Here is a 141,238-nt window from a genome sequence, read left to right on the forward strand (position 1 = left end):
ATTAGTATAGTGCTCACTTTGGTTAGATGTCAGGGATAGTTTCCAGCCTTGAGACTTTGCAGAAACATTGATCATGATTGTTTTCTGCGACTCACATATGGCCTAATTACTACATGGCCCCTTCAGCATCACGCTGTAAGGCACATGTTCCTCTGTAATCATAATGTAAGCTATTGATCTTGGGCAAGGGAGGTTTCAGGCAGCATAGCAGAGCTGGAAGAAATTATCAATAGTAATATAATTGCTGTGTGTATTCACTACCAGCAGATAGAGCTCAGCTCACTGAAATCATATTAGCATTAGCTAAACTACTCCTCTCACTCTGCTGCTACTGTATAATGCCATTTGTGAGCAGATTTAAGATCTGTAACTTAGGTGACATTACCAAAGGTTCACTAGAGTTCAGCCAGCCAATCTCATCTCCCCCTCCCCCATGATTACACCCTCCAATAACAGGGAGCAATCATGCAAGTCGATTATCCCCATGTTCTCTAATCTGTGAAAAGTAGCTTCTCCAAGAAAATTGCGTTTCACCAAAATAACCATTATATGCTAAGTTCAGTGCCTAAAGTGCATTGCTATGCACAAGAGACTCAGCCTTAACTTACCAGAGCAGGGTCTCCCCCATGTCTTGGCAGACCAGTCCTTAACAGGATCCATCAGATGCCATCACTCCAATGCCTGTCCCCACAACAAACACCCCCTTGCCTTGCTGCTTATTTAGGGAACCAGCTGTTGAGTGGCACAGAGTTGTTTACCTTATTAATTCATTGATTTTTACCCCCCACCCTGTAACCATGGTTTTGTCAGGCTAGCTGGTGTGTTTGGAGCTGAGATAGCTTCTTCCTGTTGTACCACAAATCTGAATTTGAGGAAGTTGGGAAAAAAACAAAAAACAAAAAAACACATTAGATCCAACTATCACATTCTGCTCCCACTACAGAAATCACCTGCCCTCTTTCACTGCTATGTACACCGAATTCAGGATGACCAACACCACAACTATTTTACTGACTTGAGCCCACCTATTCCTGGGGAGGGATGAGGGGAAGAGAGGAGAAACAGCCAATGGTTTAGTTTTTGTAGAAGGAGCTTTTTTGCAGATGTAGTCTGGGGTGTCTCCAGTTCAGATGATCCTTGCCAGTTCTCATTATCAAAGACAAAAGCAAGTGGCTAAAGGTTCCTCTGCCCTTGTCTAGCAAAGTGCAGTGATGACCATCAGCCAGATACCCTTACTAAAATAACCAAAGGAGAGGTTGATGCTGGAGCAGTGGGGCATTTATTGGAATTACATTGGTCTTCTGTTATCACTAGTAAGACACCACAGCTGTTCATCTTCATACAACACTTGCATTAGCAAAGCAGAGACTTGTATCACCTAGGTACATGAAGTTTACTAACCAAGAATACAGTATAATTGTAATATGCCCCCCTCACCCCCCAGAGGTGGTTCTGCTTTACAAAAAGGAGCCTGGCGTAATAATTGTAACATGCCTCTAATGCCTAACTGAGCCGATTGTTGCTTTAGCCAGACGATAGTTCCAATGACTCAGGCTGACTCACACAAGGAGTCACATTCTACTCAGCATCCATGTCCACTTTTAATTTTACAGTAATTAGAAATATCCAGGTTCAATACATCCATAAAATGAGCAAATTTTAAACATGTACAGGTATAGGAGGCCAAAATGAAATCATAAAAAACCCACACTTTTCAGTCTCTTCCTATACAAATCTACCAGGAAGATAGTTTCCACTGAAATATACAAAGAATTGTTTAAAAAAAAAAGTATTCCAACAGTACTCATTATCAGGTAGTTTTAAGAATCAGATGATTAGATTTAAAAAGACAAGTCTGATCTCAGACTTTATTTTAAAACAACAAAACAGTTTAATTTGAAAGCCCAAGTCACTGCTGTTCTGCACATTCCCTAGCAAGATGTTGCCATGTAAAAGGCACGTTTGTGCTAGAGTGGTGTTTGGGATCCTGGCAGACGCCATGCTGCTGCCAACTGTGGGCAACGGAGGGTGCCCTTTTTGAACAAGGAAAACAGGCAGCAAAACCTCTCTCAACCGTTAGTCTCTCAATCTCCCCACTGAAGATACTGCAGGCCTTTCCTCTTTTGTCTCTTCCAGCGCAGCGTTTATTCTCCTCAGTGAAAACCAGACAGCAATTGATGTTAGTTTAATTGTAACAGGTAGATGAGCCATTCTGATCACAAGATATTAGCTAACAAATGGAGGTTACCATGATAATCAAGGGCTTGTGGTCTATACAAATTGCTCTGGCAGTCTAGCCAAGCCCTGACTGTGTGGCAAAGCTCCTGCACAGGGTTCCACAGTGTGGATGAGCGATATTTTTACTGAAGCACCAAACCCAGCCCATGTCTGCTCTCCAGCCCTTCATAAAAATAAAATGCTGCCTTACTAAAGAGCAGAAACCCTAACTGTAGGACACAGCCATGGGATAAGTTACAGCTTAGAGCATTTTAAGAGACGTATTTACATATTTACAATATAACTTAATTTTTAGAGGGTATTTTAAATGGGATGTGTTCTTTGTATGGCCTCGCTGCTAATAAAACAATCTGGAATTGATTGATAAGTCCCCGTGAGGACAGCTGAAAGCCTTGGTGTGGGAAGGAGCCTGCGAATACACTGCTCACCCAGTTGTTGGGTTAGATGAGGTACAGAGGAATGGAGTCTTCCCCTGTCGGTGCCTGTGATCCATGGTCCTTGCTGGCACAGGGCTAGACTCCATTGGCACTGGCCTTGCTGCTCTGAGATGCCTCCATTTTGGTCTGGGTTAAGAGAAAATTATAGACTTAAAACTCCCAATAGCCGTCCGAATGTGTCCATTAACACTGAATAACGACTAAGGTTTTCAAAACAGTTTAGGGTATTGAGATACATCTTCCATTAAATGAACCAATATCTATTAGTAATTATTGATGTGGGAAAGAGTGGTTTTGGCAAACAGCTTGTGTTTACCTATTAAAATACCGTGTGTTAGAAACAAGACCAGCAGAGTTCACCAGTTAGGCTAAAGAACATTATTTTTCCTTTAATAAAAAAAACTCATACCAAAATTAACAAACATGGGTGCCTGAAGTTAGGTTCCTAATCCCATATTCAGACAGCTTGATAGAAGTCAAGGGTGCATGAATTTCCCGTTGTAGAAAGAATGGGTAAGGAAGAGGGCAAGCTGTCAGCAGTTCTTCAGATCTTTTAAAAGGCTCGGTCTAGAATTTCCTTAGTTAAACAAACCCACAAAACCTGGCCTAGGTCAGCCTCAGAGCTCACCTCTCCTGGAGGAGGCTTGACAGATACGCCAGGGACTGGTAACTTCTCCGATGGCTGTGATATAAATTCTTCTCCCTTCAAGAGAAAAATATAAAAGGTGTTTTAACAATCACGGAATCATATTAGAACATGGAAGAGGTCTACTTGGGCCCCAGACAGGCCACTTCCCTGCCAGAACATAGTAGTTCCCTGTGATGCACTTTTAATGTTAAATGCTGGGGATTCCATTTCTTCCCTTGGGAGACTATTCCACAGCCAATATCTATTAGGAAATCTTTCTAGTTTTTAAACTTAAGCTTTCCCTTTCTGAACTTCAACTACTGCTGCTATTTGACCCCCTTGTATCACACTAAGTCCCTCATCCCATCTTTGGTGATCAAACCTTCCTGAACTGGCTTGCCTGGCTGAATGCAGAGTTTCACATGCTAATCTGCCCCAACTCCTCCAATTCTTGTGGCTAACACCATCAGGAGAATGTCACCTTGGGAGGAGCTTGTAACATGATTCAGAATTTAATCACCCTCTTACAGGTGAAATGTGAGCACAAGCAGCAGCAGCATGTGACTGTCTAGTTTACGGAAAATGAGTTTGAATAACTAAGGATCTCAGAGTGCTCTCCTGCTGGAAGTTGGTGGTGATTTTGTTTTGAACAGTCAGCAGTGTTTCCAGCACTAGTGCAAGAAGTGATGCCACTGCAGCTTCCTCTGCCTTTTCAACATCCTCTCCTTCCTTGGCAAAGGAAGCACTGCTGTTGCAACAGTGTGACAAACAGAAAAACGTGCCTATCCCAAGAGTTTCTATTTCAGCGCACTATTCAGAGTTACTAGCTAAGGATGCCAGACTAAAAGGCCACCTACTTCCATACTTTGCTAAGGTATGTTCACACTCATACTTCCCAAACCTGCAGCATTTCATATAAATCTGATATGTATTTGTAGAGAGTCATTTTCTAACCTTTCTTCCTTGCACAATGGGTGCAGAATCCACTAAGATTTCTTTAGGTGCAAGAACTGATGATTCTGCAGCAGCGTCACTAACGTGAACCTAAGGAAAAAAATAAACTCCTCAAAATTGCTGTTCATATTTTATGCAGACTATGAGGAGACTCCAGGCCAGTAAGTACCTGGGCAAGAGTTTAGTTATTTAGCACCATGTGTCTTGAATTGTTCAGGTTCAATCTCAAACAAAGTCTGCTTTTGAAGAACAGTTAGAATATTAATAAGAAAAATGCAAGCAAAAAAATAACTCACCTACGCATTTGACATATCTGTCTGGGCAGAAATCTGTCCAATTTGCATAATGGATATATACTTCATACAATTATTTATACTGCAGGAACACTTAAAGTGTGTCAGGAACTGTACAAATATAGGAAGACTAAGTCCTTGGAGTTGCATGCAAAAGGTGATTTCAGTGATGCTAAGTAACCCTCAACTCCATCTGAAGTCAACTGAAGCAGTGAGTGCTCAGCACCTTTGCAAATCAGGCCCCCAAGTCAGTTACTTAGACGCTTCAAATACACCATGCAGATATTTTCATCTCAAAGATCAAAACTCAAGTTTGCCAGCTTGCAAGTTATATTAAACTCAAAACCAGGTCTATGAATGGAACATGCCATTGGAGGAAGTACTGGACTACTAAAAATGGCTAAACTGCTGCTGTGCTGAGACCACTGAGACAGAGCCAGCTGACCAATATTGTCTCATTGTTTCCTTGTACCCCGCCCATCAGCCTGTCTGTATTCATCTGTTGTCTCATCTTGTACCTTACCTTGTAATCTCTGTGTGGCAGGATTTTTTTTTGTTGTTCTGGGTTTATAGAACACCTAGCACAATGGGGTCTGGGTCCATGACTGGGGCTCGTAAGTACTATGGTAACACAAATAGTATTAATTCATGCATTTTCTAAAGCGACTGTGCAATTACTGCTGTTTCTAATATCTAAGCTGCTCTCCCAAGTCTTTCATTTGGGATGGGAGCCCCAAAAAACATTAGTTTTACCACAATCAGAGTTTGTTCATCTGTTAGCTTACAGCATGGTGACTAGTTTACTAAGACAGCCATAAAAATTCAGACACATTGTCTCTGCAAAAGGCAGCTGGGAAATATCCCATTTGGCTTGAGGACACAAAGGTAGCATCAGCTAGTCATTATGGTGAACCTGCTGTTTTAGACGGGTGTCTAGTAGACTGTATGGCAGGACACGTGCTATGTGCAACTGAGGCTTGGTGAGTAACTAAATCCTTCATTTGTGATCCTTATGAAAGATCTTGTTTTGTTACATGGGACCATGTCCTCAGACTAACTGCTGTTCAGCCCACTCACCTCATTCTGCGACATCTGAATAGGTATCGGCTTCACGTATATCAAATACAAGGCACGAGAAAGCAGCAGCAGGGAAGGAGGAACATTCTCCTTTAGATGTAGATCTAGCCACTGTAGAACATGGGGGGAGAGGAGGGAAAGAGGATTATTTAGAATCTGTTCAAAAATCAACAGTTTAAACACCAGTTCACGGAGGAGAATTCTCTAGCACTGTAGAGCACCTTTCATCCTGAAGGACTCCAGACATGTGACAGATTTGAACCTCTATTAGCTTAGTCGCCTCCCTCTAGAGGTGAAAGACAACAGCTATTTACCAGCTCACAGGAGCAATAAACAGTTTCCAAGGGCAGTGAAGACTACTGCATCCAGCTGAAGCTGGAGAGAAAGTCTAGAAAGGTAGACTAGTTACTTACATAGAAGTTGACTGCAAGACTGGTGTTAACATCCCTACTTTTGAAAGATTGCCATAGGAAGATTAAGTGTTCAAGCTTCTACTTTACATTTGATCCAAAATACAGCACCTGCAGCAATGGTAGCCCTGACCCCATGCAGAATAAGGCCCCAATACAGAGTCCCAGGGATGGGAGGAGGAGAGTGCCACATGGAAATAACTGCCACCAATAATGGCAATTTTTCTAAGTGATCTGCTCTAGGAATTATTTTGGGGACAGTCTCTGGCTTGTGTTTTGTAGGTCAGATCAGATCACAAACGGTCCCTTCTCACTTTGGAATCTGTGAATCCCTATACAGACAAATTACAATGTCTCATCTGCCCCACTCCAGCACTGCCCTCTTTTAAATGCCAGGCCTTTGCTGCTCTAGTTTAAGTAATCCCCTGGTTCCTGTGTCCTGTTCCTGACAGGTACGACTTGGCACTCATCAGCCACCATCTTCTTCAACAGGGGCTTAGCATAAGTGGTATGTTTTGTGTTTTACAGTTCAGTTATGCAAATGAGGATCAACAACAAAACAGTGGCATGAATCTTCAGGGCAAGGCCAGCCATATGTCAAAGCTAGTTTATTTGAAGACTGAACATCTGACATGGTCCCTTTAAGTAAAATATAAGCTCTGGGTGCAATATTCCAAGATTTTAGTAGCAGGCAAGGCCCTACTTGCCTGATTGAGTTGTTCTTTCAGCTGTTCCTCTGTGAGACCCAGCGATCTCATTCCTCTGGCCCTGCACACACTCTGCAGTTCGGACACGCTTAGCCCATTAACACCTTCCTTAGCAATCATCTGAAAGGAAAAGGAACATTCACATCCAGGACTCCAGAAGCCCAAACCCTAGTTTATTTCCCAAGTCTGGTACCGAAGAGATGCCTGCTTGTATTGGAGGGGAGTAGAGAATAAACAAAGGAATACCTACTGATACCGAGAGGTAAGATGACAACACTGGGATTCAGCAGACATCCCGTTTCTGACTGCCTAGCTGCATGCTGAACAAAGTTAAAGGCGAGGGATAACCTTGGGCCTGATCATCCGAACACTTACACACGATTTACTGCACTCTTGTGGGTGGCCCTACTGAACTGTAATGCAACCACTCACAGGGTAAAGTAACTCACTTGCACAAGGATTTTCAGGATTGGGCCTTTATTTGTAAAAATGTACCTATCGTCACCGACGCTTAAGTCAGAAGTAGGCAGGAGCCACTTACAAATTATGCTGTGACAGAACTAATAAAAAGCCTCTAGATCTTTCATTCCAGTCTCATGGTAGTGCCAGATTTCCTCATTTATCATGCTCCCAAGCTCGGACAGCGACAGGAATGAGTTTGGCATCAGTGCACTCTGAATTCAGATTGCTAGTTATGCAATAGAAATGGCCCAAAGTTTCTATAGAACCAAGTATGATAAAACTGTAGTATAAGAGACGGGGCTCCACAATCATTCATTGCTACAGGCTACTGAGATCCTAAGAGGCCACCTTCTTAATTCTTAACAGCAAGAGAGTCTCATTTGAGATGTGCTCCTTGGTAGAGCTGATAGAAGATACTGGAGGGCTGAACTGCCAACACTCCACTTCCTTGGAGTCTCATGGAGTAATCCTCCTCTTACAAATAGTAAGATCACCCCTCTCCCCGTTAATGTAGGCAGCAGCATACCTATAACATCAGATAGGCAAACTGAAGATCAGAGAGAGGAAGTGACTTGCAGTATCAGAACTAGAACCCAGGTCTCCAGTACTAACCATCAGATCACATTGCATCTGTTTTATTTGTTTTAGTCTCTTACTTCATCATCTGCTTTTATAGATCTGAGCTGCATCAAAAGTTGGAAGCGGAGTAGGTTATTGGTGCCAATGGGCTGTAGTTCAAGCAGTTTGCAGAGGGCTACCAGCTGCGGCCGTTCTAAGTGTTCAAGGGTCAGCTCATCCTCAAAGAGCTTGGAGAAGCGCACAATCTCCTGGGTGCTGGGCTGGTGGCCAGCATGACGAACCTGTGCAACAAAGCCAAGGCATCAGATAGAAATGTGGCTCAAAAGCCAGTGGCAGAGCTGGAAACAGAAACCAGGCATCCGGAATCCAGTCCTCACTAACACTCCCCCCAAATCATTTCCCTTTAGCGCTTTTTGCTGGTGGCCACTAAACTGCTATTGTTCAAACCTAGGGTCTGAAAACAGAAGACTATTTCTAATATGCTCTCAGAATGGCCACTTGAAGAACTTCACTATATAAAGAAAAGGAGGACTTGTGGCACCTTAGAGACCAACAAATTTATTTGAGCATAAGCTTTCGTGAGCTACAGCTCACTTCATCAGATGCATTCAGCGTATCTTCTGATGAAGTGAGCTGTAGCTCACGAAAGCTTATGCTCAAATAAATGTTAGTCTCTAAGGTGCCACAAGTCCTCCTTTTCTTTTTGCGAATACAGACTAACACGGCTGCTACTCTGAAACCTGTCACTATGTAAAGAGTTTTTCTGCTGGTTAAAATTAGAATTAAGAGAAAACAGTAACTTATCTGGACACAGATGCCCCAGATAGCTGGGGTCACAAGGCTTCCCCAAGGCACTGGCCACAAAAGGGCAATCGGTTTACCAATATCCCTCAGCATTTATACATGCCTGGTAGCAAGGCTCTGCGAGCTTTCAAGTTTCAACAGTAAACACAACAGCTGCAGCTTTCTTACAGATAGATGGACAGGAACAACTTTCTTCCTCCATTTAGCATTTGTTTGTTTTTAAAACAAATAGACCATTGCCACCCACTGAAACTTGCAATCAAGGAATTACAGCTTCTCTAATCCCGGGCTTGTTAGATAACTAACTGCAGTGGCAAACTTCACAGAATGGTTTAACAGCAATATTGTCATTGTTTCTGTACAGGTTACAAAACATTTCAAACATGCAGGAAGGCGGGTGAGAATATAATCTGTATATCTAGTTTGCAAACTTGCTTTGCAGATTGGCTACAGATTTGTGTGTCATGCAAATCCAAAACTTCCTTATCTCGCAGGACAAGACCCTTCAAAGCTGTATCTACCCACCTTGCTGCCCTGTTACACAGGACTGCAGACACCTTTTCTAGCTCCTCCAGCTTATTTTACTACTTGCGGTACCTGTTGCACATAGGAAGAGAACTGCTTGGTGGCCTCTCCCGTATCTGCTTTGTTCCTTCTGGCCATCTCTGTAATAGTCTCCTGCAGGAATTTTGCCAGCTCTAATGTGGCGCTTAGTTTCTTTTTCTGTTTTTCTTCCTTAAGTTAGGAAACAAAAAATAGTTAGAGGCTCATCTTGAACTCCAGGAGAGAGAAGGTTGAGTTAGTTTCCGTCCTTTTGTTACTGAAGGCCTTTGGTCAATTACCCTTGTGCCTCTCAAAACCTAACTTACTTTTCATCATTGCTGCTGACTACTCTTGGCACTTTGGCTTGGACAACTAAAGTACATGCATCAGTTTCAATCCCGCTTACTAGACAGATGCTGTAAATACAAGTTTTTTTTTACTGACTATTCTTCATAGAAATAGAAGTTTTGTTATTGTGCGTGAAAACAAGAGTAAGCCTAGATTTTGAGCTTGGATGATCTGATAATGAACCTCTAATAAGCTCAGTTATAACAGATTGTGTCATTGTTAATGTTTTTGCATCCAAACAGTGCTTTAAATCCACATGGTTTGAGGTTAGAAGAGTGTATCTACTAGGCCATTAAAGTATTTTTAGTATTGGCTTGATCATAATTATAGAAAGTACACTGCACTGGACCACACGGACAGGGGACAATTTGCACATAAATCAGTAGTGCTGAAATTTCAACAAAACCTGATAACGTGAACAACATTCTGCCAGTCACTCTGCCTCACTGATTGCTAGGGAAATTATTTTGATAAAGAGAAACCAAACACGGATCAGCGAAGAGAAAAAACAAACCAAAAAGGTGATTAAAAAAAGAGGGATGCAAATCTATACACAAGTCTGCCTTGTTCTGGTTGGAGCCAGTAAGTATAAAGAGTGAAAAAAGTTACTCTGCATGCCATGCACTGACTGAACAATAGGAGAGCAATCGTCAGACTCTGTAGCTCTACATATGTGAATCCACTTTGAGTAAGAGTGTTTGACCCAGTTGCACAGAGAGGCAAGGCTGAACTGATTTACAGTTGTGGGTGCTGATCAGTTGCCCATGTGGTAAAGATGTTTTGATTAGTTAGTATCAGACACTACAGCAAGAAATAATAGCTGAAATCTGGGTCACTTAGCTGCAAAACAAGTGAGCTAGTAGTGGGCAGAGAATACCCCAGTAGTATGATATTGACGAAGGCCAGGAAGTTGATAGGGCTAATGTGCCACACAGAACAAGCCTTTATGGTTTCAAGTGGTTTTGGTTGAAGGGCAAATTCTGCCCTTATAAGTATGGGAAATCCCCATGAAAATCAATGAAAACTGTCCACACATGTGACACTAGCATTTTGGCCCAAGTTAATCTCCTCCTCTCTTGAGGATCTATCAACATTTTGGTTGAGTGAAAACCTCACAGTCTCAGCATGTCTTATCTGCTGACTCTGCCTTTGAGTGATAAAGGGCACCTGATTAAAATGATCCTATGCAGACCCTTCATTTTCTGTTAATCTCTAAGGTGCCACAAGTACTCCTTTTCTTTTTTGCGAATACAGAACACGGCTGCTACTCTGTAACCAAACATAGTTAAGGGTTCTATTTCAGGGCCGATCATATAGTCTGAAACATTACTCTGAACTGGAAGGGGAAAAAAACAAAAACAAAACAACCTCTAAACTATTAAGGATGGAAGAAAGAGAAATTGGGAGAGGAGACAGGAGAGAGAAAGTCAACCCACTCTGGGCACAATGCTTGTTAAACCCTACAGTTCTCTTGTACTACTCCTGTCTTCAATCAGTTATCAAGTAACCTTGCTGCAGACCCCTTCCATCTATCCACTTCTCTGACCCTAATCACTATAATATCTGAGTGTCTCAAAATCATTCATGGATTTTATCCTTACAGTAATATCCCCTTAAAAACAAAAAAAAACCCCAGACATAGGGTAGATTAAGAGACTTGGTCAAGGTCATAGAAGAAGCCTGAGCAAGGAATTGAATCCTGGTCTCCTGAGTGCTCTATCCACTGACTAGACCGATCTTCCTACACTTGCTTAACCTCACTATTCCACGATGAATACTGAAGAACAATCAATCATGGCATGATGTTCAGTCAGCTTCTAGCAGTATGGCTCAGGCTAGTTGATATCTCAATATACTTCTAGAGTTGCCATCCACAATCCTAGTTAATGGAGTCTGAATTATTGAAGCAGTCTGCTTTCTCAAGAGCCCAGTACACACACCTTTTTTGATTCCGTCTCAAAAGTTGAGGGCAACATTTCAGGAAAGAGTTTCAGAAATACAGGTAACAGGAACTCCATGAAGGGCACAATGATGAACACCAAGAAGGGAACCAGCCGGAAGAGATCAGCACACGTCCTCAGTAGCTGCAGAAAGGCATAACAGGAGTTCTTTTTCATTTGACAGACACAAAAGAAAACCTATTAATGAAGGCTTTCTACAGCTGATCTTGGTGCAAGTATTACCGTTCATTCAGATAACGAAGGTGCCTATCAGCATGGTATCTAAACTTAGGACTTATCACGTGGCCTCTGTCTCAAAGGAATTAATAGTGCTTTTAAGACTGCATCTGTGTACTTTGAACAACTACTCTGGCAACTTCTAAAGAAGCAAAGCAATCATCCTCCTTGCCCAATGCCTTGCAGAAATTGATGGGCCACAGAGATTAAAGACGCTGCTCATTTCAGAGGAGTTCTCCCCAGGATAGGGATGAGGGTCCTTGGCAGAACCCAGGGGGCCAGTGTTGCCACTGCTTGTGCTGTACTAGTTATGGAAAATGCACAGAGGATTTCAGTCTCCTGGGCTGTTGAGCTTTTACCCTTTTAGAGGCATTAAATTCACATGAAAGGTTTAGACCGATGTCCACATTTGACCTCAATTCAAATAAAGTTTGGAAACGGAACAGACCAGTTTCTTTGGTTACCTTGAGATTCTCAACACATCAGCTTAGCCAATTAGTGCCAACATGTCTGTGCAAGGTAGTTCATACTCACCCTTCGCCTCTCTCTTCTAGAGAGAGCCTGACCATGTAGCAGCCTCCATACCATCCTGGCAGCGACCTTCGTGTCAATCCAAAGCAAGTGGAATCCATTGTAATAATGTTTCAGTTCATCCACAATTCTTTGACGTAAAGAATTTTTCTCCACACCAGTCTCTGTGCTTTGGTCTGACAGAGTTTTAGCATGCTCAGTGTCCTGGTTTATTGTACTTTGGGGCAGCTGAGATTTATCTTGGAGCTCTTGATGCCAGTAAGCAGAGGTGTGCAGTGTTCGCACTGCTTTAGTTCGTAGGTGAGGTAGTCCAGGGGCCAGCTGTGTGCAGTACAGTAACTGCTGGTTTTCAGAGTCTTTCATGTAAATTCGGTTTAAATGAGAATCCACTAGTTGGACAAATGCAACCGATGAGGAATATGGAGAACAGCTGGAGTGCACAAGAAGATGAGGGCCTCTGAAACTGAAGAGAGGCTAGTTACTTTAATCATGTAATTCTCTGCTGTAGTTAATTACCAAAGTTAACCATGTCATTTGTATTTTTGTTCTTAGCTTCAAATTCATCACATAGAATCTTCTTAAAGACTTGCCCAGTTTGTGGGAGCAGATTTTAGCTGGAGGAATGAAACACTTAATTTTTGCATTATTCTAGCTGATGAGCTGTCCTCTCAAAGGAGCAACTCAGTATTTCAGCCCATTTCTTATAAGCCACCATCCTATAATGGTTATGACAGAAGAATTTTACCCAATCACAGCCCAAAGGAAAAAACCAAACCAAACCCGTCTCCCCATCACACCACCACAGCCAGGCTGCAAAGGTCCTCATACTCTTATTTATCTGTAGCTCCAATGGGGTGCCCCTGGTATCACAAAGAGGCACAGCATATTAAAAACACCAGGGAAGGAGGTTTTACATTACGATTTTTAATCTTATCTTGTATAAGAGGAATAAGACTTCTCGCATTAGTATGTACTATGACAACTATCAGAGCCTTACTAATCAAATCCCTCCATTTCATTCTGACATTTAACCAACCACAAAATCAATTCAGGACTTGGAATATAAAGAGACTGAACTCTCTCTCAAACTAAAATTAAACATTTGGTTTCGCCTCATTTACAACAGCAAGCCTGTTTTGAATGAAAAGTTAATTGCTGCATACACTTCTTACCATGCCCCTAAAATAAAGCATCAGTCACCTGAAAAAATTAACCATCACTATTGCAACAGTTTTATCAGGCCCTTATCAGACAAAGCTTTATGGGGATGTTTTACACACAAGTGGCTACCATTTTAAATATACTTGAGAGAACTAAAGATGCAAAAGTACTAGAACAAACCAAGAATCTTAAACAGTAAAATAAAGTTTAAAAATAAGCCTTCATTTTCTTACCTTGACCTGGCTATTGCAAGGACTATGTTACAGCTGTAGAAGGCCATGTTGCCCTGGAATTATCTGTTGTATGCTCTGATGCAAAAGAGCAGATGAATAATAATATTTACAGGGGAAGAGTTAGTTTAACTGTAGATTCACTCAATTAGAGCAGCGCTAAGGCCGATGACAATTGCCTTCTATTCACGGCCGATATACCCAGACCCTCCCACTACTCCAGAGATGTGCAAAAAGTAACGGTGCTCTCTGTACATCTTCAGCTGGCCGTGGACAAGACCAAGCAGAGCAGACTTTCCCACTGAATTAAACAGGCAGCTTCCATGCCATGCGCTCACCACAGCAAGGGGCTGTAATCTGACAGCCCCCAACTAACACGCCCGCTGCGGGACAGCTCACTCCCCGCTTTCCCGGCGCGGGAGCGAGCCGGTTCCCCTGGCAGCGGCCGCAGCGGAGCAGGCAACCCGCACAGCAAACCGCGCAGCCCTTCAGCTCTCCCCGACGTACCTTTCCCGGCAGCATCCCAAAGCACCAGTTCGAGTCCCACCTTCTACACCAAGAAGTGACCTGCCTACGCGGCCTCATGGACAGAACTAGGGCAAAGGACCCAGGAGTCCGGCTTCTGCTTCCCAGCCCTCTGCTCGCTTCCCCCCCCCCGCCCGGCTGGGAGCTGAACCCAGGAGTCCGGCCCCTCCTGTTTTGGTCACCCCGCCCCCATGGCCTGGCCCCTGCCTGCGCGCCCCCAGTTCCGGGGGGTGCCCCTGAGGGGGGGAGGAGGCCCCGCCCCGTGACGGGCTCGGAGCTGACCGCAGGGAGCGAGGGCCGGGGCTACCAGGCCCACTCACCTGCTTCTCGGGGCTCCGCTCCGCCCCCACCTCCAGCTCCAGCGGCCTTACTCCGCCCAGGCCCTTCCCATCGCCCCCCGCGGCCGGAAGCAGAGGGCCGCTCTGCTCCCTCGCTCGATGGCAGCAGGACTCCGCCCCTTCGGACGCGATGGCCGGACTCAGTAGGAGGGCGCCGGTCGTGAGCCAGCCAATGGGAGCGGACAGCTCGGAGTGGGGGCGGGGCCTGACCGGATGTGCCCTCCCCTTCCGCCCAACTGCCCCCCGCCTCCTCTCCATTGCCCCTGCCTGGGCCGGCTGCTGCGCCTGTGGGGCTCCGGGCTCTGCCTTCTCCACGGGGAAGAGGGGGCTGGGTGATGGCAGGATGACGCCACGGCTTGTTGCCGTGGAGACAGGTGTGACGTCACTCACCGGGCTCCGACGGAGGCTGGGCTGTGGTTACGCTTCTGACCGCGTGCTCGGACGGGCGCCGCAGCCCCACTGGCCTGCCCGGAGTTCATTCCCAGGGCTGGGCTGGAGCCCGCGGGGTCGCCCCCTTGGGGGCCGGGAGGGGCTTCCCCCGGGTCAGCCTGGGGCCCGCGTCGCATGGTGGTTTAAACTAGAGTAAATGGCGGAGTCTGTAACTTGACGTCTTTAAATCAAGATTCAGTGTCTCGGCCAGAAGTTAGGGGTCCAATACAGGAGTGGGTGGGTGAGGTTCTGTGGCCTCCAATGTGCAGAGGTCAGACTAGCTGATCACCATGGTCCCTTCTGGCCTCAAAATCCATGAGTCTGTGCCTGTCTTGAACCCTGCCGGACCTACTCACTGCTGCCCTTCTCCTTGTTGTCAGCCCTACAGGGCCCTCTGCTATACCAGTCTGTCCCCCCCCCCCCACACTCACACACACTCTGTTCCACTCCCTGACCCTCCGCATGTCCCTATGCCACAAAATGAGCACAAGAGTCCCCGCCTTTCTTATGATCTAGAAACACAACCTGCCTCTCCCCAATGAAAGATGAATGAGTCAGAATGATCTTCCTTCTCTTTCTCCCCATAAAGAAACCCACCCCCAAATCCTACACATTTGCAAAAGCCCTCAAGAAATGTGCCTAGGCACAATCTCCCACCTCTCAATATTAGTATGTGCAAGTTCCCATTTATACGTGCTCATGAAAACTCTACAGGCTACATATAATAGTCATGGTTAGAATAGGCTGGGAAGTTTCCATCAAAACAAAATTTCTATGAAAAACAGGAAAAAAAAGTTGAACTTTTGTTTTCTGCTCAACTTTATTATTTATTACTGTTATTATTTTTGACCATTATGTCTCCAAGGTGCCTTACAAACATCAACTCATTCATTCAGGAGCTTCCTCTGAAAAAGTATCTTCCCTCTGCTGAACAAGCATCAAAACAGAGGAACTCCTGTGTGTGCATCTCTTTACCTATTGCTAGTTTGACTTACTTAACATAGTGCCAAGTGTGTGAGAGAAGAGCTTTACAGACATGTATGAAGACAAGGTCCTGGGAGGAAGTGATTTTTCTGTTCCATGCTGGCTGTTGCTGGATCCTACAAAGTCTTGGCTTAAAGTTTTCAAAATCATTGCTTTAAAGGTGAGAAAAAGCATGTCAAGCAAATTAATGCTGACATTTAAAATGTTTAATTTAGCTAAATGTTAAATTCAGTACATAATGTTTTTCATTTCTATGACTTGATCAATGTGCAGGATTTTCAGAGGTGAATAGGTAATGGGGACCAACAATTTATTTTTTAGTGTTTAACAAAACACCAAAAGCATCATTCAGTTTTATTTAATTTTATATAGCAGCGTGTTCCCTATATTTGAAGGATCTATGTTGAAATTATTGCACATGATGTCTACATATAGCACATTATAAATTATATGAAGGAAGGTGTGAGAAGAAAAATATATATTAAAATAGACATTCTTTTAGATTTTACCCCCCAAAATAGGTTTGTGTGGTGTCAGGAATCAAAGGGAATCTCAAGACAAATTTTAAGGGCTCCCCAAATTCTATAAATCAAGAAGGCAGTTGGAAAGAATCTCCTCGTTAGCAGATGACAGAACTAAAGAGGTTACTCTGAATCTATGCTGTATTTATAAGGATGACGACGTAAATATTAGAACGTAATCTGAAATGCAAACTGCTATTAATCCACGAGGCAGATTTACCAGCTAAAAGAGAAGAAGTACTTGTGGCACCTTACAGACTAAGACATTTATTTGAGCATAAGCTTTCGTGAGCAGCTCACTTCATCGGATGCATTCGGTGGAAAATACAGTGGGCCACCGAATGCATCCGATGAAGTGAGCTGTAGCTCACAAAAGCTTATGCTCAAATAAATGTGTTAGTCTCTAAGGTGCCACAAGTCCTCCTTTTCTTTTTGCGAATACAGAATAACACGTCTGCTTCTCTGAAAATTTACCAGCTAGTGTCCAAACAAATGGTTTAAAAACTAGCCATTGGAAGAAAGTACCTTAGTTTAGCCACTAGAGGTCTCTTTATGTCTGTGTTTATTCTCTCAACTGGTAAAGATATGCCTGCGAAGGCCAGTTCTCCAGACATCTTAGATTAAAAAATATCGATCCATGTTTTACGCTTCTCCCCACAAAAATTCTTGAAGTATTATGTTGGTATAGGCCTTTTAATACTAAAGCTTTACATTAAAACCTTCTCTAGTAGAAAAAAATCTTGATGGAATAAAGAAGGACGTGACTAAGCATTCTTCCTGTCTCACACAGAGGAAGGTGTTTTTGCTGGGAGAGATTCTCTGCTGAATTAATGTACAATAGTTATTGTACAAAGTACAACAACAATATGAAACTGAGACTGATTGAGCAGCCAAACATAAATAATCCTGCACTCTAAAGTGATCAAGTAGACATCCCTTGTTCGCTACACCATCCGAATAGAGGATTTTAATCTGCTGTACTAGCTCTGAAGCTTCAGAGAAGTGAAAACACCCATCATGCCTTTCATTATGCAAGGTTTTCAATATGGAGTTGTGGGTGTATATGTACATGAATTCCTTCCTGATTTCACTACCCCATCTAGGGACAAAAGTCTGTCCTCAGTCGTGCATATGTAGCTGAAATCAGTGGAAACTGAGTTTAAAAATCTGAGAGCCTGAACCAAAGCCCATTTAAATCAATGTGAATTTTCCGTTTACTTAATGGGACTTCAGATCAGACCCTGAGAGCAGAAATTTGCTCTGCTCTGTGTGCTAAAATGCAGATATTGTTAGTTACAATTTTCAGGTCATTTAAAAAATCTAAATACAGCCTTTGATTGCAGGAGCACTTCTGTCCCAACAAACCCAGCAATACGGCTTTGCTTGCTTGGTCTCCCAGCAGTTGAGCTGTAATTTTTAGATCCTTGCAGTTCTTCATGGGATTGACTGGAAAGGAAAGCCCCTTTCAGTCCAGTATATGAGCCACCACAAGAATAGAAAAGAATCAGCAATGCTAAGTAAGACTCTTACAGTTGAGTTGATTGTGCCCATTTAAGGACTGACTAGCCCACAAATGTTCTGAGTGTCCAGCCAGTTGTTCAGAGTCCCCATAGCACTGAAACATTCACAGCCCGGGCTGTGTCACTCCTTCCTGTAAGAACTAAAAGGTAACAAGAATCCCAGGTGGGACAGGGACTGTGACTTGCTATAAATTTGTACAGTGACGAACACAGTGGTGTACCAAGCTTGATGCCTCTGGCAATACTGTACAAATATTATATAATCCTTACAATCCATTGTACTTCTATGAAGAATAAAGATGTGATGCTGTAGCACCTTCATTAAGGGAGTTCAAGTATGTTACAATATTAAGTCTGACAGTTTCCCTGTAAGTTAGGCCTATATTATCTGCATTTTATAGAGAGGCAAAGTGACTTGCCCAAGAACCACTAGAAAGTCACTGGCAGAGAGAGTTACAGAAACTGGGAATCCTACTGCTAGTCACCTGTCCTAACCACTAGACAATACTGTCTCACAACACAAACTGCTCAATAAACAATCTTGCCTAGGGAGAAAAACAGGTAAATTCCTGTAAGTGTTCTTACTGGGTCTGGATTTCGAGCCAAGCCAGTCCCTTGCTCTGTAAGCATTTTCCTGAGCAACAAATGGTGTTAAAGGCCTTTTCTGGATTAATGCAAGCATGTTAACAAAAATAAAAGATGAATGGGAAAAGAAAACACAGTATAGGAGATACACAGAAGAAAACAAGATTTCCTGTAAGTGTGCTGGTTAGTTGCCTAAAAAGCACTTAGTACTAAAAAAAAAAAAAAAGTAAATTCTCATCCTTTTCACTGACTAATTCAGCTGAGTCCATCAACCTAGTGCTGCAGAATTTACAGAAGGGAAGGGGAGGAAGGAAGTCTTTTCTAGGTCAACTCCATTTTTGATGGCTGATTGTATTAGGTAGGAGGAGAATCATTTGTAAACGTGCCTTATTACAGTGTATTTTTTTTCCGAAAGCCTAGACTTGAGAAATGTCTTATTTTTGTGGGCTGGAGCCTGCAGCCTTTGGGCAATAGGAAATGCAGTCAATTTTGAGACCATTACTCAGCCTTTGTTCAGTGACTCGTAAAACCCACATTGCTTCAGTTTCCTCTTTCATGTTAGATCATGTGTCTCTTTTTCCAGTTCATTCATCTTGCTTCACTGTCTGATTTTTCTGGTAACAGGCACTGCATTACCTTTCCATCTTGTTTCTTTCTCATTCTCTCAGATGGTTTTCTTGCTTTCCACCCCCCTCCTCCCTTTTTTTTTTGCCTGTGAGGTGAAACTTAAATTTGTTAGGTGCAGGATAGAGATTTATTATGAGTAGATCAGTTTTGTATTTTCTTTAAACTGGAATCACTTTGGATTTGTGGAGGAGGGGAATTAATTGCAAATATTTTAATGCATATATTTTCAGCCAAAATGAGACTAGAAACTACTGAGGACGACAGCATTCTCACGCTCTATTCATTTAACCCAGATGCCAAACCTCAGCAGCTAAAGCTAGATTCCGAGGGATAGACCCTGTAATCACTCCAGCAGAATTTTCTTTTTCCCAGGCCTTATGCAGTACATCAGTAATTAAATGCATCCAACGCATCCCAGCCAATGCTACGCTAGTTGCATAACAAACATGCAAATGAATTGCACAGCTTGGCCAATCTGAGCACCTAACAGTTGACCCTCCCCTCCCCCCACTCCAACAGAGTTGCATGTTCAAGCTTGGTAAAAAATGCATCAGTACCTGTCAATGTTTGCATGTATGTGTGCCTTATGCATTGCATTTAAACCTTTTGTATTAAAAATGGCATTCTATTCAGTACCTAGCAGTGAGTGCTATCCTAAATATATAACCAGCATACATTTCCACTGCTTAGTCAATACAAGACAGAGCTGGACCATTAGTACCCACCATCTCCTCTGCCCATTGTAGCTTGTGTAGTTTCAGGCCTGATACATTGTTTTTAAATCTTTTTGTATTAAAATACACCCAACACATCTGATTGGACATCCATCTAATTAGCTCTTTATACCGCACTCAAAACAATAGTATCAGAGCACCTCATGTCCCCAGACCTATGAATTAAATGTGAATTCCTTCAATTTGCAAAACATTTAATTCCAGTTGGAATAAATTTGTTAGGACATATCAGTGTTTGCATGTCATGAGACCATGTGCATTTAATTTAAATCCATTTTTATATATGAGGCATTTCTATAATGCCCATTACTGTAGCATGGAAATACTTCTGTAGAATCATGCTTTGATGCACAGATTAACCATGCATCCACCAGCTCCATGGCCTTGCAGCGTTTGCATGCTCCAAGATCCTGTGAATTCCACTTAAATCTCTGTATCTAACATGTATGGCATTAGAACCTTATTAATAGCTCTTCAGTGAAAACCAAAGACATCCAATATAACTCAAGATTTGTATGTTCCCAAGACACAGAAAGATTTAAATGCAATGCCTAGTGATGCATCTGATGAAGTGAGCTGTAGCTCATGAAAGCTTGTGCTCAGATAGATTTGTTAGTCTCTAAGGTGCCACAAGTACTCCTTTTCTTTTTGCGAATACAGACTAACACGGCTGCTACTCTGAAAAATGCCTAGTTAGGCATTTTTAAGCACCCATCACTAGAGTATGCAAACATCGTAGTACTAAGAATGCTGATTAAACATGTCCAGCATCCTCTGTGCATGTTTCCCGGCCTTAGGCAGTGTCTCTAAAGCCTAGTGCATTAAAATTGCATCCAGGCTCCTCTGAGATCGTGTTGGGTCCTAGGCTTTGTGCAGAGTATCTCCATCCCTGCCTCCGGCGTGCCTGGCCTTCCAACCCCTTTGCAGGAAACGTGCCCCAGCAGCGGCTCCCTCGAGGCCCGCGGCCGTTCAGGACTACAGTCCCCAGCATGCCTCGCGCCTGGCGCAGAGCCGGCAGCCAATGGGGGCGCGTCTCTTTTGGCGGTGGCTGCCGCGGCCTGTGGAGCCGAGCTTTGTGTGCGTGGGGAGGAGGGGGAGGGAGCGGGAGAGCGAGCGGGGTCGGCCCGAGACCGGGACACAGAGAGACCCAGCGCCCCCCTCCCCCGGCGCCGCCCCCCCCCCCGCGCCTCTCTCTGGTCTCCCCGCGGCGCTGCGGCTCCCCCACCGCCCGGGGCACGGGCGGCTCTCGGGGCGGCGCCCGTGGAACTGGGACCCGGTGGCGCGGAAATCGAGGCCGGGGATCCAGCGCGGCCTGCTGCGGGGTCCTGTTTTCCCCCCCCCCCCCGCTCCGAGCCCGGCCCGGCCCCCACCCGGCTCCTGCTCTTTGTGTCTCTGCTGGGCTCGGTCGGACACGGCGGGGGGAGTTAGAATGGAACAGACTGACGGTGAGAGGGGGGGCGAGGCGAGTATGGGGGCCTGGGGGTGGGGGCGAGGGCAGGATGGGGGCGAGGGGGTGGGGTTTAGGGGACACGGGGTGGGGGGGCGAGGGTCTAGGGGATCGGTGGCACAGAGGGCTGGAAGGTAAGGTGGACGGGGGGGTCTTTCTCCAGGGTGACTGCTGGGTGGGGGGACGTGTGTGAGAAGCGCCGGGGTTGGGGCTATTGCACGGGGTGTCGGGTGGTTCTCGAGCATGGGAAATGGGGGTGATGAATGAGTCTTTGGAGACATATGCTGATTTGTGGTGGGGAAGGGGCTGGTGTTGGGAAATGGTGAGAGGGAACCTATTGTTTCTCTCTAGACTATGTATGAATTCCCTGCACTAGGACTGGAACCCGGTTATTGCAGTGAGAGAGTCTCTTCTTGTTGGAGAGGGAGCCTGGCTTTATTTTGGGAAGTAGGGGCAATAAAGAGAGACCTGGGGATAATTTGATGTTTTGGTGGCGGTAGAGAGAGAGGGATTTAAAGGGGCAGAGGCAGCCATGTTTGCTGCTCGTCTCTGCAGTGTAAATAAATTCCCCTTCCAAAACCTGCTTTCGATCCCCTTCTGGTGGCTGAGCCCCCCCATTCCTGGCTTTATATTCTCTTATCTTCTCTTCTTATCTCCCTGAAATCTACCCTCGCCAGCAAAGTGAGGAAAGCGACATTTTCCTTCCCTCCTCCTCCTCTCGGTTGCAAACAGGACATGCTGGGGGACTGCGGTGCAGAAATTAACCCTTTTCAACTCAAATCTGCAGAGAAATTACACTGTCTGACATTTCCTCTAATGTCCTAGAGAAATTAAAAACAGAAATATGTGGAAAGTTGCATTTATCTTATAAACCGCGGATGTAACCAGAATATCTTTTGCAATTTCTTGAAGTAAACAAGGAAATTGCATTGGCCATTTTATTTGATCTAGGGCTGTGGGTAGAAGGCATCGTGGAATGCTTTTGAAGGTATTTGATACTGTATCCATTGACTACATTTTAAATCTAGAAAATAGGGAGTATTTTTTGCTGAAAATATGAAAAATTTAGATTACAAGGGTGTGTTCTTAGACAAATAACTAGGCCTCCCCTTTTTTATTCACTTAAAATGTAGATGCTTGCTTTTATGTATAGCGGACAACTCATTAGGTTATCCAAATTTGAGCCCAGCAATCAAATGTGTGTGAAGAAGGCATGTTTTGTGTTTGTAATCAAATCAAAGCACCAAATATGAGAAAAGAGACTTTAGGTCACTGCTGTAATTAGGGGCTCTATCACAGTAATCTCTTTTAAGTAATCTTATTTTTATCCTTTTAAAAAAACAGTAGGTTGAACCACATACTTGCCAATTTGGTTTAGACAGCAAGAAATATTTACAAGGAGTTTCCAGGTACTGCACATTAGTAAATAGTTAGCCATTTTATGTAGAATTTATGTATATCTTTTAAAGTAACACATTACAGCGTACCTCTTCTCTCATTCTGTAACTGGCTGTGGATTCAGTGTAACATCAATCTCTTTACTGGTGTTTTTATCAACACATTTGACTGGCGCACAGGTTTAGGATCTTAAATTATGTTGATTAGAATTGTATTATTGTTAGATTTTAAGGGTGAATAATTCCAGTGGACTAAAATTCTCACACCTTCCATGTTGGACCAAACAATGACATAGTAAGTGATATCACTTCCCAGTTATTGTTTACATCTTCAAGTTGCTCATAGTACAGATGTGCAGTAAATGTTTCAACAATTAAATGTGGGTGTCCTTTGGACCACTTCAAAAGGTGATATTGGCTCCAAAGGAGAACAGACACCAAATAAAAATATGGACTGAGAAGAAGGGTTGTGCATCTAAATGACAAGGTGCTTTTCCTTAATATAGTATGGAATAATTTTGCACTCCTTTGTATGTGGAGTTACTTTTGAGCTCTGCTTCAGCGTGTGTTTTTAAGGTTCAAAGCAGTACTTTGTATAGTTTCGATGAAGTGAGCTGTAGCTCACAAAAGCTTATGCTCAAATAAATTTGTTAGTGCCACAAGTACTCCTTTTTTTTTTTTTTTTGTATAGTTTGTATGCATTAATGTTATCCAAGCATTGCCAACTCTTGCAGACTTATTGTGAGTCGTATGGTATTTGGTGTTTTGTTAAAGCCCTAGCTCCTGGATTCATGTGATTATGTAAAAATCCCACTTTAAAAAAAAATCAAAGCCAAGAATTTTGCTCATGTGGTTTCAGATAAAATATGACTGAATGGAACTCTCAAGTCTCCAGAACTAGAGAGCAAATAAAGAGCACTTCAGATTTTTTTTTAACTAATCTCTTGATATTTAAATAACTATCTTGATTTGTGGTGCCTCCTTCATAAGTTTTGAATGCTTGGGATTTTCAATACTGTTATCTTAGAGATTACTTTCTGTAACAGTGGGAAACCTCTTCCTCCTCGACAAAACAAAAAACAAACCTCAGCAGCCCTTGGAAAGAGACAGTAATCAAACTCACTAGGTATGTTAAAAGGATGAAAAAGAATCAAGTCACTAAGGCCCCATGCTACATCAGCTTCTTGCTATCACAGACCCTTGCATTTGTGCATAGTCCCACTGCAGTCTGTGGGAATCCTCACAGGGATAGAGGTCTGCTAGTGTATTGCAGTGCAGGGTTGAAGACCGTTCTATCATTTCATGTATCAAGTGCACCTTTGTTCTGTTTTGATTACTTTGTTTACAATGACTAATTTTGCTATGAGTCAAAATGACTTGTTTTATATTCTTTTAAAAGATGTTTTATTATGGACACTGGCTTTATTCTTCCTTTCAAAATGTTAAAATTGCATTGAAAATGTGTTGAAGTTAAATGAATGATTTTTTTTAGATAAAATTCGGGACATATGTATGGTATTGACACTCCTGTGAAAACTATCAGTGTTTTTCTGTAATGAAAATTGTAGACTATAGAGGTATGGCAGGAACCAGTTGAAAAAATTGTCTGACGGAATTTAGTACTGTCTTATGGAGTTGAGGCTATCTGCAGTTAAGATACAAACACCATAATTAATTTTTATTACTGGATTCAGTATTCCTATTTAAAACACTCAGTTTTATGTTGTCCTGTTCTGGACATCCCAGCAAACTTTGTATAAACATTTATCATTTAAAAAAATATTACACTGGCAAGTTACTGTTAAATTGTTTTACGTTCATACTGGTATGGCACACCTAAGTGTGTCTTCACACCTATAAAAAGTGCCTGCAGTATAAATACAAAATCTGCACTGCAGTTTCTTTGAGGTTCAAGGATTATTGCATTAATTTCCTATTCACAATACCAAAGGAGTTGTACATTTTCAAACAATAGCAACAGAGACTGTTGTTTGGATGCTTTAAGGTTTCTCTGTGTTGCAACAAATTGGCAAAATAGCCTGCCACAGCAGTGCAATCTTTGTTTATACAACATGTACAACAACAAACAAGAATTGAAATTGGCAGCTTCATGGGTTAAACTTTTTGATATGACCAGGACTGAATGAATAAAGTGACATCATATGTAAGGAAAAACCAGATTGCTCCATGCTTTAGAAACAAATATGCACAAAAGATAAAAGTAAGTAATGAAGTCTTTGTGCATAACTTTGACAGCTTTTTCAGGGTTTAGAAAATAAACAGAACCTTGAGTCTCTGTGGGTTAGTGCTGCAGCTCCTGCTTGTGTTAATGGGACCTGCCTAGCTAATGTGCCACCATTACTTTGTTGCTATATCCCAGAACTTTGGTTTTCCAGGCAATTGCTAGTCCAGGTCAAAGGAAAGCCCAGGTCAGCCTTGCGTTCACTGAACTGATGTTTAACCATAATTAATGTAAAAAAAATTGATTCCAGTTTGTTGCTCTCTTTACCTTAACTGATGAGCCAATAGTAAAGTATCAGTTCTTAAAGTAGTTTCTTTACATCTCTGTAGAATGCCCTACATCCAACAATGTGTGAACCTCCACAAACTGTATAACATACAATTTTAGATATTCCTACAGTACGTTGCAACAGTGGACAGAAAAAATTAAGTCAATCAAATGTATTATGGAAATTAATTTTAAACTTTTTGCTGCTAACACTTTCCACAAAAGTGATGGTATTCTCAACTCAAGCACTGCATGGTGATAAAGTGTCAGGTGCAAATTAATGGGCTTCTGCTTCATTCTCAGTCAGGAGCTCCTCTGGCTGGCCATTATTGCCATGGAACTGCACTGAACCTGTGAGTCTCAGTCATTCTTGTTAACATTCTGAATTTGTATTTGGACAAACATTACGTGTAACAGTTTTTTTGTGAATGTTGTGTTGGCTTCTGCAGTTTGCCTGTGGATAGGTAAACCCAATTTACTCATAATACCTGTAGCTGTGGAATGCTGGTTTTAGCATATGTTGATTAGCCCTTTCTGCTCAGATTTTGGGGACTTTACTTTGTACTCCTGTGATATGGTAAGTATGTGATGGTGAGGGAAAGAGGAAGAGCACTGTTGACATTGGAAGATCTCATCTAGAAAATGAGATCTTGTCTTCCCTAATGCTGCTGGACCTTTTCTGGCTGCATGATAACTGCAGTCTTCCCAGGTCATACTTGGAGAGCTGTGAATGCTTGTTTGTATTTGTATATTTTTTTTAATAAATATTCTGTTGGCATATTTCTCTATTTCATGCACCAGTCTAGAGAAGCCAATCAAGTTGAATGCAGATTCCTGACTTGGTTGTGGTTTCACTATATTCTATTTTTGTTTAGCTTAGTATTGTCAGAAATCCAGATAGCATTTATAACAATCTGATTTACAATTATACACACTCGGATTAAAATGTTGTAAACACATTTTGTTGTTATTGTCACTGTAATGTACTAAAAGTGACATTTAAAAAATCTGATTTACCTTTTAATTAGTTGTTAACCTTATATTTACCTTGTGTATTTCACTTTCTAAACAATTTCATTTTTGGCTGTCTTATCTCAGCAGGATACTGGAGTTATATGGATTGCAGAGGAGTGTTGTTTCTTTTTTCCCCCCCTTAAAGCAAGTTTCAATGGAAAATGTGAACATTTAAAGCTACACGTTGGCTTACATTGTTACTTTTTAGCCCTTTGACCACTAGGTCACCTCTTCTAATTCAGCCTGTATCAGTAGTGTTCAAAAGTGAAAGCTTGAATATAACAATAAAAGCCTCTACACTTCAGGGAAACGGTATTTTACGGTCATCTATCAAAGATATCATTAATGATTTTTTTAGTATAGTGGAAGTAAGAAGAGAATGTAACTTTGTGGTGGTGCTTAGATGCAGGAATTTGCATCTTCATATATTTCTGTAATAAATAATGCTGTTCTTTCTCAAGATATTTCAAAGCATGTTAGAATGTAATAAGGTACCCTTACTATCCTGATCAATTCCCAGGTGAATGTTCTTTTGAGACTAGCTAATATCCACGGTTTTAGTGAAGCTACATGGGATATTAGTAAAATATAGCCCAAGACTGACATTCTCAAAGAAGCCAACAAGGCTCTCCTTTTTGCAAAAGTCTTTCAGTAATTATCAAAGACAGGAAATTGGATTAGCAACATCCACTACTGAATCTAGTGACATCTCTGTGGAGATCTTAGAGATAAAATAATTATGTAGCTCATTATCTTGCATGTCATAGATACTAAGGTCAGAAGGGACTATTCCGATCATCTAGTCCGACCTCCTGCACAGCGCAGGCCACAGAATCTTACTCACCCACTCCTATGAAAAACCTCACCCATGTCTGAGCTATTGAAGTCCTTAAATCATGGTTCAAAGACTTCAAGGAGCAGAGAAGCCTCCCTCAAGTCAACCATGCCCCATGCTACAGAGGAAGGCGAAAAACCTCCAGGGCCTCTCCAATCTGCCCTGGAGGAAAATTCCTTCCCGACCCCAAATATGGCAGTCAGCTAAACCCTGAGCATATGGGCAAGATTCACCAGCCAGATACCCAGGAAAGAATTTTTTATAGTAACTCAGATCCCATCCATCTAATATCCCATCTCAGGGGATTTGGCCTATTTACCCTGAATATTTAAAGATCAATTACTTACCAAAATCCCATTATCCCATCATACCATCTCCTCCATAAACTTATCGAGTAGAATCTTAAAACCAGATAGATTTCTTGCCCCCACTGCTTCCCTTGGATGTCACTAGGATCTGAGCACCAAACAGGTATGTCGTAGTCCGAGACTTGTGATGTGGGTCCTAAAAATACCTTAGATAAATGTAATAGTGATTCAGTGAGAAAAGCTTTCTTCCCAGAAGATTCCGAAGCACTTTATAAACTTATCTATGTATGAATCGCTTTACCTATCGCTGAAATTGCAGCCACAGCAATATTATATAAGAGTTTAGGGCACGAAGTTAAGCATATTTGCCATTACATTAGGATAATGTTTCTCATGAGATCTACTACTAGCCTAATCCATTTTAGATTATACTGTTTTCCTGGTACATAGTTTTCATTTTCCAAAGGGGGAATACTTATTTAATTTGTTTAAATACTGTTCCTATTTGGACATTATTGTAGTTTAAGCATTTTGTCTCTAGTTTGTGTCACTGACAAGTTCTGTTTACATGATCTTTGTTCAAACTATTTTTTTTAATAGCGCTAAAAAGTCTTTCCTGTTAAGAAGCCTTAAATAATTTAGCTACATTCTTCTTGATCCTTTGGCTGAGATCCAGTGTAGTATCAGTTTGTTTATTACATCCTCTATCTGGATATTGAATTCTGTACTTGCAGGAGGTGGACTCTGAGTTAATACAACAGCAGTAGTTGGAGATGCAAGAGACCTATCTTGCCTAAAAGAAATACTTTTAAGCTTCACTCAGACTGCTGAACATCCTCACTTCCAGCTCTTTTTGAGATTGTTCTTTTACTTGGGTGAGTTATGTCCAACCTCCTTTTTAGCCCTTCAGTGCCACTTCTGTGGCAGCCAGAGGGCTGCTGTGGAGAAATACAGTTATCTTTGCATCGGGGTGGAAGATAATCTCTCAAGAGTAATCCTATTTTAGGGTTAAGATTTGTATTACTATATTCATTTTGAAAGCACCCACTAAAGTTTTGCAGAGGAGAGGGGATAGGAAAGTGTGTGGGTATTAACTATAGTGATGATGAATTCAAAGACTCTGGAGGAGGGAGCTACTGATGTGTAAGCTCTGTGGGAGGAGAACAGTTTTTGGGCATAGAAGACAGTTGTGTGTAGTCTTTCTGTTAAGCAAAAGTCCCTGCTGCTGCACTCTGTACTGGAAGGTAATACACCAGATGAACAAGTTGTCCCAAATAGGCAGAGTGCATGATAAAATCAAGGTCTGTTTCATGTAAATGTACCCACAAAAAGGGATTATTTGAAAGCTTTTGAAAAATTTAAGATTTCTACCAGTAACTTTTAAATTAGTAAATGTAATTGTAGGTTAATGTATCCAAACAAAAAAACCCAACACTCCACATCCTGTTATGCTGTCTTTAAAAAACACTTTTTCTTGGAAATTTAATCATTGTGAAATCTGCTCTGTTGGCTGCTCTGGGGACTGAATCCTGTTTAACCATGGTGCTGATACAGTAAACCAAGTAGCAATGCAAGGTTCCCCCTTCCAAACTGTATAAGCTTTGATCTTGAGGGGCCACATGTGAGGGTTCAATATCCGTTGTCCATGCTGTTCTTGGATTCTGCTAAGAGTGGTAACAGGAATCTAATTAATGCCAACTACTCACTAAATGATTTCATTTAAATCACTGAACAGCCATCAGTTTGTAATTTTCAAAAGATGCTAATACTTGTATAGGCTGGATTAGAATTGGTGACCTCATGGTCAAAAAGAATCTGTTATGCAATCTAAATGTACCATTGGCCTAATGAAATGACTTTTTAATCAGTTGGACACAATCTGATTGGCATAATCTTCCCATAGATTAAATATTAGTTGTTTTTTCTGCTTTGTAGTAGAAAGATTATACTACTAACAAAATTCTGTATGCAGAATGCAGATGCATTTAAATCCCAATTTCTAAACATCAAATGTCCTTGTAAGAGAGAGATGAGAAATTGCCTGCCTCATGTTTTTTATTCATACAAATATGTTGCAGTCTGTAGTGTAAACCTCTCTCCAGTGTTTTACATCCCTATTTCTGCTCTGATTTCCTAGCGTTGAAAGTTAGTATAATGCTTTTTAAGGGAGAAAAGACCTTTTATTCAAGTTAAAGTAGTTCTTAGTGACTCCTGAACTGAGCGAGTTGGCTGGTTGTGAATTATAGATAGTTGATTAATGATATGTCTTATACACGTGTCAAGCTGATGCTGTAGCTTAATTTTGCTGAGATCCTTAGGTAGGATTTAAATGTGGCCAAAATGTAAGTGAGGCTCAAAATTCCTTTTGGATGCTCCAGAACAGGTATTTTCTTGGATCACTGTCTAGAGAATAGTATGGGTCGCCAATACTATGGGTAGCCAATCATGTAATATACAAGACATTGTGTCATCAAAAAGAGATTTCAGTCTCTCTTCCTGACCAAACTCTTAATCCAAAAATTCTTGGTCTTTATTACTCTTAGAGGTAATTGAAGAAATGTCTTTTAAAAGCCCTTTGCTTCACTAGAGGAAAATTAAGGGATGAACAGAAGCAAGGTTATCTTCTAAATATAACTCACCTTTAATGTGGTCATTGCTGATTTAAAGAGTAGAGATACTAGTCTTTGAGGGCTATAAATCAAAATCTGGTAGTAATAGCTGGATATGTTTTCATTGTTTTGATAGCAGTGGTATACATTTTGGTTCTTCCCTTGCAGTGTGAGTCAGTTGCTTGTTACAGAAATTGTTCAGGATGGTGAAAAAAATGAGCAGTTGGCCTCCTTGATTGACTGTAAAACATAAGATTTGTTAGCTGTTGGTACGGAGTCAACATTACATGGCTAAACTTTTTTTCTCTGGCATAGAAACTTAAAAGAATATTTTTGCACCTTTATGCCTTCAAGCTAAGGATCTTAAAACACTTTATAAACATCAGTGAATTACTGCAAGTCTCGCAGCACCCAGTTTACAGGTGGAGAAACTAGGGAACAGAGGTTAAATGATTTGCCCAATGTCAGTGAAGCCTTTAAAGAGCAGTTGGTGCTGCATAGAAAAATGTGGTAAGCATTTTTGTAAATTTCCATTGTGGTAATGCCTAAGGACCCCAATTAGGGTTGAAGATACCATTGTTCTAGGCACTCATAGAATATCAGGTTGGAAGGGACCTCAGGAGGTCATCTAGTCCAACCCCCTGCTCAAAGCAGGACCAATCCCCAATTTTTGCCCCAGATCCCTAAATGGCCCCCTCAATGATTGAAGTCTCAATCCTGGGTTTAGCAGGCCAATGCTCAAACCGCTGAGCTATCCCTTCCCCCACTGTACAAACAAAGAAATTATTTAGAAATTAGTTTGGGTGAGAGAGCTGATGAACTTCAAACAAATATTCTGTGTTAAAAGTTAATCAGCTTTTTCCTCACCCAAAGTTACACAGCTCTTGGAATATAATTTTCCACAGAAACCACTTGTGGTGTTACAGAAGGGGAATCTAGGGACCCAGATACCTATCAGCTGGCGTATTTACATCTCTAGGACAAAATCTATAGGGTGATGCTCCATCTCTGGAGGATGATAGAGTCATGGTTGCTAAAGGTTTGTTACTGAATTTAATTACATCATCAGTGACTCTTAAACTAGTTTCAGAGGTCCACACAAGGAGGCTGCACAATATAGAAAGAGGTTTAGTTAAATCCGTTCAATTTCTTTTGTGGCCTACGTCTTAAATGACACTACCATGGTTAGCAATCTCTGCCTAGGATTAAATGAGCATGGCCTGCCAGCCTGACTCTTTAGCAGTAAAAATCAAAAAGAAAACTAAGCATATTTTAATGTGGCTATCCTCAGATTTTTTCATAGTGTACATAACATTTGAATACAGTGTTATATGGATCATCTTTCCTTCCTGATCAATCATGTAATATCTATGTGATACTTTTCCATGTAAGCAATTGCTGAAGTAAATATTAGGAAAGTATTTAATGTATTATTCGTTGACTTTTAATGTTAGTTAGCTCTTGGAAATAAGGAACCAGCACCTGCTTTACTTGCCTGCCGCCGCTAGACCACACTAAGGCTATGACTACACTACGCAGCTTTTAGCAACACAGCCATGCCTCTATAGCCGTGCTGCTAAAAGCCGTGCAGTGTAGCTGCTGTTTGTCGCCAGGAGAGAACTCTCCTGCCGACAAAAACCTCCCCTACCCCCATGAGCGGCAGCGGCCTTCCTGCCGACAAAGCGCCGTTCACACCGGCGCTTTTCGTCTGTAAAACTTTTGGTGTGTCTTTGTGTGTGTTTTAACGTCCCTGAGGGACAAAAGTTTTGCCGACGAAGTGCCAGTGTAGACCTACCCTAAGAGGAGGTTGGTGAATCAGTGTCAGTTAAGGAAAAATGTTAATGAGTATGTTTTTAGCAGGTAGTTAATCTTTCTAGAACCCTAACTGGAATCTACCCCAGAAGGAATTTTTGTGAAAGTGGGTGTGAATATAGGCATGAGTGTGGTTTTAGATGTGTTAGGAACACAGGAATTACTGCAGATCCCAGCTAACCTGGGAAAACAGAAATTTCTTAGTGGATGGTTAAAGACCTGCCCATAAGGGAAGTTTCTTCCTAATCCTCATCAGTTAGTGATTGGCTCAAGCTTTGAACAAAAAGGGTGTATCGTCTCTTAACTGTTGTAACTGCAACCCTTGTCAACTAAGATTATGCATGTGTACAAATTTAACTGGATAAACTAGCAACTCTCTCCACTCACCACTAGAACATCTTCACAAACCCCAGTATAGGAATATTTGATGGAACTTTCCATAAGAATGTGAACCGAATTTGCATAGTGAACAGTTTCATAGATTCATAGACTATTCATAGACCTGTATAACACAGGCCATAGAAGTTCTCCCAGTAATTCCAGCATCAAACCTATAATTTCTGGTTGAGCTAGAGCAGCATCTCCAAACTGTGGGTTGTGACCCCCCCAGGGGTTGCAAAAGGGAGGGGGAACTCCATCTCTGTCCTCCTCCTCTCCCCTCCCCCCCGAAGCTGGGACTGACATCCCTGGGTGGCCAGAGCATCCCCAGCCCCCTCTCCCTCCCATCCTCCTTCCCCTGGCTGCCTGAAGAGGTGCATCTGAGCTGCGGGGAGGGTGAGTGAGCGCTGGTGCAGCTTCTCTTTGCTTCCCCACAGAAACCATTTTCTGCAAGGAAATAAAGCGATTCTGCGGGGGGGGGGGGGCGTTTTTCTGCTGTGCCACAGTTGCACACGGTTTCCCCAGGAGTATCATTCTGCAACACAATGAGGTGGTGGCGGCTGGCAGAAACGGGACTTGGAGTCGCCATGCTGACCCCATGAGCAGGAGGTGGGGGAGCTGACCTGATCCTGAGGGGGTTGATTTGTCTTGAGACCCGAGCCAAACAAGACACTTGTAGACATCAGGCTTTGGGTTTGGTTTCATGGCTCTATCTCAGGCCCCTGGGTGTCTTATGAACAGAGATGAGCCCAATGTGGGTTGCAGCATGAAAAAGTTTGGGAACCACTAAGCTACAGCATCTCTTTTAGAAAGACTGCCAAATTTAATGTAGGAATATATCTTCCTTTTGCTAATGTTGTCCTGGGAAATATTCAGTGTTCAGTCTTGTGTCTGATGTGCAGTTTACTTGTCTCAAGGAAGACCTAGTATAACTGTTGTAGGGTCTTAATGATCAGAGAATAATGAATCTTGCTGCATAACATTCTGGCATTAGGTTGCTCTTCTAAGTTGCGTAATTAAAGTGGTAACTTTACACATGACTGATATCACCATGAAGTAAAACTAAGCATGGGAAAAGTCAGTATAATCTGTGGACGTGGAGTTGACTAGTACATTTTTGCTATGTAAATGGAAAAGTTGCTTTTTCTCGTAGTTGCTTTGTCGTTACATCTCTCTACTAGTTCCTGAGGAGGAAAGGGTTTTTTTTAAGTCTGTTATGGAAAATATTGAATAAGATATCTGGATATGTTGCTTTGGGAGGATGAGACTGAAACTTGGGCAAGAAAATGGGCAGATCCTTATTGTGAAATGTATGTCATGGGATCTTTAACGTAATTACGGACCAGAAAAAAATCTTGTATGAAAAGGCATTTGGGATCTCCATCCTCACAACACAAACATGCACATGCTGTGGTACTTAGTTTATTTACCTTCAAATTACTAAAATGACCTTACTGGGTAGTAAACCAGTATTTCAAACATGAGGTTTAACCCATTAAGGCATTCTCTCCAACTAAGCATTAAAATGGTTTAAATTTAAATTTCTTTTCTTAAATAGGGAAGAAGGCTAATTTGTGAGCATATAATATTTCATTCAGCTTTTTTCCCCTCTGTGTTTGAAGTGGCTCTAAAACTGTCTCACGTCTCATGAGGTATGAGGTCTCATGAGGTAAAGATAGTGTTATTACTACCATGTGATGGACCTGGGCAGGTCGATGTAGGTACTCCAAAGGAAGCCAAGGTTTGGCTTGTTCTTTCTGAACTTGGCTGAGATGGTTGCTGCATTTCCTTCCTGTATCTTCAGGGGGGGAACTTCTCCTCTCTGGTTTGTGGCTCCAAAGACTTGGAGGGCAGGAGGCATCTGGGAGAGGAATGTGGCCTACTTTGAGTGGCGCCAAGGTGAACATTTTAATGGCAAGATAACTTATTTTCTGTCTTGGTTTATCCTCCTCAGCCCTGAAATCAATTCTTACCATGTGTTGTTTAAAGTCTAATGGCATGGAAAAATACTCCTTCCATTGGGTAGCGCTCTTTGGTTTTCTCACCAGCTGAAGTGGAATAATTAGCATCTATTTGCTATAATTGTGCTACTGTGTATTTTAAAAAAGCCAACAGCCAGGGCCTGGTAACTTCCAGTGCATGTATCAGTGCTCATCTATTTTCCCAGGCTTTTCTGGGGAGAGGGAAAGTTTGAATAAGATTTTTAAGGAGAAGGAAGAGAAGAAACGTACATTGGTGGATTTGGAAGGTCTTTCTATGACCCTTCTCGCCTGTTGAATTTATAATGGTTGTATGGTACCTGGATCCCTGGATAGGCACTTCTGCAAAGGTGAATAAGCGTCACAGTTTCAGCCTTCTAATGATTTGTTAGCTTTTTCTGGTCTGATATTTAGAACCATTATTCTAACACTGAATTCATTTGGGCACACAGTTTGACCTGTTTAAAACTCCTGCAGCTGACAATTTCTTCTGTTTCAAATATCTTGAGAAACGCATGTAACTCTTGGAAAAAATTAGTCATTCTGCTCTGCTGGCTGAAGAGAAGCAGTTAAGTTAAAAAGCCTGTGCACAGAAATGTGTGGACAGTGTCATTGAAACTGGTATACAAAGGACTGTTCTTATTTTAGTTTCACTACAAATGTGTGGTGAGAGAATTTCCATTTTCAAACTTCTAGGTGAATATTACAAATAATGGGACTAAATTATTTGTTGTTTTACTGAGAATAGGTGTCTAAGGCTTGTTTGCAAAGTAGCTTTTCATCATTGGAACCCTATCTGGATATTAGACGAAGGTTTCTAACTATCAGAGGAGTGAAGTTCTGGAACAGCCTTCCAAGGGAAGCAGTGGGGGCGGGGGGGCAAAAGACATATCTGGCTTTAAGACTAAGCTTGATAAGTTTATGGAGGAGATGATACGATGGGATAGCCTAATTTTGGCAATTAATTGATCTTCGATTATTAGCGGTAGATATGCCCAATGGCCTGTGATGGGATTTTAGATTGGGTGGGATCGGAGTTACTACAGAGAATTCTTTCTTGGGTGTCTGGCTGGTGAGTCTTGCCGACATGCTCAGGGTTTAGCTGATCACCATATTTGCGGTCGGGAAGGAATTTTCCTCCAGGGCAGATTGGCAGAAGCCATGGGGGTTTTTCACCTTCCTCTGCAGCGTGGGGCACGGGTCACTTGCTGGAGGATTCTATGCACCTTGAAGTCTTTAAAACACGATTTGAGGACTTCTGTAGCTCAGACATAAGTTAGGGGTTTGGTACATGAGTTGGTAGGTGAGATTCTGTGGCCTGCGTTGTGCAGGAGGTCAGACTAAATGATTACAGTGGTCCCTTCTGACCTTAAAATCTATGATTCTATGATTATTGATCACCCTGATTATCTGTGTGCATGAGTTCTGAATTTTATTACAATTTAAATGTAAATTTAATTGGGCAAACCCATACAAATCCCTAGTAGATTATTGTTAACATTAGAAAACTACCACATGATTTGTCACACTTTAGTCTTGATTTTCCCATGCAGAGAACAGAAGGGTCAGGGTGTTACACAGTGGGTGAAGAGTCGGATGTATTGGGAGTACTCTGTGTGCAGGGTAATGTTGACTGTATAAGAGGGTAACTAGTGAAACTGGAGGTATGAAAGTTGTTTATATTCTTGGTAGCTCTGTTTCTTCTTAACTGTTTCAGTTGTTTAATTCTTTTCCTTTGATTTACACTAATTACTTATTTTTTCTCCCTTTCCTTTTAGGCCCTATGAGAGAAAGGGAAAGCTAAGGATGCTGGAGCAGAACAATGGATTTCTCTTTCTCTTTCATGCAAGGGATCATGGGAAACACAATTCAGCAACCACCTCAGCTCATTGACTCAGCCAACATCCGCCAGGAGGATGCCTTTGATGCCAGCAGTGACATCGCTGAAGATGGTGGTCAGACACCATATGAAACTGCCCTGCAACAAGGCTTTCAGTACCCTACTCCAACGACAGAGGATCTTCCACCGATCACTAATGGCTATCCACCTACAATCAATATGTATGAACCTCAAGCCAAATACCAGACATACAGTCAGTATCCCAATGGTTCAGCCAATGGCTTTGGTGCAGTTAGAAACTTTAGTCCCCCAGAGTATTACCAAATGGAAAACTCTAACGTGAGGCCTCATGAAGTTCTGGAAAAACCTTCCCTTCCACAACCCCCACCGCCACCACCTCCTTCAGTACCACAAACGGTGATTCCAAAGAAGACTGGTTCACCAGAAATCAAATTAAAGATAACCAAAACTATCCAGAATGGCAGGGAATTGTTCGAGTCCTCTCTGTGTGGGGACCTTTTGAATGAAGTACAGGCAAGTGAGTATGCTAAGATGAAACATGAAGGGAGAAAGGAGAAAAGGAAAAAAAGTAGCAAGCATGACTCTTCTCGATCAGAAGAACGCAAGTCACACAAAATTCCAAAACTAGAACCAGAGGAACAAAATGTAAGTGGAATAACAGTTTCATCTTTTTGTGATTTATTAATAGGGAATTCCTTTTTTGCAGCTTTATATTTCTTATTAGTTGTTTATGTACTTAAAAGACATTGTGAGGCTGTAGTTCACTGTCTGACACACCATGCAATGATCAGAATTGTTTAGCAATTGTCTACCATAGCTCAGATATGTATCAGAGAGGAATAGTGGAAAGAATTATGAGTAGTAGTATTTAGATTGCAGTAGTGCTCAGAATTGGGTGCTTTCCAAACATAGAGGAAGACACAGTCCCTGCCCATAAAAGTGTATTATCAAAAGATTCTTGAATTCTTTTTTTCAGAATGTGATTTACTGGGGTTTTGTGGCATTTGAAGTATTCATCGTTAGTGCTCATAGAAACTTAGCTGAAATGTTACTTCTAAGAGGCACCTAAAAACATGTTATAACTAAGTATACTGCTTTCTGTACAACACTTAAACCACATGCTTTAACTGACAGTTGACATTGAAATCAATGTTAATAAATATGGTGGATTGTATGATACTAAATAATGAAGAGGTGGCTGTATCTTGTGCACATACCAGCAAAAATTAGTGTACTAGTTTTGCATGCAAATTAGAAATGTCAGTTGACTCAGTCAGCCCACACTGATTGAGAGAATTCTGTATCAGTGTCCGTAATGATTTTTGCTAGGTGCAGGAGATGCCAAGATTTCATTTTGCAATATATATATGTACACTGCGCAGAAATAATAGTATTGTAAGTTAACCCATAGTACACTGAGGACAAGTGTGCTGGTTTTCAGTACCTGCAGCCTTTCTCTGCCTCCACGCTCAATAAAATGAGCGTCCCCATGAACACTTGGACTTCTGCCCCCACCTTAAGAGCACACAGTGTGTATGACAACATGACCACTTTTCCAGCTAATTGCTCCTGCCAGCCATGTGCTGCTGTTGTCCTTCTCTTATTTTTTCCTGGTTTGAGAGGGATTGTCAGAAGAGAGGTGAGACATGTCAGGAATATGGGAATTGTCAAACTACAGGGTAGTTGGTGGTGGGTTTTTTTGTTTGTTTGTTTTGTTTTTTTTGGGTTTTTTTTTTTTTTGCACCTTCCTATGAAGCATCTGGTTCTGGCAGCTGTTAAAGACAGTATACTATGCTATATGGTCAGTGCTCTGGTCTAGTATGGCAATTTCCATGTCCTTGACATGTCCCCACCTCTCTTTCCATCATCGTAAGCAGGCTGGTTTGGCCCCATCATATCACGTTCATTTCTGTGTTTTATAATAGTTTTATATAGCTGCAGGTTGCCTAAGATGAGGATTTCTGAAAAACTGGAGTCAGAGGCAGTCAGGGCCCCAAGCAAGAGTCTCACCTAACTGCCTCTCAGCAGCCAGAAAGCCGCCTTTTTCAATACCATTCCCCACAAGACTCCAGTCCTCAAGTAACTCCTGTATCTAGTCTAAAGGGCATTGTTTTAATGCTTTTGGTTGTATTTCAGTAGTGTATTTGACAGTAACTATTTCCGTTCTACAGCAGAAAAGATGGCTTCAGACACTTGAATGTGGGCTTTTCCCAAATACAGATCTCCCATGCAGTGGTTCATAGGCTTAACCATCAATCCACAGCCTTGAGTGTTACCTTATGTTTGCACTTTTAGCAAATGAGAACTGCAATAGGTCCATTTTGACTTAAATTTAAAGTCTTATGCATGTTAAATTTTTTTAGCTGCCTATGTAAACTATATTTCAAAGCTTATATTTATTTGTTCTTTTCTTTTTTCTTTTCTTTTCTTTCTTTGTTGATTACATCTTATGGAGGTTACTTATCAATTAAGGTTTTGAACTTCTGCCAGATTTGATACATGCAGTTGTCACTAATGAAGCTCAGTATGACTTTATTGAGTGACTAATGCTAGTGTGAACTTAGAACAAGTTGTCTAACAGAATATAGTTAGTTGGATTGTTTGTGTGTGTTTCTCTTGCTTTTGGAGATCCATTGTATTTAAGCCAGTTTTGGTGTCTGGCTGACGAACCATTAACCAAAAATATAGCATGGGCAGCAGCAGTGCAAGTTCCCCCTAGACATCATCCCTTGCCAGTGTGCCTCATACCTGCCTTCCCTAGCCCACATGTAGGGGAAAGGTTAGTCTTCATGGCAGTTTATTTGATCCTTGGTGCCTTTGCTGAAACTGCCAGTTTGGGTGGTTTCACACAGTTGCTATACCAGCTCTGCCTCTGCATGCTGCTGTGCCTCAGTTTCCCTTCTTAGAGCAAATGCTGCATAACTGTGTTTCCAATGAAATCAAACCTTCTTTAATCTGGTTTGTTAATATAATTCAGCAAAGTATTCACCCTTGTATCTGGGCTTCTTTTCTTGCCCTTTCCCTAGCATTGACAGTCACCTTTGCATCAGGCCTTAATCAGTGTTGTATCATAGCTTTGCCATGCTTCCATAGCAGGGCCTCTCTTGAATCTTGCTTCTGTCCCAGTTCTCTCTGTGTTGGGAACTTTGTTGATCCAGACCTGCTGCCTGGCAACCATGAAGAGCATCTTCCCAGGTATCCCCCAGACTGAGCCAAAATCTTTGCCTTATATAATCCCACAGGCAGTCATAGTTCCCAGTCACTTGATCCTCCTTCAGTCATGTGCTCTATCTGGCAGCTAAAATTCCCCAAACTCTTGGAGTCTGGTTTTAAAGATGCTGTATCCCTATAATGGGTATATGGGGTTGTACCTGCACTCAAAGGATTATTGACCTGCAAGAGATGGTAATTAGTGTAGTATAGCACTTTGTCTACGAGGAACTGGAATTATTTTAAATTTGCCCACTTTCTATCTTATGCTTGCCTTTCAAGGGACACTGTCAAGCTAAAGTTTTTTAAAAGTTAATATCCATATTTCAAATGCCTCTGAATACTGAAAATTTAAATTAATTTTTAAAAGTTTACATTTTGCATTTTATTCAATATGGGCAGTGAAACGAGTGATTTGTAGTCATTTACTTCCTCCTTCTAATGTAGAAATCCAGTGCAACCCAAACTCTTCAGGGGAATGTTTACATTTAAAATAAAATGAATATGGAATCAAAACTTTATCAAAATTTAAAACATTGAACTTTATGCTTTGAATTTTGGTTTGTCAAACAACTGGTTAGAATTTGCTTCTAGGAAACTAAGTGAGAAGTATGCAATCTTTTGTTTGGACTATCTTTTGGGTGATTAGCTCAATAGTTTTGGCAGAAATAAAGTTTGTCAGCTCATTGTAGTAGAAACATAGGCAGAAGATATGGGTATATTTGCCATTAACAGGTTGGTGTAGCACGGAAGAATTTGTAGTATTTATTTGGTTGAGGTTAGACAACTTGTAGAGAACAACCCTTGTGTGCCACTTTAAAACGAAGTACTAACATTTCTATGTATCTAAAGTAACACATGTTGAGAGCTCTAATTGACATGTACTAGCTGGTGTGTTTTAAGTGAACGTTTTTTAGACATTTCAGTGTGAAGCATGCATGTATGATTATCATGGGGCTAATGTGTAATTTCATGGGAACATATCTTCATTTTAAGTGGACTAATTATAATCTAGCTGAATGGTATATTAGAGTTTCTGACTGAATGCTTTGTCACCCACACCCTTCCCACTAACGTCCTCTGCCTTTCCCTTTGAGTGTCTCCATTGACTACCGCTTTTCCACCATATTAAACGCAAGCTTCTGGTCCTTGCACTTAAGGCCCTTCACAACCTAGCTATCTACTTATCTGCTATTATATCATGTGCCTTATCGTATCTACTCCTCTGGCAATGCTAATTCCTATTGAACCTTTATCTCCTCTTCCCACATGCACATAATACTTTCCTCCATCCCATTCCTTAAGCATGGAATGCCTGCCCTCCTCATATTAACCTGTAAAGCCACTACCCTGTTCTCTTTCAGAGCCTTCCTACAAACCTGTCTATGATATAATGTCTAAAGTGAACTGCCAACTAATGTTGTTCATATTTCTTGGGGTTTTTTTAAACCAATAAATAACTCTAATACTGCTGTCTATTTATATAACCAATTTACAGTGTGTAACTGTGTGCTGCTCAGTTTCCTTTTCTCCCTTCCCTATTCCCTCGGAGTTGTATCTCAGTTTAGATTGTAGGCTCTGTGGGACAATTACTTCTTTATTGTAAATTGTACATCACCTAGCACAATGAGACCCTGATCTGATTGGGTGCTACTATAATGAAAATATATCAAGTAGTTTGGGAGAGATGAGTATTTTAAAACTGAACGTAGATCAGTCATAAGGAGTTGATCATGTTTTCTGATTTTTATGGTGGTGTTTTTTTCTCTCTGCTAATTATTTTTCTCCTGCTCCTATTTTTTTTTTGATGGGTTCTTCTGTTCTACCATCCCCTTACCCTGTTTACTTGTATTTTCCTGTTTTCTCCTTATTGTTACCCTTTTCTTAGAGACCAAATGAGAGGCTTAGTGTGCTATCAGAAAGACCAAGAGAAGATATACTGTTGGAGGAAACCCCGGTTAGTACTTATGTAAATTAACACATCTTGGACTCTTAGTATTATAGAAATTGTCTTGCTGACTCATTACTGTATGAACATTTTATACCTTATTATCAGAAAAATCAATCACTGGTGTTGGAAATGCCTATATAATTATTATTGTGGCCAGTGCTCACTGTAATTGTATATGATGACAGAATAAAGCAACACCAAAATGACATTTATAATTGGTTTACTGAGTAGAAACTTTCTGTGGTGATCTCTCCCCTTTAAAATGTCTTTATTATCAATCATTGCTTGTCCTCAGTGAACCATGCAATTGGAGTCTGTGTCCCCTGTTGTCATGGTTGCATTTGACCATCAAGTGCCAGCTGAAAGAAGAGAGGAAAAACTAAACTGATGAAGAAATAAAAATTAAAAAAATTCAAACCAAAGCACCTTATGAATCATTGTGCATTAGTGAGTGGTATTAAATTGTTTTCTTCTGCAGCTGATATGACCGTTATCTTCTTTATAGGTCCAGCAGTTCTCGCCTTCTCTTCCAACACAAGTTACAACTGCCATCAAATTTCAGGTTGGCGATCTAGTCTGGTCCAAGGTGGGAACTTATCCTTGGTGGCCTTGCATGGTTTCAAGTGATCCACAGCTTGAGGTTCATACCAAAATTAATACAAGAGGTAAAGAAAGAGAACCATTGAGTGGACATGTTAGATACTGTATCAGTAATTGCTCCTTAATTAAAAATACTGTTATAAAATACAACTGACAACTTATGCCAATTGGGAGCGTGCTCCCAGAGTGAAGTTAGCAATGATGAGCCAAAAAAATAACTTTAACTCTCTCAATGTGACACAAACAGATCTATTCTGTTGTTGTTCACCTAGTGCAATTCAGAAATGCAGAATTGTCTTGATTTTTGTTCATTTAAAAAAAATCAGAGGAAAGTACGCAACTGATTAAATGATTAATTTTGATTTATCTTTTTTTCCTAATATTGGTTTTAGAACAAATATACGTGTGTTCATGTAAAAACAATAACCGATGAAGTTATTTTGGAATGAATTTAAAGAAAAACAAGTTGTCCACTAAGTGGCATTTTTGCGGGTAATTGACATCTGGATATTTTGAAAATGAAATTTTGAATGATTTAAAAAAACCCCAAGATTGCCATAGCTACTTCATTGGTCTGGCTTAGCTTCCCCTGGTCCCAACTTGAAGATCTGGCCCTTATGGTCTTCCTAATGGGATTAAGCATGCAGCCTGTTAAATAGGAAAACTTCAGTCGCACAAAACATTGCATGATTCCTAGGTTAGTAATATGAATAAACAAATGCATGTATGCTCTCAGACTGTGTGTTTACTTAGTTTAGAGAGAGATTCTGCCACTTAACTCTTGTTGAGTTAGTATCCTTAAAAGTAGTCCTACTGATATCAGTGATACTGCTCAGTGTGAGGACCAGGTACTGCCACCCTTAGACTGTAACCTGAAGGCAGGGACAATGCCTCTTTACTTTCTAAAGTGTTGTGAAAAGTTGTTACAATACATAAATGTGCAACTTCAATTTCTCACAGAAATTTAGTTTTGTTAAATGTTTCTATTTAATAAAGATGAGTTTCAAGCAAATTCAAAAACTAGATGGCTAAGATGTTAGAGTAGCCGCTCCCTCCCACCCCCCCAAATTGATTTAGTAGCTCTAGTTTAGCTTTTAGTCTGACTGCATAATCTTATATAGGCACTTTTATAAAAACCATATCAGATGTGTAAGAAATGGAGCTGCATGCATTTTACTTTCTAGCTTCTATAGAGCTAAGGAGAACTTCTGTCTGCAAGAATTGAATGAGTGGAGTGGAGTAAGAATGTTAGGCTAATATAGCCAAGTAAACACATGAACTGACTTCAGTTGATAGTACTGCTTACTAGAGTGTGTTTTAATTTCAGGTGCCCGTGAATACCATGTTCAGTTTTTTAGCAACCAGCCTGAGAGGGCATGGGTGCATGAGAAGCGGGTTCGAGAGTATAAAGGACATAAACAGTATGAACAATTATTGGCAGAGGCTACTAAGCAAGCCAGCAACCACTCTGAGAAACAGAAGGTATGTTCAGCACTCAATTCAGAGTATATTATCCACAATGTCTATCAAAGTAAAATCTAAACTTACAAAGGGGACCCATCCTGAAACCTATTGTAGACTGATTCATATTCGAATGTTGGAAAAATAAAGTACTGTGTGCATTCCACCTATGACTAAGTAATCATACTTTGCAAAGATAGTTAAATGTTTCCACATGCCCTTATGTCCTCCTTATGGATAAGGTGTTATCTGAGCTTGTTTTATCCCCAGTGCAAAATTGATGCAAATATTTGTATCCCCCGTCCCCTTTCAGTAACTTTCTTGGCTGTAGTCCATTTCTGGACACTTAGTTTGTGTGTGTGTTTGTGTGTGTGTGTGTGTAACTTCAGAATAAATATTAGATCACTAATTTTCAGTGTTTCTGTTGTTAATATATTCCTTAGAAAGCAGTGCACGTTTTAAATAGCAATGTTTATGCTCTCATCGCTATCCTATACATTTCTGATGTTATGTAGATTCTGCTTATTAGCAGTCCCTCAGTTGCCAGCAAAAGTTGCTTTTATCCAATAATTGCTAATAAATGGAAGGCAGGTTTGCAAGGCAGCAACCAGGGAAGGAAGTGCTGGGAGGTGAACCTGCCTGCAGGGAGAATAGCAGAGTGAAGGTGCAGCCCTGATGCTGGAGCTTTCCGCAGGGAGTGGGGGTGTTGGGGCCCACAAAGCTGCACACAGTACCTCTTCCTGCACCCGATGAAGTGATCTGTAGCTCATGAAAGCTTATGCTCAAATAAATTTGTTAATCTCTAAGGTGCCACAAGTACTCCTTTTCTTTTTGCAAATACAGACTAACACGGCTGCTACTCTGAAATCTTCCCTGGTTGCGTCTCAGAATGTCCTAGTGCAGCCCCCTGGCAGGGATCCTGGAGAAGGCAGGGAGAAGTACTGTGTAGCTCTGGCATCTGGGCTGTAGCCCCCTCCCTGCTATTGCCCTGCCCATGGCCTCTCCTCTCTGTCTGCTGCCCCTTCCTGTGTGGTCCCTGTGTGCATTCAGTTTTGCTGGGCTGCAGCCCCAGAAGGGAACACTGGGACATGCTGAGCATTGGCTGCAGGCGGGTATGTGAGGCTGCAGTCCGAGGAGGCATGTCCCATCACTTCCTCTCCTGGCTGCAGCCTCACAAATGTGCCTGCAGAGGGTGCTCCACATATCCCAGGGTTTCCTTGTAGGGGTGTAGCCTTACAAACATGCCTGCAGATGGTTCCTTTCTTCCAAAAAATGTTGCTGATAAGCGAGCGGCATGTTGTTGCTAATATCCGAATCCTATCAACATTGATATTAATGGGATGGATGGTTCCCAGCCATATGTTGCCATTAACCAGAAGTTGCTAATACCTGAATTGCCCTTAAGCGAAATCTACTGTATTTGTTTAATTGAGAAGGGAACTATTGGCCAGACCATCAGACTTATCACTGTTTTTTGGTGGGCTTCTCAAGTAGATATTTAAGTTAATTAGAAGTAGTAATAAATGGGGAGTGAGAGGTTTAGAAGAAGAAACAGGATTAAAATAAGTGGGTGAATTGGATAATCTTCTGGCTCATATATCTACAGAATTGTGGATTAAACTTTGCCTGCCATTGTCTTTAGAGGGGTTGCTCAGAGCAGAATATGATTCACAGATTTCCCTGGTGATGGTGAAGTATGGCCCAGTAAGAATCCAGTTTGACTGTCAATTCCAGTCTGAGTTTGCAGGCCTGGTCCCCAGAAATATCTTGTAAACTGAAAAAACATTCACCTGCAATCTGAGCTACATCAGGGTCATTGGAATGGCTTACATAGGGTCATTTTGTAGAGCAGGGCCACATTTTAAACTAGTTTATTTTAATTGAACATTTATTTTAATGTAGCCAGGAAGCTAAATAAAATACATGTAATAGAGTTCTCTTTTTGTCTTAAAGATTCGTAAGCCAAGGCCACAAAGAGAGCGTGCTCAGTGGGATATTGGTATTGCCCATGCTGAGAAAGCATTGAAAATGACTCGGGAAGAAAGGATAGAACAATATACCTTCATTTATATAGACAAGGAGCCAGAGGAGGCTTTGTCCAAAGCCAAAAAGACTGCTGCCCCTAAATCAGAGGCTAAAAAGAATCGTCGGCCTAAACCGGCATTGAACGCTCAGCCAGAACAGACCAATGCGGAATCCACATCCCCCTCATTATCAAATACTGAGGTGCGAAGGCAAAGTCAAAGGAGGCAGTCAAGTGTGGAAGAAGAGGAGCCACCGCCTGTGAAAATAGCATGGAAAACAGCTGCAGCCAGAAAATCCTTACCAGCTTCAATAACCATGCATAAAGGGAGTTTGGATCTTCAAAAATGTAACATGTCTCCAGTTGTTAAAATTGAACAAGTTTTTGCCCTACAGAATGCTGCTGGAGATGGAAAATTCATCGATCAGTTTGTTTACTCTACCAAGGTACACACTTATTTGTTACTAACTCCTTTGTCTGTAAATAACACCCACCCACAATATTTAATATGAGGCTCAAACTTAAGTGTCCACCAACTTTCAAAATGTGATGGTCCATGCAGGATGCTTTTATTAGATACTACATTAAATCTGTCAGGTCCTGCTTTTTATCAGTAGCCCCCATAAATAGAAACATCTTAAAACTTTACTAACTACAAGGGCTAGTACAACCAACAGTCTGTGGGGTTTTTTTGTTCTGTTTTTTTAAGAAATGGAGGGTGGAGAGTTACTCTTTGGTTTTAGTGACAGAAGTTTCTACAAAACCATTAAGCTACTGCTGAGAACTTCTGAAATCAATAGGTACAACAAGCCACTTGTTTAATTCTAGTTTCCCACTTTAAATCAGAATTGAGCTGCTCAGCCCTTCTAGGTTAAATTGGATCTACCACTTTGGTGCCTGTTTGCAACAGGTGAGATTACAAAATGGTGCGTAAGTAGTGAGTTAAAAGCAAAAAAATGAACAATCCTGTGTGGTAAAGATATTTTTTAAAATAACTTTTACCTCTTAGTCTCATGCAGATCATCAGCAACCCCTCAGTCAGTGTAAGTAGCAGTAGTGGGGCTAATTGGCTGCCTTACTTTTCTGCCCTGTCTTCCTTGAGGACATATATGTGCAGTAACTCCTCACATAACGTTGTAGTTATGTTCCTGAAAAATGCGACTTGTAAGTGAAAGGATGTTAAGCAAATCTAATTTCCCCATCAGAATGAATGTAAATGGGGGGCTTAGGTTCCAGAAAAAAAAATGTTTTGCCGTACAGTACTCTAGTTGGGATTTGCTTCCACCTTACCCCACACGGGCACAGCCCACTGGCACTGGAGGCAGGCAAGGAGGCTGAAGGTGCCATAGGCTAGGAGAAGGACGTTGCATAGATGCAGCTTCCCCAACTCTGCAAGCACCAGGGGTGGGGGGGCTCAGCCTTTGGACTGCCCACTCCACCCCTTCCCCCAAACCCCTACCCTTGACCCGCCTCTTCTCCCCCTCCTTACTCCACACATTGCGTCCTCGCTCCTGCCTCCTGCCTGCAGCAATCAGCTGGCTTGCACATTCAGGAGGGAGGGGGAAGGAACAAGGACATGGCTGCAGGCTCCCACTCCCTCTCCCTCCCTTGCCCCCTGAACAGTGCAAGCCAGCTGATTGCTGCAGGAAGGAGGCAGGGGAGGGAGTGGGGAGGCTGTGTGCTGAGTCCTCGCTCCTCCCCCTCCCTCCTGCCCAGGGCAATCAGCTGGCTTGTGGCATTCAGGGGGCAGGAGGGACGGGGGAGGAGCGAGGACTCAGCACACAGCCTCCCCACTCCCTCCCCTGCCTCCTGCCCTTGGCAATCAGCTGGTTTGTGGTGTTCAAGAGGCAGGGGAAGGAGGGGCCTTTCTCCTCCCCTTCTCCCTCCTGAACACCGCAAGCCATCTGATTGTTATGGGCAGGTGGCATCTGTGGGGTGTGCCAGCGGGTGGGAGGTGCTGGGGGGGGTAGCGAATTTTAAATGGAGCATGTTCTGTAACTGAGCAGAGATATAAGATGGAAACAACATTAAGGGAGAGGACATTAAGTGGGGAGTTACTGTACTTTTAAATTTATATACTGGAGCTCTTCTGTGGATAGGCACCTTAGGAATACCCACAACAACAAAAAACCCACTCGTGCTGTTCAGTGAGAGACTGGTGCATTCAGTATATTTATTTGAGGGGGAAAACTTGGAGTCTGTCTTAGGAGGTTTCCCTCACTGGTTCTAAATTGTTCTCCCTCATGGTAATGATCAACGTTGTGGCTTGAATTTCAAGTTGTAAGTGATTTCCTAGTAGGCTTTGTGGTTATTGAATTAATTTGCATGGTAGTCTGATCAGAAAATCACTATCTTTATTTGTGTTCTTTAAAAGGGAGTTGGTAACAAAACTGAAATAAGTGTCAAGGGACAAGACAAGCTTATTTCTACATCAAACCAGAAAAATGAGAGAGCCACTGCACAAAATCCATCCTCACTCGAAACAACTTCTGGGTCAACAGGTAGGCAAAGGTTGGGACTCCTTGACTAAATCTTAACAAATGAGCTTTAAACAGGATGCAAAAGTCAGGGTTCCCTCAGGAATTAGAAAATCATTATGAACGTATTTCTCTTTACATAATGATTGCAGCAAACGTGGCATATGTAATCCACAATGGGTGCAGTTACTTGGAGGGGTGATCTTTATGGCTCTAAGTATTTTAAGTGATGGGTGAACTGCCTTTAGCTAAGCCAGTTAGAATCCTGGACTTGAGGGAAGGATGCTTGGCCAGTCTGAAGCAAGTCAACATATTTATGGGATGGCTGTGGTGGTGGAGAAAAGACAGGGAACAATGGGTAGTGTAATAGTTCACTAAGTTGGGAGGCGGTAAAATGGTTCTGTGTTAGCAAACCATTACAGTAGCTTTTGGCATCAAATTTCAAAAGTAGCAATTAGGACCAAAACAAATGAGGCAAAAATCAGCATATTCTTGTAGTTGGAGCCAGACTTTATGAATCAGGAGTAAATTCTACTCCCAAATTTACTGTTTTCTTGTGTGACCTTGCACGAGATAATTAATATCTCGGTGCTTCAATTAATCCTGTTGATAAAATGGGATAATGCATACCTTTCTGAAGCACTTTGAGCACTCTGTTAGGCACTGTGTATGTGTCTTTAAGAGAAAAAAGTGTGAAGCAATCAAGAGTATCTAGAGGCTTAGAATAGGAAAGAGAAAGCCTAAGACAAATTCTCTGAAGAAACTGAACTTAACACACATGCAGGGAGAGAAGAGTGAGAATTTAAATTGAATGAGTTACTTTTACCTTGGAGCAGAAAATCGATGATTATTGATGCTGTGACTTCAGAAATGGCTATGGGTTTGGCTCTTCTTTCAGTGGGGATGGGCTAATCCCAGCAGAAAGTCTCTGGGAGAAAATTGATAAGACATACTATAGAAAGAGGTAGGGTGGAAGATGATGGGGGAGAGAAACAACTTCAGTCATTCTCAACTGAACTCCATTTTCAAGTCCTTCCTCCTATTGTATTGGTTTTAGTATTTCAGCCAAACGGTCTTTATCTTCGATGTGGAAAACACATCAGAGATATTATGTGTTTGGACATATGTTTGTAATCATATTATAGATAGTATAGACTGTGGAGAACACCTAGTTTAATAATGATTATGTGAAAAGTAAGCTTGGGGTGGGATCAGAAGGCATTCATTTTATACTCAACAGCAGGATGAACAGTTGTCTTTGGTCTGGAACCAGAAAAGGGGGGTTTGGTTCAGCTTAGGTGCCATAAAACTGACTACTCTTTCTAATAGTTTTTTTTATCTTGTAACATTATTCAGTGTCACCCTTGCTTTAGTTATGTAGCTGTGCAAAGGACCTGGTCCTAGTGTAGTTAGCTCTCTTTTCAAAACAAAAAAAATAAAGCTAAAGACACCAAAACAAAAAACCCTCACACCATTCTGCATATATTGGAACACTCTCCCCAGCCCACACAGTTCAGCTCCTCGGCATATATAATTCTTGTTATGTAGTGTTACTTTAAATCTGCTATCCCCTGGGTTTTCACAGCAGACTGTGCCTGAGGACTTTCAAATGCAATATGAGCACTCTGGATTTTTTTGACCCTGGTGTGAGCAAGATGGGTTTCATCTGCTGTTGATGACAATCTTTGTCTCTCCAGTTTATAATTGCTATGGTTCTGGCAGCTTTTTCCAAACTGTTGCTACTCTGTTAATTGCCCAACAACAGAGGAGGTGCTCTGTTTTGTTTCCGTCCCGTGGAAATGAAGGGCATCACCTCCACAATTCGCAGTGGCTCTTAAGGCATAGGGAGGGTGAGAATTCTGAGCCTCTTTTTTTTCGTTTTCTCAGGTTTTTTGGATACGTAAAACATCACCTGATAACACCCCATACAGTGCATGAGCATTACTTCAGTATACACTCCAAACAGTCACTTTCAAAGCCATTTCCAAAGTCCAGACAATTATTGATCCCCTCTCATGGAACATAACTGGAAGTCCTTTTTTCAAATTTAAGGTCACCGGAACTTCAGAATACCTTTACGGTAAAGTATTTTACAGAATGACTCTGGGAGCCCTGATGCATAAGCCACAGTGAGATGTACAGAATTCCATAATACTGGGGAAAATCTGTTTCTGTAACCTGGAATCTGATGAGAACTACCTTGAGAATTCTGTTTAAAGGGGAGACTGGAGGTATAAATGGAAACAAAACTGACCCAATGATTTGGTAGCTAGTGAGGTGCACTGCTGGTTATAAACCAGTCTGAATCTAGCTCTTGTTCATATATTGCACAGAAGTGGGATAAGAGTATTGTGGAGGTGATGCGCTGAACCTTTGGGGAATGGGGAACACAAAGTGCATATTGCACTACTTAGGCATACCACTGGCATCCAATACGAAGTGGCATTAGTCTCCAGCGGCACTATCTTCTCTGATACAGGTCTTCCATCACAACATAACTCCTTCTGCTGTGCTGAGCATAGAGAAGAAAGAAGAATACTGATTAGTTGAACTTTCCTAGTCAGACTTGTCCAAAATTAGGGAACCCTTTCCATGGATAGTACAAGGCATGCCAGATGAACATAGAGGTGACACAGGAGGGGCTGCAGATCAGGTGTCTTGGGCCAATCAGAGCAACTTTAATACGCAGTAAAATTTGAGGTATACTCTTGCCTTCTTAATCCCAATATGGGAACACTCTCAAGGACCCAAAAGTGAAACGAATCTAAAGCTGAGGGGCACTAAGATTCTCCGCCAAAACATACAACGTTCTAAAATGTGTCCCTTTTAAAAATAAAACCATTTGTATTTGCCAGTTGTTCCTATCAACTTCCATTGCACCAATTTAAATGCACAATTTTCTAAATAATGAGAAAGCAAGATTAACAATAGATCATCAAGTGCATAAGGGAAGGGTGAAGTTCCATGCTTCTAGAGTCCTCTGGAATAATTTCCAGCCTTTGGTTACAGCCTACCTCTTTTTCTAGATATATAGCATAATATCAACGGAAGCAGCACAGACACTTATGGCCTCCAATAATGAATCTTCTTAACATAATACAAAAAATTCCAGATCCGCATTTTTTATTCTTCTAAATAATAATCATTTGAAAAAAATATAAAAAATATTTAATTTCTATCCTGTTAGGTCGAAAATACCTGATGCTGAAGAACAAGACTGTAACTCATGATAAAATAGAATTTTTGAACTTTGGACTTTTCTGTCAGTCTTACACCTTTAATTATGTGCTTGGTTTCAAGAATTGCACATTCTACAAATGCTGTGTAGATGCTTCTCAACAGGAGCAGTGTTGTAACACAGAATATTCCTTTGCCCTTGCCATTTTTTTTTTTAAATTAGCCTGTGTTCTGGTGTCTTCAAGTATCTTAATCACCCTTATTAATCTGAGTTTGTTTTCCAGGGAATAAGTTTAAGAAACATATTCTTTAGTCTTTGTCTGCTAGAATAGCCTCCTGTCCATTGATCACCATTTGTTTTCAATTTTTTTCTCAGCATCCTGAAATCTTTATCTAAAGCTGTCAATTTTTTTATTTATTGCAACTATGGTAGCCTAGCTTTTGACTAAACTTGTACTAATATCTAGAGTTCTGAAATTTGATAAATCAGTTTATTCACCTGACCATCAAGTCAAAGGCCCAGAAAAGCATGTTTTGGAGAGTGAAAGTTTGGAATGTAAGTTCTGAATCTTTAGAATACCAAGACATTTTAGATAATGAGGTTTTTATAGTTATGGATACCTTCCAAAAAAAAGCAAAAGGCAAACTAGTTAATTAGAAAACAATCAGACTGGAGGCTCTGAAAGTGACATGCCATAACAAATTGTCACCCTATTCCAAAAATGTAGATTCCAGCCTTTCCCTTCACCCTTTTATTGGTGTCTTTTCTGAACCCAGACCTCTCTCCATTAGATGTATTGTCTGCAATCAGGGCTCCAGCTGGCGCAAAAAAAAAAAAAAAAAAAAAAAAAAAAAAAAACCAACCCTTTGAACTGACTGTTTTTAAAAAGTCTGTTCAATATCAAAAGAGCAAAAAAAGTTTTGCTTTCATTACTACAGCCATTGACTCGGTACTGAACATATCACACTAAGCTGAAGTAGAAGGAATCGCGTAATAGAATCCTTTCCTTCCTCAGGTTCTGTAGAAAAGAAGCAACAGAGAAGATCGATTCGAACCCGCTCAGAGTCTGAGAAATCCACTGAAGTTGTGCCAAAGAAGAAGATCAAAAAGGAGCAGGTTGGCTTCCTCCATGTAGAGAGTTAAAATATATTTTGTATTCATAAATGTTGTGGCTTATATTTGGTGCCTTTTTATTTTTCTCCATTTTGCCCATCGAGTTTCCTTTTTGGACTATCCTTCATGAAATCCCCCTGTCAGTACCATTATTGCTGTGACTCTGCTACTGGCATCTTCACAGTATCAGTTCAGGCTTTGGATAATGGGAACTCAATGATGCAAGACTCCTAATGAACCTGACATGTTAACTTTGAGATTTCTGTTGTGAGCAAAATGATTTTATGTTTTAATAATATCTATTTGATGGAATTGCCACCAGGTTCCTTCCTCTTCTTACTCTTGGTTTAGCTGCTGGTTTGTATTGAGGTTTTGTTTTTCAAAGTTTTCTGATTTATTTGATCACTTTTGAAAATGGACTCTAAGAATGATCTATTTTAAAGATGAATAATCTGACTTTTATGTTGGCAGACATAAACAAAAAAACAAATCTTAGATTTTTTTTTTTTTTCTTTCTCCCCCTTAAGTAGAACTAACATGTACAGGGCACTCTTTTAATCCGAATGCCAGACAGACAAATGTTGTTGCTTTATTTAAAAAAAAAAAAAAATTCTGAATGGAGATGAGTAGGCAAGTTGAGCAGGTGACATACTTAAATATTTAACTCAATACACTTATTTAACAAGTTTGTCAGAGTTGTTGGTTCTTTTCCTTACTATCATTTTTTCTCTATTTAAACCATAAGGGCACCCACCCTTGAAACCTGAGACTTTTGTAGAACAAATGTTTCTTAATACAGTTTTTTCCAATGGGCTTTTTTAAAAAGGGACACATGTTAAAGTTTTTTTTAATTCAATAGAGTAAAATAAATATTTTTAAAAAACACCCTAATTTATTCTTTGCCCATTACACTTAATTTTATTTTATTGCACTTCAATCATCTTAAAGGCTGAAAATAGGCCTTATCTTTTTTTTTTGTTTCATTTTTTGGTTGATGCACTAGTATGACACTTCCATGTTTGGGTTGCCAAAGCGACAGAAGAAAATTTAACTCTAAAAAACGTTTGTCACTGAAACCTTTTTTTTTTAAAGGCAACCTGTTGGATGTAAAGTAGCTGACACATAGGCCCTTTAACTTCTTGATGTGAGAAGTTGTGATTTCCCTATTTTTAAATAAATCCTTTTGCATTTGCAAATTCTCCTTAATTTAACAAAGGTGTAAGAACCAACAATAGGAACATTGTGGTTCCAGGTTAGCTTTGCTTGCTTATACTATGTAGCTAACTAAAGCAACATAGTACATTAAATTGCTTTTCTCAGGCAAAGTATGTGACTAAAAGTAATAAAATAATCAAAGATGCACTGTAATGCACATAACTTTGAATGTATTAAATTATATTCAAAATAAATCTTACTAACTCTTACAATTATGCAACAATATTTGTTACCCAAAGTCAAGTTTTCTGCAACTGATTCCCAAATTCAATCTGTGACCACTTGGTTTAAATTTATAACTGGAATGAATACAAATGGGAAAAACAAAATGTTAATGCTACTGTTACAGTGAGAAATAGAGAAATACAAGTGATTGTTTAGATTTTATATTTGTATTACAAACTGTATCCTATACAAATCCTTCTATTGTATGTTTTTACCTATTGTACAACAAAATAAAATATTTTTTAAAAAAATTTAGATTAATCCTTAAATATTTACTAAATGTGTTTCTATATGCTTTGTTAACCACATTGCAAAGAAATAAAAGCCTGCAATTCTTAGCCTAAAACCAGGACCTTAGGAAACAACTTTCTTCCTTTAATTATGCTTTTTATCACCAAATTCTCACATGTATTACATGTATATTGGCAGAAAAAATTCTAATTTCATCCTTCTGATGTAGGACCAAGAACGTGACGTGCTTTTGGAAGATCACAAACTTGTCTACTTAAGTTTGTACTGACATGAGTTTCCAGCTGTATAGAGCTCTGCAATGCTCTATATGGAGTCCTCATCCCCACCTTTATGGGCCTTGCAGCCCTCTATACAGAGAGAAGGTCCATATCCCCAGAAGCTCAAGAGTGTATGCTTGATGGAAGTGCCTTAAAACGGCAATACATTAAGTGTCTCACTAACCTGAGTCAGACCTGTATAAGTACAAGTTTACCTTAACAGGTGTTGGGTTTTACAACAGCATCAGGGTTGGCTACAGGAATGAACCCCTCTCCTGCCTACTGGACATGGATAAAGTTTTCTTATTGTCTTCAAGCACAAAGGGAGTGATTGGAAAGGACCTTGCTATTGAACATATGGCTGCCTTATCACCTGGTATTCAGCCTAGGCAGCTAGGATTAAATCCCAGCAGGACAGAAGGCTTACACTGAGAAGGCGACTGCCAGACTACATCTGAGTTCAGATATGCTAATCACTTAAACTTGGATGTTTTTTCTTTTTTATACTAGGGGAAAAAATTCCTCTGTTAACTATAGATTTTTCTGTCCAAACAGGTAGAAATGGTTCCACAGACAGCAGTGAAGACTGGATTACAGAAAGGTGAGTTTGGCTGACTAAAAACAAACATTGTTTATTAGTACCTCATTTACAGGCCATTCATTATATTTCACTGATGGCTTTTAGTCTGTGTGAACTGCAAGTAATTCCCAGATGTTTGTGAGTGACTCCATTGTATTGATCTACTTTCGTTCCTCTGAGTTGTAGCCCTCTTTTTGTAATAATAGTTGGGAGAATAGTATACGCTTGGTCTGCTTTAAAGTTTTCATGACATGATTCTTATAAAAAACCAAATGAGGGGGTCTGAACATAGGCATATTTTAAGATAAATGATGTGGTGTTGGTTTATTCCTACCTGAATGGTGATAGTTCAGTAGGTTGTGCCAATATATGAGCTATCCAGCAGTTTGACAAAAGGTTTTGTTTTGTTTAATGGCATTTGAATGCTATTGGCTGAATTGCTTTTTACCCTGGAGCACTGAAATGTTTAGTGGCAAAGTTCTGAACTTAAAACTCTTGGAGTAAGTGAGATGCTTGTAAAGTCCTGCCTTGTGGCTTCATCTTTCATGTCTGTCATTTTTCTCCATGTGATCTAAAAAGAAAATGAAAACAATATTTTAGGATTAATTTCAGTGTGTTGTGTTAAGGTGCCAGCGAGATTTCAGATTCTTGTAAACCTCTAAAGAAAAGGAGTCGTGCCTCAACTGATGTAGAACTGACTAGTTCAGCATACAGAGACACATCTGACTCTGATTCAAGAGGACTTAATGATCTGCAGGTAAATGTGTGGTATTTGCACACAGATATACATTTCAGTATGTCTGACAGAAAAATGGCATTATTGATGGCTGCAGTTTTGAATAAGCAAGTAACTCAGATTCAGATAACAGAATTGTTGTGCTCTTTAAAAAGTCTAGTACAATGTTATGGGAATGGTGAGAAAAATATTTCAGTGGTAGGTTGTGGGGGACATAGGCATCGTAGTGTATATTTTCCCGTGCTGGTCCAATGCTGAAAAAGGATCTCTATTAAATGGGCAGTAAATTGTTTGTCACTATATATTGAGGTCCACAATCTTTCAGATAACTTTCATATGGTCTTTTAATGTATATTAACTGCATTTTTATTTTAATCAGTGCTGACTTAATATTTTTCCATGCCATGGTTAGCCCTTTAAAGTAGTTTATTTAAAAATGGTTGTGGATTGATTTCTTTATAGGGTAGCTTTGGAAAACATTCAGACAGCCCATCAGCTACTGCAGATGCTGATGCTTCTGATGTACAGTCAGTAGACTCTAGCTTATCAAGAAGAGCCACTGGAACAAATAAGAAGGATACTGTTTGTCAGGTAGGTGGAAAGTGTATGGTATTATTGTAAACAAATATATGCTAAAAATGTGCTGTCTGATTCTGATTTTAATCTGGTCTGGTAGGAAACTCTTTTTAAATTATGCTATTGTATTTTGACTAAATCTCATAATTTGACATTGAACATCCTGAAAAATGATGGAATGACTGGGCTTTGTAGGTTTAATGCTCCAGAGGTGTTTGTGTGGTGTTGTGTCCCCACCCCCCTCCACCGCTACAAAAAAATGGAAATGGCGTTCTGCAGGTTATAATAAGCCTGAGTCCATAGAAAATACAATACAACCTATACTGGGTAATATCAGCAAGAAAGCAAGTTGCTCTGTTCTGCCCTTTTTGAAAATTCCATACAGTCTTTCAGAGTAAGACAAAATGAGTATTACAGTATGTTAGTCTACATAAGACATAGACCTGGCTAACTGGCAAGGTCTGCATCAGAGGGAGAATGTTGTAATTGTCTTGCCAATTGCTTGAGATTTTATATATATGGCTAGGAGGGGAAAGCATGTTTGGCAGCCGCTGCTGCATGCATGTTCAGGAGAAGAGAAACCTGAAAGCACCACAAAATAATCCTGCTAAGCTGATGCAAAAAGGATGGGAACACATTCAATGACTGCTGGAGGCTTCTAGTGGCCTTACTGTTGCCAGTTCTGTCAGTGGCTTCAGCCAACTCTCTATCCTTATTCAGAAACCAGGAAGCTGTAGTGTCGTAGTATGTAGAGGTTTCAGCTGGTTAATTTCCCTTGCTTCGGTTCTGTTAGTCACTTGAATTTAAACATCCATCAACAGCTTTGTTCTCTGACTAGCTATTTGCTTGTTTAAGATCTGTGAAAGCTCTGGTGAGTCTCTGGTGTCATGCGAAGCAGAGTGCTGTAGAGTCTTCCATATGGAATGCCTGGGACTGAAATCAGTACCTGATGGGAAGTTCATCTGCATGGAGTGTAAAAATGGTAAATGCATTACTGTGTTTTGAGTGGTGGGGAAAAACCTCTGTTTAGGAGCCTGATGGATTACAGTGATTGGAAGAAGCTTCAGTAATCATATGCCGGGCTGAACAAACTGAGGCAGAACTGTTCTACAATAAATAAAGTTCAGTGCTAACGTCCCTCCTTCTCCACTTAGCAAGTACTTTTAAACGGAAAATTAGTAACTGTTCAGTGATAGGGCTATGTCTTCCTGTTTGTTTGTCCTGCACAATGGGGTCCTCATCCTGATTGGGGCCTTAATAAATGTGCAGTAGTAATAATCTGTTGTTTTATAGTGAGGGAGGGATATTCTGCTTACACTGGTGGAATTGCATTAACTTCAGAGTTTTTCCTCCTCTGCCAAGTTTGCAAACTTGCCTCTCAGAAAATAACTGATAGCGTTCATGCTGAGGTTTGTTTTATTCCTTTTCTTAAAAGGACAGCACACATGCTTTTCCTGCAAGCTTCCTGGTAAAGATGTGAAGCGCTGTTCAGTCAATGCTTGTGGTAAATTTTATCATGAAGCCTGCGTTCGTAAATTTGCCACTGCTGTCTTTGAGTCGCGAGGATTCCGTTGCCCGCAGCATTGCTGTACTGCCTGCTCAATGGATAAGGATATCCACAAAGCAAGTAAAGGTGAGAGCACAACTGGATTTGGATAGTACCAGGAAACTGAAAAATACCTGACAATGAGACAAGTAGCAGAAAATGAAGATGAATATGATACTTTACACTCGTAATGTGATACAGTATGGAGGGATGGGACATCAATTTATTATGAACGGATTCATTATCAGTTTGGTCACTAATACAGTGGGTTTGCTGTGAAACAGGTCAGTCTTGGTGGGGTAATGTGAAACAGCCAGCGTCTTGAGAAGTAGTGCTAAGGACACCTGGAATAGCTTCTGTGTCATTTGGACTTATTTGGCTGTTGGACTTCTGGAGTTTGCTGTAAGTTAAAGGTCAGATGTTCAAAGCTGAAGTACCCTTAGACAGATAGCTATGGACTGTAGAACAGAAGTTCTGTCCCAAAGAGGTCCTTTCCTTTAGAAGTGAACTAAAATGGTCAAGCAAACCAAGCAGTTTTAGGTTAGTTAGAGTCAAATGGGTCTTGTCTTCACTTAAAGAAGTTCTGCATCTAACATTAGAGTTAACAGAGTGAAACAGCATGTTGCTTTTTTGAAGAAGTTAATGTTTAATATCCTGGTTAGACTAAAACCAAACTTGTATCGCAGTCTGTGATGTCTTCTATGCTATCCTAATTCCACTGTGACATAGTGCATTTTTTTGCATTTATATTAAACAGGACGCATGGTGAGATGTTTGAGATGTCCAGTTGCCTTTCACTCAGGAGATGGCTGTATTGCTGCAGGAAGCTTGTTTGTGTCATCTCACATTCTCATCTGTAGCAACCATTCCAAAAGGAATCACTCTTCATCAGCTGTAAATGTAGGCTTTTGTTTCGTTTGTGCAAGAGGTGAGCACTACTTTTTTTTTTCCCCCTTCAGTTTATATGTCTGGTGTGGTCATTACTACAGTTACATGATAAAGCTGGGGTATTTTACACAAATATTTTTTCTCTTGGAGCGCTCTGTTAGCTTCAAAGCTTCCTTTTTGACTGCTGGGATAGTACACAGGATATTAATTTATTTCTCATGCAAGAGTTTTCGCATACCATTTTGTTTGGTGTGTTCGGTGTTCAGACACAATTTTGAAGCACTGAGAAAGCATACTATGCTGCCATTTGAGAAGACAGTGAATGTTGATTTCCCCCATTCCAGCAGTTGCAAGTCAAATCAGTAAACATTGATTCTCTGTTGCTTCAGCAAGAGAGGTTGCTTTCACCCTCTATAAATTGAAAACAATGGAGCATCTTTTAAGTGGGTGGATGGGGTTCGCTCATAAGCGAGAAAATGCCTGTTTTGACATCCAGCTCCCATTTGAGAAATATATTTTTTTAGAAAAATGTTACAGGAATTACCACCTAAATCAGTTAAAATCTAATTACAGTAAAAAATAGTTTTCCATATGCTACAGCTATTTTTTTCCCCTGTTGTGTTTGTGTTGTGTTTTTTTTGAAGACCCCAGAAGTCTGTCAGTCAGTCTATTTATTTTAACTTCTGCCAGAAGGTAGGACTAAATATTCCAGTGCTTTAATTTACTTTGGTCAAAAATCCCAGTGCAAAAATATCTCTACCATGTTTTTTGGTGTGAAATTTAGATATAGAGTTTTTGTGTGTAATTTTGTGTGTGTGTGTGTGTGTGTGTGTGTGTGTGTGTGTGTGTGTGTAATATGTAAAAACACATGATATGTAATACTGCAAAAAGTTCACACTGAATACAATGTCTTTCAACTGTTTGACAGTCAGCAGTAAAGGAGTGTAAATACATGATGAATCGTGAATCCGCTTGTTTGTATTCAGCTATGCAGTTAGAGGCCTTGTTTGTGTGGTAAAGATGGTTTTGTATGAGCAAGAGCAGATTACTAGATACAGGATCTAGAGAAAAGGAAAAAAAAGAGGGGTCCCAGAGTTGGATTTTTTTTCCTGGTTCTAATTACAGTACAGGAAATGGAGCTGTCACAGAGGTTCCAAAGTAAAAAACAGTTCTTTCCTTTTTACATACATCTAATTTTTTCCAGAGAAATGGCGTCCGGAGGTTCAGAGGGAAACAGTAAGTCTTAGAATGCTGAGCCTGGGAGGGGCTCTCGAAGTATGTGAAACAGTGTTTGCAACATGGTTCAGTGCTTTTCCTTTTAATGAGCCTGTTTCAGTGCTTTGGGGCATTTCTAAACAGGAAATATGCAAAGTGAATCACGCTGGGGTTGCGTAACCATACACACATGCAGACAAACTTATGAATGTTGCATGTATCTTTATTCTTTTATTGCTGAGTTGTAGATTTCTGTATAGGTGTTTTGCCCTACTTTGTTTTATTTTGATTCTGACTTCATTAGCGTGTGTACAAGTGCACAATCTAAAAACAAAAATTCTGTTTTCAGATCTCTGAATTATAACTAGCAAAACCCATTTGTATATGAACTGAACCACTCGGTTAGGTACTTTGTTTTAAACATTAGTTTGAACACCTATGTCAAACAAATCTCACTCATCTCATATTAATATTCTAGTTAACAATTATGTCCAGGTGCCCAGGAAAAAAAATGGGGAAAAAATTGCTTGTCTTTATCTTTTCAGCCTAGAATTAGTAAAGCTCTTGAATGGATTCTACTGTAAGCAGAGCAGAGATATGTAAAACAAAACTGTCCAGAGCGTCAAGAATTATGCTAGTTGTGTGGAAACACTCTGACTTTGGTCTCAGTTGCAGGAGCTTATATCCTACTCATGAAGAATCAGCTGAGAATTGGTGACTGAATGATTGTTGGTTGATGAGAGATCAGATTAGAAATCCCTCTTCAAAAGGGCCAGCAGTGGCCTCAGCCTAACACTATGAAGACTTACATGAGGGATTCCATACTCTGGGACACTGCCTCTTCACCTGTTGTTGCTGTTGCTGTTGTTGCTTTTTCAATGATGGGGCAGGTCATAGGGCTATATTTATTGCTTGGAACAAGTTTACTTACATGAGTGAGTTTAGATATTGACAGTCTCAGTTTATGAAAGGCTGTGGTTGTAATGAGATCTGAGTTTAATTCCATGATAGGCTTTTAGAATGGAGGAACTCTAACATTTCTAGAGCAGCTGTAGTTTGTTTGTAATATTACAATATACCAAACAGCATTTTTAAGTTACAATACCAGGATAATTAGCTATCTAGTAGCATGTGGTATTTGTTTCTGTGAAGGACCACAACGTATATGGAACACGCTCAGCTTTCAGAAGTCAATCTCTGCTCTTGTGTTCTACACCTCCCCTCCCACCTCTTTATAAACCTATAAAACATTGTCAGAAATGTATTCATCTCTGTTTATGAATATGAAGCTCTCCGGGATTATTGTTTAACATGCTGACCATATCCTCGGCACTATAGAAATACAAAATAAAGACAGTCTCTGGGTCTATTAGGTAAGTTCCCTACATGTGGGAAGTTTTGTGCATGCATTTGGCATCAAGAGTCAGTGGGAGACATGCACAACTGAAAGCAGAATTTGGTGCTAGGCTTCCAAATCTGAATATTGGTTGCCTAGTAGCATGAAAAGAGGTTTCTTCTTACTCGTATTGTGATTGCACCAGAGAATGGAGTTGCAGATATGGCACTTCTGCTACTTTCTAAAGTAAGTTATGTAAGTTACAGAAAAAGTATTCTGTCACCAGTTTGTTTCGACAGTGATTTATATATGTTTCACATCTAATTTATGTATCTGAATTGAACTACTTACAAGCCCTGTGACTGGAACCTGAACTGTACATAAGGGTGTACCTCCTAATAGTAATAGAAATAATCTTTCGGCACCATGCAGATGGAAATTAAAATACATTGGCATGGCTGTGTACTCACTATGTCTATTGAAGTTTAAAAAAATACAAAATAACTGGTCACTAAATGAAACCCCTTTGTATTTTGGTAGGGATGTAGCAACTCTTGGAGAATATTTGTTTTTGTCCAGGATAGCTGACATTGAGAAGCATTGTGCTCTGCCAGTGGAAAGATTGAGGTGCAAGGTGCGCCTTCATCAGCCCATTCAGCAGTATTGCTGGCTCAAAATGGAGTTCCTTCAAATCACCTTTGATCAGGATGGTGGCATGGCATGAGGAATTGGTGAAATTCTCTGGGTGGTGGCGGGTACTCTGTGAGAATCCCTTGTAAGGAAGAAATCAGGAATTAAATGTCCTCCAAATGTTCTGTTGTGGCATGTGCAAACAGTGATACCTATCACTTAACATGCTAAATAGTATTAGGAAGAGAGAGTTGTGTATTTAGACCCAATGCAGTCTTAGAAAATGGGAAAATGTAGGTATCAAAACACTAGCAGAATATATCAAAAATTTACCTAGTAGCTATATGTAGCTAGGGCCTGGTGTACTCCTCAACAGTGGGACCAAATGACACAGCTGTATTAGTCTGTTTTATCACCATGGAAATACTCTTTATTCCCAATCCCCTCTGCCCCACACAAGCACTTCTATGGCTCATAGTGGAAATACTCAGTAAACCTGAAATTTGCTGATTATTTTTAAGAATGAGGGGTGGGTTTTTTGGTTTTGGTTTTGGGTTGTTTTTTTTGCTATGCTATCCCAGTGGCTCCATTCCCTTTGCATCAGCTCCTGCAGTGTTGTTGTCTAGGCAGCCCAGTTCAGAATCTCCTTCGCTGAAAGGGAGGAATTTGTAGCTGGCTTCAACACTTCATCTTCCTAGGGCCTTAACTGCTGTGCTGTTGGAGAGCAGGGGCAAATTCAGGGAGACAGAAAACAAAACATCAAGTGATAGTGGCAAAATTCCATAGCTGTGGAAATGCAGAGTCCATGGAGCTTTTCTTGAAATAAGTAGGGCAAGTCACACCTCACAGCTATTGTTTCGGGTGCTCTGCAGACTCTCTGTTTGTTGGCTCACGTTTGGCACACATCTTTTGGGGTTTTCTCCACAACTGTAAGGGCAAGAAAGACAATGTAAATTTTTTTTAAAAAAATTAAAGATGAGATCCTGGAGCCCAACTCTTTGGCAAGCGGTGAGTTCCATGGCTGTGGAATCATTGAACATATGGGGACTTGCATATACCATCTGTATTTCTCCAGTTTATAGCCCCTACTGCCAGTACTGTTTCTGATGCAGTGATATAGTCATGCTATTTTGTAATTTGGCTGGCTGTTTTCTTTTCGGGGCAGGATGGCTCATAGGGAATTGGCAGCAGGTACTTTTCTGGTGCTTTTTTTTTTTAGTGTGCAAGTTAAAACTACTGCACAAATAAAATTTCATTTAGAAATGGTTTTTATTTACTCTTCAGTTTTCCTTACACTCAGATTCAGTCTGTCTGACACATAACCTCTTCCTTTAGTAGATGTAGAAACCTTTTCTGTCACACTTTTCTTTTTCTTCATATTATCTTTTCTTTCAAACTTATAACACACACACATATATATATATATGCATAATAGGTGTTGATTTTATTTATTTTATTTTCTCCTTTATGGAATCATGGGTAGTTTCATTGCAACTCATCTCTTTCTGTTTGTTTCATATAGGGCTGGTAGTGCAGGATCATTCAGACCCCCTGTTCAGTTCATATGCCTATAAGTCCCACTACCTACTGAATGAATCAAATCGTGCTGAGTTGATGAAATTACCTATGATTCCTCCTCCTTCGTCAGCTTCCAAAAAGAAATGTGAGAAAGGTAACCAAATAGTTTCTTTCTCTTCAGTTTACTTTCGCTTTTCCTGTTTTTTCTTTTCTTTTTTAAATCAAACAAAAAATGTTTGCTTGTCAAGCACCACCTGTTGCTTTTAGTAAATTTCACTCATTGATTATTGTGAGTGTGTGTTCATGTTGTTGGCAAAATATTTATTATAATAAAAGGGCTTAAAATAATTAATATCACTAAATTCTCCATCTCCACAAAAGGTTAAATCACGTATCTGCTACTAGGTAGTCTCCATAAAATTGGAATAATCTAAATAATTATAACACTAAGGGGTGGTGAATAAAGTTTAGTATCGTTGCAGTTCAGTGCCAGCTCAATGACTTTTAAAACTTCTTAAATTGCTTATCTGAGGAAGTCTATTTTGGAGCCTGCTTAGAGCCTGCAACAGTCAGAATAGAGAATTTATCCGTTTGAATGTTTGTTGGTATATTGGCATTCCAAAAGAAGACTGAAGACTTAGGAAGGCAGATGGCTTTTTCCCGGTGCGTTTTTGTTACAATCCAGGGGCCTTGTATTTCATTTCTGTTAGTGCAGGCTGACTGATGCTCCTTTCTCTCCTCATGTGACTGACTGCTCACTTCCTGGAACAATGCTTCTTATTGGAGTGGCAGAAGATGCTGCGTCTCGAGCAAACAGGGATTCTGCCCTGTCAAGAAAGGCAGGCAGGTGGGCAGTTACAATAGTATTAGGACAGAAGCGTTTTCAGGAATAAAAAATGATTGCTTTACGCTGGTAATGCTATTGCTTTAAAAGGAATTTATGGAAACAGATCCAGCTGTGTGTGTCTGTAAGATTCTATCCCCACAAAAATTTGATTTTCCAAAGGGTGTTCAGAAATTGTGTCCAGTCAGTCATTTTAAAATTAGATCATTGCTAGATGTAGATAGCTTTTATTTTGTGTAACTTCTGACCACAAAAATTATTTTGAGCCCTCCTGTATGCTTAGCTTGAGCAATATCTTACTAATGCATCCTAAGAGCAAAGTTTTCTTGCTTAGCTCTGAGAGTTTTTTGTTTTTGTTTTTTGTTTGGTTTTCGCATCTCTTTGGCATTTTACCATGTTGGATATTGTTTCAGTAATTTTTGCTGGGTCTGTATTTCCTCTGAAACAACCTTTACAAAAATTTGTTAAAAAATGAACACTTGATCATCCGGGGGGAGCTCAGGAAAGTCCAAATGCTTGGATTTTATTACATTTTTAGCAGAGGAAATATAGTAAGTGATTTTGTCACTGATTGTTTAAGGAATGCTTTTTGCAATATATTACAATCAAATCAATGACAGTTTTGAAAGTCTATAGGTGGACAAGATTTTCTGATGAACATTTGAAAGTAAAAATTCAAACTTCAGATATGAGGATGATTGCTTAAAATGCTGTTTTAAATCTCTCCCAGTCTTTTTACCCTGGGACTAAAAAGTTCATTACATTTCTATCTAGATTGTAGCAAATGTGTTTATTGTATGAGCTTCTTTGTGTATTGCCAATGGTTTAGATGTGCTGTGAGTGCCCACAATAATAAACACATCTGCTAGAAAACAAGCCAACCAAAAAAGAACCTTTTTTGTCTAAATTTTTTTTTAAAAAAAGTAATGTTTACCACATTCTGAGATCAGATTCCCTTTGTGTTCAAAGGGAACTCTTGGGGAGGGGGAAATCTTTCTGTAATATCTCATTCTGCATTATATAAGTAAATTTATAGTGCTCACACTGGTAAACCTTCATTTTGAAGGGTATGCACAGATTTATAATTACAATTCTAATGTTTTTTTTCTCTTGTAACTTTGAAAGCAGAAAAACATTGATCAACCTATAGGCTGATTTTTATGCACACTAACTGATTGCTAAGGGATTTAGTCATGACAATGTTGGTTTAAAAAGTATTCCAAAAAAGTGCAAAATTTGTCTAATTGTCAAGAAGAGGTGTTGGCCACTGCCAGACTGTCTGGATTTAAAAAAAAAAAAAAAAAAAAAAAAAAGCCATACAGTTTTCAAGACGGTTTCTTGTAGGGGGGATCTGATGTAATGCCAACTTGCCCTAATTTTTAAAAATTCATTGGCTTTCTTGTTCCAAAATATGATGCAGTCAGGAATTATGATTTCACATAAAGAGAAGAGGCATATAAATATATATAAAATACGAAAAATACTTATTTTTAATCCAGCATTGTAACTTTGACTTGATCCCTTCCTTTTGCCATATGTTTGGTGTGAGATAAATCCAAGTTTAATGCATTTAATTAAATATTAAATAAAAAAAAATTCTCACAAGCACCAAACCCCCTATTTCTGTAAAATGAGTGAGTTTTCGTTTAAAGGTGGGAAGTTATTGTGCTGCGAGTCCTGTCCAGCTTCCTTCCACCCTGAATGTCTCAACATGGAGATGCCAGAAGGATGTTGGAATTGCAATGACTGTAAAGCTGGCAAGAAACTACGTTACAAGCAGATCGTTTGGGTCAAGCTTGGAAATTACAGGCAAGTTCACTGAATACAACTGGAAACTATTTTAAGTTTTTGTTTTTTTACTATATCCTGCAGCTATGCCAGTAAACAACCAGAGCAGCCCAGTGTTAATAAACAAGAGCCAAAAGTACACACTGTATTTAACATGGTGTCAGATGTTGTATGGCTTTTTAATTAAATTCTACTCATGTATTTTTAGGCATTAAGGTGAATACTTACTCAAGCTCTATCCGTGGGTTCCCTAAATGTGTCCTGCTGATGAGGAAGATCAGAAAATACCTAGGGCATCAAAACTCCCTAGTTTGCACTTATTTTTAGAGATCATTCATAAAAGGCCTCTGCAGGAATGCAAACGGTTGTTGATCCTCATTCTTGCAAGTCTCCACCTGTGCCTCCGAATAAATGCGATCAGTAAAATGCTGCAAGTCTAACAGACATTGGTGGAGGTGATAAAAAGTCCTCTATTTCCCAAGACCAGGAAGGCAGGGAGGTTGCTAGGGGTTTTCATCTCAGATACACTTTTTGCTGCCTCTGTGGCTTTTTGCCTCTTATGTAGATCTGGCTATAGAACACTGACCAAAGAATAAGTACATTAGACAGCTTTTGGCACTGCAGTTTCAAGTTGTCCATGGAGGAATCTTTTAGAATCCCATTTTTTATTGTAAGGTACAATCTTGCTTTTAATTTTTATTTCCAGACTTTCACAAGTACAACAAAACTACCAGGGAATTGTTACAAATCAGTGAAATATATCCAAGACTAACTATTGTACAGTCAAAGACCTGTCTCTTGCTACAGTTGCTGAGAACATAGGGCTATCTTTCCAATAATAGCTGAATTTACGAACCCCCTTCCCTATCTGACATCTTGTAGTCATATTGTCATATTCGCCATTTGACAGATCTCCAGTTCTGGCTCTCCCTAGAATCAACCCAAAAGGGGTCCAAGTTCCTCAGAGGTTGAAAATGTTGGAATATCTACTTCAGGTTGCTGACGTATACATTAAATACCTGGATATAATAATTTATTTTTAAACAATGTGGAGTCTTATCTTGCCTAGTTACCTTTAAATTCAACACATTAGTATTTTAGCCTAGGCTGGCTACATATGTTCAGCAGGATAAACTTAAAACTAGAAATGCATCCATGTAATTGGTTATTTAAATATGATCTTGTAATTAAACCTTGGCTTCAGTGGACAAATGGAGCATAAGAAAATGAGACTAAAATTAGTTTTTTTGAGGTTTTTTTTGTTTTTACAGTGTTCATATTTTCTTCCAGGTTGAATTGCTTTGTGAAAATATTCAGAATTGGTCCCACTATTGGCCCATAGCTTCATATTTGGTTTCTGACTCCATTTACTTGAAATTGTCAAATCACATTACAAATGGTATTAGTTAATTGTAGCCTGGGCAGTTCAGTGAACATAGCCAGAGACAACTATGCTTTTCTTTGGTTCATGGTGTATATACAAAATGTTTGGGTCTAAAGGAGCTGTTACCACTCCAGAAAGAGATCTTGGAGTCACTGTGGATGTTCTCTGAAAACATCTGCTCAATGTGCAGCAGCAGTCAAAAAAGTGAACAATGTTAGGAACCATTAGGACAGAGGTAGATAACACAGAAAATATCATAATGCCTCTATATCAGTCCATGGTATATCTACATGTTGAATACAGTATGTAGCTTTGGTCACTCCATCTCAGAAAATATTTATTAGAATTGAAAAAAGTACAGAGAAGGACAACAAAAATGATGAGGGGTATGGAACAGCTTCTGTATGAGGAGAGAGTAAAACCACTGGGACTGTTCGGCTAGAAAAGAGACGACTAAGGAGGGATATCGTAGAGGTTGATAAAATCATGATTGGTGTGGAGAATGTGAAAAGGAAGTGCTGTCTACCCCTTCATGTAACACAAGAGCCAGGGGTCACTCAACAAAACTAATAGGCAGCAAATTAAAAAACAGACATAAAGAACTACTTCTTCACCCAATGCACAGTCAACCTGTGGAACTCATTGCCGGGGGATGTTGTGAAGGCCAAAAGTATAACTGAGTTAAAAAAAGAATTAGATAAGTTAATGAAGGATAGGTCCATCAGTGGCTATTATCCAAGGTGGTCAGGGATGCAGCCCCCTGCTCTGGGTGTCCCTAAACCTCTAACTGCCAGAAGCAGGGAGTGGATGATGGGATGGGTCACTCGATAATTGCCCTGTTCTGCACATTCTTTCTGAAGTATCTGGCACTGGCCATCATCAGAAGACAGGACACTGGGCTAGACAGGACACTAGTCTGACCCAGTATGGCTGTTCTTATGTTATGTTCTGGAGTTTTCATGTTTGTCTAATTTTGAGTCTGTGAAAGGGAATGCCTGATATTTAAACAGAATTTTAAAAATACAAATGACTTTTTCATCACTAGTGCTATTTACTGCTTTCACTTTGCTCACTTGGGCAGTGAAATGATGCTGGCCAGTTTACTTTCTGGTTCTTATGCATTAGCAGAATGCTGTTGATTGATTTCCAGTACTGCGAGAGGATTAACTCTCTTCCCCCACACCCCTTTAAAAAAAAAAATTTCCATGGGGAAAAAAGAAGTGACAATGTTTGTTCTTCTCCTATCAGGATTTGTAAAACCTCATTAAAAAAAAAAACTTCAAAAATCTTTCATTAAACAGTGGATCTAAACAAGTTGAATGTTTGGCAAGCATTGAAATTTTGGTTTGATTGTAACTGTTCAAATTATATTTTTTAAATCGCCTTATCAATGATTTGTTTTTTAGTAAAAGTATTGTAAAGTACAGCTGGACAGTTGTTGTAAAGATTCTCTCTCCAGATAGCTAGTCCCAAAATTCATATACTACACAAGGCCCAAAGCCGTACCCTGGATTGGGAGCATGAGAACTTTAAAGATGTACATCTTTTTGTGGCACTTCCCAAGTAAAATCAAAGGCAATTTTTGCTTATGTAAGGAGAATGGGATAGGACCCACTGCAGTCACATATCTTAGGGACTAAATGTAGCTTGGAATTCCCAGACTGAGAAGCCGAGCAATTGGCCTTTGTTTCATAGAGTTTAAGGTTTACCCTTTTCTGATTTTCAGGTGGTGGCCAGCTGAGATCTGCAATCCCAGGTCGGTGCCTCTCAACATACAGGGCCTCAAACATGATATCGGGGACTTCCCAGTATTTTTCTTCGGTTCACATGACTACTATTGGGTACACCAGGGCAGAGTTTTCCCTTATGTTGAAGGAGATAAAAGCTTTGCTGAGGGGCAAACTAGTATTAACAAGACCTTCAAGAAAGGTAAAATTCAACAAAGTTTATCGTGGTTTATAACAAAACTTCCACATATTTGTTTCTACATCGTCACTTAACTTGCATGGGAATTATGTGGCTAGTGGTCTGTGCCTGTGTTAAGCTGCAGACTCTGTATAGTGCCATTGGATAAAGGCTAAATATTATTAGCGTCTAATTTCCTCCCTCTCTGTGCTGTTTTTAGGCAATCCCAATTCTTCCCCACTTACTTAAAGATGTTATAAGGTGGAACCTGAGCTCTGATGCAGAGGGCCACCCCATAGTGTTTAAATATCTACTGAAAACCACTTGGTTTAAAACTTATTCATGCCGTAGTGTAACATTTCATTATTAGCTTGTTCTTTGTAGATTTCCTAAAAGAATTCCTAGCTTTTCAAAAATGTCTCGCAGCAGCAGCAGTCAATACTAATTCCTCCCCATTTTGGACTCCCTTGCACAGCACTTGAAGAAGCTGCAAAACGCTTCCAGGAACTGAAAGCACAAAGAGAAAGCAAAGAAGCACTAGAGATTGAAAGGAATTCAAGAAAACCCCCACCGTACAAACATATTAAAGTGAGTCCTCTCCTTTGTGTGAATGAGCTATAGATTTAAACAGGGAAGCAAATTGTGGCTTAGAAGAAAATTCAGATAATCAGTCTGCCATCCTTCAAAGATCTCTTCTGGCCTGCCTCGTTTAGTACCATAATCCCTTACATTGTTATAAGGAAGGTGTAAGCATCAGTAAAAGGGACTTTGAGTTTAAGGTCAATTTTACTGAAGACAAAGGACTTCGATAATTGCAAGTGGGTCCCACCCATCTCAAATGAATCTTGGGGCTTACTTACCGTTAAGAAATTATATTAGCATTGAAAAATAACAAACTATTAGTGTGAGAACTTAATCTCAAAATCTGGATATTAAAAAAAAGTCTAGATTTTTTTTGCCAGCAACTTTGGGGGCACAGTACCCCAGGTTGTGCACTTATCTATTTCATTGTACTTTATAATAGTTTACATTTTTGTATGCCTTAAAAGAGTTGTCATACTAGTACACGTACAGTACAGTCTGAAACAGTCCTGTCCCACGTTCTGTGCTACACACCTCATTGCTGGTTTCTCTGAACACCTGATATGTTTGATTGTTAGTGGTGGAGCAGTGCCAGATGCAACCTCTGAAAGTCCTAGATTTTCAGAGAAGTATTTTGCCTTGTTACCTTTTCTTAGTTGACACACTTCCTTTTAGAGAGGAATAGAAAAAATACAACTGCCTCTGATGTAAGTAGCTGTGTGTAATAGCTGTTGTTTTTGCCTACATTTGGAATACCTTGACAGTAGTGGGCCTTGATTTTAAGTGGTTCTGATCTAAATTCTGTTGGTATGGTCATAAATCCAAATTTATCCCTTGTGTCTTTTTTGTTTTGTTTTGTTTTGTTCCACAGTCCAACAAGGTGATAGGGAAAGTTCAGATTCAAGTTGCTGATTTGTCAGAAATCCCTCGCTGTAATTGCAAGCCATCTGATGAGAACCCCTGTGGCCTAGAGTCAGAGTGTCTGAACAGGATGCTACAGTATGAGTGTCATCCCCAAGTGTGCCCAGCAGGAGAGCGCTGTCAGAACCAGTGCTTCACCAAAAGACTCTATCCAGATGCTGAAATCATAAAAACCGATCAACGTGGCTGGGGTCTCAGGACAAAAAGGAACATTAAAAAGGTAGAATTCAGGACAAATACTGAGCTAGCCATTAAAGAGTGTGTTTGAGGAGAGTGCTGCTACTCTTTTATTGTTTGTACCTTGAAAGAAAATGTATCAAAAAGTTAATACTTTCAAGTGAATTCATCCTACACACAATTGTTCCTTTAAATTTACAAGGCATGAAACTTTAAGTGGAGGAAACGATAATAAATCCAACTTCATTGAATATGAGACATCTGGCAGAGGTGTTTTTTTCACAGTTACAATGCTTTCTTATAGAGTAAGGGTCAGATTTAACTGATTATAAATTTCACTGGTGATGGGCAGGAGATGAGGACTATCAGTACTTCTTCTAGAAGGTAGTGATGTACATAAGTTCTCATATTGACTTCCGAGCATGGAGGGAGAGGGGAAAAATAGTTTTTTAGATGGTTTCAGATGCTCTTTTGACCAAGCCTGGCTATTGAAGATGCTAAAGTCTTAGAGGGATGGGAATAAAAAATAAAACACACCTCCATTATTTTCTCTTTCCCTCAACCCCAGAGTTAACACAGCAAATGAAATTAATCACACTTCATGATATGAAATAACTCAAAGGATGGGAGATGGGGCAACCTAAGGTGGTGAGCCTCTTTCCGAGGGGTTACGTCAAGGTAGCTTTCTGTACTTTCTTTTGCCTTTTCTTTTAAGCTCTTACATGGTAACATGATCACTCTGCAGTTCCCAATAGCAGATTGTCTGGATTGGGAGTGGGAGGGGATGCAACATTGCTTTTACAAACGTCTGGTCACCAGGGAGCTGACATAGCCTCCTTGACACTCAACTCTACAAACTGGATTTATTTCAGAAGAACTCGGAGGGGATTAATAAATGGCTTGTGGTGATCAGGCAACATTGGACAACACGCTTAAGTTCTTGTTTAAAGTTCAAGAAGGCAGAGAAGAATAATGAAGATACAGAGATTTCTATTGATGGACATGGTGCAGTTGTTATAACTGAAAGCACCAAGAACTGATTAGCTTCAGGAAATATTGAGGACTTAACATAAATGTTAGAATGATTGGAGTCCTTAGAGGAGTGGTAGCAGGTGGGGTAGCGGTGATGGGTGGGGTGGGGGATGAAAGTACCTTCCCTGACTATGTGATAAAGATACTGGAAATGGATCATTTTGGTTTTCCTTTACACTGTATCGCTGCACACTGTATTCCTGGGGACACCAGTCTGGGATTATCCACTGGGATTCAGGTGGGATGTGCAACAGTTGATATGGAAAAACAAAATCTTACACTGGATTGCAGTCTTGCTCTACTTCGAGGCAAGCATGAGGATGATGGGCCTGGATTTCACGGCTGCTTTAACTTGCCAGGCAGAGGATTGGATTTGATGGACAGATGTATGTTTTGCTCTTACTCATGCAGGCTTCGTTGTTTCTGAACAAGGAGGAGGCTGAGCACACCTGAAGAGTGGAAGATCCAGCTCTGGCTGCAGATGGAATGGACAATTAAGACTTCAGGACAAGTTGTTGTTTTTATCATTTGACCTGCATCTTCAGAATTCACTCCAGAGCACTATTTTGCTTTCAGTTGGCTTCATATTTTCTTCACTTTAAATTTGCACACATCTTGCTAAAGAAGGTATCCTAGAACTTCTCATGGTGAAGGCATATTCCATAGTTCTGGTGGACTTAAACTCGATGTAAGGTCTTCACTGCGATTCTCTGTTAAATGAAGCTATCTGCTGTCCAAACTGGGGATTCTGATGTGACGTTTTGGATTGTAGCTGGACGTGATTTGTGCGCTGTTGGATGATGATGTGTTTAGCTCCAAAATGTAATCTCAACAGTTAGACAAAAGCAAAAAGATTCTGAATTGTCCTTAAGTTATATGCTGTTTAAATATTACACGTAGATAGTAGAGGATTATCTACTAGTCTGAAGTGACCCTGCAGTACCCAGGAAACGGACTTGGGCAAAGGCATAGTAGCAACTTTTAACTGTGAATTCTTTGCTTTTCTCAGTTCTAATTAGGGTATCTACCTTGTTTTTGTTTAGTAACTTAGTTTACTGTACATAGAAATTTGGCATAGAGAAATGTTGTGTGGGGCCTAAATCAGTGTGTCATGTATTCACTTGCCTGTGGCAATATCAGAGGTGTTTGAACAAACCAGTTTCAAATGTGAGTTGGTAACCACTGCTTCAGCTGAAACTGTAAATCTTTGATTGAACTTGGGACAGTTCTACTCATGGGAACTTAAATAACTTACTAACAAGTAACTAGAGGAAACCATAGTAAATTGACAGAGAATACATTTTAACTCTCTTCAGTTCCTTTCTGCACCAAGTACATGGTAAATGTTCATAGCATTTTTATGGTGGAGTTTCTATGAATTTTCGTCACATACTAAGTATGAAACAATGTATTTGTGTCCTGTAGGAGCTCTACTAAAAATTCTGTCAGTGGCTCCATTAGAAAACCCCTTTTAGGGACTTGATTAAACCATCTGTTCCAAAAGACACAGGCTAAACTTAAAGGAATTTGGTGGAGAAAAGAGAGAGAGGCACTTTTGAAAATTTCATCTCAGAGATGACAGATTTCTCCAAGTAATTTAGGAGTCTGTGTCCATTGGAGTCTAAATCCCACTTCCAGGAATGACTTAAGTGCTTTTGAAAATGTTATCCTGATGATCTCCTCCTGCAGTACAGCCTCTTCCCCTTCAAAGCTCCAAAATGTGACAGACATGATTCTGTTCTCTCTGGAGCCATTCCCACAACCAGCTACAAGAGCTCTTAGCTTTCATAGACTTTTGTCAGACTGGTGACACCACATAGTCTGTAACATGTTGGTACTATTTTATTTAAAAAAAACAAAAACAAAAAAAACCCCAACCTTGAAACTGCTCAGATGCTTGTTTGACACTTAAATTTGAGTATCTCAAAGAGCTACTTTTGGAAATGTTTAAGCATTAGAACTGTTGAGACTGTTGCAATAAAATGACCCTCAATGTGCTAATTGTTAACTCCCTTGTATCAAGGTATCTCATTTCCTGGCAATTTCAAAGTCCATCATGTGAAAGCTGGGAACACAGTCAGCCTGAAGGCTCACTTTTAACTTGTTTTTAGTGGTTTAATTATTTAAGCCAGTTTTGTAATATCTGTTCTACATTAAAACTTTATCACAAACTTTTCTTGTTTGTTATTGACTGTTAAAAGTCCCATTAAAATGAATTGTTGAAATGCTATGCAGTGAAAATGTTTAGCAGTACAGTAGGTTGTGTTGTCATATCAGGTTGATATTCTGTGAGCATCTGTATATTAGCCTGACATTGTTTTTAAAAAAAGGAAAGCATGTGACTTAAAATACTGCCAGTGAACTCCAAATAATGTAGAATCTTGTAGCTGTGCTGCTATAACTAGGACCAGTGCATGGAGAAGCAGTCTTAATTCTGGCTTTGCTTTTGCCTTATACTTAATAGTACACAGTGCCTAAGTGATTTTTTTTTTATGGGTGTTTGAATATATTGTCATAAATGTGTGCTCATTTTCTATAGCTTGACCATACAGATCCTTTTTTAAAAAGGACAGAAGTACAAGCAGAGCCGTGGACAGGCTATATGCAATTGACCAAGAACGATACAACTCATTAATCAAATGTGTCCTTCAAAACGGGATAACTATTTAATTGCTGCTTTATTAAAAATTCTAGGTGTGATGCTTCCATTTTGAAGGACAGTTCTGTAACTAATCTAAACTTTAGTGCATATGTATTTTTTCTATACTGGCCACTGTTTTGTAGTAGTTTATTTTAACCAGTTCTCAATACTTTGATTATCCTAAGGAGCCACCCTACTTAGGCCTTGCAATGGACAAAATTGATCCTTCAGGGCTTCCCATCCCATTTTTCTATGCTTTCTCTTTCTTTTTAACTATACAGATAGCAGGCAATAAGCATGGGTTTCTTTGGTTGACTTTGCAGGGTGAATTTGTAAATGAATATGTTGGTGAATTAATTGATGAAGAAGAATGCCGATTGCGGATCAAACGTGCCCATGAGAACAGCATAACCAATTTTTATATGTTAACCGTTACAAAGGTAAAGCACCATATCTCTCTAATGTACTGCTGCTTACGGGACTAGGCCTTAAGATCGGAGGATCAGGTTCCATGTTTCAAGCACAAGAATTACTTTTTTTTTTCACTTCTAGCTAAAATGTAATCATTCAGTGCATGTGAAAGGTCCCAGAGAGTGAAGTCCTCTTTTCATACAGTGGGTACTTCATGGACCATTGGGCCTCAGCCTTGACTTAGTGGGGCTACTGTGGGGAGTGGGAAAATTAATTCCCATGGTCTGTTCAGTCCATAGTTTGTCTGCTGATACTGTCAACAAGACTGTCAGTCGGAGTGGAATGTGGGCACCTGTCTGATAGAAATGCATTGCAATTCCAGCATATTTCTGATTGGTCATCAAAAAGTTGTATTTGGAGGGTAACTCATTTAGGTCTCTGTTGACCAGGATTGGGGTTGAACCAGACATGGAAGGATCCAGAGCTCATTAGCAATACCGTAAGCCATTCATTTCTCCCTGCATAAGCGCTGAGGAGCTTTAGGTAAAAGTTACTTCCAGGAAAAGCCAATATCCATTATAACTCATTTATCAAGTATCTGTCTAAATATATTATCTGCAATCATAGCTACTTGACTTGTCAAAGGAAGACTTTTGTTTGTCTGATCCTAAATCTGTGTTTTTGTCTCTTTATTGAAGGACCGGATAATAGATGCTGGTCCGAAAGGGAATTATTCTCGTTTTATGAACCACAGTTGTAATCCAAACTGTGAAACACAGAAATGGACAGTGAACGGGGATGTTAGAGTTGGCCTCTTCGCTCTCTGTGATATTCCTGCAGGTATAAAGAAGCCTCCATACTGCATGTGCCCTCCTCTCCTAAAATGGAAATCAGTTAGCAGCTCACCCACTTTTTACCTTCTGAAGTTATTAGTCTCAATGACATTTACAATGACTTTAAGTTACCCATTGGGACAAAGAAAATGCACTGTCAAGAAGTTCTAGCTCTTCATATGCATAGCCTCATTAGGAGCAACTTAAGATGAAATGCAGAATATTAAAGATGAAACTTGCTTTATCACAAACAAAAAATATATCCAGGGCTTCACCTAATGCTTGAAAACACAGAGAAATTCATTGTTAACTCTTTCTGCCATGTCTGCATAGACCCCCAATTTCAGATCCTTTCCCTAACATCAGATCTGGAACAGCCTCCAGATGCTAAACATTTTGTAACTAATCTACCACTTTAAACAGATTAAAATGATAGAGTAGCCAATGTTTCTCTATGATCTGTAGAAAAACAGTGTGTAGTGCTCCTGTCTGGTCCAAAGCTATGCTGGCACTGTATAAACAAAGCAGAGGAAGGACGCTTTGTCCCTTTTCAGAAAAACTAAAAAACAGTAATCAGTGTTTATCCAAATGGGAAAATGGACACAATCAGTAAAGGGAAACAAAATATTTGGGGCTTCTATGTGAGTGTATTCTACCTAGAAAGGAGTGTTTAAAAAGAAATTATTTCAATGCTGTGTTGTAACCAGGCTCATAAGACTTTTAGTTCTACAACCACAATATTATTGGTTGTTGAATCATTGGTTTTTAGAACAGAACAAAACTGAGTTGTCGTCCTCAGAACATGGATTCTGGATCATTTGTTCTGCCTTGCTACTTACAACTTCTCTAGTTGTTGCTTCATGAGTATGTTTCATCTCAATATTTTGGATATAGTTATAAATATTGTGATCTTGTAACTATGCCCTTTTAAAAATAGTGGTGTTAATGTGAAGGGAGAAAATGCTAAAGCTGAATTATCACTTTTGTGTTTCTCCCCCACGTCTTGTGTGTGAATAGTTTTTCTTTAAATTTCAGGGATGGAGTTAACATTTAATTATAATTTGGACTGTCTGGGCAATGGTAGGACTGAATGCCATTGTGGAGCAGAAAACTGCAGTGGCTTCCTAGGAGTACGGCCGAAGGTTAGTTGTACAAAAATTGAGCTCAGTGCACTTGTATTGAAATTTCTGTTTCTGAGAGGAGAGTGAATAGAGATCTGTTTCATGTAATGTAATATCTGTTTAGTACCCTGAAGATTCCCCTAAAGGCTTTACAAGTTTGTACTACAGTAAATGTACCCATCTCTAGGATGGAAGAGAGCAGCCAACCAGGATGTTACCCAGACGTGGCATGGAACAGGCCCATCATGTTCAGGGTGCCTGACTTTTTAATAAATCTTGTCCCATGTTTTACTTCTGTTTTTGCCGTTCCAACATGGAAAGCATTGTGAAATTCCCCTGCATGTTTGAGGATCTGGAAACTTGTTTTGCTGTTGTGCTTTGTTCTGGTCCCAGCCTAGAGTGCTGACCTTAATCAGCTTCTTATGAAGTATTATCTCTGTAGGGGCAGAGAAGTGACTGAAGTTTCTGCTCACGTAGCTATTATATGCATAAGCTCTCTGAGGAAGGGACTGTCTCTGTGTGAGTACAAATCCTACTGCAATAGAGACCAATCATCCTGGGGCCTTTGGATATTACCATCATATTACAGCTCACTAATAGTAATCTGGCAACATTCTAACTTGTTTCAAAACTGTATGCGGCAGGGGAGATGGAGATGGGAGTCACTGGGTACACTAAACTTCGTTGAGCATGATTTGCAGAAATAATAACCCACAGTTGACTTTTGGGGGGCCATGTGGCTTTTTAAAGTGACTCTTATTTATTGACTAAAATTGTTAATGTGGTGACTTTTTTCCTTTTGATTGCCAGACGGCGTTTGCAACAGCGAATGAAGAGAAGGCAAAGAATGCCAAGCTAAAGCAGAAGAAACGGAAAATAAAAACAGAGCAGAAGCAGATGCATGAGGACAACTGTTTCCAGTGTGGAGATGGAGGAGAACTAGTCATGTGTGACAAAAAGGACTGCCCCAAAGCATACCACCTCCTATGCCTTAACCTGACTCAACCACCATTTGGTAAGTGCTTTCCCATGGCCACCAGATTCTTTGTTTGGTTCAAGGATATCATGCTGCATATAAAGTTGTAGCTTAATCCGAACTGTGATGTCCACCTATTGTAAATATGACAGGTTTGCTTTTGCAATGCTCTTCTGTATTGAGAAATCTCCTTAGGTAGCAATATTTCTAAAGAAAGATCTGTGTGGAGACATAGATCACCAGCGAACAGTTTAAAAAGCTGTGACTTCATTACAGAGCCTTTCTCCTGTTTGGATCACATTTGCTTACTTTATTTTGATTGAAATAATTAGTCAGTCTTGGTCTCATATGGCTCCCGAGTTCATATTACGTGGTAATGCTTATGACACCAGCTATGCACAGCACATGCTAGTGCTTAAATTTGTAACAGTCTCTCTAAATCTCTTATCTTCTAATCATGTGGGTTTTCTTTGGGTCTCTTTATTTTTTGTCTTTTTCCTTATTAATTAAAAAAGGTAGCTCTTTGTAGTTTAGGCTCAAATTATCCAGCGATAACTAGCAATAGCAAATTGTGATTAAAAACAAAAACACTTTATCCTGGTTTTATACTATCTGTTTCTAGAGGCCTCGATCAAATTAACTGGAGGCTCACATTAATCCATGACTGAATTAAGTGGAACATTTTGTGCTATGAATGGAGTTCAATCTGAGATGTGCCTTTTCAGGACAGCAATATATAGAAGTACAGAAAGCTTCCTTCCAAATTTTCTTTACTACAGACATAAATTATTACATTTGATCAGCAAGAAAATACTGGTGAACAACTTCAAGAAGTAAATTTTGTTTTTTACCTGCCCTGATGGAAGCAGACACAATCATGCTAGAGATCTGGAGTCCTGTCTTGGTGCTGCTCTTACTCTCTGACTAAGAGTCTGGGCATGCTGTGGATGCAGGGCGTTATGTCCTGAAGAAGGAGAGTGCTTCCTGTTTTCTCTACAGCACCCCAGTTTAAAGGAATATAGCATGATTTCAGTGTGAGGGAAAGGAGAAGCTGTTAACTTTCCTTTTTGACATGCTCAGTCTAATTTTACAACCTGACAGTTTGGCATGTGGTTATGCTAATGCATGCCTGCAAGTTTTTGTGGTGGTCTCTGTTGTGCTTAAATATGGTATTGCCCGATCCCACTCTTGTCTGAGCCACCTTCTAATTTATGACTCATAACTCAGCCATTCTTTGTTTTTAACAATATAGTGCAGTATGATTCTGTTACACTGAAATGGGTATCCTAAATCAATCTTTGTATCCAAATGATTACTATGTTCAGACCCAGAAAACAGTGAATTTCACAAGTCAGATGTGCATAGACGCCAACTCTCTATGTTGCAACTACACAATGTGTTCTGGTGCCAAGGGAGGTGAATCTGGTTACATTTGGCTCTACAGTGCAGTAATGTTTTGCTTATAGTCAACCTGAGGTTCAAAAATATAAATTTGTCAATAACTGCTTCCAATCCAATCCTTGTGAAAGACAGATGCAGGAACTTCAATAAAAGCTGACTTTTGGGAAGTATCTTTTATGCATAGAGTTGAATGACTCTGTACTACATGGAATGATAAAGATCAATTCCAATATCTACCCCAGATAAAGACTAACTTCAGCTTCCTGTCTCTTTCCTTTCTCTCCCTCCCTTCTTCCTCCCTTCTTCCATCTTCAGGAAAGTGGGAATGTCCATGGCACCAGTGTGACATCTGTAGCAATCCTGCAATTTCATTCTGCGAGTTTTGCCCTCGTTCGTTCTGTAAAGATCATGAGAAGGGAGCCTTAGTGGCATCAGCATTGGATAGCCGTCTCTGCTGCTCTGAACATAACCCCAAATCTCCTGTGGCACCAGAGTATTGGAGCAAGATAAAATGCAAATTGCAACCACAGAACCCTGGAGAAGAAGCAAAGGAATAAATTTGTTCAAAAAAACAAACAAACAATAAATAGCAAATAGATGATGAACTTGAAGAGACTGCTATGACACATTCAGTCTTCATCATGAGTGCTGCCTTGTTGGAACTTGGAAAGGGACCATCTAATCTTGGCAAGCAGAAGCAGTCAGTGGTGTCCGTTTTTTGGGGGGAGCGGGGGGGTGTTTCTCTTCTTGTCCTTTTCTTACCTTACCCTTGAATGTGCTTCAGCAGCTCTAACTGTTGGAAAACAGAAATGTCTTGGCTTTCTTAAGGGGGGGGGAAACAAAAAAAGCAAACCGTTTGACGTTGAAAAGAATATTGTGTTAAAATATGTTCTTTGAGTGTAGAAAGGAAAACATAACATATTTATTTATTTAATTTTAAAGGATGTTGAGGATTCTGGTCCTGATCACTCAGCATGTCTAAAAAAAAAAAAAAAAAAGAGTAGCAAAACCAATCAATGTATGTCTAATTATTAAAAAAGGGAGAGTACCAACCCTCCCCAATCTACAAACAGCTTTCACGTAACACCATGAGGAGTGATGTGGGTTTCAGAGCAGTGGACAGTGAAATGCCTTCATTCCAGTTGCATTCATCTTTAAAGGTCTTTTGAGAAAATGGATTTCATCTCATCATGCTTAACTTATTATGAATAATGTTGTAAAGATTTTCACATAGGAAATTAGGAGTATTATCCACTTTTCTCTTCTTTTTTTTCTCTTGAAGTGCTTTTTATTTCACTAGATACTTTTAACAAAAAAGGGGAGGGGAAGGAATTATGGTTCCTCATTGTTAAAATGAGCGATGTTAGTTGACAAAGGAAGCATAGAAAGAGCTTAACTGTGCAATGGTCACTTTTCTGCCTCGCTTCGTTTGGAGGGCAGTTTTGGGTGGAGAGGATTCATGGATAGCTTATGGACATTGCACTACATTCATCCTAGCGAAACCCCTGATCCTGCTTTCATTGGAGTCATTGTGAGCTTTGTCATTGACTTCAGTGGGTGCAGGATTGAGCCCTTTTCTATGTATTTATCAGATGTCTAGTCTGTGCTTGTTTCATGGTGATTCTCTTAGGGCCTGATCCTCTGGTACCTTCCTCCCAAACTCCCATTGATTTCAAAGGGAGTTCTTGAGTGTTAAAGGAATAGGGGATCAGCCCCATGTGTGTATTATGTGTTTTTAAGAGAGTTTTGGGGAGCAGGGGTGTTTAGATTTGCAGAGGTGGGGATATATCTCCCAATTGAATTTATCTTCATTGATTTTTATCCAATAGTGAAAAATCAGTTCTTAAAAGCACTTCCTGAATTAACAGGGTATATATTGGGCCTACACTAAGGCACTCAGTCTTACAAAGTACTGTGTATATCCCAGTATAGTTAGCATAGTCAACTGTAATCCTTTATTTTGTAGGCTATGGCTGGAGTACTGATATTACTAGCTAACTTTACACTAACTTTCTGCCACTGGGTGTTCTGGAGCACCCCCACATGGAAGGAATTAATACAAGGCATGGCTGGCACATGGCAGAGAGAGAATTTTTTTATTAATTCTGAAGAACATTCAACATTGTCTCTGGGAAAATGTCTGTATAGACCTGCAGGTACATGGTGGCATCTCAGGTCCAGAAAGTGATTAATAAAGGGGTGGAAAATAATACTATAGGGCTTTGGAATATGGCTCACCTTTGTACCAGGTTTCCTTTTGCATTCTCAAATTACTTCTCATCCGGTGAGAGGGGGGTCAAATTTGTACTTTTTTTTTTTTTTTCTTTTTTGTGCAATTGCAAAAATAACAAAATACACTACAGCCTTTGAAGCACCTGAAATGCCACTTCACTGACCTGGAAGCTATTCCTCTTGGAAGAATTTACAGATCCCTTTCCAGTAAACTCAGTTTGTGTGGGGTTTTTTGTTTTGTTACCTAGTATAGATCTCTTATGTGATCTTTGGGTTAGTTTATGGTTTAGAGTACTGATGGAAAATGCAGATCACTTGCCCTGTTGTGGCCAATACTGAAGTGAATGTCTAAAACACTAATCTTGCTTGTAAGCAGTGTTATATTTTGGTATTTTTTACAAAAAAAAAAAAAAAATGAAGAAAAATTTAAACAAAACAGGATTTTATTTTTCTTTGCTTTTTTGTTTGTGATTAAAAAAAAAAAACAAAACTCTTAATGGAGGGGGTTTTCACCCTTTTCTAAAATTCCAAACACAGCTCTTTCCTTGGTGGAGTCCATAAGACCTGATCTGTTTACATTGTATAATAGAATGTTAGGTTTTCTGTTGTTCAGATGATTTTTGGATATAGTAAACCAGGAAGTGCTGAACTTTGCAAATACTGTATGATGAAGTGTTCTCATGTGCTTTCTCCTATAGTATGTCAACACTGTCTTGTCATTGATAGGAGAGGAATGGCAATGTCAAAATGCCTTAAGCATTTGAGATGTCAATGAGCTGACAGCTGTTTCAAAATATTAATTGCCATGTGAAGTAATCAAAATATATTCTGACATATCAGCATATTGGGCATAGGTACTCTGAAAGTTTAGCAAATCCTATAATGCTGTGAGGTTCATGGAGTCAGTTGTCACTCCGTGTCACTTTATATCTTTAGTTTCAAAGTTCTTGCTAGTTGTCCTCTCTTGTTTAATCCTTTTCATAAGAAAACTGTAACTGAAAGCAGCCAACAGCTGGGCTGAGACATGGGTGGTGTGAGGACAAGGATTGCTTTTAAATGTGTATAATTATGAGTATAAAACTTGAATTGGTTTTCTACCTGCTGGACAGAGGGAGAATTTCCAAAGCATCAGGAAGCTTTTTAGTGAAATAAGAGAACATCAGGTTGAAATAAATTGGTGATAACTGGGGATTCTCTTTATTTAGGTGATGGTTTTGTATGCAGAACACAGAATATGCTGAAAACAAATTTTAACCATGTTTTGTAACGTTATTTAAAGTGAATGGAAGAATAACAACTTTTGTAGTAAAGCAGAAATTTGTTGCTATAAATTTGTTACGGTAAATATTGACATTTTGATTTATCAGTATTTCTGTGTATTTTGGGCTGTTGAATTAAACTTTCAGTGTCACTAAATTGAACTCTAGGAAAAGTGCTAGAGAGGGGTTTTTTTTGTTTGTTTGGAAGTTTTAGTCCGGAGTCCTACAATTTGCTGCAAAGAAGAGAATGCAGTGGTGGTTTGTTACTTCCTGGCTGGAAAATAAAGTGCTTTAATTAACAGTATATAATAATCTGGCAGCCCTTTCTTAAGTGAAGCAGGTGCCAATCACATTTGTTTTTCCCCTCTCATTTGGATTTTTTTGTCCCCTAAATGTTAAAATAGGGTCAGACTTTCAGCAAACTCCTGACTGTAGATGATGATATTTTGCTGGCTCCACAGTAATGCAATACTTGAGCTGCCCTGCACAGATGTTTCTGGTTTACTTTACTGGAGCCCTTTTATTATAGCGTATGCCTCTTAGTTCAGATCAGAGGTTCTGTGGACCATGCCCTAATGGTGTAAGGATTAATTACTGAAGTTTTCCGATAGTCTGTAAAATTGGCTTGTCATCTCGTCAGTAGGACGTAAGAGTGGAGGCATTTGCAGCTCAGGACAGCTAAATTGTAAGGGCAAGTTTTTCTGGATGAATTATCTTCACTATGTTTACCACCAGAGGCTTAGAGAGTCTAACATGGAGTGAAAGGGATAGAATGTTTCGTTCGGTCTTTCCACTAAAAACTTGTTATATCTTAGTTTCCAGGTGGAATCAGAAAGACACGTTTACTAGACATAATAGAAAGTGAACTTCTAGACGTAAAATATGTATATACTGAAATTTACAAAAAAAATTATCTGGGTTGGGTTAGGGAGGTGGGGTAGGGGAATGAGAATGTCTGCCGCTGGTACGAAGTAGTCACTTTAACATTGAAACCTCTGCCTCATTGAATTCAGGGTTTAATGTACTTGAAGCTCTGCAGTTCATTATTTTTACAGCTATTTTATTTATACATAGATAACATTTTTTATATACGACATTAAGTCTCTTTACCTCCCTCCTTAACTTGAGTTAAAAATTATTTTCCACTCCCAGTGTATTCAAGGCAAAATGGAGAGAGTTTTTCAAAGCAGATGTCTCAGACTTATGTATGCTCTTAATGAGAAGTGTATTATTGCATGAGACACCAGCAACTTTTTGATGTCCTTTGCTTTATAATATTGTATCCACTCCCTCAACCCCTACCACTTATTTTTGTATAGCAAAAGACGTTTGCACTTACGATACACTCCTGAAATTCTGGATGTATTCAAGATGTCATTCAGAAAAAAGAAAAATGCTTGTTTCCTATTATATTCTACTCCTGAGTGGCAAACTCAGGTACTTTTACCCTGGTGAGGGTGGGAGGATTATAAAACTGAAACTGTCTGTACTTCGTATAGGACAATATAAAAACAAAAAGGGAAAATAGATATGAATTTGCCAAAGCCATGCATTCACTGTTTGTCATGTGGTACTGATTGTATTTGTGCACAAGAGTGAGACAACTGCCATTTTTAATGGTGTCTCTTCTAGCTTGAAAAGCAACCGTGGCTATTTGTTTGATCTTCTCCCAAACATTTGTCCCATAGTGTAGCACTGGACGTTTTAAGGAATTCTCGTTCACTTTCGATTTACAAATAGACTGGATAAAATACATTTGCTTCCTGTTCATTAATATTGATCCATATCTCATTTCTAGTGTCATTTTTTTTTTTCATTTATAAGCAAACTAATCATGTTGCCACTGAAAACCAAGACGATAAATAACTATTACAACTGGCAAGTAATAAGATTGTCTTTTTTGTATAAGGGTATGTGCATATTTGGGGTTGCTATTAAAATTTAACTCGTGTATCTACACAAGTGATATTGCACAACAAACACAGATACCTACAGATTCTGTTTTCATTTCCATGTAATCTTTATCTGTAACAATGACCTTTGTAGAGTTGTTATTTCTGTAGACTTTGTTTATCTGTAACAAACTTTGTAGATTCTGTGAAATGTTATTTTAACTAAATCACTTGAGTCTTTAATAGCAAAGCATCAATATTCACTAAAGTCAATGTCTTAGGAGTTTCTAGAACTTGGCTAGAAGCTCTTGACACTAACAAAGTAGTGTTAATTTTCCCTGGGGATGTTCCACTGGGGCATTACTGTATTATGACTTGATGTTGCCGCATAGACTTTGAGATATACAATATTGGGATGGGGGGTTGTTGTTTGGCCTATGTTCTCTTGCATAGTGTGAAACCTGTAAAGCTTGGTTGACCTGTATATAGATAGCTTATTGTCAACTAGTTAAAGTGTATTTAGAATTGCCTGTAATATTTTAGCTTCTTACTGAATGTTGTGATGGTAGGATCATATAATTTTTGTACATTATATTTACTGAGATGTTGCCTTTTTTATTTTACAAATACTTTGGAATTCAGATGTGTTTTTGCTTCTGTGAGGATTAATTTGGAAAGGTTTTTAATGACATTCCACTGATTTAAAAGTTTGCTTGAGGTTGACTTCAATAAATTGTTCTGAATGTTCCAATTAAGAATGTGAATTTTTTCATATTGTAACTTTCAGTCTATGGACAGAGAACATAAACAGTCTATGGACAGCAACAAAAACACACCGCAAACCAAGTGACCAATAAACAGATATAATGTAAAATATTTATTGACACCAGTGTGTGAATTCAGCTGAGAATAAAAATGTTACAAATGTGGTCTTTTAGAAAAGCTCTCTAGAAAGAGCCTCTATGTATTTATAATAAAGCCTCTTTAATATGGATGATCACAGAGCAAAGGCCTGGAATCTATGGAAAGCATTCTGCAGTTCTGTTTTACAAAGCACACCATGAGGAACTTTGTATAGCCAGAAGTAACAGCTCATATATTTTATATTTCAAAGCCTCTAGAGTCAACAGAATCAGTTGCTTTGAAAAATAAGTCAAGGCCCGATTCTTTCATACTTGTTCTCTGGTGCTGTCATCCTAGCTGAACTGGAGCATTAATCTAGCGTCTGTATCTTAGATCTTTAGTGTATATTTAATATTTGTGCTTTTCTAAATGTATGTGCAACTGCTTTGTGATCTTACATATTGATTGTCCTTCTATAAAATATTGTCAGTTGACATTTATACTAATAACTGTGCTTCATATGGGATTGTTGAAGTAGAGGTAGACGAAAGACACTAATGCAGTACCACCCTGAATTCTAGTGTTGTTCATTATTTGTAGCTGGTGCTTTTCTATATGTCTAAAGGAGGGACTGGTTCAATAGGAAAGGGTTTTTGTTTGGTAATCTTGACGATTCCAAATTTGTAACTGATCTATGGATACTCTGCCAAGTGGCTTAAATGTTTCCTGTTGGTCTTATTTATATTGCACCCAAAGTGTACTGGACATTTTACAGACACCTAAGAGGAGGCAGCTTAATCTCAGAAGTTTCAGCACAAAAAGGTAACACACAGCCCCGAGGCTGAAATTCAGAATATGCTTCCTTATTAAATCTTTTACTTTTAAGCCCTTGGTTTACTGCTTGCTCTGTGATTTTTGCCAATTCCCCCTGGGTGTATCTTTAACTCTTGCTTCGTTTGTAAAAGAGATTATTTGGTGAATGCCCTCTTCTCCCAGCTTTTTAAAAAGTAACCCATGAATTCTTCCCCCGTGATCGTTTTTTAAAGTCATTCTAAATATCTCGTGCGCCAGCATGAGTAAAAGCTCCGGGGGGAGAATGGCCACGCTCTTGTCACAAAAAGAAAAGGAGGACTTGTGGCACCGTAGAGACTAACACATTTATTAGAGCATCAGCTTTCGTGAGCCACAGCTCACTCCGTCGGATGCATTTGGTGGAAAAAACAGCGACCAGGTTTCGCCTCTTCACTCCCCCTGCATTGCAGCGGGGCGCTGGTGTAACGTGCGGCTGGGGCGGGGGTTCCCGGGGCCGGGCGGGGCCGCAGCAGCCGGCGGCGCGGGCTGCAGCCACGTCGGCGGGCGCGGCCGGGGAGGAGCCGCCGGGCCCGGCTGCAGCGAGCGCCCGCCCGGAGCATGGAGGGGCCGCGGCTGGTGGCCGAAGTGGGCGCGCGGGGCCTGCTCTTCGGGGCCTTCCTGTGAGTGGGGCCCGGCCGGGAGACACGTGGCGCAGGCGGGGGGGTCCCCGTTCGGGACACGCCCGGGGAACCCCCTGTAGCAGACGGGGATCCCCGGGGCAGCCCCCCCCATACAGCACAGAGGGGGATCCCCCTGGGAAACACCCCCTGTTGGGGGCGGGGCCAGGGCGGGGGAACCCCCCACTTTAGCACACGCGGGGATCCCCCCAGGGCAGGCCCCACCCTCTTGGGTGCTGTTGATGTGATCCCTCTGTGCCACTGGGCTGAGAGCCAGCCCACTCCTGGCACTTGGGCCACCCGCTACCAAGGGGTAACCACTGTCACCGGTAGCCCGGGCTGCGCTGTGCCTTAATGGTGGGAAGCTCCGGGTATCTGTGACACCCCAGAACCAGGGCACTGGATGGCAGCTACAGAGAACCTGCTTTTAATTTTTGGAGATTAGGTTAAACCTGTCCTGGTGTGGAATGCCCCACGGGCCAGCCTGGAGGGATTCAGCACAGCGGTATGTGGCTGACTTGGCTTGAGGTTTCCTCTTTCGGGTCACTTTCAACATAGAGGAGGTTCCCTTCATTGAGATAGAGGCCTTGACTATAGAGGAGAGTTGCCTGTCTAACTTAAACTGGTTCTTAAATTGATACAGTTAAACTGGTACATGACACTTCAGTTTAAACCTGTTGAGTAAAGTAGAGATTGGAAGGTAACAGATGATGTGGCTATATTTAAGCATGGCTCTGGATCCTGGCAATTACAGACCACTATGCCTTAAATCTATACCTGATAAATGGACTGAAATGATAATTGAGCTGTGGGACTCATTGCCACAGGATGTCACTGAGACCAAAACTCTGCAAGAGTCAAAAAGGGATTGGATAGTTATATGGATAAAAAGAATATCCAGAGTAGTAACTAATGTTAAACAGGGATATTAAATCTTGTGCTTCAGGGTTTAAGCCAATCTCCAACTATGAGAGATCAGAAGGAGCCCTAATGCTGACCATGGATTATCTCACATTTACCTACTGCAGAGTTCTTGGACCTTCCTCTGAGGCATCTGGTGCTGGCCACTGTCACAGATTCGATACAGGACTAGAGGGACCTCGCCCTTGGCAATTCCTGTGAGATAAGCCACTCTTAAGTCAGAATCAGTGTCCACATAGCTTTTTGCAGTGGTTTAACTATATAGGTTTAAATTTACACCTTAAACCAGTGTAGCTTTCTCATGTAGACAAGCCCAAGATGCAATCTGCCTACTCATTAGGCAGTTAGAAAGATAGGATTGGACATATCTGAAAATACCAATGACCCATCTATTTCAGTACCTAGCCTCTGACTGTATCCTGTAATTGATGCTTCATAGTCAATCATACAATAACCTGCTAATTGGGAAAGTTTTCTCCTAGCCCTAAGCAGTCAGTGGTTGGCGTGTGCCCTGAAGCATATGGTTTTATCTCCTATATTTTTATCATAGCTAGTATATATGAGAATGGAATTCATATTAGTCGTGTAAATAGCTAGTGCCTTTTTCAATTCGACCGACCTCTTGGATCCTCTGGTAATGCAACAGAATCACTGTGCTGGCTGGTTTCAGAGTAGCAGCCGTGTTAGTCTGTATTCGCAAAAAAAGAAAAGGAGGACTTGTGGCACCTTAGAGACTAACAAATTTATTTGAGCATAAGCTTGTTCTGGCTGGGTGATTTGAGTGTTTCTAACAATGCCTTGTGGCAATAGGTGCTTGCAAAGTATTTCATCAGTTTCAACCATTGTTGCCTTTTAATTTCATTAGGTGTCTCCTTGTTCTTGTATTGTGTGAGAGAGTAAGTGGGAGTCACTCAGCTGGCCACCTCCTTATAACTACCCAAATCCCAGCACTAGCATGCACCTTTCCAAAGTGTTGTTTTTTCTCTAGGATCATGGAACTTCTGCCTCCATTTCAACGTGTCATACAGCCTGAAGAGATGTGGCTTTATAAAAACCCATACATAGAAGCGGACCATGTACCCACCAAGCTCATGTTTGTAAGTATTCACCCACTTCACTACGCTCTCTTCTTAGATTTTTTTTCTTTAAATCATAGTTTTCCTCTAAAATAATAGCCATCAGCTAAAAAATCATGGAAACAAACACTCTTCTTAATTTACATTACTAATGATATTTTAGATTATTAGAAATGAAAGAATGTTTAAAATCTGATGTACCTCTCCTTACTGATGCTCTGAGATTACCTTTTGCATTTCAGCTTGGACACTGAAAATCAGTTTCATGTTTGTTCACAGTCAGTTTTACTGTCAGGTTTTCAGTGCTGCAGAGCTTTGCATTTCACACACTGCCAGGGAATATTATTTAAAATCAACTGTGAAATTGTTTCTGTTGGTCTAAGTTTTATAAGACATTTTGTTTTTAACAAAACCTCACCTTTTGGGCCAAATTTTTGGTGATTTAAAAGTTTGTATTGGATGTAAGGTAGGAGATATAACTATACAACCAAGCCAAAGAAGAGGGAATGTAGATCCCTAGAGAAAGAGAGGCAGGGGAAAGATGAGATGGGAAGAGGGGTAGAAATGATGATCGATTGGATGAGTGGTTACTGGGTGTCAGTGAACTGCTGATCCAACAAAGCACTTTAGCTTGTGATTAGAGTTAAAGCACATGCTGAAGTGCTGTGATGACTCACAACCTGAATGAAGCTCAAGAAGAATGGAAATGTTACACAGAGGATTATAGGGACATCCTCAGAAAAAAACAGGCTTCTCTCTGAAGACTGTTTACCTACTATAGCTGCAGGTAGCACTTAAGATCATTATAACTGGAAGAGAGAATTTTAATTCTATACCAGTTCCTATAGTGAAGCCGACTGCATGTACAGTGCTGCCTGGACGCAACTTCCCCTGATGTTTGTGTGGGGTTTCACATAGCAACGGGGGGAGAAAAAACATTTAAAATAGGAAAATGTGACGATAAAACCACAAAAACTGAACTCCAGGTCAGGGGTAGGACGGGAGATTAAAAAATGTGTTAACAGTAAACTAACCAGCTTTCAGGTAGACAGTGTTTTGTTGATGGGCTGTGTCCCTTGATTTAGGGAAGTGGCATTTCTGGTGAGATGCTGCAGTTCTTAGATTGGTCAGTGACTTTGGGGGCAAAGAACTAGTTTCTTTTTGTTGAAGGGGCATGTAGGAAATGCTAAAGGAGAAAACTCTTGCATGGCATTTGGATTTGGTGAGTTGACCTTTAGGTCAAGTGCCATGTAAAACTCCCAAAGTGACAGCAAATGACATTTGGGCTAGTCTGAAGACGAGCATTCCCTGGAGCACTGGGTATTGTGACACAATCCCCAAGAGTCCGTTGTCCCTGAGATATCAGCAATAACAACTGCTGTCTCCTGACAGCTGCTCTTGTTTTTCTCCCTAGCAAACAATTTGGATGCTACAGCTGATGGATTAATTAGTTAATATTTGCAAAGCGCCTAGAAAGTGAAACATGCTCAGGGGCCGTAGTGTTCTCAGGAAGCAACATCTGAATGAACAGCAGCGAGAGAGCGCCACAGCGGAAGTGATGTAGGAAAGCAAGCCGAGACTGCAGGCCCCTATGTCAGTGTGATTATTTATACGGCTCCTACAATGTGCTTGGCATTCTACAGAGGTATATGAACATAGGCCCCTTAAGAGCTCACCTAAACAGAAGCAGCAGCAGCAGGGCAAGGATATTACACGGATTGGAGCTTTTTAACAGGGAGAATTTTTGGCTGCTGTTCTTTATCTTTGCTGTCCTTGTATCTGGAGAGCTCCCTACTGATGGCCTTTGCACCCCGCAGGTTAGGGCATTAGTGAGAGCTGGATGGCAGACAGCAGAGAGGAAGCCGTGCTACTGGTACCTACGCTTATTCAGGATTCGCTACTGACGCTAATAGCTGGGATCAGCTTTCGGTTTGTAAAGAGCGAAGTGGGGGAGCACTATTTGGTTTAGGGGTGAAGGTTTTTAGCCTCCTTTAACAGCTCATGCATTGATTTTTTGGTTGGGAAGCCGCGGGAGCTCCAGGAACAAACATGCAATGTTGTGGCTATGCTGTCTTGTGTCGTTGCAGTTAATTTCGTTTTTGTTTCCCCTGACGTTCATCCTTCTGGCAAAATTCCTCATGAAAGTTGACCGCAGAGACACGCAGGAGGCCTTTTTGGGTGAGCTCCCCCCAGCAATCCTGACAGTTGCACCAACACCATTGCGCTGAACTGAGGGCATCCCTGGGGAAAACAAGCTTTTCCTCCTAGCAGCAGTAACACCCAGTGGGTAAATCAAGGTGGATCAGCCCCTAGCACGTGGAAGAGAGAGAGCATCGTTGTACTCTCACAATGGTTTAGAGCTGTGGCTAATGTCACAGCCTAGGGTGGGGGCATCTCCTTGTTATGGCTCAGGAACCTCCATGTGATGGAGAATGGGCCTGAGGGGAGGAGGGGTTTCTTGAATCCATTGCTGGTCTCACACAGCATTAGGGAATTGGGAACTTCCTTCCTCTTGGGGTCTATTCGCTGGACTGTCTCCCACTGTGTGCCTTTCACTTACTGGGCAACATCCTGGCTCCACTGAAGTCAGTGGCAAAACAGTGGCTTCTATGGAACCAGGATTTCACCCATTTTTCTTTATAAAAAAAAAAAAAACACACACACAACACACCTCTTTGGGCGGGAACATGTGTGCTTAGCCCTTCCCAGACCATTGTCCACTCTTATCTGAACCACAGTCCAGCCCTTCCCTAAGGCAAACACCTGCAGGGAATGCTCAGTGTTGCTGGGCAAGGCACGGTCTTCCCCACTGCCCGTGTGCCACCTCTCAAGTCAATTCAGACACGCAGACCAATGCAGCATCAGCACCAGCTAAAGCATCCCTCTGACAGAGGCTACTGATTAGGTGCTTGGCCAACTCCACCTGCAAAGTTTCTCCAACCCCTGCTGCGGGTGTGGGCTGGTTAAATATTAACATGCGTTTGGTGCTGATGTGGGCTCTTCACTCTCTTCTAGCTGCCAGCCTTGCTCTTGCCCTGAACGGGGTCTTCACAAATGCTGTGAAGCTAGTTGTGGGGAGGTAAGAAGATCCATTAATTGCCAGCGCCCACAGACCCACGCAGTCAGCAGTGCACTGGCTGAATTTTCACAGACCCTTTTGGGGGAAGTGCGGGGACAGGCTGGGGGCACTCTCTTAACCACAGAGCAGGGGCTGTTTTAAACACCCACCCTCTGTGAATTTAGTGTTGGGACAGCCCGACGGCCCTGGGGAATGACCCTTTGTGTCTCCCCACGAAGCAGCAGTGGCAAGGTGAGCTTTCCCTGCATGCTCTCACCACTGCACTAGGCTATTCTTGGAGGGTCTCTACCAGACTCCGAGGGGAATTGAGTCATTGTAGCACATTCACTCCTCTGCCAGTTGAGGTGTGGCTACAGGTCAGTCACAGGCTTCCCCCCCCCCCCCCGGCTGCTGAGCAGCTGTTGGAGGGCAATGACTGTCTGTTCTAGTCAGGCTCTCTCACTTCCAGAGCTGCCAGCCACTTGGGGGTGAAGGACTCCATACCCCATTCTCTACCCCATGTCCCTTCTCAGAACTCTTTGTGGTTCCTGGAATGGACCCGTGGGTTTGGGTGCTGTGTGGACAGCAGAGGTATTTTGAAGGCTCCTAGAGGGCTGTGCTGGGGGAGATTCCAGAGCAGGCAGGCAAGGATGCCCTCTGGTACTTTAGCCTGAGCAGGGGAGCGTCCAGTCAAACCATGCCTGCTGCTACGTGTCTCCTCCTCTGCATGGTGCAGGGTCACATGCTTTGCTTTTCTGCCCATTAGGCCACGGCCGGATTTCTTCTACCGCTGCTTTCCAGATGGACGGGCAAACTCCAAGCTGGTGTGCACCGGTGATGTGGACGTGGTGACTGAGGGACGCAAGAGCTTCCCGAGTGGGCATTCCTCTTGTAAGCGTTTGTTTCCTCTTTGTAGTGCAGCATGGGAGAACCAAACAAGGGTGAGCAGGTGCCTGGGAGGCGGGATCAACTTTGCCACTGCCTTGCCACATGGCCTGGGACATGTTCATTGACTTCTTGCCAGGCCTCACTTTTCCCTCTGGAAAATGGCAGTGCACAAGGTTCACTGCTGTTTGCGGAGTTCTCGAGTGCCAGGTATCAGTACTACCTCCCCAGCCCTGGCTCCCTGGCTTTTTGCCTAGTGTCCTTTCAGGACAAGCTTAGAAGGGTCCTTTATACTCTTAAATCACTCCTGGCAATGGATGGCCCCTGAGCTGGGACTCTCTGAGCATGGGTTCCTCAGTGATGTGAATTTCCCCCTTTTGTCCAGTTGCCTTTGCTGGTCTTGCCTTCTCTGCCTTGTACCTGGCAGGAAAACTGCACTGCTTCGCCCCTGGCGGGCGTGGAAAATCCTGGCGGCTCTGTGCTTTCTTATCACCACTGCTCGGCGCACTCCTCATCGCTCTGTCCCGCACCTGTGATTACAAGCACCATTGGCAAGGTGAGCATGCCCGCCTGGGGAGAGCATAGCAGGGGCTGTGGGTTGTCCTGTGGGAACAGTGTTCAGTAGTTGGGGCATGCTCAGTGACCATGGTGATGGGCACCACAGAAGACCCTGGATAGATAGCATGGGGCACTGATGTTCAGGGCTCTAAGTGGGATGAGGGAATGTTGGTGAAAGAAAAAGTCCTTTCCAGGGTCGTGATCTCTCTGAGCCGTAAGTATCGGAGGCAGAGAGCTCACTGGGAAATGTGTGCTCTGCTCAGTGCTAGAGCTGAAGATTAAGTGGCAGCTCTAATTGGAGCACCATGAGCAGGGCAGAGCTTTCAGTTCCGCTGTGTGTAGTGCCTGTAACTGTGCCATGGGACGGGTACTTATGAACGGGAAAGTGTATTTGGGGATCGCTGCCTGGAAGAGACCTTTGCTGGCACAGTCATTGCATGGTCCCCCTTAGAGCTCTGAACAGCAGTGGGTTTGCCACGGCCCCACTTTGCCTATTGTCATGGTATCTGAGCATAGCTCCATGGGGCTCAGTGAGACAGTGCTGCGTGTGAATAACCCTTTTGTTTCCACCCCACAGATGTGTTGGTTGGCTCAGCGATTGGTTTCACGTTTGCATACCTATGCTACAGGCAGCATTACCCTTCCCTGACTGACTCAGAGTGCCATAAACCATTGCAATGTAAATCCAAGCTATCTCCAGCACAGGAGCAAAAGCTGCCCAGCTCCAGCTTTTGCCTGGAAATATAATGATGGGATCCACTTTGCTGGGATCTGCCCCTAGGTAATCATTCCTTCCACTCTGCAGCCCACAGGGTGGGGAAGGGATACAGGCTTTGGGAGCATCACTCACTGCCTACCTGGTGAAGTACCTGAGTAACCCAAAGGAGGATGCAGCTGATAGCTGAATAAGAATTGCTCCCCTGCAAATGCGGTAAGTGGTCCTGCTCAGCAGGCCTGTGTTTGTACTGTTCTTGTTTGAGAGACGCTCCCCTCTTTCAGGCCAGCCCTGGAGGAAGCTGTGTAAGTGACTGTACTCCAGCCTGCAGGAGGGAGGGGAGCAGACTGGCTATCTGTGAGAGGAGGCTTGGTGGAAATCCTGAAGTTGCACAGGGCCAGGTAGTAATGAATGGGGAAGTCAGCCCTCTCCTCTGGAGGAGGTCATTTTATGAAAGGACAACAACATGCAAATCAGAAGAGGCGGTCAGTGCTGTGTTGTTGATACACAGCATTTACTGTGTGCATTTAGAAATAGCACCTGCTTGGCCCCCCCTGCAGCCTGGGCACATGAGGTGTGGTTCTGTTAAAGAAGCTGTGTCCTACAATGGCTCCAACCAAGCAGATGCTGGGCTGATTTCCTGGCGTGGCACCCTGGCTGGGTTTGGAATTTCTTCATGCCATATTGTTGGACACTGCACAGAGCTCTCCAGCCCATTTGCTTCCAGAATCCTACCCCAAGTCACAGAGGATAGCCGGACTGTGTCCTCATCATGTCCTGTGTTCCTACATCCACCCCAGCAAAGGCCAAGATCAGCACTGTAGTGCCAGGGAGCCATCTAATAGGCATGACTGCCTAATACCATAAGGGGCAGTCACTCATGGTCCCACTGCTAAGAATTATGACTAACCTTGGGGGGTGGGGGGAAAGAGATGCTGTGGGGTTTTATATCTGATTCCAACCTAGAAGCAGCAGGGCGGTGAGATGGTGACTGTACAACACTGTCCATGGGCTCACTGCGTTGTAGGGAGGATATGTTGCTCCATCTACAACCCTTAAAGGTGAAAGGATGCAGCATCTGCCCTTGTAGGATGTTTCCCTGTGGACCAACTGTACAATTTGCATTCTTGTGTTAATTTCAAACCTACTGTACACCTGTGGTGAGAAAAATAGTAAGTACTTGAACTGTTAACTGTACCAAGCTAAGGCCTGTAAAAGTACATCCTGTTCATCACACCTAAAAAAGAGTTCAGAGAACTCATAAGCTCAGCCTTGCTGTGGTTTTTGGGGGAGGAAAAGCAGTACCGTACTGGCCTCATGTCATTTACTGGGTTTTTTAATGTCAAATAAAAACTGGTTTTAATTAAGTGAAACAAGTTATATTCCTTCTTGGCACTAAAGAACATCCTCCTTTATGTAGCTAGCTCCTTTTATATGAAGTAGGTCAGTTTTGTCTGTCCCTTGCTTCCTCCCTCCACTGCTTCAGTGTACACTAATCATGAGGTGACAGTCAGTAGTAAATGACCTTTGTCTTCACAGCTGTTGAAGGTTACAGTTGTCTGAAATCTAACCCTAAAAGAAAGTAGCAGTAATTTCTTTAAGATATAACCTATTTTGCTGGCTGGAGGCAGTTTTCTACATAGCTGAAGGATAGTAACAAGGTGAGCTACATCAATTTCAGAATTGGATATCTGCTTTGTTTCATGTTCTCTGCTCCCAACGACAGAAGGAAGATGAGAACAAGAAGCTGAATCATGGGTTTTGCTGAAAAAAACTCTTATCCTTACAGCAAATTCACTAATTTTATAAGCAGCTCTCCCTGCCCACGAACAAGGAGGTGCTGGTGCTTGGTGTTACTTAGTTCTGTTTTCTCCTGTAATGCCTGTCCACTGCAGTGGCCTTTTGTAAAATGCCAAGGGCTCCTCTTAGGAATTATGACAGCTTTACTTTGCCATGAAGTTAGATCCCAAAATAATAGGTTCTCATCTCCCTCACGCACAAATACAACCACTGCAACCATAGATTTCCTTCTGTATTGACTGGAAAAAGACATTAAATAACAATTTTAAATGCATTTACTTTTTTTTTTTTTTTTTTTTTACACAAAGTGCATAACTTGAAGAGTTGGTCATGACTGTATGTCCTGTTATAAACAGTTCCTTCTTGTATACCTCCAGGAGATGCAATAGGAATCCAGGAGCTTAGCTGCGCAAAACATCACTGCCCACAGTCAGGTGTGAATACAGCTTCTCTTAGTTCTTTTGGAGGGGGCGGGGTAGGGGAATACAAAATGCATTTAAATAGTGCAAATAATACACAGAAGAAAACAAACAAGCTCATTGCACTGTACAGAGCAAAGTCAGCAGGAGGGGGAACATGGTAGTGGCCACTTCCAGACCCCAGCCCAGAGACACTATCACACCCTCCAGCATTTTTCTCAAGGGAATCCACATGCTAAGGGGTTAGTTTAGTCTGTTTACCCTGTACATCTTTGGTTACAAGGGATTGATCATTTTAGTATCTCTGCCCCATAAGTTACCTTTACAGTACTTCTAACAGCAATCATTCAGCAGCTCCTGGTTACTACAGCATAAGCCTTGGCTGTGTACAAAAGGTTGCTATGGTTTCACCAGCAGGGTCATCCACATTCTGTGAACACAGTAGAGGTTGGTAGCCACTCTGAACTCAGCCCTGTGGAATGGGTGTGGTGTGAATTGCCCTGACAGCCTCTACCACCACAGCTATTCATCCATGCTCAAGTGCAGCTATTTTTTCACCTAATGAGGTCTTGACTGAATCCCGATTGAATGCTTTGCTAAGGAACTGGACATGAAGTTGGTCTGTCCTCATCCCCCTACTACAGTTAGAGGGCTTAAGCCCCTCTTCCTTGAACAGATCCCACTCCTATTGCAGAGGGGTTTGGCCTGTGAAAGGAGAATGGAATTAGAGCTAGAATCCAGGGTGGTTCAGGCTTCATCCCTTCATTGATATGCCAGCCTCAAGTAGCCCAGGGCTCTGGATCTGTTAGAAACATCCTGCAATGGGCTAGGCAGCCTGAACTCTGCTATGAAGGCATACTTGAGTTTATTCCTAAGCCTTGGGCTAGTTCTGTTAATAGTAAATAAGTAGCAACCAGACATCTTCATGATCTGGTGCAAACACCTGTCATGATATCAGCTGGTGTAAAGCAAGGAGCTTAGACCAATTCCCACCTGCTTCCAGAACAAACACCTTTTCCTCTAATACAGTGAGACTATGCTGTGGGTGGACACCAAGGGAAACATGCAAGCCTTATGAAGGCTTTGGCTGCCCACTGCAACATAATTCTACAGGCATGAGTCAGTTCAGGTGTCTTAGGGGAGCTGGCCACTTAAAGCAAAGCTGTAGCATACCATACCTGGGCAGAGGAGGCTGTCATACTATTACTAACATGCCATTTTTTTTTTTTTTAAAGAAGCAGGCAGTTGAGCAGACTGGAGGAGGTACACATAACATGCTACCCACCCTGGGCGTGCAGAATAGAGAGACAGTCATGCGAGAAGGCGTGTAAGAAAACCAAACACTTAACAGCTGTCTGCACTTCCACAAAGGGTTGGTCTGCTGTGCCTCTCTAGAGCTCATGGCATCTCAGAAGGCCCAGACAGAGCACACTTCATTCCCCTCTTTGCTCACTCGGCCAAGCTACTGATGTTCTAGTGCTGTAGCATGGCATGTGCCCAGGGTATTAAAGGCGTTTTTCACAAGCAACACATTTACTCACTAACCAGGAGTCAATACGAGGCCCTGAAATCTCCAGCACCAGATCCCAACCATCTCTCCTGTATTTATACTTGGAACAGCTTGTATTGCAACTTACGAGGCAGTCCGATTAGGCAGATGAATGGTGTTGGAGTGAACGATCCCGAGGGTGTCACAATGGGCACAGGGCCAAGTCCAGAGTGGGTATCTTAGGAGAAGAGTGTTTTGCGTTGATTTTTTCCCCCCCAAATGAGAAATCTCCTAGTGCTCCAGGCAGCAGCAGGTTCGTGGGAAGCAGCATGCAGGATAGGAAGGCAGAGGAAAAGCTGGGCTTTCCAGGCGAGTAGTCACTTGGTGTGCATCATCTAGGGAAGCAACAGGAAAGGGCATACAGCTTACAAGGAAGCAGGGTTTATGCAGCATTTAAGCCTGAACGGATGAGGGGATTTCCCATGTAGGCGAGACCACTCCCACATAAGCCAGTAGCACATCTCAGGCCATTTCCTAATGCACACGAATCACATCACAAAGTTGCCACCGCCCCAAATGCCATTAGCGGTGCCAGACTCTGGCACTTTAGTCAGGGTTCTAACACAGGCCTATAAGCAGGGGCCTGCTTGTTTCATAGCAACACAGGGTTTCTGTCTCCAGTACTAAGTTCACTTAATCATCTTGAGTAAATAATGAAGTGCTAGAGGCTGAGGAAAGAGTGAGCAATTGGGCAGAGTGATCCCAGATTCATTCTCTTAACCCCATGGGGTGTATTCCTAGGGAGATGATTTTCTCTGCATGGCACTGATGAGTCCATCACTGGATATTCTTTCTAGACGTGATGTCCATGCTTTAAAAAAGGATGTTGAAAAATGGGGAGTGTTCAGACAAGAGCTATAGGAGTGATTCAATGACTGGAAACCATCTTGCAATGAGAGCAGTCAGAGTTTAATCAAATAAAAGGTTAAGAGGTAGACTGATCAAGTCACAAGTACCTTCCCAGGGAAGAGATGGGGGATACTAGAGGGCTCTTTAAGCTAGCAGACTAAAGCACAACAAGATCCATTGGCTAGGAGTAAAAGCTAGACACATTGAAAACAGAGGCCCTTGTGTTTATTTTTTTAAGCAGTGAGGGTGCATGGACTGGAACAGCTTCCCCAAGGTGATAGAGCCTCCCTCACTTGGAGTCTTTCACCCAAGCATGGATCTTTTTATCGAGAAATCCTCTAGCTCAACCACAAGCTATGGGTCTTGCTGCAGGAATCGCTGAATGAAATGCTCTGAGCAGGGGTTTGGAGGAGGTCAGACCATCTGGCTTTACCAGACCCAGGAGGATAGTTCCTGGGGGTCTCAGCTGAACAGCTCCATTACAGGCCAAGTTACTCAACTTTCTCACTGCCCAAGCACAGCAAAGAGCATGAATGCCTCGGAATTAGATTTTAAAAGCGCCCTTTGGTTTTAGTTACAGCCCTTGGGAACATTCATAATGTGACAGACAGTAGCACTGGACTTGTCTAAGGTACTGTGCTGTAGAATAGATTGGTCCTAAATGAGACAGCTATGTCCTTAACATCCATTCCCAAATAAAGAAAGAAGTTATTTCACAGTAAGCATGTCAATGGCTGTCAGTTTCACCATAAGGGGTCTCAAAAAGACAAGGTAACTTACATCAAGTTGCCAGAACAGTGCAGCTGGTCATCTGACTTCACTGTAGAGGCTGATCTAACGTAACGCCCTGTGTTTGGTAGATCTCTTTCAGAATCAAGAGAACGGTATCTTCCGACTCCCTGGAAGAGAGGACTGTTAGAACTACACAGATACCCATATGGTATTTAACATTCTTACAGAGAACACATGGCAACCCCTTCATTGCTTAGACATGGGCTACTATAGGCAAGAATCATACATAACCTGTTTGCCTTTTAAGTGACTGGAATCTACTTGCTTTCACCATGCCAGCTTTGAAGGTGCCAGGGACCAGACGGAGAGTTTGAAAACAGTAGGCTAAGGAGATCCTCACCAGTAGCAGAGATGGCCTTGTAGTGCAAATAAATATTCATTAAAACTCTCTATAGGCTTCTCTTGCAGCACGTAGTCAATACGGTGCCCTCCATTTAGCATTCCCACATTAACAGGGGCGGCGGCTTCCTTCAGTGTAGCAGCTGGCTCTTCGGGCCTCATATCTGAATGGACTTAACCAAAACACCACGATTCAGCAACAACACAGCCTCTGTACCCTTAGCAGCAAGAGCATGCCAAGCCTGTCCGATGCCAGCAGCAGGAATGGAACTCCCCCAAATCCAGGGCCTGGGTTCTACCTTAAGAATGGGGAAAAGGGGCTTGGGTTTAAGGCAGTTGCTGTGAGAAGCAAACCGCATAGTGGCACGGGCTTGAGTTAGCGTGGACCGCACTTGGTCTCCCTCCCTGATGTGTATAACCAAAGCAGCAGGTTGCAAGAATGACACTACAGGGAGAAGATTGTCAGCATTAAGATTCACACACTGGGATTCTGTGCCCCAGGCAGCAGAAGGGAGTGCAAACTCCTTGGGCAGAGGTCGTCTATCATCAGGCACAGTGGGGTTGTTAAGCAGTGAGAACGGGAAGATCACGGCAATAAGGAGAACCCAGGAGCAGGCATCCAGGTTGCTCTGGGACAATACATTCACATCCTCGTTTCCTTCACACACCAGGAGAACTAGCAGCACTGAGCTGTGGCTTGATTCTGAAACCAATTCCTCCCTTCTCATTTTTTCACCTGTCTGTTTCTCCAAACTAGTTTCAGCTTCGTTTTCAGTGGCTGCTGCCTCCATGGCCAGCAGTGGGGATCTGGTGAAAGACTGCCAGGCTATCCTCAGTGACCCCAGGAGGTTGTTCTTGAGATCCATACCCATGCGGGTCAGGCCTTCTTTCAGTTCTGAAACACACAGGTGCCTGAGGTGAGGCATTTGAGCAGGAACATGCATTGCATAAAGCAACAGCGTTGCAGACCTGCACCGAGCCATGAGGAAGGCCTGCTCTGCGCTTTACCTAAATGCATTCTCTTCCTGCCCTTGTGGTGGGGGAGCAGCATGGGCTCAAACTCCAGGTCTGGAACGATCATGGGCTCAATCCTGTACGCCACCGGGTCAAACTGCACAGAAGGAGAACAGCAGCACTGAATTCGGCTCTACCCACCTAATCCCCGCCCCAGCTGGGAAACCAGGTGCCCCCAACATGAGGCCGAAATGGAAGCTACACAATTAAAGCAGATAGTTCTAATGCAGACTGCAGGAGCACTTGTTCCCTAGCCCCTGACAGCTAAGTCATTGTTAGTTGCTATTCCACAGTACAGGATAGCAGAGAGGCCAGGGCCATGCTAGGATTGCTGCTTAGAGGGCATAGGTTTAAGAGCCTGTTAGCTGCATCAGATCTCGCATGCAAGCACTAGAGAGTGACATGTTGACTGATCATACATACAGGATGGAAGATATTGAAGAAGCCTTTGCAGGTAGGAAGGCTGTAGTTTGGATCAATCCTTTTCACACCTCGGACAGTGAGAAACATCCCAATGGGAGACCCAAAGGCAAAGAAGATTTCGGGTTTGTAGATTAGCTGAGGGTAATTTGCTGAGACCTAACAGAGTTAAGACACAACAGAAGTGTTTAGACTCCATCCTGGCACCGTCAGACAATACCATAGATGGCCATGCAGGAAGTTCCCCCAGAGGATATTACTTGTATCAAAGTAGTACCTAGGGCTTCCACCAGAGACTAGAGCCCCACTGTGCTGGCCACACCCTGAAGAGTCAGGGCACCAAGAGGGGCAGGGCCTTGCCCATGGTCACACAACAGAGCCAGGCTCTTCTGAGGCCTGGTCACTGCACCGAAGGCACATATGCTGGCCAACGTGTTATTCCATCCCGCCTGAGCAAAAGGGTTAAAGAGGTCACACAAGACTGGAACGAGCTCAGGAGTCTAGGCTGCATCTTTAGGGCAAATACATACAGAGAGGTGTGAATGTGGCAAGATTCATACATACAATACATACAGAGAGGTGTGAATGTGGCCCTAAACAAGGGCCAGGAGAGATCTGCACCTCGGGAGAAGCCTGCTCCAGGCAGAGGGCCAGCGCGAGGCCTACAAGCCACTTAAACAGGACTTCAGAGGCACCTGGTAATGGCACCCTACATGGGGTGCATCTCAGCCTGGCTTCAGCACTGAGCTACTTACGAGAGTCTCCAACTGAGATAGTCTACAAGCAGCTGAGGCCAGTGCATTACCTGCAAGTCTGGGGAAGACAAGGGGACAGTGGGCTGGGGCCTGGCAACCACCATGACAGTAGCTCTGCCCTCAGAATTAGAGGCTCTCAGAAGCATGGTGAAGTGACCCACAATTAGCAGCCATCGCCCCCAAAGCTCTGTTGACATTATGTCTGAGTTCTGCATATTACACATTCACGGCTTTACCAGGCCACATCAGCAAACGGAGTTACCTGTCCTAGCCCGACATCCAAATATTGATGCTTCCTCCCATCCTTCATGCTCCTGCTGGAACCCAGCTGCGGGGATGACCCTGACTCAGGCTTGGGAGCATCTTCACTCTTGTCGTCATTCCCAGCAGGGACATGGGCCTGCTGCTGAGCATCCTGCACCACCAAAACCGGGAGAGAGTTCAAGGGTTGTCCCCTGTGAGCTTCCACGCAGCTGCTACAGGCAATACCCAGCCAAGCAGCAGTTAGCTAACGTGGGCCCATGGGACATCACCTGGGAACAAGCCTGAGGTAGTGCATGGACTGGCTCCCCAGTTCCCAGTGGGGACATGCTGAAGTCATTGACAGTTTATTGGGAATGGCTCCGTTCATACAGCAAAGGAGGGCAGGAGGTTCTAGGCTCTGGTGTTCTGGACATGTCCACTCCGCCCAGCTGCAAAGCCTTGAACAGTCGCTAGAGACCAGCATGGCTCCAGATGTGGAAGAGCTCTGCTCTTGCCTCTGCCCCGGCACGAGCTGCCGCAGACCACTCCATACCTAAACCCCTCGACATAAGCCAAACCCCAAGTAACAGCCGTCCAGCAGCTCCCCTTTCCCAGAGTTCCCACAGCAGCAGTTCTCAGAGCCCAGATCTAGAGATTTGGGCTCCCACAATGGCCAAAACCAGCTGTGGAGACCTTTGGGCTTGGGCTGGAGCTCAGGCTCTGAAGCCTAGGGAGGAGGGTGAATTTCAGAGCCTGAGCGTCTACACAGCTATTTTCTGCACTGTTGTGCAAGCCCCCCAAGACTCAGATTTTAGACCTGGGCTCTGAGACTCGCTGCCGCAGGTTTCTGCTTGCCACAAAGATGCACCCCAGAGGCCACAACTGACACTGCAATGGTGTTTAGAAAACGCTAGCGTTCTCTTAGATATGACCCCAAAATGGCCAGAGCAACAATGCATGCAGCTGCCGTGTCTTGTGTCAGTGCAACATACATAAGAAGCTGCTCTGGCAACCATGGTCAGACAACTGCTTCCCACTGACACCAAACAAGCATCTACTTGGGATTGGACCATTCACCCCTAGAAAAAAAACATACCTGTGTTTCCTCTTTGGTTCTGATATAATGAAGGATCTTCATTCTTGGTCCCAAGGGAATTCCCATGTCTTTAAGATCCTTCTCTGTACACAGAGCCTGGACAGTAAGTTACAACCCATTACTACTACAGTACAGGAAACCGTGCACTCAAAGGGATATTCCATTCTCAGCATTACAGAGGCGAGGGATCCTAGGAGCTGACTGCTCTGATTTCAGTGTGCCACTCTGGAAGGGAGGGAGCACGGATAGCATGGAAATCACTCTGCTCTGGAGAGAGAGGCAGCAATCTCTGACCTCAGCCTCAAGTGCAGAAATGCCTCCCACACACACGCTTCTGATTTTCAGTCTCCAGTTCAGCACGCTGCCAGCCATAGGAAACCAGGGCTGCTGCTAGCATGGGCAGAATCAAAAGCCTACAAAGGTACTAGTCACTTAGCCTTACCATCAAAAACCAGGGTACATTAGGCCAGGTGGGCTTTACTCTAACCAGAGGGCATGACGTAGGCAAGAAATACCTGTGTGAACGTGCCCCAGTACCAGGGCGATGGGCACAGAAAAGAAAAATGTGAACTCTAATAGATCTGCAGGCAAGCGGTGAAACATACAAGAACAGTAGCCACTCTGCTGGGAGAGCTGTTTTACCAGTGCTTGCATGTCCAGTCTCTCCTTCTCAAAGACACTGCAGTACTCAGACAGCTCAAGCTTCTTCAGGGTTTCTTTCACTCCCCCAACATCTCCCTGTTCATAGGCAGCCATCTGGGACACCTGCAAGGACAGCAATGTGGGTCATGTTTACAGAGCTGGTCTCCTCCTTCCTTTACGTTCTGGCTACAATATTGCTAGTAGGAGTGGGATTGTTTTGTTTTGTTTAGATCTACACCTGGCAGGATAGCACTGAGAATTCAAAGCTATTCTGCTACAGAAGCAGGAGACCGCAGCAGTTATGGAAAAGCTGGAGTATGGATGTAGCCTACAGATTTCATCCTGAATCAATGAGATGCTTAACATGCACAAGCTGTGGGGAATTCACCTCTTTAGTGCCGTCTTCATCCTCAGAGGAATCCTTCTGATTTGTTAGGAGATCAAACAATATCAGCGACCCTAAAAAATAGCCACATACACAGTCTCTGAGCAGAACCTCAGATCTTATGCTGGAATAAATATACTTACATGCCCATATCCCTCTGTTTGGTTAAAAAAAAAGGGGGGGCGGGGCTTCCCTCCTCCTCTCCCACTCAAGTGTCCCATGGTATGGAAATGGTACTTCAGCACTAACCTGCAGTCCAGGGTACTGTGCCATGTGCATACAGACATGCTATAGATTCTAAATTATTACACACAACCCTGGATACCCAGGACTAAACCCTTTACCCAAGCTATGGCCTGCAATGGAAACACCCCCTTTAAAGTCAGGGTTCCTCTGCAGGAAGAGCCGATACAGGCGGTTCATTTCTGAAGCAACAGTATCCACGATGGTCTGGCAGTAGGTGGAGCTGTTGTAGAAGAAAACATCCAGTATGGTGTCATTTATGAAGTGACGCAGGCGGTTGATGCTCGGCAAGGTAATTCGCTCCAAATCGCTGAACATGGAACAGAAAGGGATTGTTACGAGGGACAGGGATTTCAGCCCCGACTCCTGTAGCTATTTCCTAGTAGGTGAAATCCTGGATCTCTTGAAGTCCATGGCAGTTATGCCATTGAGGATTTCACCTGAATTCCTAATTCATGCTAACAGAACATAGTAAAGGAGCTACAAACCCACCTTTCCTCAGTAACAGAACAGGGTTCTCCAAGGTGTGGATGCAAAGAGCCAACCTTCCCTGCTCCGGGAGCATTTCAAATCGCTCCCCACTTGTGCAGCTGACATGCTGTTCCATTGTGCACCACGGTGTTTTGAGGGGCTAGCTCAATAAAAACTCTCAGGAGCCTGAAAAATCTCCTTTAGGAAGGAATTAGGTATCAACTCTCACTGACTCCCAAATCCCCTGTTCTGTGTTCTTACATTAACTGGAAACACAAGTCTGAACTTCTGGTGTTACATGCCAATAGACTACTTAGGGTGCAATTTCAACTGGACATCAGTCTGGCTTCATGAGAAAACTGGGCAGCAGGGCTGGGATCCTCATAGTAGGTGCTACAAACTGTTCCTGGTTCCCTTCTTTACGTTCACCTGTGTGTTTCCTGCTGAAAAGTAGCAGAGACTGCACTGAATGCTCCTCTTCCATCTTTCACCCACCGCAGCAAAGACGAGGCACTTTACTGGATTTCATTCACTCAGTCACTGCAGTAGATTTACCTCTAAGGTGCTAGAATTTACTTACACGTCCACCCCCGTGGAATGCAAAGGGCTGTGCCAGTTCACAGGCAAGAACTCTACCCGGCCAATTTGTTGCTCCTCCTGAGCTTTCTTGAAGTGTGCTTGCAGCATGCTCAAGGAAACGTTACGGAAGTCGTTTACTGGAAAGAGAATTGAGCTCTGTATCAAGGCCTAGAAAAAACAGTTTGCTAGGAGAAGCCTATCGTGCTTACTATGCTGAACAAGCTGAGTTGAAGGGACACAGTCAGCTTAAGACAAAACAGCCCACCTCAGTCTGAAGTTTTTTAACCGACTGTTGGTACAAGTAACACTGCAGATGACTAATTGAGGGATCAGACAAAAACACTACTTCTCAGCTGAAGCATAAACTGGATTTCACCATTTGCTCTGTAGCAAGTCCATTTCCCCTGGTTACTGGAGCTTTCACACAGCAACCAAGGAGAGAGAAACTTTTTAAAGAGCTGTGAAACCTACTGTAAAAGTCTCACATACCGGTAGGGAGACTTAGAAGCAGGGGCTGGATTTTAAACTACTTCTCACTGATTTTAGTTCATTGACCGATTTCAAGTTGACCGTAACCTTTTTAAACGTAGCCCCATTAGGTGCTTATTGTAAGATAGACTGCAGTATCAAAAGGCTTGCCTGCATGAAAACAAGAAAGACACTTTACCAGAATTAAAGACATTTGACCCCACAAATTGTTCAAGTTTGCAACAGCTTTGGTTTTATTATAGAAATTTACCTCATCTTACCTTTCCTGTTTATGGTACACACAGCTTATCAACAGATCTCCTCTCCAACAGATCAGGCAGTTACAATGACAATATAAGCACTCTCTGAAATTGTCATATTTCTAAAGACTCTTGGACGGGACATTAACTTGTGTTAGACTTTACTGGACAAGATTACCACGTAGCAATAGACTGAGTAGAGGACTAGTGTCACAGATTTATTCAGTTACTTGAAGAATCGGTATCTGATTTGGGAAGCTCACTATCTGAAGGATTAGGACACAGTGATCATTCTGATAAAAATGATTGTCCATATCTGTCCAACTCTATCCAGATAACCAGCTTTCACTGCTCTTATATTCAAACAGTACATCTTCATTGCAGTCAGCAAGTTCTGTCTTACAGTTTGCCAAGATTACTGTCAAATTCTTTAAATGTGTGATGACAGCACCTCGTGTGTTTTGCCATCAGACCTGTGTTTATTTGCGCTCTCTGAGGGGTGATTCATGTGAAACGGCATCATCTCCTGTGCACACCTACCACACTGGATGATGGACCGGAACCGGATATCACATGCTGGCCCAATTCCATGAACTACAAAAACCAAGTGATCTATTTGCAGAGGTTCCCCTAAGAGGAGGAAAGAAAGAACCATTTACACAGCAACTAACCGTTTACCTAACTGACGCAATATCTCTTGGAGATCTCAACCTCTGAGGCAGATGTGTGAAATGCTAGACGGGTCAGATAAGGGATAATGCTAAGACAGTCCCAGGTGCAAGAATATTATAAAGTTCGGTCCCTGGTTTGTGTGTCAAGAGCAATAGTAGCACTCAGTATAGCACTTCATATTTAAAGTACTACCTACAAATCAGGTAATTTCCACACCCACACCCCCACCAACATACACGCATATGGCGGGTGGTAAGTGGCATTATTCCCATTTTACAGCCAAGTGAAATTAAGGAAGGTGAAGCGATTTGGGCACATGAACGGGATTAGAACACCCAATGCTGCACTGGTTCCTCCACACCAGGCTGCCCTATGAAACGTCACTGAGCTGCTATGCAGGTAAGGTGAAGCTTCTGCAGTCAAACCCAAAGCCTAGACATTCTCCCCTCCCAGTTGCCATGACCATTTCAGTGAGGCAGGTTGGGTGTCGAGGATAATGTACTTCTGAGTTATAAAAAAATCACCCTCAGCTTCTTAGAGATGTATTCATGTGGCTGGGCAGAGGTAGAGACTTTGCACCTAAGTACACTAACATATTGTTGTAGCCTTTGCCAATTAGATTAAGAGACTAGCTCAATATCATCAAGGTAGGAAGACATGTTCCGATCACTCCACGTTGCCCCACTGAGCCACCAATGAGGTATATCTTTAATTAAAGATTTATGGCTCAGCAGCTTGGAGGAGCAGGCCTTTCTGCAGAGGCCTCTCTGACTAAAGCAGGCATCAGGCTATGTTTCTTTTCATTCTCTTCTCTCCCACCTCCTTTAGTTTACATAAGAACTTTTTAGAAGAGCCTGTAGGTGGATAATGAAGGGTTTTGACAGTCAGAAGCAAAAACTAGTCCTGGCAAGTGGTTAGCTTGGTGGCAAAACTCAATTGCTATTGAAAAGCGTAAATTTGACCCACAGTTGTAATTTACATTCTGTAAAATGTACACGAGACACAGCCTGGATGTCTGTGTGATATATAGATAAGCACATACCAGGACATGGGTTTGGTTATGTTTTTAATAACAAAACTACATCACCCAAGATTTTCATAAGTGACTAGTGATTTGAAGGGTTCAACTGACGATGCCTGATTGTCAGAGGGCAGGTGCTCAGCATGTCCTCTTCCCCCTTTCCCATTTGTTCAGGCTCTGAGCACTTTGGGGCAGGTACTCTCTCTCACTAGGTTTGTGCAGCGCCCAGCACAGTGAGGCCCTGGTCTCAGTTGCAGGCTGTAGAAACTACTGTAATATTAGAATTAGCACATAAGGACATTTGTCAATGAGATGAGATGACCCACCCCATAAGCTGCATATTTAAGTCTCAAGCAAAAAAAAAAGATTTTTAAATTCTCTGAAGCCAGAGAAGGCAAGGCAGATAGGTTTTCCTCAACTTCAGTGGATGTGAAGAAAGAACATTAACTTACCACAGGGGATGTCAGCTGAGATGTTCTCCACTCCTCTCTTAACGGTTCGTGGTCGACCTTGTTCCGTAGGGGTTGAGCCCCAGTCATCAGAGGTCGTCACTGGATGGTAGTGCACCATCAGCTTCAAAACAGGAAGAGAAGTGTGTTAGAACTCTGTGGTGCATGCAACAGAGTTAAGCATCTCCTATAAAGGGAGATAAGCAACTCATCGTACATCTGTGAGGAACTGATGGAGCACACCTATCCCATTGCAAGGAGCAAAGAGCCAACCTGGCTAGACACTACATTAGATTCATAGATACTAAGGTCAGAAGGGACCATTATGATCATCTAGTCCAACCTCCTGCACAACGCAGGCCACAGAATCTCAACCACCCAGTCCTGCGAAAAACCTCTCACCTATGTCTGAGCTGTTGAAGTCCTCCAATCGTGGTTTAAAGACTTCAAGGAGCAGAGAATCCTCCAGCAAGCGACCCGTGCCCCATGCTACAGAGGAAGGCGAAAAACCTCCAGGGCCTCTTCCAATCTGCCCAGGAGGAAAATTCCTTCCCGACCCCAAATATGGCGATCAGCTAAACCCTGAGCATATGGGCAAGCTTCACCAGCCAGATACCCAGGAAAGAATTCTCTGTAGTAACTCAGATCCCACCCCATCTAACATCCCATCACAGGCCATTGGGCCTATTTATCATGAATATTTAAAGATCAATTAATTACCAAAATCATGTTATCCCATCATACCATCTCCTCCATAAACTTATTGAGTTTAATCTTAAAGCCAGAGGACACAGATGGACACTGACACTGGATAGATGGAGTTCATTGTACTCTTTAAAATGTACTTGTATCTCAGCACTAGAGCTACTTTATATACAGTTCTATGCATAATTCTGCACTGCATTTTCCTTGTTATAATAAACAACACCTGGGAAAGACAGGTGTACATATTCCACACCATGCTGTCTCTGGGTGCCAGTATTCCACTTTGCATCAGTTAGAAAAAAGACTGGAATGATGGCTTTAGCCACTAAGGCAATGTAACTATTTGGTTAGCAGCACGATTTTATACCTGAGGAAAGATGGGTCAGTGGTTAGGGAGCTAGCCTGGGAAGTGGGAAACCCACCTTAAATTCCCTGCTTCACCACAGATTGGCTTGTATGACCTTGGACAAGTCACTCAGAAATGATGCTAATGGCAGAACAGAAGTACCTAAGTTAGAATCTGACATAGTTCAAGTGGCACAACTCTCTGGCATGGATGCAGTGATATCAGTATAAAGGTGCCTTATACCACAATTCCTTATTCCCATAAATGTAGCTCCATAAGGACCTTTATACAGGTAGAACTGCATCCACACTACGAGAGTACAATCTACAAACTACAGTCCATTGGTGATCTTCCTGAAAACACCATCCTGGCCACTACGGATGTAGAAGCCTCTACACCAACATTCCACACAAAGATGGACTACAAGCCGTCAGAAACAGTATCCCCGATAATGTCACGGCAAACTTGGCGGCTGTACTTTGTGACTTTGTCCTCACCCATAAATATTTCACATTTGGTGACAATGTATACCTTCAAATCAGCGGCACTGCAATGGGTGCCCGCATGGCCCCACAGTATGCCAACATTTTTATGGCTGATTTAGAACAACGCTTCCTCAGCTCTCGTCCCCTAATGCCCCCATTCTACTTGCGCTACATTGATGACATCTTCATCATCTGGACCCATGGAAAAGAAGCCCTTGAGGAATTCCACCATGTTTTCAACTATTTCCATCCCACCATCAACCTCAGCCTGGACAGGTCCACACAAGAGATCCACTTTGTGGACACTGCGATGGTCACATAAACACCACCTTATACCAGAAACCTACTGCCCGCTATTCTTACCTACATGCCTCCAGCTTTAATCCAGACCACACCACATGATCCATTGTCTACAGCCAAGCTCTACAATACAACCGCATTTGCTCCAACCCCTCAGACAGAGATAAACACCTTCAAGATCTCTATCAAGCGTTCTTACAACTACAATACCCACCTGCTGAAGTGAAGAAACAGATTGACAGAGCCAGAAGAGTACCCAGAAGTCACCTACTACAGGACAGGCCCAACAAAGAAAATAACAGAACGCCACTAGCCATCACCTTCAGCCCACAACTAAAACCTCTCCAACGTATCATCAAGGATCTACAACCCATCCTGAAGGACAACCCATCACTCTCACAGATCTTGGGAGACAGGCCAGTCCTTGCTTACAGACAGCCCCCCAACCTGAAGCAAATACTCTCCAGCAACCACATGCCACACAACACACACACTAACCCAGGAACCTATCCTTGCAACAAAACCTGTTGCCAACTGTGTCCACATATTTATTCAGGGGACACCATCATAGGGCCTAATCACATCAGCCACACTATCAGAGGCTCGTTCACCTGCGCATCTACCAATGTGATATATGCCATCATGTGCCAGCAATGCCCCTCTGCCATGTACATTGGCCAAACTGGACAGTCTCTACGTAAAAGAATAAATGGACAAATCAGACATCAAGAATTATAACATTCAAAAACCAGTCGGAGAACGCTTCAATTTCTTTGGTCACTTGATTACAGACCTAAAGGTGACAATTCTTCAACAAAAAAACTTCAAAAATAGACTCCAACGAGAGACTGCCGAATTGGAATTAATTTGCAAACTGGATACAATTAACTTAGGCTTGAATAGAGACTGGGAGTGAATGTGTCATTACACAAAGTAAAAAACTATTTCCCCATGTTTATTCCCCCCCCCCCCCCACACACACACACACACTGTTCCTCAGACATTCTTATCTGCTGCTGGAAATAACCCACCCTGATTGTCACTACAAAAGGTTTCCCCGCCCCCCAGCTCTCCTGATGGTAATAGCTCACCTTACCTGATCACTCGTTACAGTGTGTATGGCAATACCCATTGTTTCATGTTCTTTGTGTATATAAAATCTCCCCACTATATTTTCAACTGCGTGCATCCAATGAAGTGAGCTGTAGCTCACGAAAGCTTATGCTCAAATAAATTTGTTTGTGTCTAAGGTGCCACAAGTACTCCTTTTCTTTTTGTGGATACAGACTATCTCGGCTGCTACTCTGAAACTTGTCACTACAAGAGTGTACCACTAAATATATTGGTTTCCAAAAGACATGATTGAAGCAATACAAAAACTGAGCGTAGACCAGCATTGAAAGCAGAACTAAAGGGGAAAAACACAAGTCTCTTAGGCTCTGTCTGTGCTACAAACAGTAAACCATCAGGTTTTTACCTTTGGGTTATGCAATATAATGATTTCTCTAGTAGGCGACTCAAGTTTCTTTTTCCACTCGTCCAGCGTTATGGCAATCATGTATGTTTCCTGGGGAGAAGAGAAACCTCTGCAAGTCAAACCAACATTTCCACAGGAACTCCACCGGTTGGGGGGTTTGCCCCCTCCCCTTATTGTAGGGAAGCTCTTAAAAATATTGTTGATTAAAAGGAGGTAAATCAGACACGAATCTGGATCGGTGACAGTCTTATCCCTGGGTTAAATGTTGTCTTCCAAAGTGCTTGTTGGGGGCACCTCTTAGGCTACCAGTTTTAATAGAGATGACAGCTTCCACTTTAGACTCTATTGAAGTAATACCAGATTAAAGTTTTATGGAAAACCATTGTCCATAGGACGAGTTGCTGGCCATTAATACTAAATGTTTATAGGAAGTCACAAACATGCCTGGCACTTTTTAGGTCACATAGCAGCTCTTTCTGTAGTCTACCACCTATGGACCTGATCCTGCAAGTTCACACACACAAACACACACACACACACACACACGAGTAATTTTAGTCACATAGGTAGTTCCATTGGCTTCAGGGGCACTATTTATTTGCACTAGTGAAGTTACTCTCAAGCGAGAGCATTTGTGGGATCAGGGTCTAGATTAGAGAAATATGGACAGACAAGCACAGGTTAAAGTAAATGTGTCTGCAGCTTGAAAGAACCGACCAGTGCCTATGAAACTAAAATCACAGAAGAGCTGTCGGTAGCACTGAAGCAGAGATTGGTTGTGGGAAGCAAGCTACAAGAAATGGGCTTTAAGGAGGGACTTAAAGACAGAGAGGAAGTATGCTTTATGAAGAGGGAGACAGAGGATGGCCCAGGCATGGAAGCAGCAAACAAAAAGAAAGGAGAAGAGAGGGAGCGAGTAGCAAGGCAAGGAGATCTGGCAGAATGTAGGTCACAAGCAGTGAAGCAGAGAGCCAGGGCCGGGACTGCAGGCAGTATGCTGATAATGAGGACAGGCAGTTCAATTGTATAGCAGGAGCCAGGAAGCTGGCAGAGCTGGGATATGGAGTATGGGGAGATTGCATTAGCTGCAGCTTGTTGGCAAGAGAGACAATGGGTGAGGCTGCAGAGAAGAGAGGTGCAGTATTTCCAATGGTGCTAATCAAACATGAAGTGTCATCCAAGTTCGAGTTCACATCCTTGGACACAACTCAGTGCCAATACCCCCCATGGAATTCGGGACGTTGCAGAAGCCAGTAGGGCTCAAGAGTAGCCTGGACAGGCTGAGTGATATTAGGCGAGACATGTGTACCTCCAACTCTTCACTGAAGCTCTCCGAGTAGGGAATATACTTGTTGTCCTTGTCTCCCTTATAAAACCAGGTGCAGCGTCTCACTTCAGACACCTCTTCCTCCCAATACATGGCACAGCACAACCTCTTCTTCAAATGCACATCATACCTGCCCCCTTCCGTTGGAACTACCAGCTGTTCATCATCTTTCCCTGTGGAACGCAAGGAAGTGTAAACAGACCAGAAGGGGACATTACCAAGAGGTTTTAGACTATGCAGATCATGGGGGTATCAGCCACTTCTGCATGGAGCTTACCTAGAAAATCCATACATGCCAAGAGCAAAGCCAATGATCTGTGTAAATAAACACAGTCGCCATTTAAAAAAGCCTCCTAGGATAATCATGCCTGAACGTCAAAGCTTTCACACTGGGATGGAGTGGAGAGATCAGAAAGGCCCCAGGCTACAAACAATTGTTAGTTTATTATTGTCTGTACTGTGGTAGCCCCATTCTATACAGACACACAACAAGAGAGAGGGTCCCCTGCCCCAAGGAGCTTACGATATCAGTAAGCTAAGTGGTTTACATCTAACCCACTATGACTGAGAGCAGCAAGATCTTAAATGTTTATATTCATTCCTATTTCCCTAGCCCCTTTGAGACCAGATGATCCCAAAGCTCTTAAAACTGTATACAGACAGTACCATTGAGAAGCAGCTCCCTTTGGGAAAGGAAATGGCAGCCAATCAGCGCACAGCATGCCCCACAACAGCAAAGAGAAAGAGTACTGGACAGGGGCCCCAGGCCACACCTCTGCTCTTCAAAGAGATGCTGTGGGATCTTTAACTTCCAGGCAGAGTAGGCAAGACATCCGATTTTCAGTCTCATTCATGTACTTGCATACTGTAAGCTCCCGGGAACTTGAGCTCCCTACACTGGAATGGTCAAGGCCCGAGTCTGAACTCATGGCACCAGGAAATCTTAGCATTTCCAAGTGGAGGCATAGTCCTCTAAGCAATCCCCTCCAGCACAGACTGAGAATTTCCAAGAGATTTTGCAGCTTATTCATAGCAAAAATGTTGCCTAAATGCCCTGGCTCTACTGTCTAGAGGATCTGATCTTATTAGTTGGATTAAAGGGACACTGAGTTAGGCAGCACCTGTTACCTGCATGAGCCGCCGAAACATGGCACCTTGAATCAGGATCACCCACTTCAGTCTAACCACCGGAACAGAGGTGGGGCTAGAGGACAAAAGACTCACAAAGCCTTATTCCTCTCCCCCACCCTTCGCTGCTTCTCTTCTGGGGCTCTGCACCGATGCAGATCTGACTGCAGAAGGAGAGTCTTGGACTGTCTGCTCTTCAGGGCAAGGGGTGTCACTTTATATGTATGGACAGCACCTATCACACTGTGGGCACTATTATAATATAAATAAGTGTCTGAGCCATACCAGACCTGGGAGCTCCACCCACACTCCAATCTGCACTGCTATCCTTTTCATATAATAAATCCACGGAATAGTAAGATCTGCAGGCAAGTCTTGCAGTGGTGGAATTTAGCCAGCGTTGCTTCCTAACCAATTCCTACTTGCTGTACATGAATGCTGTCTCATGCAAATAAAAAAAAAATAACTAGAGTACTCAGTGTAAGTATCAAATTAATGAGGCCTGAACATTAAAGCCTTTTTGGATGCAACTTTTTTTTTTAAGCAACATGAATAGGCCCCCTTCTAGGGAAGAGGTATTTCCACAGAAATATGGATACATTTAAAATTCCAGAGAGGGAAGACACTTTCAAATCCCATAGAAAAAACTACACATGATGTTTAGAACACTTCCCTTAGTCGTAGCTTCTAGCCCCAAGACAACATCAGTACAAAGCATCTCAAATTCTTAGCCTACTCAGTGCTCTTGCAGAGTTCCCTATCTTGCAAAACGCATGATTCACTCTTGTTAATTCACCTCACCTCAGAAAATTTTAAGGTTAGATATATTACCACATTTAAAATCAAGGGTTATTTAAAAGTAGAGAATTAGAGATGTTGGAGTTGGAACTGTCCCATGAGGTCATCTAGTCTAGTGCAAGGTAGTTCAAGACTGTGTTTGCTACCACTTCATCCACTCTAATCTAGAGGTGTGGGGATTCTGCCAGCTTCCTTCTGAACCTATCCCGCAACCTAATGTACCTTACCCCTAAGAAGCTTCTGACAAAAAGGTATTTTCAACTTACTTGAGTTGTGGGCTTCTTCTAACTTCTCCGAGTCTTGTCGGCTGAAAGGGATCCACCTCTCTCTAGAATCTATTACCTTGCAGTAAAACCAGTGAGGAACAACTGCCTCATACTTATTTGCAGTATCTGCCTCCACTACTTCAAAGGAATTGGATGAATTAGATGATGGAGAAGGTTCTGCCTGTTGCTGTTCCACAGCTGACATTGCACCGCCTAAATGCACAAACAAACAGAGAGAGAATAAACACAGAATTTTTATTTTTAAAATGTCTTCAGTTATTTACTAACACTGGAAGGAGAAATACTGGTAAGTGTGGCCCTCCCAAGAACTGCATATTTCTGTGACAATAAGGCAGACTGAATGGCGAACTGCTACAAATGCAAGACTGCCAGCTGCAGAGATAACTTACTTGTTACAAGCTTATTATTGTCTTAATCCAAAATGTATCCGTCAGACAGAGATGACAAGTCCCAGAACAGATAAGTGTGATACAATTTTGGCTCAACAGACTCCACCACAGAAAGTCTGAAAGATGAGGATTCCACAGTGGCTTTACAATAAAATACCTGCAGAAACAATAAGAGAACCTGTTAGAAAACAGCAAATGCAATCAAGAGTCTGATGAAAAACAACCAGGCAGCATATCTAGAACAGCACTCAGGAGTCATGCCCAGAGAATAGGGTGACCAGATGTCCCGATTTTATAGGGACAGTCCCGAGTCTTTTTCTTATATAAGCTCCTATTACCTTTTCCACCCCGTCCTGATTTTTCACACTTGCTGTCTGGTCATCCTACCAGAGAAAGATATTTTACAATGAGATGGAGTTAATGCTTTAGGATTTGACACTCCGGTTCAGTTGTGCTTCACACATCCCTGATTTCTGATACTTGTGCTGCTTGAGTTTTCTATTTTAGAAAGAGAGTGAGTTTTTCTCCACGAAACATTTCAGGATTTGACAACATGTGAAATCCAAAGGGGGAAAACTTGCCTGCTGCTATAGCAAAGTCTCACATACCTGAAAATCCAACTATCCGTCCCAATTTTATTCTACTTGCACTTCCAAATACACTGAAACACCTATTTTGACTTCACAAAAAAGCATGACTACAAAAGTGGTAATTGAAGTGGAAAGAAATTAGTCAGGAAACTTATGTAACACTGGAGCACAGGATACATAAGGATATTGATAGTGATAGGAATGGGGCACAGAACAAATGTCTGACTGTACCCCAGAATTAACTGTTCTTATCTGATTGTTCATTTTCTTTACTTCCAAAGTGTATTTCCTTTCACTTTCTATAACTCCTTCCACTTGAGAATCTCAAAGGCATTTACAAACAGTTAGCTTGTTCTTGCAGCACCCCAGCATATGACACATGCTAGACACATTTTAAAGATGTGAAAACAGAGAGACAGAGGTTAAATGAGGTATCCAAAACTACCCAGCAAGTCAGTGACACAGTTGGGGTTAGGATCCTGGTCTCCCGATTCCCAGACCTATGCTTCAAAACTCTCTTTCCTTATCACAAACTCTTCTAAAGAAGGTTCCAGTGGAAACAGCTGTTTTTGAACAGGCATATTCCTCTGCAGTTTGGGAACCCCAAACCCTGCTGCAGTGAAACTGACATCATGATAAGGAAACCAACTTCATGGATTTCAGTGTCCAGGCTAAAAGAGACCCACAGGTGAACACAGAGCATCAGCAGCGACAGGTGAATTACACAGGCAGAAATTATTTCCCTTATATATTCTAAGAAGCGATTCATGACAACCCTAGGAACAAGTAATTTTAAAGTAGGAGTTGCAACATCACAGCATCCCTTTAAATATAGGATGTTCTCATAGACCTTAAGGCCAGAAGGGACCATTCATGATCATCTGCTAGTGTGACCTCCTACACATTGCAGGCTGCAGAACCTCACCCACCCACTCTTGCAGTAGGCCCATAACCTCTGCCTGAATTACTGAAGTCCTTGAATTGTGATTTAAAGACTTCAAGTTACAGAGAATCCACCATTTACTCTAGTTCAAACCAGCAAGTGACCCCTGCCCCATGCTGCAGAGGAAGGCATAGTCCCTTTCCCCCCTGCCCCAAGTCTCTGCCAATCTGACCCCAGGGCAAAATTCCTCCCTGACCCAAGATATGGTGATGAGTTAGACCCTGCACATGCGGGCAAGACCGACCAGCCCAACTCCCCAGGGCCTAAGGCAACCACCTCACTCACCCCAACCTTGAACATCAGACTACAAGTCCCATATAAATTAGTTTCCCAAATTTCAACAACTCCAATGGTGCCCAGCAGAAAAGAGGGCCCATGTGAAAGGTCCCCGCTTCCTTCCCACATAGGTGTGCGTATGGGGGGAGGAGGGTGTAGAGGGAAACACCACACTCATACAAAGCAAACCCGTACAAAAACAGAGAGCTGGCACCCAGAGCTGGGCAGGGACGGTGTCCCTAGCCTCTGACTGCCAGACGCGGGGAATGGGCGACAGGGGACGGATCACATGATGATTCCCTGTTCCGTTCATGCCCTCGGGGCACCTGGCACTGGCCTCTGTCGGAAGACAGGACATGGGCTAGATGGACCTTGGGTCTGACCCAGCAGGGCCGTCATCAGACTCCTCAGGCACCCGGGGAACGGCTGCCCCCATCAGAACCCTCGCAGGGGCAACTGCTGCCCCCTTTTCTCCATCACTCCCTGCTGATGCCACCCATTTCCACCAAACGTCCCCCTTCACCCCCCGCTCCCTCCCCCGGAGGGCCCATCACCCAAGTCGCCGCCGCTCCCCCCCGGGGGCCCATCACCCCCCCTCCTCCAAGGCCCCGCTCCCCCCAGCACCCCCCCTCCAGGGCCCCCTCACCCCCAAGGGCTGCTCCCCGTCCCGGGCCCCCCCACCCCCAAGGCCCTGCTCTGCTGCCCCCCGGGCCCCCCCACCCCCAAGGGCTGCTCCCCGTCCCGGGCCCCCCACCACCCCCAAGGCCCCCAAGGGCTGCTCCCCCCCCGGGCCCCCCCAGGCCCTGCTCCGCTCCCCCCGGGCCCCCCCAAGGGCTGCTCCCCCCCACCACCCCCAAGGCCCCGCTCTGCTGCCCCCCGGGCCCCCCCACCCCCAAGGGCTGCTCCCCGTCCCGGGCCCCCCACCACCCCCAAGGCCCCCAAGGGCTGCTCCCCGTCCCGGGCCCCCCCAAGGCCCTGCTCTGCTGCCCCCCGGGCCCCCCCACCCCCAAGGGCTGCTCCCCGTCCCGGGCCCCCCACCACCCCCAAGGCCCCCAAGGGCTGCTCCCCCCCGGGCCCCCCCAGGCCCCGCTCCGCTCCGCTCCCCCCGGGCCCCCCCACCACCCCCAAGGGCTGCTCCCCCCCCGGGCCCCTCCCCGCACGGACCCCGCGGCCGCAGCGTCTCGCCCTCCGGCCGGGCGGCTCCGCCTGCGGGTGCGCAGCTGGCCCGGCCCGGGCCCCCGAGCCGCGGCGCTGCGGAGGCGGCGTGACCCGCCCTCCTGGGGCAGGGCCCGGCCTGGCTCCGCCCCCTCGCGCGCGGGGCGGGACGAGGCCCCCAAAGAGAAGAGGGTGTTTGGACGGGCCCGAGGCGGGGCGGGGCGGGGGGTCCTGCCCCCCCCGCCCCCGCCCCCTCTCGGCCCTTCGGCCGCGCTCGGCTTGGCCCCAAGGGGGGGTCGCCCCTCTCGGAGTCAGCCCTGCCCTGAGCGCCCGGGGGGAGCCGGGACCGCCCGGGAGAGGGGGTGGGTGGTTGGGGGGCTGGAGGGGTCCGGGGCGGGGAGACGGGACCGCCGGGGGGGTGGTTGGGGGGCTGGAGGGGTCCGGGGCGGGGAGACGGGACCGCCCGGGAGAGGGGGTGGGTGGTTGGGGGGCTGGAGGGGTCCGGGGCGGGGAGACGGGACCGCCGGGGGGGTGGTTGGGGGGCTGGAGGGGTCCGGGGCGGGGAGACGGGACCGCCCGGGAGGGGGAGGGGGAGGGTGGGTGGTTGGGGGGCTGGAGGGGTCCGGGGCGGGGAGACGGGACCGCCGGGGGGGTGGTTGGGGGGCTGGAGGGGTCCGGGGCGGGGAGACGGGACCGCCGGGGGGGTGGTTGGGGGGCTGGAGGGGTCCGGGGCGGGGAGACGGGACCGCCGGGAGAGGGGGTGGGTGGTTGGGGGGCTGGAGGGGTCCGGGGCGGGGAGACGGGACCGCCGGGGGGGTGGTTGGGGGGCTGGAGGGGTCCGGGGCGGGGAGACGGGACCGCCGGGGGGGTGGTTGGGGGGCTGGAGGGGTCCGGGGCGGGGAGACGGGACCGCCGGGGGGGTTGGTTGGGGGGCTGGAGGGGTCCGGGGGCGGGGAGACGGGAGATGTGGTGGGTACAGGAGAGGGACATGCCGTGTCTGGGCTGCTGTCTAATGGACTGATGCTCTCAAAGCAGGGTGCTGTTTCCAAGCGCTCCTGGACGAGGGTCCGTGGAAAGCTCGAGGATGAGGAGGAAGGGTCCTGGGCCCCAGCGGGATTTCATGTAAGTGTCACTCGTGGTGAACCACAGAGACATACAGACAGGAGGGTGTGCGTACATACACACAAGTGAGCACACAGCACTACTAGATCAGACAGAGAAAGTCAATACAGCGGATGTCAGGGGGGATGGTAGAGGTACTAGGACTACCTTGATTTAACTAGGTAAACTATGTATTTCATTTATTCATATTTATAACCATCTTAAGTGCCTTTCCCGTGCTTTGTGCACTCATCCTATAAATTAAAATATACAATACAAGATAAAATATAGAGGACTGCATACATAAATAAATATCTACTCCACCAACTCTTGGCCAGCATCCCCTCAAAAAAACTGGGGGAAAAGAGAGTAAAATACACATTGCAGAATTTCTGGCTTGTGTATAGAAGAACATTATAAAAAATTATAATGTATTTCCCAGCTGTTCCATTTCATATCAGCTGGCATGAAAAATATCTCAGCTATCCAATCGTTTAAACACAGTTTTGGGGGAAAAAGACTTTATTGGGGCTGAGGTGGGAGAGCTTGTATATCTTCATTTTTACATACTGTAAAGCTGCCCTAGTTTTATTTGTAAATGCTAATGGTTAAACTGCTATGGCTAGTACATAGCAGCAAAACACACTGTTACTAAATGAGTACTTGTGGCACCTTAGAGACTAACAAATGTATTTGAGCATAAGCTTTCGTGAGCTACGGCTCATGCTCAGATAAATTTGTTAGTCTCTAAGGTGCCACAAGTCCTCCTTTTCTTTTTGCGAATACAGACTAACACGACTGCTACTCTGTAACCTGTTACTAAATGCAAATTCTAAACTAACAGCCAAACATCACGACATTCAAATACTGTGGTTTCCACATGAAATGTAATTTGTCCCTCTCTTCCACCACACATATCCGGTTAGAGCAGTGGTTCCAAACAGCGGTTCCTGTAATGTTACATGGGGTTCTCGGGGGGGGAAAAAAATTCCCTAATGGCGGACAGAGCTGTCCATCGGGACCCCAGGCAGCATGGGGCCAGCAGCCTGGTGTCCCTGGACTTCCAAGAGCTAAGCAGATCAAAGCAAGCATATCTACTGTATCACAGTGAGGAGATTTAAACTTCAAGACTCCTTATAAGAAATGGAAAGGGACGTAGATATTTTTTGATGTTTTTAAAAATTAAATAGGCAGCTAGTATTGTTTTAAAAAATTATTATGGAGAACAAGTTTAAGCTTTGTTGTAACATGCACTGTTTGCCTGGACTGCTCAAGACCTGAATGCTTGTGTAGGAGGAACTCTTTGAGTTGGCTTCTTAAATACCTTAATGCTGTTTCACATCTGACAGTCCTTGATGAAACATAGGAGCCTTGTCTTATAACAGGCTTATTCCAAGTGATACAAGCTACGAAAGTGAGATCTTGGAAAAGTGTTGCCGTTTTCATAATGTAATAAAAATACTGTAATGATTAATAATAAATAGTGTGTAATAAGCATGTCATAAAAACAAATTTTATATTTCCAAGATCACTGCTTTTATCATTTATACTCAGGTAAAGGAGAAAATCCCTGGAAATATTCATTTTTAGGAAGGGGTTCGTGAGACTTAGGATTTTAGTGAAAGGGGTTCACAGGTTGTTAAAGTTTGGGAACCACCGAGTTAGAGGGAGCGGGCCAGTCTGAGAATACAAAAATGTTGTTTACACATTGCCTGGCTGTAAGCACAACCTAGTGATCACATATTCAAATCAAGACACATAAGGCCCTGAAAAATCGACCCCATTGGGATACAATGCAAAGGAAAACAATTTTGTCTTGGAGGCTGTCAATTTATTATAAAATGAAGCTCTGGGCTGCTGCAGTTGAGCCAGAACAGTTAATCATGCTTGCATCAGACAGTACTGTACCTTCAGCTGCTGATTCTGCTGGCTTGCTCAGCTGATTGTATTTCTCATTCCACCAGTCCCTTTTCAGGAGGAAACACTGTGTTCTTTCTGGTTTGGTGCTGGGTCCCCTGTCCCCATCTCCTGCTTCTTTGTCTGTATTCACTCACTAACAATAGGAGAAAAGAGAAGCCATTCACTGCATACTCGCTGCTGTGTTGCGAAGTAGCGGTTACACAGAGGGCCACATGAAAGGGTTGTAGCTCTGCGTGCAATATAGATCAGTGGGACGTTAGGCACTCACCAGGACCACGTGTGGCCCAGAGATGTGCTGTGGACAGACTGGCTTTATAGCATGCTGCTTTTTAAATTTGTGAAGAACTTTTGTGCTCATGAAAGTCAGTGATGAATAGCGCGGGTTAGAGTCATGCATAGTGCAGGAAGGTGCAGTGTAAGGTTCTATCACACAACTTGGCCAGTGTATATTAATCCTGACCCTAAGCATATCCATCTGTTCCAGTCTGAGGATCTGCACACGTGCACACAGCGCTAGTGGGTACGTGTAGCGGGTGCCATGAATTAATTGAAAAGGTGGCTGCCAGCCCAAGCTTTTGAAGCCAAAGCAATTTAGAAGTCATAGCAAATCTTGATTTCAGGGTTTCAGCTAGTCACTTTGCTCATGGCATCCATTCTTTGTGTTCATACAACCAACCTGCGTGGCAGCCTCACAGGGTACCATGCTCTATGTGCCAACTGCCTGCCACTCCCAAAGCAAATGAGCACTTCAGAGAGTGATCTCTAATCAATGCCGTAAGACATTTCTTTAACTTTTATTTTTCAAAGTCTCTTGCACGCATTGTGTCTTATCGATACAACCTAGTGCCTTAACATGAATAGGATTGTGCATATTTCTAAACAGATGGTGCTTTTTGAAACAAAGTAAATTGGAAGGGTTTTGTCTTTGTAGAGAGACTGAAAGTGCTTTTTACTTGAGCTTCTGTTTCCAGGAGTGGACAAGGTTGTTGTATGGGTGGCAAAGGCCCCATCACTGTAGAGATTCATGTAGATTAGTAGCCCATTCTGGCCTCGCTGGCTATGGTTGTAACAGCAGCACTTGACTGAGTGTTCCACTATTGGAATTCCTTGTGATCAAGATTGTACATTTCCATACTGTCTTTCATTTAGAAGGATCACAAAGTGCCTTACAAACACATACACAGAGATCACTTAACTTAGCTCTGTAGTGCAACATGACAGAGTGCATTCTAATAGTTTTAAGGCAAGAAGTGAAGAATACAGTCCGGTTGAACTGAAGAGGAATTTAAGACAGCAGAATATAATGACCAGAGTAGGACAAGGACACTGGGGATAATTCTTTTGAAAAGTGCTACGGAAGGATCAGTTTTACATTCTGTCTGAAAGACAGATAGCTACCTCCAATAGCACAGTACTCCTATGTTCTGTTAGCCACTCATTCAATATCCAAAAGCACCTTCTATTGTACCATCATTGCCAATTTGGTGTATTCCTTACAGGACTCCCCTCCAAGTGCTGACCCAATTTGACCCCACTTAGTTTGTGACAGTTGTGGAGGCTAGAAACTGCAGTAGGGATTTGGGCAAGCAGAATGTCATATCAATTGGAATTTTTTATAGGCCAGAAAACGGAAGGGTGTGCTTTAATCTGCACCAGAGCTATCAGTTGTCCATCTTCCACTATAACAAATGAAAGCTGCCATCTGCCTGATGGATAAAGGCATGCTGCTATTTGGCTAAGAGTGTAATCTACCAGTAACGCCTCTCCACAGAGCTGTTCAGTAACTAAGCTTGCTGAAAGGATAAACTAACATTTCAGCCCTCTTTTTAAACAGGACATTTCATTCCCTTTACCTCTGTTTCAATATGAATACTACTCTCCTCCTCCAAACCTTTCCACTGAATTTTGTAGTCACACACGGTGGGTTACAAACCCTAGATGAGGGCATCATCTTCTAAAAGGCTAGCCAATATCTATTCAGCCACGGTCACACAGGCAATTACAACCAATAGAGGTTTGTAGGCCACATTATCATTTTTGTTGGAGGTTCAGCTTTTTAATTTAAAAAAGAAAAAGCCCCATCTCCTCCTGATTTTGTCTGACTTCCAAATACCATGCATATTCTTGGACTGTTCCCTCGGAATGTATTGACTGATGTCATTCTTGCCCAGTGTCAGCCGTAGTAAACCTTTGTCCCAGTCCATAGAGCACTGTGGATTATAAAGCAGTTGAATGTGCATGTTGTTCTTCAGTGCTGGCTCACCACATTGTTAGGTTATCTGTTAGCTGGTGAGGTAGTCCAGGATTGCTCTCTGATCCTCTGTGTTCTCAGAAATCATCGTCAGCTAAAGCTGACTGGTGACTGACAGTTGCATAGCAAGTAAGAGAATTCTGGAAATCACTATTTTAGACATTGGACTGTAGGAAGCACAGCAATTTTGTTCTTAATGTGGCTTTTAATAAAAGGAAACCAGAAGCTAAAGAGTAAGTTCAGTGAATCTCAAATTCTTATTGAATCTAATCACCGCTTCTTCTCACTTACCTGTACATAAGTGACTACTATAGAGCTTACACTTGGAATACAATATCCTCAGAGAAAAGCAGCACAAAGGCTAAGATGCAGCTACAATTCTAAAACCATTTGTTATTTTAAAAAAACCTCTATGCCTATTCTCGAGAAACAACCCTGTCTTATTTCCATAACTGGGTATGTATTTCAGAGCTATAACTTCAAGCACCAACTGCTTTCACTTGGATTCAGACGAATAACGATGGCCCTCTGTTTGGCAAAGCAAGTCGTCATATGCTGCAGTTGCATTGACTTTAATGAGACTTAAGCAGATGGGTTAAGCATGTGTTTAAGTCGATCCCTATTCAGTAAAGCAGAAACATCTGTTTAAGTACTATACGGAATTGGGGCCTAATAAAAACTGAGCTTGGAGGATACACAAGACTCAGAAATAGCAAGGCTTCCTCTCCCATCACAAAGTTTAACTACCTTTAAAATGATCATAACACATAAGAAATCCTCTGTCCATTTCTTGTTCACTCAGCTCTATGTTCAAATCATTCTGAAAAAAGATGTGTTCTCCCTTCCTGATGTGGCTCCCCATTGTGTATCACACCTCTTTCAGGCACTGTTCATAAAGCAAGTCTTTTTGCAGCACAAGCACAAGGGTACAGAGTGGCAGGAGATGAGACTGAAAACAGAGACTTTGAAGTCTCTTGGATTTGCACTCCCTGACTTCTTGATGAGCTTAGTGTCCTGTTCCATGTTATCATTATGATGTCATCACTTTGAAAAGCAGTTTCAAAGTGTTCGCTAGCACTAAGTAACTTAATGGGCACTTTTGTTTCCTAGCTAGTCATAAGCCAGAATGTTTTAAAGTCCAGCTTGACTTCACAGTGCTTCTGCACTTGAGAAACTAGGAGACTAATATCTTTCCCCAATTAAAAAAAACCTAAATAACGCATGAAAAGGGAGTGGTTAGAGCACAGCACCGGGGGACGGGATTCTGTGGGATCTTCCTCTGCAAGCTTAAATAATGATAATATTCACCTTCCTCATATGGGGCACCTGTGACGATTAATTTTGGTAAGACACAAATGCCACACATTGTTAGTCTAAGCTGCATAACTCAATGAAGCAGGTAGTCTTCTGTCCAATGGGGACTTTTATTTTGAAAATCATTTTTAGGGGACACTTCAGCAGGCGTGCATAACCCTTTTTGGAAGGTAGTAAGGTGGGTGTTAGCACACAGGACAGGGAGGGGTTCACTGCAAAGAAAACTATGTTGCGTTGAACGGCCCACACAGCATAACTCCACAGCACAGACGGCAGGTGCTCAGGAGAACATGGTCAAGCCCATAGTTAGTTTAACAAAGTCAGAATGGTGCAAGATGCAGAGGCAAAAGCCCAGACCTAAGAAGTAGTATAATGCCACCATCTTAGATCCTTATTAGTCACATGGAGTTTGAGCTCAACCTTAACTCTTCATTGCTTTTTTTGAGTGGTTGATATAATTAGTGTTTAATTCACTGATGGAAGAGAGCTTTTAAAGCCTATAGTCAGAGGGAACAAAAGTTCTCATTAGTGATTATCTTTGAGAACTCATGGAGGACAGATGACATCCCAGAGGGTTGAAGGGCAAACATAGTACTATCTTTAAAAAAGGGAACAAAAGAGGCCCTGGGGAATTCCAGTCCAGTCAGCTTAACTTTGATACCTGGAAAGATACTGGAACAAATTATTAAACAACCAATTTATAAGCACCTACAGGATAACAGTCAGCATGGATATGCCAAGCAAAATCATGCTACCCCCACCCAATTTCCTTCTTTAACAGGCTTACTGGCCTAATGGATAGGCAGTGTAGGTAATAGCTTGATTTTAGTAAAGCTGTTGACACAGTCACTCACGACATTCGCATAATGAAACTAGGGAAATGTGGTCTAGGTGAAATTACCATAATGTGGGTATATAACTGGTTGAAAGTCCATACTCAAAGAGTAGTTATCAGAGATTAAATACTGGAATAGGCTTCCAAGGGACATTGTGGAATTCCCCCTCACTGGAGATTTTTAAGTACAGGTTAGGCAAACACCTCTCAGGGATGGTTAGGTCTACTTGGTCCTGCCTCAGCACAGGGGCTGGACTTGATAACCTCTTGAGGTCCCTTCCAGCCCTACATTTCTATGAAAAGTTACTCGGCAAAGTTATGTAAATTCATGTAAGTCACTAGCCTGTTTTGACCATTTTACTTCTAGCGAGGAGGCTGCAGGTTCCTCAGCCTGCACAATGACAGCGCTACCCTAGGTCACCAGAGAATTTGAAGAAGAGGAGCTGTGCCATTAATTTTGTAAGGTTACAGCAAATGGAGTATTTTTCTGGTACAATTTTTGTCTAGCTAACTTCATCTCAGCAAAGAAGCCTTTGCCCTTTCATGTTCCCTTTCAAAAACAAAGTTTCTACTAAATCTGACATTACAGAGACACAGCTAGAACCCAACAGCAGTTGTACTAAGGATTTAACTTTCCTAGCACCAGGGTATTTAAACTGTGCACTAAATTAAAGGAGTACAAATGCCCAGAACAAATAGGTGTTTCTCTCTCTGCTCCTCCAGGGAAAAATAACTAACTGCGACAGCAAAGGTAGTTACTTGGCAAACTTCTCACACATTATATACATAAATATTCTGCCATGAAGTGTGCAGGTGAGAGGAAGTGCTAGTGTAACCCACACACCTTCTGGGTGTGGTGTTCTATCCTATCTAGTGGCTTAGAGAGAGAGAAAATTAGACTGCTCTACAGCCTTAGCTAACAGCCAGTTGGCTTTTAGCTCATGTGGTAGAGGCTCATGCACTAAGCTCCAAAGGTCCCAGATTTGATCCCGCCTGCCAACTGGGGTCTGTCGGTGTTACACTAGGATAACATTAATTCCCAGAAGCATTGGTAGCATCAGCCATTGTTTAATTCATTAATGTTGTACCATTACTTCCTGCAGATGTTCAAGTCCTTAGAACCAGATCTCCCCCCTTATATTAGCATAGAACTGGAAGCTGTTTACAATATAGTGGCAAACTAGAGCATAGCTTCTGCTCTTTGGAATCAGATTCAACTTTATATCCCAAACAGCGTTAGCAAGGCCTGGTTGGTCTCTGCCATTGCTATTAAACACGGTCCTCTAATCCAAAACATTTACTGGCCCAGACGGATTACTCTGCCCTTCTGGATTAGCCCAGAGTATATTTTCTAGACTGCCAACCATATGTATGATTATGAGGATGGATCTGAACGGTTGGAGAGGTCAGTACCATGCAGCAGAATTCAGGTGCGCTAAGGATGTAGAATCTGCAAACATACATCTTCCACTGCATTGACTAGCAGCATACAGAATGCAAGGATGGATGACTTCAGGAAAATGTGGTCATTGTTTCAGGAGCAAAAGACTAAAGCGTTCACAGAACTAGTCTGCTCCAAGACGTCGCACCAACCCCCTTTCAACATCACGAATGTCACTATTTCCATGCCACTTGCTGCCTTGTCTTATGAGGATCTGCTGCAAGGACAGAATTCCAGGTGCTTTGGTTACAATAGGTTCCATTTATAGTTTCACACAAACTTTAAAGAAAGTCATTTCCGACTTCTTATCAGTACAAAATTATTTTTAAAACTTGCCAGAGCTTATTTTCTTATCATACACAGTAATGACTACTTAATTTCAGATGTAGTAGCCCCCCGGTTAAAGGCCTATGTTTTACCTCTCCCCTCCACAGTGCACTGTACAGAACCACCAGTTATGCAGATTATAGTGGATTACAAACTGCATTATGTGAAAGGACATTACAATTAAAAAGTGGATTTTTACCCCAATTTGCCCTGAAAAATCATTTCCAAATGTTTCACTTCCCTAGGATCATGCCGCCATCTCTCATTTGTACCACTGCCTTTTCAGAGGCAGAATTCAAAAGCTCCCAATTGTGATCCTTATTACCTCTCCCCCACATAAAACATCACTGAATAGCTCTCACTATTTAGAAGAAAACAGTGTGAAGTTGCCATATTTACTGGTTGCTAATATGGTTTCTTCCACCAGCACTTCAAGACAGTACTACAGCGTGCACCAAAAAGACACAGAACAATACACATCAATCTCAATGACTAGAGTGATGAAGCTGTAAATAATACACAAGAATAGTGGTCCAAGAGCATGAAGTCTTGTTGTTCTTGCTGTGTGTTGCAATGCCTTTGTAACTTACAAAACTTGACAAATATTCCAGCTGTTTAAGAAGCCATGGGGCAGCAGGTGGCATCTACAAACACACATCGGGCCTAGTATAGAAAAGTCAGTTCCATACAACAGTTTCCTCTCCTGCTGATGAAAAGCATGTAGACACCCACAGAGGCAAAAGCACTTTGTTTGGCAGCGTCAAAATTCCACAGTTGTCTGTACATTCGTTGGCCTGGAACAACAAACTGAAAATTCAGGACTGATGTTTCGATCCTCCCTTCATTCATCCACAGCCGATTTATTATTTGTTGGGTTTAAAAAAAAAAAAATATTAAAGTATCGTCAGACTTTATTGCTTTTCGTGGTCAACAGAAGTTAGAAGCGGGCCGAGAATTAAGCCTAACCAGAGAGCTTTGGGATGTCCATAGTAGGCCTTGAGTTGTTACCATCTGTCTTTTACAATCCCTTTTTTTCCAGTTTCTCCAGTATGGCCTGGATTCTATGAACAGCCTCCTTCCTAGCCTGTCGAACATTGTCCTGGCCACGAGTCTCTATGGAATCCAGTTCCAACAGCTCCTTGGTCAGCATTTCCTCCAGGAGCCGGTATGCTTTGTCTGTCTTTTTCCCTACAAATTCATCCACCTCTTGCTCTAACTGCTCAACTTCCTCCATAACTTGCATAACTCTTTGAATCCCTGGCTGCATTCCCAGGGAGTTTGACAAAGGCTGGTCGCTGGGTTTAAAACCTGCATCCTGGTTCAAAGGTGGTTTCCTAGGTACATTATCATACATTTGGGGCTGTGCGCTGTATTGCACTTTGGGATTGAAATGGGATGGTTTGGTGCTTAATTGAGTTGAGTTGTGATCATTCATAGTCCCAGAGGGCTGATGATTGACTTCTGGAAAGTAGTTGTTGTGGTTTGCTCCTTGGTCTGGTTTGTCGTAAGAAGTATCCTAAATCAGAAACAAGCAGAGGTTTTAAAATTTGTTTCCTTCAACACCAGTTTTCTTATCCCACATCCCGCATCCAAGAGGGAATGCAAGCAGATCTCTGAGCAGCAGGGCCGGTCTGCCTCCCTGCTCATTTGGAAGATGTGCATGCCCAGGATTGCAGTGCAAAAAGGATTTGCATAATGGAAGTTACTAAGGATGAGGCCACCACTTTGAGACTGTCGTCCACCGTGATGTCATAATATTCTGTGACCTAATAACATGAAACGTACATAACTTTCTTAAATAAGCGTTGCTGCCCATAAGCAAGCCCCAAAAGGAATGCTCAGAGACAGCTAGTAATCAAGTCTTTGACCTACTTAAGAACAAACTAATTAGAGGAACCATATCTGGTTCACAAAACTCTGCGTCTGCGGAATGACAATGCGACAGCTGTGAAATAGCCCACAGTGGGGTCAGGATTATACTTGCTACAGCTATGTTTAACCATGATATTTGCTAGCAGGATTCTAGCACAATTCTTCTGGTATGTGTGGATGTATTTGAGTGGATCATGAGAGAGACTCTCTTTCCAGGGAGTGTATTACACAATTTTATAACTATTCCCAGATGACAAATTCATGGCCATGCTATTCAAAAAAATCCACATTAGAATCCTGCTAGCAAATACTTTGTCAACACAGTTGTACCTTCCAGAGATCTAATCCTGGTGTGGCCAGGGCCTCTAACTGTAAATAGGAGAATGGTGAGACTAGGAAGGAACAGAATCTGTTATTCCCACAACACTAATTTTTAGCGACGTCTAGTAAAGGATTCCTGTGCCCAAGAGTTCACTTGAACAGGAACACAACAATTGTGTGTGGATCAGGGCAGGCCCTTCTAGCCCAGTCTCCTGGCTCCCAGTGACTAGCACCAGATGCTTCAGAGGAAGATGCAAGAAACCCTGCAGCAGGCAGATATGGGATAATCTGCCCCCCATAAAGGTCTCACCCTAAGCCCTACTAACGAGAGACTGTTTTAAGACCTGGAGCATGAGATCTGATATCCCCTCCAATACCGCCCTTTAGTTTTTTGAATTAAGTATAACTCTGTATATTCTTAATGAATATCCAAGTTAATGGATCTAGAAGACCATTATGAGAATTCCTAGTTTTAATTAGTTTGGTTCTATGTAGTATGAACCCATTACTTTAACAGAGGGGGAAAAGGTGGAAGCACTTCAAAGAGATGAAAAATACATGTGTTTTTCAGGGAAGCAGTGTAGTCTAGTGGTCTGATCGCAGACCTGCAGTCAGATTGCTCGTCCTGACTGATAGGTTCACTCTACAATTATTTAGCATTGTACAGCGTTCTGAAGTTGTAAAAGTAGTATGTAAATACCAAACAGTATTAGATTTCCAAGCAAGATCTCTTCTTCCCTGCGCCAGCGGGAGCTAGAAGCACTGTAAAAGCAACACGCTTGGCTTCTGGGGAAGGGGTTTTTGCACTGCTGTGCAGTGACCCATATGGCTGAGTTAATATAGGCACCAGTAAGTGTCAAAAAATTAAATCTTTACCTTTGTATCATGAGCTGGAGGATGAGGAGAAGGAGCTCCATTGCCAGGCCAGGATGGAGATGATTCTGAAACAAATGGACTTCCTTGGGATGTTGAAGCAGCAGGCCAGGCATAACGGGGCTGCATCCCATAGATGCCAGAGGAAGCCCAAGATTCATCCTGGGGTCTTGGTTGTGGTGGTGGCGGCCCCTGCTGTGGAATGCCAGGGTTGGTATCTCCTCCATATGGATAGTGTGGGACAGGCATACCTGGGGTCTGCAGGAAGAGGGAAATGAAGGTAGTACTTTCAAAGTCATGTTCACTCAGCCATTGGAAATACATTTGGACATGCTTCTCCATTCCTACTAAACACTCCTTGTTAAGAGCCACAAAGTCAGACCAGCTACCTTGGCTCTGACATGTCAGCCTATTAATTCTGAGTGCTAGGCCAAGGGAGTGGTTACACATCTTTATAAGAGTGGGCATGGCTGGCTCTCTTGGCAATTTATGTAGTTTAGCTGCAGTCTAAGTCAGCACAATGTCAGTCAAAATACCGGGCTGTGTTGGAAGAGATGAGAGACCTGGGGCATGAGATAAACATTTCCCGTGCTGGAGCCAAGAACAGCAGCTAAGTTGTGCACTTCTAGGGCTCAGACCTGAATGGCTGGTAGCTGGAAGGGCAGGCTGCCCTTAGGCAAGCGTATGCCAACCTTTGCTTCAGAAGGGCTATATCCAATACTGAGCTGGGTTGTACTCACACCAGCCCCAAGCATTTCCCAAAGGAAGCATGTATTCCTTGTACTAGCTTCCTTACCGATGGTGGGGAGTATCCTGGGGCCTGCCTCCTGAGAGAGGGGCCTTCCGGGGGGCAGTCTGGTGGGGGATAATTCCAGCGCGAGGCTGGCGATGGCGGTCGGTACATGCTCGGAGACTCTGCTGGGTAGGCGGCCCGAGGGTGCCCAGAAGAATAGTAAGTGTTTGACTGTGGCAGATTAGCATAGTGTGGAGCAGCCCCAGGGGCTGAGGGATAAGGGGTGCCATAAGCTCCATTTGTGTAGGGAGACTCCAGTCCCTGAAAAACAAGCAGAGAACATATTTGAGAGATGGACACAGATTGAATGTGGACAACACCAACCGGGGGGGGAGGGGGCCTCCGAGCACTTTGGAGGACAGGAATGAATGCCAATTTGTCAAGATCACTTTGAAAACTAGTCTGAAATAAGTACGATAAAATCCAATGTAGAGAAGTGCAAAGGACTGCACCTAGGAAGAAAAAAATCAAATGCAGAAATACAAGATGGGGAAATAACTGAGTAGGCTGCAATACTGCTGAAAAGGATCTGGGGGTTACAGTGGGTCACAAATAGAATATGAGTCAACAATGTGTTGCTGTTGGGAACAAGGCAAATGTCATTTTGGGATGTATTAACAGGAATGTTGTATGTAAGGCATGGGAGGGAATTGTTCTGCTTTACTCAACACTGGTCAGGCCTCAGCCAGAAAACTGTGTCCAGTTTTGGACACCACACTTTAGGAAAGATGTGAACAAACTGGAGAAGTCCAGAGGGCAGCAATAAAAATGATAAAAGGTTTAGAAAACCTGATCTCTGAGGAAAGGTTGAAACAATTGGGTATATTTAGTTTTGAGAAGGCTGAGGGAGGATATGCTAATTCTTCAGATATGTGAAAGGTTGTTATGAAGAGGACAACACACAATTGTTCTCCATGTCAATCAAGGGAAGGACAAGAAGTAATCGGCTTAATTTGCAGCAAGGGAGATGTAGGTTGGATATTAGGAAAAAATTTCTAACCAAGTATTACGTACTAGAATAGGTTTCAGAGTAGCAGCCGTGTTAGTCTGTATTTGCAAAAAGAAAAGGAGTACCGGTGGCACCTTAGAGACTAACAAATTTATTAGAGCATAAGCTTTCGTGAGCTACAGCTCACTTCATCGGAGAATAGGTTACCAAGGGAGGTTGTGGAATTTCCATCATTGTCTAACCTGTCCTTAAACTCCCAAACCCCTGTCTAGGTACACTTAAATCCTGCCCCAGAAAGACTGGAGGTTGCGGGGGATGGATTAAACAGCTTTCTGAGGTCCTTTCCAGCCCTCCATTTCTGTGATTCTATGAGTGACCAAAGGCTCTAGGGTCTGGAATAGGAGCCGCAACAGAGCTGTGTAGGGGAAGAGTGGAATAGGTTTTAGACAACTGTAAAATAGGGATTTTAGTCTCAAATTAGGAAATTCAGAGTTATGGTTTCCATAGCAACTGTGCACACACCAGCATGGAATATTAATCTTATTGCTGTGGGAACCATAACTCTTTCTCGCTGGAGTGATTAAAGTTTTACCATTAAAGTAGGATAGAGCTTTTGCATTTGAAAATTTGTGGGTTGAGGGAAAAAATATAGGGTAGAAATTTAATTGTCTTCCTCCTGCCATTATCAAGCATTTACAGAGATTCCAATGAGAGACTGACAAGAATGCTTTACAAACATTAAGCCTCTCCACCACCCCTGTAAGGCAGGTCAACATTATTTCACTGTCAGGTGCTGCTCAGCACAGTTCTTGTGGTCCCTATCTTGTGCCCAGGTATACTGATTAGTACCGATTAGCCCTCTACAGGCTTATCCACGTAACGGTTTCTGGTACTCCATCGCCTTAGAATCCCTGGAAAAGGTTGATTTCTATCACCCTGACAACCAAAGAGGTCAATCTCCTTTCCATTTCAACAGACCCTCATGATAGAATACCCCTTAGCACCAACAGCCCTCTTCCCTCCGCAACGCCCTCTCTAGTTCTCACGATCCCTGCCTTTATATGACACTTACAGTCAGTGACGGATTTGCAAATACTACTCCACATCTTGATTCCCCAAACAATCCCGACCTCTCCACATATATATCAGTTTCACAAAAGCTCCACACGCCTTTCCAGTTCTTGCTTCCATTTCCTGATTGAGCTGGCCATCAGCACTGATTATCTATCTCAGAAGCACACACTTGTTTGTCATTTTGTATTGTCATGTCAATCACAGAAGCACCATGATTGCTGACCCCCTATATTTGACACTGATATTGGATTTGGAAAAGTAAGGAGATTCACATAAGAACCAAGCTAAAGTTATACAATGTCGTTGTGATACCCACAAGGTTATATTCTTCAGAAACTTGGCAACAGGAAACTTAACGCATTACGTAAGAGATGCTTACTGAGAGTACTTGGTGTCCACTGGTGGGATAAAGTAACTAATGCTGATGTGTTACAAAGGACTGGCCAACAGACTGTAGGGACAGTGATTTGAGAAATAAGGCTGAAGGTGTTTGGATATGCTCTACAGATATGAAAAGACTACGGCTGTCAAGTGATGAAAAAAATTAAATGCGTGATTAAAAAATCACGATTAATCGCACAGTTAAACAATAATAGAATACCATTTATTTAAATATTTTTGGATGTTTTCTACATTTTCAAATATATTGATTTCAATTACAACACAGAATATGAAGTGTACAGTGCTCGCTTTATATTTATTTTTGATTACAAGTGTTTGCACTGTAAAAAACAAAAGAAATAGTATTTTTCAATTTACCTAATACAAGTACTGTAGTGCAATCTGTTTATCATGAAATTTGAACTTACAAAGGAAGAATTATGTACAAAAAACTGCATTCAAAAATAAAAATGTAAAATTTTAGAGCCTGCAAGCCTACTCAGTCCTACTTCTTGTTCAGCCAATCGCTCAAATAAGTTTGTTTACATCTGCAGGAGATAATGCTGCCTGCTTCTTGTTTGCAATGTCACCTGAAAGTGAGAACAGGCGTTCTCATGGCACTGTTGTAGGCAGCGTTGCAAGATATTTACGTCCCAGATGCGCTAAAGATTCACATGTCCCTTCATGCTTCAACCACCATTCTGGGGGACATGCATCCATACTGATGACGGGTTCTGCTTGATAACAATCCAAAGCAGTGTGGACCGACGCATGTTCGTTTTCATTATCTGATTCAGATGCCACCAGCAAAAGGTTGATTTTCTTTTTTGGTGGTTCAGGTTCTGTAGTTTCTGTATCGGAGTGCTGATCTTTTAAGACTTCTGAAAGCATGCTTCACACCTCATCCCTCTCAGATTTTGGACAGCACTTCAGATTATTAAACCTTGGGTTGTGTGCTGTAGCTATCTTTAGAAATCTCACATTGGTACCTTCTTTGCATTCTGTCAAATCTGCGGTGGGTCATCATCCGCGACTGCTATAACATGAAATATATGGCAGAATGTGGGTAAAACAGAGCGGGGGACATACAATTCTCCCACAATGAGTTCAGTCATAAATTTAATTAATGGATTATTTTTTTAACGAGGATCATCAGCATGGAAGCATGTCCTCTGGAATGATGGCCGAAGCATGAAGGCGCATATGAATGTTTAGCCTATCTGGCACGAAAATACCTTGCAACGCCAGCTACAACAGTACTATGCGAATGCCAGTTCTCACTTTCAAGTGACATTGTAAAAAAGAAGCAGGCAGCATTATCTCCTGTAAATGTAAACAAATGTGTTAGTCTTAACAATTGGCTGAATGAGAAGTAGGACTGAGTGGACTTGTAGGCTCTGAAGTTTTAAATTGTTTTATTTTTTGAGTGCAGTTATGTAACAAACAAAAAAAAAACTACCTTTGTAAGTTGCACTTTCACGATAAAGAGATTGCACTATAGTAACAGTATGAGGTGAATTGAAAAATACTATTTTATCATTTTTACTGTGCAAATATTTGTAATAAAAAAATATACACTTTGATTTCAATTACAACACAGAATACAATATATGAAAATGTAGAAAAACATCCAAAATATTTAATAAATATCAATTGGTATTCTATTGTTTAACAGTGCAATTAAAACTGCAATTAATCTTTTTAATCAAGATTAATTTTTTGAGTTACTCGCGTGAGTTAACTGTGAGTAATTGACGGCCCTAGAAAAAACACATTCCTAGATAAGCCCTTGACTGGACACTACTTGGTGGAAGATGGAAAAGAGGAGGACAGCAGATGAGATATAAGAAAATTATTGACAAAGATGTTGCTGTCATGGAACAGACTACGATGGAGTACGAAATGTGGCAAACCTGGGTTGCCTCATGTGTCACAGGGATGAGAGCATCTAATCCAATCCCCACCCCTCCACCCACAGTGCAGCACTCTCAGGGTCGCGGTAAGCTATGTGACCATGTGTGCAAGCTTCCCAGTTTCTCATCAGGAAGCGCATTTGTGGTCCTTGCAGTCATAATCCCACCCCCTGCTTTTCCAGCCCTACATTTCTCCCTCATGGGACATTCTGGAGGCATTACCAGTGTTGAGCACTGACCATGCTCCTTTATGGCCAGGATGTACTCTGCCAAGGACACAGCCCTACTCCCAATGTCTGGCCTGTTCCTCCTAACCCATGCCTGAACATCATGTGGGAGGATCTCCAAGAAATGCTCTGTGATTAGCATGTCAGCAATCCGTGCTGCACTCTTGCTTTTGGGCTGGATCCACTTGTGGCACAGCTCGGATAAGTGAGCGTAAGCCTCCTGGAGTCCCTCTGCCTCCTGGAATCTGTACTCCCTAAACCTGTACCGACACATTTCTGCATAGTTGTCAGCCTCACTTACATCACTGCAATGAGTCTCTTGGACTTGCCTTGGGAGACACAGACTCATACGTAGGGACCACTGGTCTTTCAGCCACCGATATGCCCTCTGAATGTGCATCCAGAATGGCTCTATGTGGTCTGGAGAAGTTAGGTGAGAGGGGAGTGCTTCTCCAGGTCTGACCTGGGAGCTCAAAGTCAACCTGTTCGCTCTCTTTTTTAGCTCCAGGAGAAATTGCTGAAATTTTGTTTCTGACTCCTCCCACCTTTTCTCTGCCTCCTTGCGCCTCCTCTCCCCTTCCAGAAGCTGGAGGAGGAGCCACTTCACCAGATCATCTCTTTCCAGAGAACCTATATCCTGTTTTGATGGTTGGCAAGCAGCTGCAACACTCTGGATCAGACGGTCTCCTCCAAAATCCCCACCTAAACGCAGTGGAGAGAATTCAGAACCTTTCAGTGAGTCTTCTCCTTCCATCACCACCTCCTCTTCTGGCTGCAGAGCTGTGGCCATGTCCCTCTCCAGTGGATGATCTTATTCCATCATTGCTACTTCCCCCTGTAGTGGACAGTCTCCCTGCTTTACCTCTTCCAGGGGCAGCAGGTGCTGTGGTGCAGCACCTTCCAGCTTGCCTTTGCTCTTTAGCCCTGCATCCTCTAGCACATCAGTCTCAGCTAGCTTTGGGGGGAGGGAGGGGCACCTTCCCCTCAATCTAGCATTTTTCCCATAGTAATTGTGTATTTTCTCTTGCCCAGAGAAATGGGATAGTACACTCTGCCTTCAGCTGTTATACGCAAGTTTCCTTCAGTCCCCAAAATGGGCTGTCTTGGGGCTTCAGGTTTCTCTGACCCAAATTGGAGTTTTGGCAATTTGTCGTTGTCTTTGGACTGCCCACAGTAAGCGGTCACAGGGGCCTTTAAAATCACGATGGCTCCCACCAGCCTTGAAATCTCTCCTTGGTCTTACTACATACATCTTGGTCATATGCAACATGTATGTGTAATAATGGTGGTCAGTGACACACCCCAAGGCTCTTAGCAACGAAGCATAGGAAGCAATGAGAGGGAATGGAATGCAATGACATCCACAAGACAGTTGGAGAAGGTCAGTTTTGTTCTGACCAGGTAAGCTGGTAGAAGAGTCTGGTGTAGGACTGAGAAGTGGGAGGCTGAAGTTACTGTCTGTGGGAAAGCTGTGTTTATAGCCTAACTCCTCTCTGTCTCTGTGCCTAAATCTGCTACACTGAGAAGGGCATTTGTTAATTTTGTCTCATCTTCACAATATACTTAGTCTTTAGAGGAAGAGAGGGCCACAGCGGTCACAGCATAGAACTTTAACTAAGAAGGTGCTGACTTTATAATGGTTACATTCTCAAGAGTAATATTTAAATAAATTAGATAATTTTGGAGGGGAGAATAAACTGACAGCTTTAACTGCGCATTGGCAAAATTTTGTTTGGAAACATCCAAGCACCTTAGATACTAAATATCTTGGAGCATGTGATCTGGTGAATTAATATTTACTGATGTGGCAATAACACAATGGGGTCCTGGTCTGTGACTCAGGCTCCTTGGCACTACTACAATACCAATAATAAATAATACTAACAGCCAAGAAGAGTGAGTCATGGGACCAGAGAGTAGAGAGAAGGTATTCTGTCAGTTCCTTTTCTTCTGCAGGCAAGCGGAAGTACAGTGCCCTCTACTGAGGATTAGACTATTCTTTTTTATTATTTAAAGTGTCAGCCATTCTTACAGATTATCAGGCATTTCACTACCTACACAGCTGGGGCCTTTTATTTTGTTAAAGTCATAGGAGTCGTTCTCAAGCACTAAATTCCCATCCTCTTCCCCTCCATTGGAGAACACATTGAGTTCCTAGATTGCTTTGGCTGTAAGGCAACTAGCAGTTGGGACCAGACTCTTTCCCTACATGCACATCACATCTGTATTCCCAGTCGTGAGGTTTGCTGTTGAATAACGTTGAATAAATGAAGTTGCTCCTTTTCAAAAACTGGGAATTAAAATGATATATTTTCTGCAAAAAGTGTTTGTCATCTTTTACTAGTGCTAATACTGACTTTGCCTATGAGTAAGTGTTATTATTCCAATATTCCTAACAAGAAATATGTATTATTTGTAGTGCATTAGCATCACAGGGCCCATTGTGCGAGGCACTACACACCCACACTTGCCATTGCATTTATATTATTTCCAAATAGCAACCGTTTGACCTGTGCATATCCAAAGGCTCAAGTTGCTTTTCCTACATGGCTTGTGTTTTTATAGATTTTACTGTACATCCAAGGACCATGAAACACACCTTATCCATACTCACCAGAGTGAGAGCGTTAGTCTTCCCAAAACAGAAAAAGCTCTTTCCTTTTCAACCAAATAAAAAACGCACTAACACTGTCAGGTAAGAAACACGGTCACACTGGTTCTTAAAAAAAAGAAGTAATGACTGCTCCAACCACAATCACAATGGGAAACCAAATTCATCTTGTAACACAAACCCTAGCGCATCTCATGCTATAGGAGCATAAGATGAGATTTTACTGTTATACTGTAAGCAGATGAGATGCAAGTATGAAACCCTAAAGCAGCACGTGCTTTGTAATTAGCTAAATAACGTTTTCCAATGAGAGGAGTGTTCAAACAGAACATACCAGATTGCTATTGTATAGAGTAGGGCTTTATAAACAGGGTCACCAGCCATACCAATGTTGTATCTGCTTTAGTGGCAAGATAAGAGCGAATTTCTTCAGCTGGCAGGATAAAAAAAACAGAAGAATTTGCCCAGTACCAGGGGACAAGAATTCCAAACACGCATCAAGGATGGGCAGAGAGAGAAGGGCAAGGAAGAGTCTACTCTGCTCGCAGCTTTCGGGGAGCTGGCAGAATGGGTATGTCTTTCAGCATTTTCAGTCTGTACGATAAGATTAATTTTGGCTGCAATGTTAAATTACACAGGCATTTTCTTGCTTTCCAGAGCTCTAGTCTCAGATTGTAGCTTCTACGGTGATCTAATGGTAGGGCAAAGGAGTGGGTTCTATTCCCACTTCCACCACTGACTCACTATGTGACTGCAGGCAAGTCACTTTTTGTCTGTTCCTCAGTTTCCCTATTTATAAAACAGAAAAAAAACCTGCCTAACACATGACTGTTTTAAGAGTCTGCAAAGCATTTTGGGATCTTTGACTGGAAGACACTAGAAGAGTCATTTGGGATTATTCATTTAGTTGGACCACTGATATAAAAATAATCACCCAAATTACTGTCAGTTTGCTGGCAACAAGACACAGTGCATTTCATATCATGCAGCTGGAAGTCACCAACACTGACAGCAAAGGAGATTAATACATTTGCACTGAACTTTAACAATTAGCTAAAGAGTTTCAGGCATGGATGCTAAAGTAGTTTAAAGTTTCAGTTTCCAGTTCAAACCCAATTTAATATTTTCGCATCAGTGTGTGGGACTTCCTGATGCTAATGCAGTCAGGAAAAATAGGCAAAGGAACCAAATGCTTAGGAACATAGCCTATGGGGGATTCTTGGGTCCTTTCTTTTCAAGGGAAACCAGCCCTTTAGTATTGGGGTATGGCTTGAACCTCACCCCAACAAGACAAACCTTTCAGATTCAAAAGAAACAAGAGGAGAAAGAGTTGCCCTTCTACTATACCTGGCTTTGTAACTCAGGTCCAGCAGAGTACGGACTTGGGTAGGGAGCTCTAGGCACCACAGAGTTCCAGTAGTTGGAACCATAGCCAGGATAAGGAGGCTGCTCCTAAGAAGAAAAATAAAAACTCATTTGCGGATAGCAGTGGTCACAGTCCAAGGGCACCTGCACGTTTATTCCTCCTCCATGGTCCAACAAGGGCACCTATTCTCAGATTTCTGGCTCCCCAGCCACCACCTCTCTTGAGCAGACACATCTCTCCCCCCTTACTGGAGTACTTCCAGGCTGCACAGATCCCTGCCTACACTGTGATTTCCCCAGCTGTCAGACTGCCTAAACAGGCCTGCTTTACTTTTCTCCTCAGAGGCTATAAACAGTGTAATTGCCCAAAATAAAGTTACCACACAGCTCTAAGCAAGGAGATTTTATTCTTAAAATAAAAATCATTACAGAGAAAAAATATAAAAACAATAAAAGAACCTACACGCATGCTAATAAGCTTACCAGAGATGTCCCCCTAACTCCAACAAGGCTTCTGGCTAATGAACAGTCCTTCTAACCCCACACAGGAGTTTTTCTGTGGCCACAAGTTCATAACAGCTTTTGCTCAGAACAAGCGCAACCCCCTCCCCGCCCATAAATCTGAGAGTCAATCTTGTATCCAGTTTGGGCTTCTGAGCTTGTCCTCGTGTAACAGGCGATCAGCAGACAGTGCACTTTCCTCAGGGCAAGGCTGCTAAAAATTGGGTGAGAAGGCACCTTCCCCTCCTCCCAAGTATTTCCTAGCAAGCCTACTTAATTTGGTTTCTCTAGCACACAGTTTCAGAGTCCTCTGAAGCTCACAGCACTTCCCAGGGTTTACATTAATCCTGTCCTCTCCCCCCCAATTAAAGAAGCTGCATATAATCCCACAATAATACATAAACATTAGCATTTTTATACAATCAATTTCTAAGATACTTAAACTTCATTCAAGTGAGGTTTGCCCAGGACATTGCCATATCGTGAGCACGAAAGCTTATGCTCAAATAAATTTGTTAGTCTCTAAGGTGCCACAAGTCCTCCTTTTCTTTTTGCGAATACAGACTAACACGGCTGCTACTCTGAAACCTGTCAT

General features: G+C 42.4%; 6 protein-coding genes and 1 long non-coding RNA gene across 42 annotated transcripts in view; 2 read left to right on the forward strand and 5 right to left on the reverse strand.

Moving 5' to 3' along the window:
• Nucleotides 1-1,582: 1,582 nt before the first annotated feature.
• On the reverse strand, nt 1,583-14,559 carry LETM2 (leucine zipper and EF-hand containing transmembrane protein 2). Of its 3 annotated transcripts, none has more exons than XM_038384976.2 (11): nt 14,425-14,559; nt 13,583-13,657; nt 12,192-12,651; nt 11,421-11,564; nt 9,187-9,324; nt 7,863-8,066; nt 6,745-6,864; nt 5,628-5,738; nt 4,258-4,347; nt 3,304-3,378; nt 1,583-2,801 (listed from the first exon to the last, which is right to left on the reverse strand). In XM_038384976.2, the coding sequence occupies exons 2-11, from the start codon at nt 13,627-13,629 to the stop codon at nt 2,751-2,753; spliced, it is 1,440 nt and encodes a 479-aa protein (XP_038240904.1). In that variant the 5' UTR covers nt 13,630-13,657; nt 14,425-14,559; the 3' UTR covers nt 1,583-2,750. The 3 variants fall into 3 exon arrangements, with proteins under 3 accessions (XP_038240904.1, XP_043359080.1, XP_038240905.1); XM_043503145.1 differs by having other exon boundaries at nt 13,583-13,659; nt 14,430-14,495; XM_038384977.2 differs by lacking the exon at nt 14,425-14,559 and adding an exon at nt 14,087-14,313.
• Nucleotides 14,560-14,665: 106 nt separating this feature from the next.
• NSD3 (nuclear receptor binding SET domain protein 3) lies at nt 14,666-85,132 on the forward strand. 11 transcript variants are annotated; one of them, XM_043503135.1, is made up of 25 exons: nt 14,666-14,816; nt 15,876-16,015; nt 35,909-36,636; nt 41,090-41,158; nt 41,658-41,817; nt 43,080-43,234; nt 45,167-45,682; nt 47,611-47,737; nt 51,907-52,007; nt 54,509-54,554; nt 55,160-55,290; nt 55,732-55,860; nt 56,701-56,827; nt 57,281-57,478; nt 58,149-58,319; nt 62,983-63,132; nt 65,475-65,631; nt 68,721-68,923; nt 69,375-69,487; nt 70,353-70,622; nt 74,576-74,692; nt 75,362-75,503; nt 76,532-76,638; nt 77,428-77,632; nt 79,310-85,132. In XM_043503135.1, the coding sequence occupies exons 3-25, from the start codon at nt 35,953-35,955 to the stop codon at nt 79,549-79,551; spliced, it is 4,320 nt and encodes a 1,439-aa protein (XP_043359070.1). In that variant the 5' UTR covers nt 14,666-14,816; nt 15,876-16,015; nt 35,909-35,952; the 3' UTR covers nt 79,552-85,132. The 11 variants fall into 11 exon arrangements, 8 of the variants coding, with proteins under 8 accessions (XP_043359070.1, XP_043359072.1, XP_038240758.1 ...); XM_038384829.2 differs by lacking the exons at nt 14,666-14,816; nt 15,876-16,015 and adding an exon at nt 20,898-21,287; XM_043503136.1 differs by lacking the exons at nt 14,666-14,816; nt 15,876-16,015 and adding an exon at nt 28,205-28,227.
• On the reverse strand, nt 52,039-79,315 carry LOC122457564. The gene is made up of 3 exons (XR_006277165.1): nt 78,445-79,315; nt 61,527-62,387; nt 52,039-55,104 (listed from the first exon to the last, which is right to left on the reverse strand). It is a non-coding gene; the product is annotated as an uncharacterized LOC122457564 (long non-coding RNA).
• Nucleotides 77,501-95,057, forward strand: PLPP5 (phospholipid phosphatase 5). Of its 5 annotated transcripts, none has more exons than XM_043503146.1 (8): nt 77,601-77,632; nt 85,968-86,042; nt 88,599-88,707; nt 90,774-90,864; nt 91,702-91,765; nt 92,511-92,635; nt 93,015-93,185; nt 93,765-95,057. In XM_043503146.1, the coding sequence occupies exons 3-8, from the start codon at nt 88,603-88,605 to the stop codon at nt 93,932-93,934; spliced, it is 726 nt and encodes a 241-aa protein (XP_043359081.1). In that variant the 5' UTR covers nt 77,601-77,632; nt 85,968-86,042; nt 88,599-88,602; the 3' UTR covers nt 93,935-95,057. The 5 variants fall into 5 exon arrangements, with proteins under 5 accessions (XP_038240775.1, XP_043359081.1, XP_038240773.1 ...); XM_038384845.2 differs by lacking the exons at nt 77,601-77,632; nt 85,968-86,042 and adding an exon at nt 86,551-86,692 and having other exon boundaries at nt 93,765-93,968; nt 94,187-95,057; XM_038384847.2 differs by lacking the exon at nt 85,968-86,042 and having other exon boundaries at nt 77,501-77,632.
• An 864-nt stretch (nt 95,058-95,921) lies between these two features.
• On the reverse strand, nt 95,922-118,706 carry DDHD2 (DDHD domain containing 2). 18 transcript variants are annotated; one of them, XR_006277158.1, is made up of 22 exons: nt 118,584-118,674; nt 115,949-115,993; nt 115,611-115,767; nt 115,201-115,413; nt 112,991-113,181; nt 111,682-111,771; nt 108,372-108,492; nt 106,767-106,856; nt 105,500-105,635; nt 104,550-104,758; nt 104,209-104,279; nt 103,821-103,943; nt 103,179-103,274; nt 102,102-102,254; nt 101,088-101,243; nt 100,659-100,761; nt 100,387-100,545; nt 99,652-99,823; nt 99,316-99,418; nt 98,447-98,450; nt 97,759-98,002; nt 95,922-96,551 (listed from the first exon to the last, which is right to left on the reverse strand). XR_006277158.1 is itself a non-coding variant. In XM_043503140.1 (21 exons), exons 4-19 carry the CDS (start codon nt 115,403-115,405, stop codon nt 99,337-99,339), a joined length of 2,157 nt encoding a protein of 718 aa, XP_043359075.1. In that variant the 5' UTR covers nt 115,406-115,413; nt 115,611-115,767; nt 115,949-115,993; nt 118,584-118,674; the 3' UTR covers nt 95,922-98,002; nt 98,447-98,450; nt 99,316-99,336. The 18 variants fall into 18 exon arrangements, 10 of the variants coding, with proteins under 10 accessions (XP_043359075.1, XP_043359077.1, XP_043359073.1 ...); XR_006277157.1 differs by having other exon boundaries at nt 95,922-96,826; XM_043503140.1 differs by having other exon boundaries at nt 95,922-98,002.
• Nucleotides 118,707-127,047: 8,341 nt separating this feature from the next.
• BAG4 (BAG cochaperone 4) overlaps nt 127,048-141,238 on the reverse strand; it is a 16,964-nt gene continuing 2,773 nt past the window's right edge. For 2 of the 3 annotated variants that reach the window (XM_043502937.1, XM_038384641.2), the window contains exons 2-5: nt 140,125-140,229; nt 131,626-131,883; nt 130,833-131,087; nt 127,048-129,279 (exon numbers count right to left, since the gene is read on the reverse strand). In XM_043502937.1, coding sequence (XP_043358872.1) covers nt 128,782-129,279; nt 130,833-131,087; nt 131,626-131,883; nt 140,125-140,229 — 1,116 coding nt within the window. In that variant the 3' untranslated portion in view covers nt 127,048-128,781. The remainder of the gene's footprint in view (nt 129,280-130,832; nt 131,088-131,625; nt 131,884-140,124; nt 140,230-141,238) is intronic. The other variant, XM_038384643.2, reaches the window with a different exon arrangement.
• Nucleotides 132,712-140,107, reverse strand: LOC122457526 (zinc finger and SCAN domain-containing protein 12-like). The gene has a single exon (XM_043502938.1). It carries the CDS (start codon nt 136,954-136,956, stop codon nt 136,015-136,017), a length of 942 nt encoding a protein of 313 aa, XP_043358873.1. The 5' UTR covers nt 136,957-140,107; the 3' UTR covers nt 132,712-136,014.

Source organism: Dermochelys coriacea, chromosome 26 (assembly GCF_009764565.3).
Source record: "Dermochelys coriacea isolate rDerCor1 chromosome 26, rDerCor1.pri.v4, whole genome shotgun sequence".
Classification (NCBI taxonomy): Eukaryota; Metazoa; Chordata; order Testudines; family Dermochelyidae; genus Dermochelys; species Dermochelys coriacea.

What these genes read in the sequence shown, in the direction of transcription:
- LETM2 (XM_038384976.2), bottom strand. Translation starts at nt 13,629, where the DNA reads ATGGCCTTCTACAGCTGTAACATAGTCCTTGCAATAGCCAGGTCAAG. An exon ending in TTCAGATGTCGCAGAATGAG is followed by an intron (nt 4,348 to 5,627) that starts GTGAGTGGGCTG and finishes TTTTTTCCTTAG; the next exon opens with GTTCACGTTAGTGACGCTGC. An exon ending in CCATTGTGCAAGGAAGAAAG is followed by an intron (nt 3,379 to 4,257) that starts GTTAGAAAATGA and finishes TTTCTCTTGAAG; the next exon opens with GGAGAAGAATTTATATCACA.
- NSD3 (XM_043503135.1), top strand. Translation starts at nt 35,953, where the DNA reads ATGGATTTCTCTTTCTCTTTCATGCAAGGGATCATGGGAAACACAATT. An exon ending in CTGCATGGAGTGTAAAAATG is followed by an intron (nt 56,828 to 57,280) that starts GTAAATGCATTA and finishes TTTTCTTAAAAG; the next exon opens with GACAGCACACATGCTTTTCC. An exon ending in CACCGTACAAACATATTAAA is followed by an intron (nt 69,488 to 70,352) that starts GTGAGTCCTCTC and finishes TTTGTTCCACAG; the next exon opens with TCCAACAAGGTGATAGGGAA.
- PLPP5 (XM_038384844.2), top strand. Translation starts at nt 86,631, where the DNA reads ATGGAGGGGCCGCGGCTGGTGGCCGAAGTGGGCGCGCGGGGCCTGCTC. An exon ending in TACCCACCAAGCTCATGTTT is followed by an intron (nt 88,708 to 90,773) that starts GTAAGTATTCAC and finishes GTGTCGTTGCAG; the next exon opens with TTAATTTCGTTTTTGTTTCC. An exon ending in CACGCAGGAGGCCTTTTTGG is followed by an intron (nt 90,865 to 91,701) that starts GTGAGCTCCCCC and finishes ACTCTCTTCTAG; the next exon opens with CTGCCAGCCTTGCTCTTGCC.
- DDHD2 (XM_043503139.1), bottom strand. Translation starts at nt 115,405, where the DNA reads ATGTCAGCTGTGGAACAGCAACAGGCAGAACCTTCTCCATCATCTAAT. An exon ending in CCGGTCCATCATCCAGTGTG is followed by an intron (nt 105,636 to 106,766) that starts GTAGGTGTGCAC and finishes TTCTCTTTCCAG; the next exon opens with TAAACGACTTCCGTAACGTT. An exon ending in TAGTTTGGAGAAACAGACAG is followed by an intron (nt 99,824 to 100,386) that starts GTGAAAAAATGA and finishes GTTTTGGTTAAG; the next exon opens with TCCATTCAGATATGAGGCCC.
- LOC122457526 (XM_043502938.1), bottom strand. Translation starts at nt 136,956, where the DNA reads ATGGCCACAGCTCTGCAGCCAGAAGAGGAGGTGGTGATGGAAGGAGAA.